Source organism: Trichomycterus rosablanca, chromosome 3, assembly GCF_030014385.1.
Source record: "Trichomycterus rosablanca isolate fTriRos1 chromosome 3, fTriRos1.hap1, whole genome shotgun sequence".
In the NCBI taxonomy this organism is placed as follows: domain Eukaryota; kingdom Metazoa; phylum Chordata; class Actinopteri; order Siluriformes; family Trichomycteridae; genus Trichomycterus; species Trichomycterus rosablanca.
This window is the reverse complement of record NC_085990.1, coordinates 29,210,367-29,354,545: the sequence shown is the minus strand read 5'-3', so window position 1 is coordinate 29,354,545 and position 144,179 is coordinate 29,210,367. Positions and strand designations below refer to the sequence as shown.

The 144,179-nt window shown below is 39.0% G+C and overlaps 1 protein-coding gene across 1 annotated transcript; it reads left to right on the top strand.

Annotated features, from left to right (window-relative positions):
* Positions 1-28,782: 28,782 nt before the first annotated feature.
* On the top strand, positions 28,783-140,458 carry adarb2 (adenosine deaminase RNA specific B2 (inactive)). The gene is made up of 10 exons (XM_062992041.1): positions 28,783-28,864; positions 37,185-38,104; positions 75,939-76,053; positions 89,452-89,620; positions 94,274-94,425; positions 101,348-101,522; positions 114,863-115,044; positions 132,003-132,184; positions 134,687-134,868; positions 140,360-140,458. Exons 1-10 carry the CDS (start codon positions 28,789-28,791, stop codon positions 140,370-140,372), a joined length of 2,166 nt encoding a protein of 721 aa, XP_062848111.1. The 5' UTR covers positions 28,783-28,788; the 3' UTR covers positions 140,373-140,458.
* Positions 140,459-144,179: the final 3,721 nt, after the last annotated feature.

The window sequence follows — 144,179 nt, the reverse complement described above, 5'->3', positions numbered from 1 at the left end:
TAATCTTTTTTTTTAAAGGTGAACACGTTGACTTTAAGGGAAATGTTGAGTTTAAGGGTACAAATTTCTCAACGAAGGGTGTTGAGTTTCAACTATACATCACTTTTCTACATCTCACCTTTCAATGCATTTTTCCCAGGATCGTACAAACTTGCCATCAGCAAAAAACATTTTTGGTTGAGCGTGTAGCCACTGATGCACTGCTGCTTTCACATCATCATCACATGAAAATCTTCTTCCCCCTAAAGCTTATATGAGCGGTCCAAAAAGGTGGAAATCAGATGGCGCTAAATCCGGACTATAAGCTCTCTCAGTCTCTCAGACACGACCAATTACTACTCCTCCCACTCTCACCATTTCCAACCAAAATATAAGTGCAGAAACTTTTTCAAGATCCCTCGTAAAAGCACTGCTTGCAATACAGTTCTCATTCTCTCCAAAAAGCATGGTTTATGAAGACATAGTTCAATGAGTCTGATTTTAAGGAACTCCAGTAACCTGCTCAGAGCCCTGACCATATCTCCTAACCTTTGGGATGAATTGGAATCTTAAATACCAGCCAGTCCAACATCAGTGCCTGTCCTTACAAATGCTTCTTTAATTGAATGGGTACAAATTTTCATAAACACTCTAAACTCTTGTGGAAAGCCTTTCTAGAGAAGTGGAGACTGGTATAGCAAACAGGAAGGGTTGTAGTGGATGGTATTTATAATGTGCATATATATATATACTGTATATATATATATATTTCCAACAAGCTCATAGCCATGTGTCCACAACACTTAAAAGATGTTCACAGTATACCAAGCGATGAAGTGTTTTAGATGTTATTTTGTCCCATTCTTTCTCCAAACATTCTCTATTCGGGTCAGTCCAGTACCCGTAGCTTCTTCTTCCACAACCATGCCTTAATAATGTGTACAGCATGTTGTTTTGCTCTAATCCCTTTGCTCTTATGTTACTCTAAAATCTCAATGTACTTTTTTGCACTAAGACTGCCATCACAGATGTGGCACAACCCCATAACATGACAGACTGTGGGTTTTAGACTTGTTGCTGATAACAGTCTAAATAGTCCTTTTCATTTTTGGTCCAAAGCACACGGTGTCCTTTTCTTCCAAAAAAGATATAATGATTTATTTAAAAAAAAAATAAGAATAAGAAATAAGAATTTTAAGAAATAATGATTTGTCTGACCACAATACATGTTTTCACTGTATGATGGTGAAGTCACTTCTGGACATTTCTGGCTTCTTTTTTGCACAGTAAAGTTTTAAGTGGCATTTGTGCATGTAACTCCGTATTGTAGTGCTTACAAAGGTTTGCCAAGGTAATCCCTTGCCCATGTGGTTATATCAGCTACTGATGAATAACAGTTATTGATGTGTAACCAAAGTGTGTAAAACATGACTTTAAAATCCCAATAAATAAATAAATGATATCCTTTGATTATCCCACAGGGGAAATTTTTAACGTTACATCAGCTTTTAAGAATATAAATATATAAAAGCATTTATACATATATTAAAAAATAGAAATGTAAGCATATATGATATATAAAAAATAATCAACGGAAAAGGTCTTTGAAAAATAGATACAATAATAAATAAAATAAATTTATTTTAATAAAATAAATCAAATAAATACAATTATGTTTTTTAAAATTAGGATCCACAAATAAAATGGAAACTATTTTAGTTTTATATATATTTTTATTATTTTATAATAATTAAAGGCTTACTGAAATTTAAACCATTGACTTTAAGAAAATGAGTTGGAATGTTTGTACTGCTGTGATGAAAGATCACTGCTGCATGTTATAGTCTAGGCAAGATTGCTCTAGCATAGGCTTGTGTGCATGGTTTTTTTTTACACCTCCTGCTATGGCCTGTTACAGAGGGCAGCAGGGTGAAGCAGAATACTAATTGAAATGATAGAGAGGTGGGCAACCACCTCCCCCATCTTTCCACTATCTCCACCAGCTCTGCTCCCCTGGGGTGCATGAAGGTGTTTTGCAATTTGGAAGAGGCTCCCGTCCACACACTGTCTGATTTTCACCCTCACTGCCAGGATGGCACAGACCTGCCCCGCAGACACTGCTATCTCACCCCGAGACCTGCCAGACACCGTCGTATAGCATGAAAACAGCGGGATGCTAATATCGTCCTTTTTTGTAATTTAATTAAGCACAGTTATTGCTTCAGAGAAACATATTTCAAAGGAGCGTGAACACACGATTGTAATGAAAAAAAAAATATTTTACTTCAGGTCAAACCATGAAATGTTTAAAGAGCTACTCTATTTCATGGGCGGCACGGTGGCTCAGTGGGTAGCACTGTCGCCTCACAGCAAGAAGGTCTTGGGTTTGATTCCCTGGTGGAGAGGTCTGGGTTCTTTCTGTGTGGAGTTTGCATGTTCTCCCCGTGTCTGCATGGGTTTTTCTCCAGGAGCTCCAGTTTCCTCCCACAGTCCAAAAACATGCAAGTGAGGTGAACTGGAGATACAAAATTGTCCATTACTGTGTTTGACATTGAATTTGTGAACTGATGAATCTTGTGTAACGAATAACTACCTCTCCTGTCATGAATGTAACCAAAAGTGTGTAAAACATGACGTTAAAATCCCAATAAATAAATAAACTCTATTTCATCCCACTGCTCATACTAATCTTAGAGCTAAAATTAAAATAAATATTATTTATTGAGCAATAAAAATGTAGTCAAGTCGAAAATCTCACTCAAACATTTGTGTTGTTTTATCATCATGTTTATTGTTGTTATTATAATAACAATTATTATGTTTAATTTTCATCAACCGTTTTATACCTGTCAGACTTGCGGCGGGTTCAGTTTCACCAGAAAACTCTAGACCAGAGCAGGAATATCCTGTACAGGGCACCAGTCTATAGTAGGGCTTCAGACAGTTAGTCATGTCTGTGTAGATGCCCTATCGGCCAATAGCACCACTGCAATTTGAACCCGGATCTCAGCAATTCTAATAATAATAATAATAAATAAATAAAATAATACGAATAATTGTTGTTGTTATAACTATTATTATTATTTTTATTATTGTTATTATTATTATTATTACTATTAGTATTTTTTTTTCATTATTAATATTATTGTTGTTGTTATTATTGTGGCGCCGGCAAGTATCAAGGGAGGGGCGTCGGGGCCGCCAGACGGTTATTTAAAGACAACCATTCATACACATAGACATTCACACAACAGACAGACAAACATAGAGCTGCCCATCCAGCCCTCACCGCAGCCAACCCATCCCCAACACTGGGCTACATGGCTACGGTAAGCCTGGATACCACGGCCGCAAGGCTTTCTGGGTAAAGCTTGTGCCCCCCCCCCAGTGGCAACGCTACACTGCCCCCTCCCTAATGGTCAACCGTCCCAGTGACCTACTCACCAGCGTTCACTGGGTGGCTCCATGTCCGGACCGCATCCCATTACACTGCTGAGCCGCCGTTCTACCCACTGCTTCACCTGGCCTACTGGAACACCGCACTGACCCGATCAGTGGGCAGGGCACAAGAAGACGAACACCGTCCTCTCAGCCGCCAGTAACACATGCCCCCGCAGCAACACCTGGGCTAGCGCAATCGGACAGATCGGGCATATTGGCCCACCAAACCATCAGAGCCACCCAAACACCACAATCCCACTTCTGACACCAATGTGGCGCCGGCAAGTATCAAGGGATGGGCGTCGGGGCCGCCAGACGGTTATTTAAAGACAACCATTCATACACATAGACATTCACACAACAGACAGACAAACATAGAGCTGCCCATCCAGCCCTCACCGCAGCCAACCCATCCCCAACACTGGGCTACACGTCTACGGTAAGCCTGGATACCACGGCCGCAAGGCTTTCTGGGTAAAGCCCGTGCCGGCCCCCCCAGTGGCGACGCTACATTATTTTATTATTATTATTTATTTATTTATTTATTTTTAATTATTATTATTATTGTTGTTGTGCTTGGGTGGTGCAGTGGTAGATTATGCTATCCCACTACTGCTGGGATCCAGGGTTTTTTTTTTCCCGTAATGTGTTGCCCACACCAAAAGAATGGTTCCATGCTTGAATGCCTGACCCTCACAGATCAGGGACCTGATGACTTTGTTATGCCGTGACTGGCATTTGGCTAATGTTGCTTATGTTTGGGTTAACTTGGCATTCAGAGGAACCTTGTGGAGGATGGTAATACCCCCATCTACAGGCACTGAATAGTTTGATGAGTATAAAAATATGTGAATCACAAATCACGACTCTCTTAGTCACAGTATATCAGCCAGATTGAACAGCTATGGGAGATTTTTGTCTGACATGTTAGACAGCGCTTTCTGTCACCATCATCAAAACATCTGTTAGGAAAATGCATTTTTGGAGGAATTGTATCATTGCTCAGTCACCATTTATATGCTAGGTTGTTAACTGGTAAAAGGCCCGAATCTATTGTCTTTTCTCATGTCATTTAGATTATTTTTTAACAGTAATAAAGTCACTTGCTCTATTTAAACATTTGACATGCAAACAAAAGCCATGCACCTCTGTGCCCTCTCTGCTGGCTAAAATGACAATGCATGGCAATGATACATTTTGTAACAGGGAAGGGCATGCCTTGCTACAGAGAGGATGAGGTAAATCCCCACACACCTGGTAGAAAAGAAAATAGAATTCATACGCAGATATTTAATCCAAGGTAAAATATTACTGTCTTTAAAGAACCACTAACTAAAGGGGGATAGTTGAAAGGATACTCAGTTGGTAAATACAAAGTAACAAGGGAACAATAATACAAAATATAAAGTCTGTAACCCAGTGGATATCCTAGCTATATGTTTGAAGCCAAGCTCTTGGAATGAAGGACAGTAAGGAAACTTTCTGTGCCTACAGATTTTGACCACACCTCTCACACTTTATCTGCGCCAGCTGTGGATTTATGAAACTACTAAATCCCAAATCGTTTTTGTTTATGCTCTCTGTTAAGAGCACTTTTATTTAAGGGAGATCATGGTGGACTCAGCACCACCAAAAACTTGCACAAGGCAGGAATTACACCTTCTCTGAAAAAAAAAATAGAGTCAAGTTTAACCTAGGCTCCCGGAGTCCAAGTTGTTGTGCGGTACCCTGTTTATCAGCTGCACATCTATTTCATCCCACATAAATTGCTAATGGTCATACAAACAGTGTATACAAATCTAATCAAAACATTTAATGTGGAATCTTGTTCTAAATTTTACTTTGTCAACAGGTCCTTTAAAGATGTTAGTGAGAGATCATTAAATATTATTTCGAAAAGTATGGAAGGTTCTTGTAAAGTGTGTATTTGTGTTTGTTACTGATGGGTATGGCTGAAACATCTAAGCTTCTCTAATGTTTGCCTATAGGGTATATTTCTTCACCTTGTTATGCAGTGACATTGGTGCATTTGTGGACATTAGTTCCTTTAACTGATGTCATAAATACACTTCTTCATAGTGAGCTAGGCTACTGTATATTTACCCAGTCTTACAGTGTCTGTGATCAGTAGAGTCTGAAAGGAATTGGCCTGGCATAGCTTGCTCTCTTGGTCCCTTAGTCCCAGGTCTTTACAGCCTGGCAGAGAAGGATATGAATGGCCTCTTCCAGCCAGCGCACTAAGTAATACAGCACATGATAAATCGCTGCTTTCAGTGACACCAAAATTGGAATCATTGGGTTCAAGAGCCAAAACTAAGATTCCCCTCCTCTCCACATTCATACGCCTTTCTCACCAGTGTGAAGTCATCTGTTAAAACGCCACATCTCAAGGCCACACAGGGTATCCCGCCCTCGGCCTTGTGTTCAGATTAATGAGGGTGAATGGGGTGGGGAAGAGGGGTCTTGTTAAGGCATGGCCCTGTTTGCTCCAGCTTTGAGAATTCCAGCATTTGACAGAGAGGGTGGAAAAACCTACAATTCTGCAATATGTCAACATTTATAAAAAAAAAGTGGGAAATGCTGATATATAAAACCAGGTGTTTCTCTCCTAGTGTAATAGTAGCAGAATGAATTACTATAATGAGTAATGTGGAAAAGTGGCATATCTGTAATGTGTTAAACAAGTCCCTGGGCACTCTGCTTGGCTTAATAAACTTAATGAGATTTTCTCATTACAAAGCATTACATAGCCTGTATTTGTCTTACTATTTGTCTTACTATTTGTCTTACTATTCAGAGGCATTGCTAGGAATTTTGCTCTTATACACACAAAATTTATCACATATGCATTATTTATTTATTTATTTGCCAAAAAGCATGTGTTACAATACTTCAGTCCCAAAACAAAAGTCAAGATTTGCCAATGTATTATATAATTATAATAATGCAGCAGGTACATAATGCTTAGGACATAAACACCATATAATTTTAACATACACTCACAAAGCACTTTATTAGGTACACCTCTCTGGCACATACCGTGTTTTATACCATGTATTATACCATTACCATGTTAGTGTCATTGTATCTGCTCCAGCAACTATCACATTTCCTAAATTTATCAACATTTCATCATTTTACTTACGCTTCAGGGTTCAGGGATACAGAGAAAGCCATCACAGGTACATGAAGTTGTATATGTTAATCAGTGTTAAATAATAAAATATAAATCATCTTCATAGGCCGCTCAGGTAGCGCAGCGGTAAAGTGCACTAGCACATTAGAGTTGGGGTTTCGAATACATCGTATTGAATCTCAGCTTTGCCTTCCGACCGGGCTGGGCGGCTGCATGAACAACGATTGGCTGTTGTTTATAGGTTTTGGGATAAAAAGTCGGATCATAGGTCCGGTGCAACTGCGACTCCTGCTGGCTGACTGATGGCGCCTGCACAGGGCTGAGGAATAATGCTGATGGGGGTGTGGCCCTCCGTACACAGTGCCCGTCGGTGTATGAACTCGACTCGTGCATGTGAAAAATGCAGTCTGTACTGACTGTACGTGCCAGAGGGGGCGTATGTCAGTTGAAAGGCTTTCTCAGTCAGCGGTGAAGGGTCGAATCAGTATAGAGGATGCATTCAGGGTAATTGGACACAACTGGATTAGGGGAGAAAATTGGGGGAAAAAGTGGGAAAAATTTTTAAAAAAAAATCATCTTCATTTGCTTTATTTGTTTATTTTACTTTTTTTTGTGTGGGGGGGGGGGGTGGAAACTTCTTTAGGGAAGCATTTTACAACTATACTAAGAACACCCTTGTTACCTTGATATCACCTGGGTTAACATAGCAGTCACATGTATTCTAGCAACCCCCCACCTACCAACCATGTTGCAACACACTAACAACCACCTAAAACTTAGCAAATACTTAGAAACACCCTAGCAACCACCCAAAATACAATAGCAAAACTTGGTAACTTCACTGCTTAGAATGCCATATAACTACTGTATATAAACCACAGAAACCACATGGAAACCATAGAAACCACATAGTAACATCTTACTTACTCTAAATTAACTCTGAATACTAAGTGCTAAAATTGGAATCAAATTTAGTTACAGGCTCTGAAAATATGATGATATTAACTTCACATAGGTTCACATACATTCATTGACTGTTGCCCATCTGTTGCTCTGTACACTTTGTCACCCCATTTATTGATCAAAAAGCACTCCCATAGGACTTTCACTGACCAGATGATGTTTAGATAGTGGATCATTCATAGCACTGCAGTGACACTAACATGGTAATGATATGGCAGTGTGTGTAGTTCTGGTATAAGTGTAGCAAATGCAGCAGTGGTGTTGGAATTTTTAAATACTGTTTAAATTTACTGGCCCCTTTATTAGAAATACATACCTTGTTAGAATCCATTGTTGGTGTACAGGTAGAGACTAGAGCTTTGAGTGCTCAGTTGATACAGCAGAGTAATGCACTAGCCCATTGCTGAGATCTCAAGTTTATTAGCTCTCATCTCAGCTGTTTAATCGACCTGGCCAGGCATCCAACAGGCACAGTTTTCCGTGACTGAGGTAGGATCGGTCTTTATTGCTGCTGCAGATGTAACCCCTCTAGTCATTTATCAGTTCACATTTTCTGATCACAGGATGCACTTTTAGTTGCAGAACAGATAATACGTCCACCACTAGGTAGGTACCAGTAGGTACATTGTTGTTGAGTTTAAATGTCGTACCTTTTCTTATCCAAACATACACTGATCAGCCATAACAATAAAACCACCTCCTTGTTTCTACACTTACTGTCCATTTTATTAGCTCCACTTACCATATAGAAGCAGGACCACTACAGAGTAGGTATTATTTAGGTGGTGGATCATTCTCAGCAATGCAGTGACACTGACATGTCGGTGGTGTGTTAGTGTGTGTTGTGTTGGTACGTGTGGATAAGACACAGCAGCGCTGATGGAGTTTTTGAACATCTCACTGTCACTGCTGTACTGAGAATAGTAAACCAACCGAAAAAAATCCATCCAACAGCGCCCTGTGGGCAGTGTTCTGTGACCACTGATATAGGTCTAGAAGATGACCAACTCAAACAGCAGCAATAGATGAGCGATCGTCTCTGACTTTACATCTACAAGGTGGACCAACTAGGTAGGAGTGTCTAATAGAGTGGACAGTGAGTGAACACAGTATTTAAAAACTCCAGCAGCACTGCTGTGTCTGATCCACTCATACCAGCACAACACACACTAACACACCACCACCACATGTCATTGTCACTGCAGTGCTGAGAATGATCCACCACCTAAATAATACCTGCTCTGTGGTGGTCATGTGGGGGTCCTGGCCATTGAAAAACAGGGTGTAAGCAGGCTAAAAGTATGTAGAGAAACAGATGGACTACAGTCAGTAATTGTAGAACTACAAAGTGCTCCTATATGGTAAATGAAGCTGATAAAATGGACAGTGAGTGTAGAAACCAGGAGGTGGTTTTAATGTTATGGCATTGTGGTAGTTTATTGTTAAGGAACTGGACTAGTAATCAGAAGGTTGCCTAAATTGCCACTGTTGGGCCCCTGAACAAGGCCCTTAACCCTCAAGTGCTCAGATTGTGATTAATAACCATGTGATTAACTGTGATTAATAACCATGTTCTAGTAGATTCTAAATAATAGCAGAGAATTTATAAGCATTATTTTAGCTGTCGCTTTAAAACAATAAATAACTCATCTTTACTGTCTGTCATTTCATTTTGTTGTGCATGTAACAGTGCCAACCATTTAAAATAGCATTTTTTTTAACTTACTTACTTATTTAACTTAACTTACATACCTTCACTGAGCTAAATTAAAGATGTATTTGAATTTTGTCCTTAAAAAATATTCAATAATAAAGTGAGTTTTCACTTTAGTAAAAAAGCTATTTACATGCAACAACGAGACATTTGATGATACAGTGTATGGGGCTCTGTCAGGCTAGTCCTTACACCACCCCTGTTTCTATCATGCATACTGCAGTGTATAAAATCCAGGTCACCACATTTGGTACTTTCGGTAAAGCAGCTTAATTGTAGCTGTAATTAAAAACATATTTTACCAGAACCAGCCCTCACATTTTACCTGTTTACACCTTCTGCAAATTGCTGATTTTCCTGGAGTTCCAGATGTCATGATGAAAATTGCCCCCACTTGTGCACTACATCATTACTGTGAAATTGAATGGCTGCCTCTGAAACACTGCACAATGATTATGAACTCAATATCGCAGGATGATGATTATTACTCATTGCCAGACATTATGGGGAAGTTGCACATTTGCATATTTTACCCAGGTGTGGGCATCAGTGGAATACCATTACTGCAACAAACAGGGACATTTGTGTAATTTCATTTGGACTAACAAACAACCCCCTTGGAAGCTTTGCTGCCAGATAACAGTTGCTGGAAATGTGCTGCACGATTTAATTGCCAGTCTTCTTTTAATTTTACTAATTATTTTTGTCTGTTGTGCAGTTCATCAAACCAAAATAATCCCTTTATTTGGAAAAAAAATAAATAATAATAATAAATAAATAGTTACCTGTCCTCACAGGTGAAACTAAATTTAATTGTGCAATGGGAGAAAATAGTATTTAACTTAAATTAAATATATAAATTAATTGAATACATGCTTAAATAAATACAATTATGTTTTATAACATGTGTTGGGTTTTACTGTGCTTTCACATTTAAAATATTTTGTTTAATAATCTGAAATCATTATGAGACACAAATGCAATTACAGAGTGAATCAGCCAATCAGAAAGAAGTTAATTAATTCATTTCCACCAGTCTATACAGATATTTTGCTGTTACTTTAAAGTTTGGATTTTTTTTTGAAGCACAAAAGAGACTGATACAACTTCATTACTTTTAGTTTTTATTATTATTATTATTTATTATTTTTTAGACACTGCAAAATGTACTTTTACTGGTAAAGAAACCTTAAGCCATTTGGTTTAGATACCACATAATGAGGAAATATAATGAGGAGTTGAGGTCATTCTATCTGCTCCAGCAATAACAACTATCACATTGCCTACATTTATCAACATTTTAGAATTTTATTTAAGCTTCAGGGTTCAGGAATACAGATAATTTACGGAAAGCCATCACAGGTACATAACAGTGTATAGGTTAATCAGTGTTAAATATTAAAATATAAATTATCTTCAAAATATAATAGCAAAAACTTGGTAACTTCACCACTTATAATACCGTATAACCATAGACCCCACAGAAACCACATGAAAACCATAGGAACCACTTAGTAACATATTACTTACTATTAACTCTGAATCCTTCTAAGTGCTAAAATTGGAATCACATTAAGTTATGGCCTTTGAAAATATGATATTATGAAATGTAAGTTCACATTTATGGTGGACTTTGCTGTGGAATTTGTAAATGTGGGGGTTGGAATAAACAGGACTAATTAAACAGTCTGTATCTCTACATGCACAGACACACAGGCACATTATTTTCAGCTGAATGGTTTTGAAATGTGTTAGCAGTATTAGCATAATTCAAACATAATGATCTGTATTCTCTTACATGTCAAGGTGAATGTTGAAATACTTCTGAAAAATGGCTCGTTTATTAAGGTTCATATGAGAACTTACTATGTCCCTTGTTTTAAATCTGTTAAGCTGTTCTTGAATGAAGTTTCACGATATTCCAAAAATTCCTCAAACAGGTTCTACTGAGGTACACATTTACAGCAGTGCTGCTGTTCAAATATACAGTCATGTGAAAAAGTTAGGACACCCCATGTAAACCTTTGTCTTTTTAAACATATTTAAACATATGGACATTTGAGCTTCATTTGAACAGTACTGAGAGATGGAGCTTTAAGATGTGGAGAAAATGTAAGACCATCTGTCCAAAAACTGAAGCTGAAGCGGACCATGCAGCATGACAACAACCCAAAACATTCCAGTAAATCCACCAAGGAATGGCTCAAAAGAAAGAAATGGAGAGTTCTGGAGTCAAAGCCCGGATGTTAATCCTATTGAGATGCTGTGGGGTGATTTGAAACGGGCTGTGCATGCAAGAAACCCCTCAAACCTCACACAGCTAAAGAAATTCTGCATGGAGGAGTGTGAAAAACTTTCTCCCAGTCGATGTCAGAGACTGGTAGATGGTTATAGGAAACATCTAATTGAGGTCATTTCAGCCAAAGGAGGAAATACCAGCTATATATATATACACATACACACACATTTTTAAATTTTTAGCGACTTACAGTATACAGTCTAAACAATTAAGGGTTAAGGTCCTTGCTCAGGAACCCAACAGTTGCATCTTGGCGATGGTGGGGCTTAAACCAGCAACCTTATGATTACTAGTCAAGTACCTTAATTGCTAGGCCTCAACTGCCCTAAATAAATCGGTGTAATTTATATTACATTTACATTTTTGGCATTTAGCAGATGCCTTTATTCAAAGCAACTTACATTACAGTATACAGTCTGAGCAACTGAGGCTTAAGGGCCCTGTTCAAGGGCCCAACAACTCTAGTTCTGTACCTTAACCACTAGGCCTCGGTTTTGCCTTTAGTCTACCAGTACACCACATTGCAAAGTTGGTCATGTGGATTCAGCTCTGATGGCATGGGGGTGGTTTAGGTCAGCTCAATCTATTGCCATGTCTTTGTCTTTTGTAACATGCAATATCAGGGTGGAAGTAAACATTATAAAATGATTGAAAAAAAATTAACGATGCCAGACCAGCCTTTATTTGTGCAGTTTGGGAAAACCTGTGTCTACTGTAGCCTTAGATTAATGTTCCTGGGTTTATATAAATGGTCTTGGGGTGTTTAATTGAGTTTGGTAGCCTTTCTCTTAGGTAGAACAATCTTTCCATTTTCTTTAACCTCTAATCTTACTGCTACTCATTTTTTAGGCACATTGTTTCCGCAGTTTCTGAGAAACTCTAACAAGCCAATCTGCACTGACAGCTAAGTCATAGCAATCATTAATTAAAGCTCTTGACCAAAATGGTTTTATGCATTACACTGCTACCATATGGCTGTATGAATACTTATGTCAGTGAGCAAGTGTACAGCTGTTTCTAATAAAGTGGACATTAAGTGCATCGTACAATTGGCCACCAAGCATCTTCCCGTTGAACCATTTTATTAAAAAAAATATTATGACAGCCATAAAAAATTACCTGGGTCATTTTATATACCCTCCATCCTCACTCTCTTGCCTGTCTTTTATTTTTGCACAGTCAAACAACTAATCTTGGCTGGTCCCAGACGGGCATCAGCTGAAACTTATGACTAGCCATGACTGCAAACATCATAGCACTACCAAAGCATGGCAGAATGACAGATCGTCCTTTCAATATGTACTGACAAACAAATTAGTGAGGCGATGCTGTGCGCTGCATAACAGATGTGGTGGGCACCGTGGTATGGAACTGGTGATGAGGAACAAAAAAATGGCCGTGCCCCATCTGGGCCGAAGCTGAACCAGCAAAATGGCAATTTCGGTCCTAACACACTTGAGCAACTCCACCGAACTGATTATGCTGTCATAATGACAGAGAAAAAAAAAGTATCCATGACAATAAAACTTCAAAAATACATTTAGAAATGTACATTAAGGTTCAACCTCAAGGTTTGAGGCTGTGTTATGACCACCATGGTTGACAGTAGGTACAGTGTTGTTGGTTTTAAATACCACACATTGTCCTCTGTAAATACTTCTGATCACTGTGACCAAATAAGTGCATTTTTGTTTCTTTTGACCACAAAAATGTGACAAAAGAAATGTAAGCAAGTTAAGTCTGGCTTCATTCCTGCATGGCAGCCTTTAATCCCATATTGAAACAAAGCTTCTTATTTATGGCAGATCTTTGTTGTTGTTTGATTGTATCTGACAATCCAAACAAATTTCCACTGAGCATGAGGTAACAAATTGGGTTTTATTCCTGACCCTGGCAAAGATTCCACTGTTTCACCGACTTTTGTATGTGCAAGTAATATTACAACCCCAAATCAGAAAATGTTTCTTACATTTACTTTGACTTTTATTTCATTGCAGACAGAATGAACCTGAGATATTTCATGTTTTGTCTGCTCAACTTCATTTCATTTATTAATGAAATAAAGACGGCATCCATTTTTTCCCAAAAAACACCTGGAATGCTGATTTATCTGACCACAGTACACATTTCCACTGTGTGATGGTCCATCCTAGATGCCTCCGAGCCCAGAGAAGTCGACACCGCTTCTGGACATGGTTAACATAAGGCTTCCTTTTTGCACAGTAAAGTTTTAAGTGGCATTTGTGCATGTAACTCTGTATTGTAGTGCTTGACAAAGGTTTGCCAAAGTAATCCCTTGCCCATGTGGTTATATCAGCTATTGTTGAGTGGCGATTCTTGATTCAGTGCCGTCTGAGGGATCGAAGATAACGGGCATTCAGCTTAAGCTTGCACCCTTGGCCTTTACGCACTGAAATTCCTCCTGATACCTTGAATCGTTTAATGATATTATGCACTGTAGAGGGAGAAATATGCAAATCCCTTCCAATCTTTCTTTGAGGTACATTGTTTTTAAACATTCAATAATTTTCTCACACATTTGTTGATAAACTGGAGATCCTCTGATCATCTTTGCTCATCGAAGACTCAGCCTTTCCTCGATGATGCTTTTGTATCAAACCATGATTACAATCACCTGTTTGGAATCACATCATTTAGTTTTTTCACCTCATTACTAGCCCTAAATTGCCCCCGTCCCAACTTTTTTTGGAATGTGTTGCAGGCCTGAAATGCAGGAATGGAGGTATATTAACAAATGAAATGAAGTTGAGCAGACAAAACATGAAATATTTCAGGTTCATCCTGTCTACAATCAAATAAAAGTCAAAGTAAATGTAAGGAACACTGCAAATTTATTTTATTTGCATTTTCCATACTGTCCCAACTTTTTCTAATTTGTGGTTGCTCAGAAATGGCTTTACGCGACTGACTTATGAATATGTATAATTTTCGAGTTAATAAATGTTTCAGTTCTTCAGTCACATAAATAAATAAATAAAAAGTTATACGCTATATGGTCAAATGTATGTAAACATGCTAATGCTGTAGTTTAGGCATTAAAACAACACATATTGCTAGCGCATAGTGCTTAAAGATATAAATTAAATATGCAACAGTTTACTGTTAAGGCATGGTTTGATAAGTTTGGTATGTAGGAACTCCGCTAGCCTAGAAAGAACCTCAGCCTCAACCTCAGTGAGAAGCTTGATGTACTGGAATGTTAATAACAAGCCAGGTCTTCTCATTCAGCATCAGTGCCTGACCTGGCAAATGTCCATTGATAAAATGGGTACAAATGTCCACTTATTTACATCAAAATCTTGTTAAGAGCTTTTCAGGAGAGTAAAAGCCTCAACTGAATGCTTGCATCCTTTTAGTGTCTATTTTAAGTCTAAGTTTTTGACCTGATCATGTGTAAACGCATTACATTTTATGTATTGATTGATTTAATATAGTAATAGGAAGAAGATGGAGAGTAAGCTGAATCATTCATGAATGAAAAGCAAGCAGAGACCAGTGACAGTGATAGAAATAGCTAAGAGAAACAAGCGATACAGCGATAGAGACTGTTTTTATATAACAGAATGTTATTATTATACAGTATATTTATTAGGATTGTAACATCATGTTTTACACTTTGGTTACATTCATGACACAACAGGTTACACAACATTCATCAGTTCAAGTTTAATGTCAAACACAGTCATGGACGATTTTGTATCTCCAATTCACCTCACTTGCACGTCTTTGGACTGTGGAAGGAAACCGGAGCTCCCGGAGGAAATCCAAACATACACGGGGAGAACATGCAGACTCCACACTGGGAATCAAACCCAGGACCTTCTTGCTGTGAGGCAACAGTGCTACCCACTGAGCCACCGTGTCACCTATATAAAAGAATGAAATAATGAGTAATTGAAAGAGCATGATGGCTGTTTTGTGTTCGGTCCAGATCAGACTGGGCATCAGATGGTATGATAAGGTTGATGCATGGTCTGAAGATGAAAGTGTGTATTTGGATCAAATTAAAACCAAACATTGCTCACATACAGTATGTGACTGTTTGTTTGTTTTTTCCCTCTGCTAGTACAGAGTGTAGGCCTACCTTCTCCCAGAATTACTCTAATAACTGAGTTATTGCACCGGGACCAGGGATTTATTTTTCATTTTTTGGTGATATTGTTTATTGTAAGGATGCTGTATATCTGGGCAGTTTTGGCTTTGTCCAGCACATATTGCTGTGAATTTAGCAGAAAGGCATTTTCAGGATTGCATCCAGACCTGCGTCAGACATGGAACTGGTTTTAGCATGTTAGCACCTTTGATGTTGGAGCGCATGCATATTCAAGTGATGTAGACTAAAAGAATGTATCCTTACTGAGTGCATTAGGTTATTTATAACAGCAAAGTAGCATTGTTCCTCAGCAAAAAATAATCTGAATTGAGTGAAGAAGGATAGAAGTAGGACACATATGTCTTCACCCAAGAGAATAAGAGATGAGGTGTGTGTTCACATATCCACCCAAAGTTCTTCTATTATTGTCTTGGATCATGTGTCATGTTTAATCTTTAAGAAAGAGCCCTGGTTCTAGCCTGAGCACTTAGCTCATAAATATATGCAGAATGGCAGACCTTTTTTTGGTTTCTAGGCGCCTGGTATGGCTGAGACAGGACCACCTGTAAAGATGCGGTCCCTATCAGGTTTTAATGCATCCAGATCTATTTATTTCAGCTATAGCTTGACACTTTAGTGTGGTGACATTAAAAGGATTTTATTGTAAATCTGAGCTCCTTTAATTCTGGTTTACTTTATATCAGCTTATTTCAGATGAGTTAAAAATTTGAATGTGAAGGCTGAAGAATTCTTGGATGTTTTTAGGATCATCCTTAAAGAGCAGGTGATAGCGGGTCTGTTCAAAAATCTAGTGAGCTGCCTTGCTGTCTAAGCAAGCAGCTGCCTAAGTAGAGAAGATTCTAATAAGTCATCGCCTTATAAGTCAGGTTATTCGAACGCGCTACTTAGTGATTACAGTGATTCCATCAGTTTTAGCTAACACAGTTGGCCTCATGCCATTAAAACCAATGGGATGAGGTGGCACAATGCGGTAGCATGTCAACTAACATCTCCCTTGGTGCACCCAAAGCGGGTAAATTGTCACTGACAAGCGTGAATTTGCAAATAAATGACACTTGTACACGTTTATACAAATTAAAAATCAGTAAGTATTTATTTGGGTTTAAAAATGCTCCGCATTCATCCGTCATATTTGTCATTTTTTGTGAGAATTGTTGTGCCGCACTGAATGCTGGAATTGTCTTCACCCCTAAGGAAGCATTGGACGCTCCCTCATTATTCAGTCAAAATACCATGCAAATTTAAGGTACCATACTAGGCAGCATTTTAAGGTATCTAAGAATTCGGGAACACACATAGGATGATGTAAGAATGCTGTCTATGTAGAGAGCTCACTAGGTTTTCGAACACACCAAGCATAAAGCATTAAAAACTGATCACACAGTAGTGAGAAAGTGAATGAAATCTAGAAGAGTAGAAGAGACTAAAACCATGGATAAATGCTTGGATACATTTAATGTATTTAGCATTAAATTATTGTCAGGGGTTTTTAATGTGGTAGCTTGTCACTAAATATTGCAATAAGCACTTAAAGATGGCTTTATGTATCATGATATAATATTTTTACTGTTTTGCTAACTCCTGCTATCAGCTGACCTTTACAGAAAGTAGTCTGAACACAGGAAAGGTTTATTTCACTGGTCTGACAGAAAGTAGATTCTAAACAATCATAACAGTTGGACAATGAAGTTCTCAACTGCCACTTAATTTGTGGTCTGGAGTGATGGATAATGAAAGAATGAGTTTGGGAATGTATCCACCACCTGATTTTCACTCTTATCTTCCCTCATCATTCCTCATCACGCTTCTTTTTTTGCTCCTACTTCTTGAAAATTGGTCTCCCACCAAGTCCAAATGTCTTTTTCATTTCCTATTTAATTAAATGTAATAGCTATGTAGCCAGAAAGAGCTGAGATTGCCTGCAAGATTGTTGTTGCAGTCACCATTGCCATTTAATAATATTATAATACTGTTAAAATGTAATTAAAACATAAAAAAGACATACTTGTAGATGTTGTGGTGCAATGGTATGTAGTAACATTGCAGAGGGCTTCTTTACTGTGATCACAACATTGTTTATTGTCTTTTTGGAACTTAGGTATGCCTTTTGTATTTCCCAGTCAGGCAGGATACAAACAGACAAACGACTTTTCCAGTAAACTTAGGACGTTTTTAATTGATAAAACTAGAAAGAAAAGATTTCCAATGTTTTCACTGATTTATTTCATTGTATTGTGTAAATATGAACACATTTAGACGTGGATGCCTGAAACATGTTCTGTAGCAGAGGTGGGTTTCCCCTTGTGTTGTATCACCTTTACTATTAATTATACTTTTCAATGGTTTGAAAACTGAGGACACTAATTGTTGCAGCTTTCCAGGTGGATTCTTGTCCATTTCTGCTTGATACGAGACTTTAGCTGCTCAACAAATGTTGTCTAATTCTCCTCTTCATGATGCACCATACATTTAAATCAGTGGCGGCTGCTGGTCTTTCATTGTCGGCTTACATCATAAAATTTGTTTATACATAAATTCTGCCCTCCGTTCCTTTTCAAGAAAATGTACAACAGTACATTTTCTTTGTCACAGCACTTCCAATCAGCCAGCTAACTTTGTCATACCAGGAGAGCTGAAAAGACCTGTTACCTTTCCCTATTTTTTGCACCAATCTTAGGTGTTGATCTGCCCTGCTGTTTAATTCTAACTTTCTCCTCGTAAGGAAGACTATCAAATGGCTTTGCCAATATCAGGTTGACAATATTAGCATTGCTAGCTGGCTAGTTCACTCCGACCTAGCCAACAGTATGAATGATTGATTGAACTAACTAACGAAACGATATTAAACTCGAACAAGGAAATGTTGAAATTATGTTTCAACAAGCCAAATATTTACCCCTTGATTGAAGTGTTGTTTTTTTTCTTCTACCTTGTTCATTGATCTAGAGGTCCACAAGAAAAAAAAAATTGTCTTTAGCTTATTGATTTGTCTAACCCAAATATTACCAATTCACAAAATGTTTTTAGAGTTTTATTTTTACCATTTTACCTTAAAATGTGTCATCATTTGAATAAATTTGTACACATTTAGTGAAATCTTTGCTTGCAGTTAATTATCCTTTTACATTTTCGGCAGCATTTGCAGGTACAAATGAGACAGGCTTTACTGCCAAGTTCACAGCAGCATCTGCTGCCTACACCATGATTTTGAGAAAGTGTCTGTAATATTCACAGATTTGTGGAAACATAAACAGCTGTTTGCCTGGGTGATACCTGATTCTTCATCATCCCAAAGAGCTGCGATGTTGAGACTGAAGAAATGAAAATTCAGCTTATAATAACTTTTTTGCCAACATAAAACTTTGTGCTTGGCTTTACTTAGTCTCACAGGGATAGACTGTATCGAACAAAAAAATAAATAAATAAATAAATAAAAGTATTAAAGGAAGGTGGTATTAAACTGGATAGTTTAAGCCAAAGTATGCATCCAAAAGGCAGCGGAGTGGATGATATATTCTGCCTTTTAAACTATACCCAGTGATTACACACAGTCTAGCACATATGATGCTGTTTGGAAGGCAGCCAGAAATTACTGACATCTGTTGTGTAAACAATGTCTGCTTGTCATAACACTGGATCACCAAATAATGTCAGTTAACTGTACAGTCATTTCATCAAAGTGTGCTCAGTTGTTTTAGATGAAACTTACATAGGGCATTTGGGTGGTCAAACAGTCTAATGTTCTTGCCACTATTGCAGGTGTTTAACAGACACATTCAATCTGTTTAAGAGATGCAAGGGCTGTATGGGTAAATACATTAGACTGCTTGGCCACCTGACTACACTTTGTGGTGGTACTAGTGTCCTGCTGTCTGGCTCTAGTGTTGCCTCAAATGGTAGAGGAGATCAGAACATGATTCACTGTAGCTGTTTAAGATCTCTATAGAAATTAGAAAGTGTTTAAAAAGGAGCAGTTGGTGGGTTTATAACTGTTGGGCATGTCCAGGTCTGTGACCCTTCTTGGCTGGGATGGTCAGGGTGCATGTGGTACAGAAACTGCAATGGATAATTGAAACTTACTAAATAACAAGTGGAAAAAAGAACACCGATCAGCCATAACATTAAAACCCCCTCCTTGTTTCTACACTCTCTGTCCATTTTATCAGCTCCACTTACCATATAGAAGCACTTTGTAGTTCTACAATTACTGACTGTAGTCCATCTAATTCTCTGCATGCTTTGTTAGCCCCCTTTCCTGCTGTTCTTCAATGGTCAGGACTCTCCCAGGACCACTACAGAGTAGGTATTATTTGGGTGGTGGATCATTCTCAGCACTGCAGTGACACTGACATGATGGTGGTGTGTTAGTGTATGTTGTGCTGGTATGAGTGGATAAGACACAGCAGCACTGATGGAGTTTTTAAACACATTAATATCACTGCTGGACTGTGACCACTAATGAAGGTCTCAAAGATGACCAACTCAAACAGCAGAAATAGATGAGCGATCGTCTCTGACTTTACATCTACATGGCGGACCAACTAGGTAGGAGTGTCTAATAGAGTGGACAGTGAGTGGACACAGTATTTAAAAACTCCAGCAGCGCTGCTGTGTCTGATCCACTCATGCCAGCAAAACACACATTATGTCAGTGTCACTGCAGTGCACTAGGTGTGTATTCTTGCCTTGCCCCAGGTTTCCGAATGCCACTGGACCATCACAACCTAGACCAAAAAGAAGTTGAAGGAAAAATAAATGATCAGTGTGTTTTTCTGGAAGACAAAGTGCATAGAGAAATATGTTTACATCTTTGGCATTTAGCAGATGCCTTTATCCATTGTGACTTACATTATTGTGACAGTACATTGTCTAAGCAATTGAGGGTTAAGGGCCTTGCTCAAGGACCCAACAGTGGCAACCTGGTAGTGGTGGAGCTTAAACCAGCGACCTTTAATTACTAATCCAGCACCTTAACATCTAGGCTACAACTATATATACTTACTGTATTACTGTATTTCTATTAATTTACAGGTCACCTGTATTACAGGAAACACACAATCACTCAGACGCTCAATTAGCGATCAATGACTTAAAGATAGAGGCAATTTACAGCAGTTAATCCACCTTTTGCATGTTTTAGTACCCAATAGGAAGCTATATACTGTACATGAAAGTAAACTAATCCAGACACATGAAGAACCAGCAAAATACCTTATTCAAAGTGATCAGATGCAAGAATCAAACTAGGGACCCATGAGTCATGTTACTGTGTGGCACCAACTCTACGTCTGCGCCCAATGTAGCCCCCTTGGGGAAACAATGATTTATTTTGAAGCCATTTCAGATGCCTTTATGGCTGATCCTTGTGGACAGGGTGAACTCTGTTACACCTTCTGATCGTCACTCGACCCATGATTGATGGTGAAAGACTTGTCTCAGCACTTTAGGTGTGATTGGTAGATGATGTTGATAGCACTGTCCATTATTTATTCACATCCTGTCCTGGCAGTCGTCGTTTAGAAAGTGACACACACAAGACACGAACAATGGAAGCGGCATATTTTTTCACCGCTACTTGCTGACATTTGGCATTTTAACTGTTCTGCGTTTGACCTAGAAATCCTATTCAATTCTGATGGAAAAGGAGAGAGAGAAAGTGAGATAGAGAGAGCATCCTGGTCACAGCATTGGAAAGAGAAATAATTGGATTCTGGGTCCTTATCTCATTCAACACCAGTTGTCAGAATCCCTGCTGCCTCGGCACAGGCACGTTTCAGTCAAGCAGGACAGATTTCTTAAAGTCTCAGATAGGTGAGACAGCTGTAGTTTATGGGTTTTTTTCATACCATTTGGGTGCATGGAACACGAGCTGGGGGTACACTTTCAGACATAACCATTTTTAGGCAAAATATCTTGTAGTCTTGGTGGATTTTGACCCTGTCCATTTGTTTCTATTCTGCACTGTAGTGTGGCTGAACATTGTGGGGATCTTGGTATTAATCCGGACTCAGCAGAGGATTGAAGTGGGTGATAGAGACACCAGGCACATTAGACTTTATATTTAAAAATTTAATTTAGCCCTGTGGAGAACAAACAGACACAGACAGAGAGTAAGACTGCATTCATGAGACCAAAACCACTTTAGCGCTGGCTGTGTCGTTGTTTCCTATGGAGTGCGGTGGTGTCGCTTACCCTGCTGCTGTGCTTCCTTGTGTGTCACACATCGCACACATTTGTTGCTTTGACAGTCATTTTTTACCCATTGTCACAGTGATTAAAGTTCGATCTGATTGAACTTTGACCCCTTTACAGCTGACTAGCACCACTAATGAGAAAAATTGTATACACGGCATGGTGAATAGTAAGCTGAGAAATGGAAAGACAGGTTTGCATTTGCATTATCCTTGTTCCAGCAGGTTTAATATTTGTAGTTTTTAGATTAGATTAGATTCAACTTTATTGTCATTACACATGTACAAGTACAAGGCAACGAAATGCAATTTAGCATCTAACCAGAAGTGCAATAAGCAGCAAGTGCAGGATAAACGGTATCTATGATGTACATTATTTACAGGATATGGGCAGTGGTATGAACAAGATATACAGGTGAATATATTATTGAATGTACTATAAACAAGATATATAGCTAAAGACATAATATACAGATTAAGGTACAGATTAAGATTAAGGTGCTATGCAGATTAAAGTGATACAGATTAAGGTGCTATGAACATAATAGAGGAATGTATATGTAAAACATAGTAAACAGATGTATATGGTATAGATGGAAATTATGAACAAATTATGTATGAGGTATGTATCAATGATATACAGTGGGGCCAAAAAGTATTTAGTCAGCCACTGATTGTGCAGGTTCTCCTACTTAGAAAGATGAGAGAGGTCTGTAATTTTTATCATAGGTACACTTCAACTATGAGAGACAAAATGAGAAAAAAAAATCCAGGAAATCACATTGTAGGATTTTTAAAGAATTTATTTGTAAATTATGGTGGAAAATAAGTATTTGGTCAATAACAAAAGTTCAACTCAATACTTTGTAACATAACCTTTGTTGGCAATGACAGAGGTCAAACGTTTCCTGTAAGTCTTCACCAGGTTTGCACACACTGTAGCTGGTATTTTGGCCCATTCCTCCATGCAGATCTCCTCTAGAGCAGTGATGTTTTGGGGCTGTAGCTAGGCAACACAGACTTTCAACTCCCTCCACAAATTTTCTATGGGGTTGAGGTCTGGTGGCTAGGCCACTCCAGGACCTTGAAATGCTTTTTACGGAGCCACTCCTTCGTTGCCCGAGCGGTGTGTTTGGGATCATTGTCATGCTGGAAGACCCAGCCATGTTCCATCTTCAATGCTCTCACTGATGGAAGGAGGTTTTGGCTTAAAATCTCACGATACATGGCCCCGTTCATTCTTCCCTTAACACGGATCAGTCGTCCTGTCCCCTTTGCAGAAAAACAGCCCCAAAGCATGATGTTTCCACCCCCATGCTTCACAGTAGGTATGGTGTTCTTGGGTTTTTCTTCTTCCTCCAAACACGACAAGTTGAGTTTTTACCAAAAAGTTCCATTTTGGTTTCATCTGACCACATGATATTCTCCCAATCCTCTTCTGGATCATCCATATGCTCTCTGGCAAACTTCAGACGGGCCTGGACATGTACTGGCTTAAGCAGGCGGACACGCCTGGCACTGCAGGATTTGAGTCCCTCTCGGCGTAGTGTGTTACTGATGGTAGCCTTTGTTACTTTGGTCCCAGCTCTCTGCAGGTCATTCATCAGGTCCCTCCGTGTAGTTCTGGGATTTTTGCTCACCGTTCTCATGATCGTTTTGACCCCACGGGATGAGATCTTGCGTGGGGCCCCAGATCGAGGGAGATTATCAATGGTCTTGTATGTCTTCCATTTTCTTACAATTGCTCCCACAGTTGATTTATTCACACCAACCTGCTTGCCTATTGTAGATTCACTCTTCCCAGCCTGGTGCATGTCTACAATTTTCTTCCTGCTGTCCTTCGACAGCTCTTTGGTCTTGGCCATGGTTGAGTTTGGAGTCTGACTGTTTGAGGCTGTGGACAGGTGTCTTTTATACAGATAACGAGGTCAAACAGGTGTCATTAATACAGGTAACAAGTGGAGAACAAAAGAGCTTCTTAAAGAAGAAGTTACAGGTCTGTGAGAGCCAGAAATCTTGCTTGTTTGTGGGTGACCAAATACTTATTTTCCACCATAATTTATGAATAAATTCTTTAAAACTCCTACAATGTGATTTCCTGGATTTTTTTTTTCTCATTTTGTCTCTCATAGTTGAAGTGTATTTATGATGAAAATTACAGACCTCTCTCATCTTTCTAAGTAGGAGAACTTGCACAATCAGTGGCTGACTAAATACTTTTTGGCCCCACTGTATTATACTAAGAAGAAGGATTGTAGTGCAACCTTTGTCAGGAGAAGAGATGTGGGGGGTTAACGGGGGACAGGGATCAGTATGGAGACAGCTCTGGGGAAAAAGCTGTTCCTCAGTTTTGTGTTTCTTGGATCACATGTAACAATCTGCAACCTGCAGCGGAGAAGGTGGACAGTAAATGGGGATAGTGCAGACTACAGATCAGCAAATACCAGAGTAGATTGAACGATATGGCATCACGGCTTTAGAGAAGTGCAGATATGAAACCAACAAGCTGACAAGGACAACAGTGAGAAGCCATAATAAATACGAAACCTTTCACATGAAGCAAATTAGTGCTTATGAGGAAAATGTCTATCAATCATAAGAGATTGGCGCTCAGGTGGCGCGGCAGTAAAAAATGCTAGCACGCCAGAGCTAACATCTCAGACTTGTCGGTTCACATCTCAGCTCTGCTACTGTCAGGCTAGGCTACACAAACAACGATTGGCTTGTTGTTTAGGCAGGGTGTCAGAGGGAATTCATTATAACTGATGCAATTATGACCTCTGCTGACTGATTGATCCTCATTATCCCCCGTCTCTGTGCAGGCACCATCAAGGTGTGGCTCTTCGTATACCAAGCTGATCCACATATGAACTCGCTTTGTGCAGGTGAAAAGATGCAGTCAGCTACTGCACACTTGTCAGAGGGGGCGTGTGTTAGTCATGGCTCTCCTCAACCAGGGTGGAGATCAACATCAGTAGAGAGGAAGCATAATGAATTGGGTTAATCGGATACAACTAGATTGGGAGGGGAAAAAAATCATGAGAGATGATGGATCAAACCCAACTGAGCTCTCTAACCCCATCATCTGGCCAAACTATGAAGCACAGAGTGATAAAAGGCACATGTAACTGTCAACTATGGGAAGCTGACAGATTAGCATGGTACTATGCCTCTGTGTCAAACTAGACCATGCAGAGGGACATGACTCAGAACATAAAGCAACTCTTGGACAGCTGCCACTATGTTACATTGCTGGTTTGGGTTTGCTTTCTAACTTAGGAAAGATGACCATGTTCCATGTACTTTCAGAGCAGTGGTGATTAAAGTACTGGACTAGTGATTAGAAACTTGCTGGTTCATGCCCCTGGTCACAGATAGCTAGAGCTGTGTTGCAAGTTAGAACTCATGAACCCATACAAGCGTTCTTCAAATAGTTTTCGCACTATTTTAAACTTATTTATTAAGAATTTCAAAAAACAAATCACTTTTCCACATAGTCACCTTCCGATGCATTTTTCCCAGCATCATACCAACTTTTTAATGTCATCAGCAAAAAATGTTTTTGGTTGAGCATGTAGCCACTGATGCACCTCTGCTTTTACATCATCATCACATGAAAATCTTCTTCTTTATCTTCTTCTTTATCACCATCTGACCATGGGGGGTTAAAGCTTCTTTGAGTGGTCCAAAAAGGTGGAAATCAGATGGCGTTAAATCTGGACTATACGCTCTCTTTATATGACTATATGTCTCACAGACACAACCAATTACTACTCCTCCCACTACATGACTAAATGAGTAAGTTACCAGCCATGTTTACGAGGTGCTTCACATCCAAAGTACTTCTAAATTGTGAGTTTAGTAACCAGTTTGTATTCTACCTCCAAAAAATATTTGACTCTTCGTATGCATTATGGAAGAGATACAAACTGCTTCGTGTGGGTGAAAAGAGGCGCAGGCTCTGTGCATGTGTCAGAGGTGAAATGCGATGGTTGTGGCTCTCCTGAGATCAGGAGTGGAGAATTGCAGCAGTAGAAGCCAGAATACAAATTAAAATTGGAAGAAAATTTGAGGAAAATGTATAAATACATTGTTTCTACACTCACTGTCCATTTTATCAGCTCCACTTACCATATAGAAGCACTTTGTAGTTCTACAATTACTGACTGTAGTCCACCTGTTTCTCTACATATCTTTTTAACCTGCTTTCACTCTGTTCTTCAATGGTCAGGACCCCCACAGGACCACCACAGAGCAGGTATTATTTAGGTGGTGGATTATTCTCAGCACTGCAGTGACACTGTCATGGTGGTGGTGTGTTAGTGTGTGTTGTACCGGTATGAGTGGATCAGACACAGCAGTGCTGCTGGAGTTTTTAAATACAGTGTCCATTCACTGTCCACTCTATTAGACACTCTTACCTAGTTGGTTCACCTTGTACTGTAGATGTAAAGTCGGAGACGATCGCTCATCTATTGCTGCTGTTTAAGTTGGTCATCTTCTAGACCTTAATCAGTGGTCACAGGACGCTGCCCATGGGGCGCTGTTGGCTGGATATTTTTGGTTGGTGGACTATTCTTAGTCCAGCAGTGACAGTGAGGTGTTTAAAAACTCCATCAGCATTGCTGTGTCTTATCCACTCATACCAGCACAACACACATTAACACACCACCACCATGTCACTGCAGTGCTGAGAATGATCCACCACCCAAATAATACCTGCTCTGTAGTGGTCCTGGGAGAGTCCTGACCATTAAATAACAGCATAAAAGGAGGCTAACAAAGCATGCAGAGAAACAGGTGGACTACAGTCAGTAATTGTAGAACTACAAGGTGCCTCTATATTTTAAGTCGAGCTGATAAAATGGACAGTGAGTGTAGAAATACTGAGGTGGTTTTAATGTTATGGCTGATCAGTGTATATATCATATTACAATTATCACAATATTATTTAGCATAATGCCTACCTGTAACATAGCATATCAGATCATATTTTATTTTGCTTGTTATCATTGATGTTCTTCATTTTTTAGAGACATTCTCAAAAGCAGACGTGTGATACAGTGGTTTTGGAAATGTTGATGAGGTCTGTGGGGAGTTTCTCAGTCTGTGCTGAGTCTCTCTCACGGTCCAGCTCCTTTACTCCTCTTTCTTCCTCTTACTTCCTCTTCATTCTCACTCGTTCATGTCAGGTGTTTAGAGCATTAGACCATGTTGTGTTGAGGAGGGTTTAATTATGGAGCCTCGCTTTTCTGTCATTCTCACACTTCACTCTGAACATGACCAAAGCTGCCCATGGCCCTAATAGGAGTCTACAGTGTAAACAACGCAGACACAGACAGACAGACAGGTAGACAGAAACACACACACACACACACACACACACACACACACACAGAAAGAAGAGGAAGAAGGCCGTCAGCATTGTTTGGATTATCTGTAGCTTTACAAATCCCTCCGAGACTTTAAAACTAAACCAAACTGAACTGAGCTGAGCTACGGTGATTTAGGTAACAAACAATGTCAGCTCAAAAAAAAAGTAAAAAAAATATATATAATTAGATACGAGGTTCTTCAAAAAGTTTCCACATTTTAAACTCTATTTATTAAGAATTTACATCAAACAAATTACATCACTTTTTTACATAGTCACCTTCTGATGCATTTTTTTCCAATGTCATACCAACTTTTTAATGCCATCAGTAAAAATGTTTTTGGTTGAGCATGTAGCCACTGATGCACCATTGCTTTCACATCATCACCACATGAAAGTCTTCTTCCCCTTAAAGCGTCTTTGAGCGTCCAAAAAGGTGGAAATCAGATGGCGCTAAATCAGGACTATAAGCTCTCTCTCAGTCTCTCAGACACGACCAATTACTACTCCTCTCGCCCTCACTGTTTCCACCCAAAATATAAAAGTGTGGAAATGTTTTATAACAACATTAAAACCACCTCCTTGTTTTTACACTAACTGTCCATTTTATCAGCTCCACTTACCATATAGAAGCACTTTGTAGTTCTACAATTACTGACTGTAGTCCACCAGTTTCTCTACATACTTTTTTACCCTGCTTTCACTCTGTTCTTCAATGGTCAGGACCACCACAGAGCAGGTATTATTCAAGTGGTGGATCATTCTCAGCACTGCAGTGACACTGACAGGGTGGTGGTGGGTTAGTGTGTGTTGTGCTGGTATGAGTGGATCAGACACAGCAGCGCTGCTGGAGTTTTTAAATACCGTGTCCACTCACTGTCCACTCTATTAGACACTCCTACCTAGTTGGTCCACCTTGTAGATGTAAAGTCAGAGACGATCACTCATCTATTGCTGCTGTTTGAGTTGGTCATCTTCTGGACCTTCATCAGTGGTCACAGGACGCTGCCCATGGGGTGCTGTTGGCTGGATATTTTTGGTTGGTGGACGATTCTCAGTCCAGCAGTGACAGTAAGGTGTTTAAAAACTCCAGCAGCGCTGCTGTGTCTTATCCACTCATACCAGCACAACGCACACTAACACACCACCACCATGTCAGTGTCACTGCAGTGCTGAGAATCATCCACCACCTAAATAATACCTGCTCTGTAGTGGTCCTGGGAGAGTCCTGACCATTAAAGAACAGCAGGAAAGGGGGCTAACAAAGCATGCAGAGAAACAGATGGACTACAGTCAGTAATTGTAGAACTACAAAGTGCTTCTATATGGTAAGTGGAGCTGATAAAATGCACAGAGAGTGTAGAAACAAGGAGGTGGTTTTAATGTTATGGCTGATCAGTATATTTTTGACCAGTTGGTATATATTTATTTATTTAGTTAATTATTTTTTATTTAAATTACCTAGATGTGAACATCAAATTTCAGCTTTTAACCAATCAGTATAACTGATCCCCCCTCATTCTATATATGTGTGTGCTTTAGAAAAAGTAAGCAGCATGCTGTCCGCATTGATCGTCCCCTTCAAGTACATGAGTCCAGGTCCAGACAGCACAGAGGACGAGGACACTTTAAGTAAGTATGTCACACAACACTCAAACACTGTTCTTACAAATTTGTAAAAACACTGCTGTTAGAAACTTCAAATAACTTTTAATATGTTTATTGAATGTTTTGCTGTTTGTTCACTTTGTTTTCATATATTGTGTGGATAAAAAAAATAGTTATATACTATATAATAACTAATCATTCTAATTCCGCATCAGTAACTGTTCTGTCAGTTATGGCAAGTTATTCTGTCCTGATGCAGCAAAGCATCCCCAGACCACAACCATGTTTAACTCTTATTCAGTTGTTACACCAAATGCAATATGATCTACTGTATGTCTTCAAGTTATTTATTTATTTATTTATTAGGATTTTAGCATCATGTTTTACACACTTTGGTTACACTTATGACAGAACCGGTAGTTACTCATTACACAAGATTCATCAGTTCACAAGTTTAATGTCAAACAGTCATGGACAATTTTGTATCTCCAATTAACCCGACTGCATGTCTGTGGGAGGAAACCGGAGCTCCAGGGGGAAACCCAAGCAAACACAGGGAGAACATACAAACTCCACACAGAAAGGATCTGTTCCGCCCCACCTGGGGATCAAACCCAGGACCTTCTTGCTTTGAGGCAACAGTGCTACCCACTGGACCACTGTTCCAGGTTTTTTTTTTATTTGAAGATAATACCTCACACTGTGGGGTAGCACTGTTGCCTCACAGCAAGAGGGTCCTGCGTTCCATTTGAAGGTTCTCCCCGTGTTCATGTGTGTTTCTTCAAGGAGCCTTGGTTTTCTCCCACAGTCCAAAGACATGCAGTCAGGTTAATTGGAGATTTTAACATTGCCCTTAGATGTGTGTGTGTTAAGATGTGAATGTTTTTGTGAGTATTTTTGCCCGGCGATAGACTGGCACTCTGTTTAGGGTGTTGTTGTGTGCCTTGAGCCCACTTAGAGCTGGGATAGGCTCCAGCACCCCCCGCAACCCTGATTAGGATTAGGCTTAGAGAGTGTGTGAGTAAGCTTACACTGCAGAAGAGTATGTCAGACTAATATATTTTTAAAATATTGTGGTTGGTTAATTAAACATGTTCATTATTCATCGATCAGCCATAACATTAAAACCACCTCCTTGTTTCTACACTCACTGTCCATTTTATCAGCTCCACTTACCATATAGAAGCACTTTGTACTTCTACAATTACTGACTGTAGTCCTGTTAATTTGTGTTGTGCTGGTATGAGTGGATCAGACACAGCAGTGCAGCTGGAGTTTTTAAATACCATGTCCACTCACTACATAGTTGGTCCACCTTGTCGATGTGAAGTCAGAGACGATCGCTCATCTATTGATGCTGTTTGAGTTGGTCATCTTCTAGACCTTCAGCAGTGGTCACAGGACGCTGCCCACGGGGCGCTGTTGGCTGGATATTTTTAGTTGGTGGACTATTATCAGTCCAGCAGTGACAGTGAGGTGTTTAAAAACTACATCAGCATTGCTGTGTCTTATCCGCTCATATCAGCACAACACACACTAACACACAACCACCATGTCAGTGTCACTGCAGTGCTGAGAATGATCCAACACGCAAATAATACCTGCTCTGTAGTGGTCCTGGGAGAGTCCTGACCGTTGAAGAACAGGGTGAAAGGGGGCTAACAAAGCATGCAGAGAAACAGGTGGACTACAGTCAGTAATTGTAGAACTACAAAGTGCTTCTATATGGTAAGTGGAGCTGATGAAATGAACAGTGAGTGTAGAAACAAGGAGGTGATTTTAATGTTATGGCTGATCAGTGTGTAGACAGATAAACACACAGTATTACCCAGTATTACAAATCACATTATCACTATCACATTAATAATCACTATCAGTGAGTCACTTTTCACGTCAATATGTTATGAAATTGCCATTATTATTCAATACATAATACACGAGATATGTTGCACACATCATTAGTTAAACAGACACAATCAGGCCAAGTATATGTTAATACCTGACCATGAGCTTGTTAAACAGCCTACTCTAAAACCATGGAAATTGTATCCATTTAGATAAAATTGCATTAGTCATGTCAGGCACTACTGCTGGACAATACAGCAAAGCTTAAAATTGGTGCTTCAGTTTATCCCAATGGTGTTTAGTGGGGTTGAGGTCAGGGTTAGTGCAGGCCACCTGAAGTTTGCCCCTACTATGCCTATCAACCAAGCATATAATTTATTTTATTCATCCTAGCAAATTGTGTGACTGAAACAGCTGAACCAAATGCTTCAGATGAGTTATATTTATCTATATTTAGCCATTAGGTATGTTTTAATCTGTTTATTGGAAGTAAATGAAAAAGGGTGACTTAAAAGTAAGATAATGAAGATTTTAAAGTGCCCTAGGCATAGTCATGACTTAAACCTCAATCTTGTGACAGGACCCTAATGGCAGACCTGTTTTAAGTGGCGGATTAATTATACCTGGTCACTGTTTATGCACTCTTTATAGACAAGAATTTTTAAAGATGAGCTTGTCAAATAAAATGACATTGTCCTCTCCACAGATGCACAGTGGGGTTTAAGTCTGGGCTTTGGCTGGGCCACTCAATGACTTTCAGAGACTTACCTCAAAGCCAGTTTAGTGTTGAGAAGCACTCCTATAGCATAATGCTGCCACCACTATCTTTAGCCACCATCTTTTGGTATTAACCAGATGATTTGTAGTGCATGTTTTTTTATTAGATATAGTGCTTGCTATTCTGCCTGATGAATTGCAAGAGTTCTTTACACACCTATCTTATCAGGAACCATTTCATGCAACCATTGAGTTTTTTTTCTTTCCTCCTTGACTAAGACCCTTCTTACTTGAATGTTCTATTTGGTTGTACAGTGAACTGTAGGAATGTTCAGTGTTTTGCCAAACTTATTTAATTCCAAAATGATTGGGATCACTGTGGTCCTGGAAACACAAAGCCTTGGATGTTGTTTTATATCCTTGCACCTGTTCTACACATTTACATTTGTCATGTAATCTATGCTTGGTCACAATGTAATAATGGAGACCCAGAAACAGTTCTTTGGACTCGGTTTGACTAGGTTGTAACATTGCAGTACATACAGACAGACAGACAGACAGACAGACAGACAGACAGACAGACAGACAGACAGACAGACAGATGGCTTTATTAATCCCATAGGGAAAGTCAGTTATTATAGCAGCTCAAGATACATTCAAGCTAAAAGTATTAAAGTACACAGATAGATAGATAGATAGATAGATAGATAGATAGATAGATAGATAGATAGATAGATAGATAGATAGATAGATAGATAGATAGATAGATAGATAGATAGATTTATTAATCCCTTAGGGAAAGTCAGTTATTACAGCAGCTACGTAATGTTGTACACAGTATGTAATTAAATACATAGAATACAAATGTAGTATGTAATATAAAAACGTTAGAAGTATCTTAGCAGTAAATATTGTTAGATGAGATATGTAATATACTAAACTGTTGTAAAGTGTTCATTGCAGTAAATATTAACAGATGTGTAGTATAGTCTTTATAAACAGAGTGCAGATTGCAGGCCCTTTAAGGGCTAGGTGTGCGACTTTTCAAACTATACTTAATTATTTTTGACTAGTAATGCCTAGTTCACATTACACGATTTTTGCCCAGATTTTCGCTCGACGACCGGTCGCCGCTAGATGTGGCAGCTCAGAGGCAAATCGGCGTTCACAAATCGGCTCTCGATCGCTATGTGTGAACTGTTCAACAACTCGATCCGAGCGGCTTGCCGAGAGCTTGCAGACTCAAGACAAATATCTAGCATGCTAAATATCTGGACCTGTCGGCAACTCAAAGTCCTGTAGTGTGAAAGGTGTTGCGAACAGGTTGTGATTATTGTGAACGCAAGATACAGAAGGAAAAACCCGGGGGAGGAGTGTAAGTGTGTAGAACGGGTGCAAAGTATAGTTTCTATCATATTACATCGGCATAAATATAAAATAAAGACAATCCCTGCAGATTGTGTAGCCAAATTCACTCCCTCCGCCAGATTCACTTCTTTTTCCTACCTGCTTTTACACCACATATCTGCGCATAAACAACGTTGATCGCTTGCTTCTTGTTGACGTGCATTTTTGGACATGATATCATTAAACCCCTCATCACTTCTCATGTGTGTTTTCGTGACAAAACGTAGTTTGGGAGACCAGATAGACTCGTCTGAGATTGCTCCTGGTGATAGATTGTGTAGTGTGTGACCTATCGCAGATCAATTATGTAGTGTGAAAACCACAATGACTTAAAAGACTCCTGATTACTAGAGATCAAGTTGTGTAGTGTGAACCGTACAGCGAGCCGAACATCTTGAAAGTCGTGTAGTGTGAACTTAGCATTAGGCGTACTCCAGTTCTAGACATATCTAAAGGATAATTAAACAAACAGGCTGCACTTGACCATGATTTGAATTACCAAAATACTAAAATACTGAAACACTGGTGTAAGAAAAGACAGATAAGTAAAAATGCCAATACAGCCTTTTTAAATCAAAACCACAAAACAGTTAAGTGTACAAAAAGTCAATAGATGTGAGTACTTTCTGAATCCACTGTATTCCTAGTAATATTTCAGCTGTGAACTGTGTAAGTATTTGCATTAGAAAAGTGAAACACAGTTCAGCTAGCTGTGAAGCTTAGAAAGCCTCAGTGTGAAATGAAAAACGAATAATAATAAAAAATAAAATAAATAAAAAGCTTTATCTTTGCTCTCATACTTGGAAACAGTGTCTGCTCTCACCCATTACCAAGGGGATTGCTGATTTGCATCGAATACTGGGGACAAATCATAGCCAATTTAAGCATGAACCCCCAGGCAATTTTGTGGCAAATTACAAAGCGATTTAGCAGATAATGCCCTGTTTGCAAGGATTTGTCTGTGGATTTTAAAACACTTGAAAAAGATAGCCACACCGAGCTTTCAGGAGCTTCCAGGAGCTTCCAATTGTATTATCATATCAGTGTGCATGAACAGGCAGGATTTACTGTTGATTTAAAATTAGAAATCACAAGTTAAAAGGAGAAATAAAAACTAAGTATAATTGACCTTGTGAGCTGGATTAAATGCGGTTTATGATATTTCTGTATTTACTGGATTGGTAGCACAATGTGGCTCATTCAGTGTATTCTTATTATAGACAGTTGTGTTGCTTCTCTATTGATTGTATTTGAAATGATTACACACACACACACACGTGAGTGTATGTGTGTAATAATTTATGCAATCTATTTTCATTTCATTTGCATCAACATCTTTATCCTTGTCAGGGTCGGGGCAGACTCCACACCCCATCTTTGCTAGGCAGCATCTGGACTCTTACACCGATCAGCCATAACATTAAAACCACCTCCTTGTTTCTACACTCACTGTCCATTTTATCAGCTCCACTTACCATATAGAAGCTCTTTGTAGTTCTACAATTACTGACTATAGTCCATCTGTTTCTCTGCATGCTTTGTTAGCCCCCTTTCATGCTGTTCTTCAATGGTCAGGACTCTCCCAGGACCACTACAGAGCAGGTATTATTTGGGTGGTGGATCATTCTCAGCACTGCAGTGACACTGACATGGTGGTGGTGTGTTAGTGTGTGTTGTGCTGGTATAATTGAATAAGACACAGCAATGCTGATGGAGTTTTTAAACACCTCACTGTCACTGCTGGACTGAGATTAGTCCACCAACCAAAAATATATCCAGCCAACAGCGCCCCATGGGCAGCGTCCTGTGACCACTGATGAAGGTCTAGAAGATGACCAACTTAAACAGCAGCAATAGATGAGCGATCGTCTCTGACTTTACATCTACAAGGTGGACCAACTAGGTAGGAGTGTCTAATAGAGTGGACAGTGAGTGGACATGGTATTTAAAAACTCCAGCAGCACTGCTGTGTCTGATCTACTCATAAAATTCCAAACCCCATTTCCAAAAATGTTGGGACCTTTTATAAATTGCAATGAAAGAAAAACCAACTTCCATGTATTTTTGTAAATATAAACACATGAAGAATTTGATGCCTGCATCACACTGCATCAAGTTGGGACAGAAGTGTGTTTACCCCTGAGTTCCATCACCTTTTCTTTTAATGAAACTTTTTAATGGTTTGGGAACAGGGGGCATTAATTGTTGCAGTTTTACAAGTAGAATTTTTATCCATTCTTGCTTGATACGAGACTTCCACTGTTTAACAGTCTGGCACAAAGTGATGAGCCATGACCCACCATAGCTTGTAAATACGGATACTTAAATCTGTGTTTGCTCGGGGCTCGAAAATCGGCTCTCGATCGCTATGTGTTTCTATCAGAAAACATCAGCATAAATATAATATAAAAAAATATACATATATATTTATTAGACTTTCAACTCTTCCTGCAGAACAGACAATCCCTGCTCACAGCATAGCCAAATCCACTCCTTCAGCTAGATAAATTTTTTTCCCTATTTGTTTTAAAGCTGCATATCAGCGCACAAACAACTTTGATCGCTCGCTTCTTGTTGACATGCATTTTCGGGCCATTGTATCATGACTCCATGTCACTTCTTGCATATGTTTTCATGACAAAACATAGTTTGGGAGACTAGACAGACTCCTCTGAGATTCCTCCTGGTGATAGATCATGTGGTATGTGACCCCCTATCGCTGATCAGTCATGTAGTGTAAAACCACAACGACTTAAAAGACTTCCGATTACAAGAGATCAAGTTGTGTAGAGTAAACTGCACAGCGATCTGAAGACCTTAAAAGTCGTGTTTACAAAACTGAATGAAGCTGATTGGTGAAAACATTTCAAACCTTTTTTCTCTGCTTTTGTCAGTAAAACTAAATTTAAAAGAATGAACAAATCACAGATTTGTATAATATATATATTATTATTAGTAGTAGTATTTTTTCAGAAATAGGGTTTGTATATAAAACAAAGTCAGTGATGTTGTTGTAGGGCAGGGGTGTCAAACTCATTTTCACCGAGGGCCACATCAGCATTATTGTGGCCCTCAAAGGGCCGATTGTAACGTATCCTGCTGTGATTGCAGTCTGTTGTTTTTCTTGGAGGCTGAATTCTGCATTTATATTGTCCTACTTTACCACAGACACGGCCTCATAACACAAGAGACGCACCGGTTTCTCTTCCTGAAGCACAAACTTGTTTTCACTTTCATTAAATTTCCTCCTTATGCTTAATTTTCTTAATTATCTTCTTGTACATTTTAGGATCATGTGTAAATATGTGTAACATCATCTACTGGCGGGCTGTGTCACTTTGGAGGTCACAAAATCAGCATGCATTTTGAAAGATGCAGTTTATTTAGGATTTTACAGTGTATTTTTAAGACAATCATTCTGCCCTCACTAATAGTTTATCCCCCTTGCTCAGACAGACAGCTCTCTTCAGAATACAGTCGGTTTTATTTGCTCGCCAGCTGTGTGATACACTGTGTGCATCAAAATGAAGTAAAAATACAAACAATACAAACAATAAAGAACTTAATACAGTACAAGCACACAGCTGTAGTCAAGTGTTACATCTGGTACAATATGAGCTTTAACCAAACGTAAAATAGCGCTAACGAGTTAGCATTTTGTGTAAAGATACTAATTGCTATAGTAACAGTAACAATTGTATTAAATTACGGTAAATTACGGTAAACTAAAGCGCTGTGATTTACTCACTAAACATTTACTAACAACTGAGAATATAAACGCCACTACTTACAGACGATGCTTTGGTATTATATTGCAAGATAATTATCTGTATTTATTTATTATTGTTTACATTACTGACTACGCTACTTCGCGTTCTTTTGCAGTAAAAGTCACATGGCTACTCAGCGAGGTTAAAGTTAGTTGCCATGACTACGATGTCGTAAGTTGAATTTAAAGGCGCAGGACTCCCATTAAATTATAAGCGCGTCTCTGTAATGACTCGAACCATCACAACAATCATACAGTCGTTTAAGCTTTCGCGGGCCACATAAAATGACGTGGCGGGCCGGATCTGGCCCGCGGGCCGTGAGTTTGACACCCCTGTTGTAGGGTCTTAAAATTATTGATTTGATTAATTATTTATTTAGTTTGGCTACATGGATTTCTTAATGTAATCAAATTTCTTTACACCTCACAAAATATGCAAAAGGTGAATTGGCTATTTTCCCCCAAATGTTAAAGATTAGGTGAATGGGAATTTACAGTCAACATGCAATGGATGGCCCATATAGAGTGCTTTAAGGTGTCATAATACCCACTTTGTGACAGTTACTGAAAATAAATAAATTAATAATTGTTTCTTTATCTCATTAGGTACCAGCAGTATAGAGGTCAAAGAGAACCGGAACACTGGAAACCTTGATGACTGCCCTATCATGGCATCGGATCGTCCATCCTTCTTCCTTTCTGATGCAACTAGAGTGGGTGTGTCTTCTCTGAAACGAAAGCGCCCACTAGAAGAGGACAACAATGGGCGTGTATGTGAACTGCGATTGTGCTACAGGAAGTCCTCATGGTCAGACACACCCAAAAACGCCGTGGTTCAGTTGAATGAGTTGCGGCCGGGCCTGCAGTACCGCATTGTGTCTCAGACGGGCCCTGTACATGCGCCTCTCTTTTCAATCGCTGTTGACGTTAATGGACTCACCTTTGAGGGAACAGGGCCAACAAAAAAGAAGGCTAAGATGCGGGCAGCCGAGCTGGCACTAAGCTCCTTTGTGCAGTTTCCTAATGCTGCCCAAGCTCACTCAGCTATAGGTAGTGCATCTAACCCCACTACAGACTTTACCTCTGACCTTTTGGACTTTCCGGAGACACTCTTTAAGGGATTTGAACCAGACGGTTATCGTTCAGCTGAGTCTGAGCTGCTCTCTAGTGCCCTCCGTCTGCGGCACAAACTAGACTTAATGGTGGTACAAGCGAGGCAGGACGACGTTCGCTTTTCTACCCCTTCACCAACCCCTGAACCTACAACCCCGAGTCCTGTTGTGTTGCTGAACGATCTCCGACCAGGAGCACGCTATGCATGTTTGTGCCAGAGTGCCCAGGGCAGGCATGCTAGACGCTGTTTTGTAATGGCCGTTCGAGTGGATGGACATACATTTGAAGGCACTGGTCGCAGCAAGAAGCTGGCAAAGAGAAAAGCAGCACTGAGTGCCCTGCAGTCACTCTTCAACATCACACAGGCACCCGAGGCAAGGCTGGGCACGATCAAGCGACCTCAATTACCCCAGGTGAGCAGTTCCAGTCAGGGCCGTTGGCAGTCACAGTGCTCCATACGGCGGGCAGTAATAGCTGCAGCAGCAGGAATGCTGGGATGCAATACAGCCAGCCAAGACTTAATTAAATGGGAGGGGATGATGGGAGGGCAGGGATGGAACAGGATGAATTTGTTATTAAGCAAAAGCACAGAAAAGGGATTATGTTATGTTAGCACTTGAGTTTTAACATTTACTTTGCACTTGACAGCGTAGCATATCTTGTGTAAACCCGAGTGGTGTAAAAGTCCGGGGGTAAACACAATCTACTCACTCATCTGTTACAATAAAAAAGTACAAATGAGGTGCATTATAATCGCAGTGCCCTTGACACAAGAGAAAACTGTGATGCCTCTTAAAATGACACATTCTCCAATCTCCTCTGAGTATTGAAATTTCCACAATCTCCTCTTGTCTTCTCATGTGCGACATAGTAGTGGTGTCTATCAAAATTAATTCAATCTGGTGCCCAAAGGAGATGGAAAAGCGAAAGAGGAAATTGACAAACAAACCTCCTATCTACTGGCCTAGTATAAAATGAGAACTGCAGTCAGGCTTAGGAAATAGCGAGTTTTTTTAAGAAATCTCTAGTTTTTGTCTTCTAATCATTGTCAGAGTCCTTAGGTAGGAAAAAAAAATAGGCATGGCTTAGTTACATTAATGCACAATAGACTGTGTATATACATATACTGTACATATACATATATACTGATCAGCCATAACATTAAAACCACCTCCTTGTTTCTACACTCACTGTCCATTTTATCAGCTCCACTTACCATATAGAAGCACTTTGTAGTCCATCTATCTAGGGCAGTGATAGCTCAGTGGTTAAGGTACTGGACTAGTAAACCGAAGGTTGCCGGTTCAAGCCCCGTCACCACCAATTTGCCATACAAGCTTGCCATACAAGCACAACACACACTAACACACCACCACCATGTCAGTGTCACTGCAGTGCTGAGAATCATCCACCACCTAAATAATACCTGCTCTGTGGTGGTCCTGTGGGGGTCCTGACTAGGGTGGCCAGATTTATAGTAACAAAAAGGAGGACATTACACCCCAAAAAGACGGACATTACACCAAAAAGACGGACGTCATATTAGGAACAGGGGGACATGATACTGCAACACACAGAATGAAACCAAAACCCATATAACAGAGTTTTTGACCAATTTAAGCAAGAATTCTATAACAAATGACTGTTTTACTCACTAAATGTTGTGTCTACTTTTTATATTTAAGTCTGTTCCTCGCTGCCTCCAAAAGTTTACTTTTTGGCATTTTCACAGCGTTTTTGAGCATGAGAGCTGAGTGACTGTCTCAGGTAGCGGTGTTTACAGAAAAGAGCGGGCGGGCGAAATTCAACCACCCAATCACAGACTAGCATTTAGAGGGCGGACCTTCTCCGATTAACCAGTGGTAGCTCTATAAGGAGTCAAATGAGGCTGTTAAACCAATGAAATACAAAGCATTTGTTTGACATGTACCTGAGCCAATGGCAAATAATATTGATAAAAAATGAAACCAGTTCACTCCAAAAGGAGGATTTTTAAGTGTCCGTCCTAGCGTTGCGTGAATGGAGGAATGGCTGAAAAGCCGGACTGTCCGGCCTAAAACCGGATGTCTGGCCACCCTAGTCCTGACCATTGAAGAACAGGGTGAAAGTAGGTTAAAAAGGTATGTAAAGAAACAGATGGACTACTGTCAGTAATTGTAGAACTACATAGTGCTTCTATATGGTAAGTGAAGCTGATAAAATGGACAGTGAGTGTAGAAACAAGGAGGTGGTTTTAATGTTATGACTGATCGGTGTATAAACACCTATTTGGTACATACATTCATTGCTTACTTCATAGGCTACACTTGCCATACAGATTAATTTTGTATATAAACGATTACTGACTAAAGCTCATGGGTTGTTTTGAACTCTTTCTCACCATTCTGTACTCTATTTATCAGTCAAACGAGACCCTCATAGGACCCTCAATGTCGATGATGTTTGGGTGGTATACCACTTTTAGCACTGTTATGACACTAACATGGTAATGACATTAAAGTGTGTCTGGTTCTAAGTGTATCTGTTTAACTGGATTTTTAAACACTGTTTTAAATACTTACTGGCATATTTATTAGGAACACATACCCTTTTGCACTCGTTCTAGCTGTACAGTTAGAAACTAGTGCTATTCTTTTTTAATTCACAGTATGTATACATTTTGATCACAGGATGCTGATGGCTTTATTTTTATTCATTTATTTGTTTTGTATTTTATTTTTATTCTTTTTTTTATTGGTGTAAAATTTTGATTGACAATGCTGCACCTGCTACACTTATGCCATAGGATCTCATCCACATTGGCTACAATATTCTCCCTGGCCAAGCAACGGGCATGGCGAAAAATGCCTGGCATGGTGGATCCATCCCTGGCATTTACCTGTGTGTATGTCATCACATGCTTTCTCCACTGCCTGAAGTAATGCCACACATTTGTGGGGTCTGCATTTTTACATCTTGTGCCACCATGCTGAAAATAATTGGGTTCAGAAATGGGGAATATGGTGAAAGGTACAGCTCAACACAATGTGGATTGTTGGCAAACCAGTTGTGGACTGGAACTACAGATATATCTATTGGATTTATGAGCTTTATATTTTTAGAATTGTTTTTGTGTGTACAACCCCTGGCAAAAATTATGGAATCACCACTCTTGGAAGATGTTCTGTCAATTGTTTAATTTTGTAGAAAAAAAATAAATCACAGACATGCCACAAAACTATCATTTTTCAAAATGTCAACCTTCTGGCTTTAAGAAACAATAAAAAAAAGAAACAAATATAATAGTTGTGGTCAGTCACAATTGCTTTTTCTAGATCAAGTAGAGGAAAAAAATATGGAATCACTCAAATCTGAGGAAAAAATTATGGAATCACTCTGTAATTTGCAGTTTAAAAACAAAACATCTGCAGCAGATTAGATTTGCTAATTATTCTTCAGTTTAAAAAGAGTGCTCACACCTCGGAGAGCTGTTGCACAAAGCAGATTGTCATGAATCATGGTTCCAACACAAGATATGTCAGTTGAAACAAATGAGAGGATTATAAAACTCCTTCAAGAAGATAAATCATTGTGGAATGTCGCAAAAGATGTTGGTTGTTCCCAGTAAGCTGTGTTTAAAATCTGGACCAAGTACAAACAAAATGGGAAGGTTGTAAAAGGGAAGCATACTGGTAGACCAAGTAAGACATCAAAGCATCAAGATAGAAAACTTAAAGCAATATGTCTTGAAAACAGAAAATGCACAACAAAACAAATGAGAAACAAGTGGCCGGAAAGTGGAGTCAATGTCTGTGACTGAACTGTAAGAAATCACCTAAAAGAAATGGGATTTACGTACAGAAAAGCTAAACAAAAGCCATCATTAACACCTAAAAAGAAAAGAACAAGGTTAAAGTAGGCTAAAGAAAAGCAATCGTGGACTGTGGGTGACTGGATAAAAGTGATCTTCAGTGATGAATCGCGAATCTGCATTGGGCAAGGTGATGATGCTGGAACTTTTGTTTGGTGTCTGTCCAATGAAATTTATGAAGATAACTGCCTAAAGAAAACATGTTAATTTCCACAGTTGTTGATGATATGGGCCTGCATGTCGGGTAAAGGCACAGGGGAGATGGTCTTCAATAAATGCCAAAGTCCACATTGAAATTTTGGACGCTTTTCTTATTCCATCAGTTGAAAGGATGTTTGGTGATGATGACTTCATTTTTCAAGATGATAATGCATCTTGCCATAGGGCAAAGGACGTGAAAACTTTCCTTCAAGAAAACATATAATGTCAATGGCATGGCCTGCAAATAGTCCGGATCTCAATCCATTTGAAAATCTCTGGTGGAAATTGAAGAAAATGGTCAATGACAAGGTTCCAACCTGCAAAGCTGATCTGGCAACAGCAAGAGACAGTTGAAGGCAGATTGATGAAGAATACTGTTTGTCATTAGTTAACTCCATGCCTCAGAGAGTTTAAACCATTATAAAAGCCAGAGGTGGTGCAACAAAGTAATAATGGTGCAGTGTTTTCTAATGATTCCATAATTTTTTCCTCAGATTTGAGTGATTCCATATTTTTTTCCTCTACTTGATCTAAAAAAAAGCAATTGTGACTGACCACAACTATTATATTTGTTTCTTTTTTTATTGTTTCTTAATGCCAGAGGGTTGACAGTTTGAGAAATGATAGTTTTGTGGCATGTCTGTGATTTATTTTTTTTCTACAAAATTAAACAATTGAAAGAACATCTTCCAAGAGTGGTGATTCCATAATCACAATATCCTTTCATGTTGTTCTTCAATGGTCAGGACTCTCTCAGGACCACCACAGAGTAGGTATTATTTGGGTGGTGGGTCATTCTCAGCACTGCAGTGACACTGACATGGTGATGGTGTGTTAGTGTGTGTTGTGCTGGTATAAGTGGATAAGACACAGCAGCGCTGCTGGAGTTTTTAAACACCTCACTGTCACTGCTGGACTAAGAATAGTCCACCAACCAAAAATATATTCAGCCAACAGCACCCTGTGGGTAGGGTCCTGTGACCACTGATGAAGGTCTAGAAGATGACCAACTCAAACAGCAGCAATAGATGAGCCATCTCTGACCAACTAGGTAGGAGTGTCTAATAGAGTGGACAGTAAATGGACACAGTATTTAAAAACTCCAGCAGCGCTGCTGTGCCTAAACCATTCATACCAGCACAGCACACACTAACACACCACCACCATGTCAGTGTCACTGCACTGCTGAAAATTATCCACCACCTAAATAATACCTGCTCTGTAGTGTTCCTGTGGTGGTCCTGACCATTGAAGAACAGGGTGAAAGCAGGCTAAAAACGTATGTAACAGATGGACTACAGTCAGTTACTACAAAGTACTTCTATATGGTCAATGGAGCTGATTAAATGGACAGTGAGTGTAGAAACAAGGAGGTGGTTTTAATGTTATGGCTGATCAGTATATATATATACTGTATATATATATAGTACATCATTTCATTTGATGGCATTTTACGAATATGGCATTTAGCAGACGCTATAATTCAGGACATTTGAACATGGTCCAAACATAATACAAGCATTTGTGGATTAAGGCCCCTGACCATGTTTTGCAAAGAAGTATACTTGAGTATATCTTGATGCTTTCACCACTATACTATGATTATCTTTGTATTATGTGCATCACTCTTTTTTCTTTAAACATAACAGGCTGAAATATTGCCAGACAGTTCTTTTCTTCAGAGTATAATTGTTGTTCCTGATGTTTTCTGATCATCCTGCAATTCTTTCTAAATGAATGCTGCCATTTTTCTTATGAACACATTGTGAAATATTTTGTGATGATTTGTAGTGTTATGATTTTAGTGTGAAATTAATATCTAGAAGTGTACTTATTTTTGTAGCCTTCACAGATATGCATTTTTAATATAGTGACTAAATACTTTCATCTATTTAAGATATTTATTGTGGAAATGCAAAGACAAATCTTTGGTTAACATAGAAAAGAGTGTAAGAGAGCAAAAAAGGTCACCTTTGCAGAGAAAATTATAGTGGGTCTCCAGTGAGGAGGCTCTGATGCAAGTGCATCTGGTGTATTTTGAGAGATGAACCCAGTATATTTGGTGCTGAGTTGCCCCAGGCAAACATGAACAATAACTATGATATTTAAGCTCTCATGCTTCTCTAAATGAAAAACTGAACCTCATTCAAACTAAATCCTACCCTACCTATATCTCTAGACCTCTAAATAATATCTAAATTATACCACACGCCAATCCTCTCCCACACACACACACACAGTTTGCTTACTAGAATGCTCCTGCAATTTAATATACAGTGCTGTAGCAATAAAAGCTCAATAATATCATATTACAAGAAACCTCATTTTATGTTTAAGCTATTTATCTGTGCATAATTCTTGCTAAAAATGCAGTATTTTAGTACTGTAGTACATTAGAATAAAAAATGTTAAGAAGGATAAATACAATAGATTGATGGATTGAGGGACAGACGGCTGGCGCAGTGGTTAAAATACAGAAGCCCACTACTGCTGGGCTAGCATTTCAGTGATGCTATCGGCTGGTCAGGCATCTGCACAGAAATGATTGATTATGTCTGATGGAAGAAAAGGCGGGATGGCCAAATATTAATATATATACACTGATCAGCCATAACATTAACATCTACACTGACTTTACATCTACAAGGTGGACCAACTAGGTAGGAGTGTCTAATAGAGTGGACAGTGTGTGGACAAGGTATTTAAAAACTCCAGCAGTTTGAGAATGATCCACCACCTAAATAATACCTGCTCTGTGGTGGCCCTGTGGGGGTCCTGACCACTGAAGAGCAGGGTGAAAGTATGTAAAGAAACAGATGGACTACAGTCAGTAATTGTAGAACTGAACTACAAAGTGCTTCTATATGGTAAGTGGAGCTGATAAAATGGACAGTGAGTGTAGAAACAAGGTGGTTTTAATGTTATGGCTGATCGGTATTTATTTAGTTAGTTAGTTAGTTAGTTTAGTTAGTTAGTTAGTTATACATATTATTAATATTATTATAACTTGGAAAAAATACCAAAAAATACAGTCCAGGTTTAGGGATTTAGGGATCAGGGAGAAGACATGATATTATGCAAACAGCCTAAAGCTCTAACAAATTATAAAACATGATTTTCATGCCATACCCTGGATCCTAAGTGCACAAATAATGCCAGGAATTTTGGTTTGGCAATGGATATGTTGTAAAACAGCAGTCGATGGCGCATCAGGGGTCGGGCCACGCTGCGTAGTAAAATGATTACCCAGCACTTTAAGTTTGATTGGCTACTTAATCTCCCCACACCGTGTCAAAGATCTGCAGAAGCGCCAAGTCGACCCGGTGAAGCGAATAAGGCGAGAGAAACGAAGCAGCAAAAGGAAGGACACCACCGCTGCTCTGGCGTCACTGACCTTGGGCCAGAGAGCATTTGAATAAGGAAATGCCTGCTGCATGACACAGAATATCAATTAGGCTGCTATTATGGGGTGGAAAGAAGGGGGGTGGATGGCACATGGGCCCGTTTTGGTTTGCATAATGCCCTGACTGGTACTTATTCAGGGGAGGGCTGATCTTATGAGAAAGGCAGGAGGCCCGAAAGGACTTCAGTTCATAATTTTCATGCATGTGAAATTTTTTTGCTGCATTTTTTAAATGGGCTTCAGATTGTGGGCTGTTTTATTCACATATGCCCACAATTTCCTACCGTAAAATATGTCCTATATTGCATGGCACCTGCTGTTGTACTGTCTGCATTGTACTGTTTGATGTATGGACTTAGACAGGGCAGATGAGCACTGGTTAATCTACCATGGTAATTTCCCTGGTGGAGTGAATTAAAAGTGTTCTTACACAAGTGAAGGTGACCCTGTCCACCCAACCTGCCATTTACACATTATTTTTCCTTGGTTTTTTTTCTTTTTGTAACCATACAGTACTGTGCAAAAGTCTTAGGCCACCACTAGCTTTGTTGCTTTAGCAAAGGTTTCATGACCATTCATATTTATTTTTTGGTCTTTTTATTAAGATAAAAACAGGAAATACAGAAGATATGTACACACAATTAATTTTTAAAAATCAGTACAAAGTGGCTTCTACTGGCAAAAGTCAGTATTTCATTTTTGTTTGTGTGGACGTTTTATTTACAGTATTTACAGTGGTACCTTGTAACTCGACGTCCCCTAAACTCAAAATCCTTGAAACTCGATGCACTTCGTGGAGAAATTTGTACCCGTAAACTTGAAGTTTACTGCTGCTTTGTTTAGCACATGTATTTAAGTTTAGGTAGATTGTCTTCGTTTTTCACTTTGAAACTTGTGTTATAGCTCAGGGTGCTGAGCAATTGTGAAAATCAGCTTTTCCGAGTCTAAAACGTTTATTGTTAAAAAAAAAACTTAATGTGACGTGTATTAAAAATGTATTAAAAGAACGACATAGAAACACTAAACCTCTCGTAATTATTATTGCTCATAAGTTCTCTCCACTAATGAAATTACTTGCTTGTTTTAGTACAATAAGTCACATTAAGCTTTGTGCGCTGCCACACTACATAGAAAATAACGGCACAGCCAGCGCTAAAGCGGTTTTGCCGCTTCTCATGTGAATTACTGAGCTTGCTAAGGAATATGGTTTTGCAACATCAATCTCCACAATTCAGTTAATTAATTTTTATTAAATTTGAGTTATTTTCAGTGTGTAAGTGTCAAAACGACCAAGTTATTTTACATTAGACTAAAATATATGCAGTTCCACGGGACCACTGGCATATACAGGTTTCCCATAAATCATGGGGAAAAAATACCTTGAAACTCAACGCCTTTTAAACTTGACACCACTCCCAGAACCAATTGACATCGAGTTTTAAGGTACCACTGTCTAAAAACATGTTTTTAGAAATTAGCAGTGTCTGAGAGTTAGACCAGTGATTATCTATTAAAACAAAGCCCTTACGCTTTCAGTTGCACCAGCTCATGTTTATCAATTCTTGACTTATAGCACTGGTTAAATAATGTTGTGTTTGCATAATCACAGCACTTTACACACATAAAGGTTCTAGTCATCATGAGCCCACTCATTATCCATGCAAAAGATGAGCCATAAGATTAGTAAGTCTGTTTCATCCTGCCAGCAGCTGTTTTAGTGCACACACACACACACACACACACACACACACACACACACACACACACACACACATACACACATTTACACACCAGACTGAAATTCTGACTCAGCACAGACTAAATATAGATGATGTTGTATTATTTGAGATCCTGCAGCCATTTGGTTTAGATTAGGATGAATGTGACAGGAGTCTTGATTCCATTTCTGGTGTGTTGATGCTACACCCACATAGATGGGCTGTATTTTCTTTGATATGACAGTCTTGTGTGGATAGAGTGTTATTAGCAGCGTAATCAGGTTCATTAGTGTTTTATAGACACCCAGGTATTGATTGCTGGGATCAATCATAACCATAGTGAGGAGGTGTTATCTCACTGTGGCAGATGGCAGAGAAGACACTCAAGGGTGTGTGTGTATGTGTGTGTGTTGTGTACCCTGCTTAGGCTGTTTCTTTTATATGACCCTACTGTTTGCATAACAGTAATTCTCCAAATTAGACATGCCCAGTGAAGCACATTTTTTCTCAAGCAGAATTACATTTATGTTGCAACTTTTATTTACATTTTTATGAATTATAGTCTCAAATTAGGGACAATATGAAAAATGCCAAAAAAACTCTGCAGTGTTTCTTACATTTACTTTAACATTAATTTCATTGCAGACAGTATAAATACAAGATTTCAAGTTCCAATTTCAGTGTTCCTCAAACAGAGATTGGGGGGGATTTGCATATTTGTCCCTTTACAATACATAATATTATTAAACAATTGCAGGAGTCTGGAGGAGTTTTAGTGTTTAAAGGTCAAGGGTACAAGTCGATGCCCTTTACCATTTTTTCAAAGACATATAGATTAGATAGATAGATAGATAGATAGATAGATAGATAGATAGATAGATAGATAGATAGATAGATAGATAGATAGATAGATAGATAGATAGATAGATAGATAGATAGATAGATAGATAGATAGATAATTAATTTAATGCCTTCAACAACAACAGTTGGGACAGAGGCATGTTTATCACTACCTTCCTATTAAGTATACTGTGGCGCCGGCAAGTATGGAGGGAGGGGCATTGGGGCCGCAAGATGGTTCTTTTAGACATCCATTCATACACATGAACATTCACACGACAGACAGACAGACAAACAAAGAGCTGCTTATCCAGCCCTTACCGTAGCCACACCATCCCCAACACTGGGCTACACGGCTACGGTAAGTCTGGATACCACGGCCACAAGGCTTTCTGGGTAAAGCCCGTTCCAGCCCCCCAGTGGCTGACACTACACAGCCCCCTCCCTAAAGATCAACCGTCCCGATGACCTACTCACCAGCGTTCACTGGGTGGCTCCATGTCCGGACCGCACCCCCTTACACTGCCGAGCCGCCGTTCCACCCACTGCTGCACCTGGCCAACTGGAACACCACACTGACTCGATCAGTGGGCAGGGCACCAGAAGACGAGCACCGTCCTCTCAGCCGCCAGAAACACATGCCCCTGCAGCAACACCTGGGCTAGCGCACTCAGACAGATCGGGCATATTGGCCCACCGAACCACCCAAACACCACAATCCCACTTCTGACACCAATGTGGCGCCGGTAAGTATGGAGGGAGGGGCGTCAGGGCTGCAAGATGGTTCTTTTAGACATCCATTCATACACATTAACATTCACACAACAGACAGACAAACAAAGAGCTGCTTATCCAGCCCTTACCGTAGCCACACCATCCCCAACACTGGGCTACACGGCTACGGTAAGTCTGGATACCACGGCCACAAGGCTTTCTGGGTAAAGCCTGTTCCGGCCCCCCAGTGGCTGATGCTACAATACTTTTTATTAGTTTGGGAACTGAGGACAGTAATTGCGACAGCTTCGAAAGTGGAATTTTGCCCATTAATGCCTACTACAAAAATTAAGCAGCTGACAATCTGTTGTCTCTGCTGTCTAGTTCTGTCTAAGTATGCTGTGCTATACATTTTCAATAGTAGACATTTCCAAGCACGTGCAATCTGCGCCTGCAAAGCCACAATGGCATGTGTAGAATGAGGAATAAAGACAATTTCTTGCTGGGGAAAAACGACTTTCAAGGACTTCTTGACAGCAGAATATGTCATATGCCAGTATACAATTCTGCATCAGTGGTATTTTTTCACATATGCCAGTCACATATGCTTTTGTACTTTTGGCAAAAAAAAAAAAAACAGTTTGGACAATTGTTTTTGTATTTGAGACATTTTCCCAAAAAACAAGCAATTTGGACTCATCTGACCACAGCACATGAGTGTATATATACCTCGATGGATTCGCACGTGAAGCCAGTCAACCACTGATTTCGGAGTACAAACCACCAAACACCCGACCCTCTTATTAGTCTGCTCTTTTCCCACCCAGCAGACTAGTGGCCAATTTTGTCTGCTGCAGGCACTGCCAGTTGTGCCTGCTAGGGGGCACCCGGATGACCGGCGCTGGTGTGCTAGCGAAATATTTCTCTGCGCCACCTGGGCCCCCCCAAGTGCAGATATTTTATGAACAATACACTGTGTCTACAAAACCACACTGAAAAGAAAGAAAACTTTAAAAATCTGCTGGTTTTTGCAATGCACAAATGGCACCCTGACCCTACCAACTGGTGCATTCCAAAAAAATAAATAAATAAATAAAATACGAGTTTACATGACTATTTATGTTGATGGATTTTCCAATCACTGCTGGGTGTAAATACATAATCATTTTGTTTATTCTACATTTTTAACTTGCTATTTCACCAGGATTTTTTATTAAAACCATGGCACTGTAGTTAGAAGGTGATGTAAATTTTTAGCAACTAAAGTGCACAAGGAAAAATGTTTATTGGCAAAGCATTTTATCATATTATTTATTGTCACCTTATTTAAAAGTCTTAATCAACCAGCAAGAAGTGTTTTCCATTCATCATTAAAATCTAACACCAAGGGTGCTCATGTGGGCGCCTACATGAACAACAATTGGCTGTTGTTCATACAGAGTGAAAGCCGGATAGGGACCTCATAACTGGTGCAATTACGACCTCTGCTGGCTGACTGATGCCTGCACAGAGTCGAAAAATAACGCGTTGTTTAGGTTTGGCGCTCCATACACAAAGCTGATCTGCATATAAAATCACCTTGTGCAGGTGAAAAGATGCAGTCGGCTACTGCACAAGTGTCGGAGGGGGCATGTGTCCGTCTCACTCTTCTCAATCAGAGCGGGGATCGGCATCAGTGGAGAGGAAGCATAATGCAATTGGGTAATTGGATAAAAAGCAGTATTTATTACTATTATTATTATTATTATTAATAAGCATTATTTGTTTGTTTATTAGTATATTAATGTCATGTTTGTACCTTTTTGCTACAATCATGACGGAACAGGTATTTAGGTTACACATAATTCATTAGCTCAAGTTCAATGTCATCACAGGCAATTTTGAAGGAATTCAGACCGCTCCACCAGGACCTTCTTGCTGGGAGGTGACAGTGCTACCCACCAAGCCACTGTGCCGCCCAGTCAGCATTATTAAAACTGGTTTGTACAACTGTAATGTTTTTTTATAATGATTTATAAATATTTTAAATAAATTATAATATGTTTTTACTGAGCCATATTTGCCTAATGATTTGCCACTATATTATTATTACCTTTTATTGTTTTCCATTTTGTAGTTAAATTAAACTACCAGAACATACACACTTACAAATGTAAAATAATAAATAAATGAATAAACAATTGGGTAAAATGTGTATGACAAATGTGAGTTGGACAAAGCTGAAAAAAAAAAAAAATAGATAATAATAATAATAATAATAATAATAATAATAATAATTATTATTATTATTATTATTATTATTATTATTATTATTATTATTATTATTATTATTATTATTATCATCATTAGTAGTAGTAGTAGTAGTGGGCGGCAAGGTGGCTTAGTGGGTAGCACTGTCGCCTCACGGCAAGAAGGTCCTGGAATCGATCCCCAGGTGGGGCGGTCCGGGTCCTTTCTGTGCGGAGTTTGCATGTTCCCCCCCTGTCCGCGTGGGTTTCCTCCGGGTGCTTCGGTTTCCTCCCACAGTCCAAAAACATGCGCCCAGGCTAATTGGAAACACTGAATTGTCCTATAGATACCTAGCCGCTAGATGCACAAACCAGTGCATTGTAGTGCCGATCCCAAGCCCGGATGAATAGGGAGGGTTGTGTCAGGAAGGGCATGTGGCATAAAAACTGTGCCAAATCCCGCCGGCGACCCCTAACGGGAAGAAGCCAGAAATGCCGACCCCATAATCGAAAAACGGGACAAAGGCTGAGGAACAAGAAGAACAGTAGTAGTAGTAGTAGTATTAATAATAACAATAATTATACCACTGCTACTTTTATTACTTCTGTTTATGTTTTTTTCACTGCTTTATTCTGCTCAGAGTTGTAGTGGGTCTTGCACCCACTGGAGACACTAGCCACAAAACAGGAACACAACCAGTTGCAGTTGTAGTCTAGCCATTAAGGTACTGGACTAGTAAACAGAAGGTTGCTGGTTCAATACACCCCAACCCCCACCACACACACCAGGTTGCCTATGTTGGGCCCTTGAGCAAGGCCCTTAACATTGAATTGCTTAGACTGTATACTGTAAGTAGTTTTGGATAAAGGCGTCTGCTAAATGGCAAAAATGTTAACCTGGACAGGTTGCCAGTCCATTGTGGGGCATCACACACTCACAAATTTACTTTTATTCTCTAATGCACACTTATGGGCAATTTAAAGTCCAAAAAACTGAAGTACCACAACAGGTTGTGAGGTCAGTTCCCAAGACTACCAAAGAATCACAGCTGAACCCCTAAGCAGGACACCTGTCACAAACTGGCAAACAATGTGTAATATTGTTTAAAGATAGAATAGCTCAGTCCCATGACATTTATATGACTAAATTGAGGAACATGTAAACATAGGTTCTCTAGAGCCTGCAACCCTTTAGTTCTGGCTGAAAGATAACACATCTAGCTGTAATATTTTAAAACTTATTAAGACCTTGTTTACCTGGATTAAGAGTGTTAAATTAAGCTTGAAGGATGTTTTTACTTTACATGCAAATCTGACAAAATTTAACATCTATTACATTTTTGACTATTTGGATTAATGTTAAGTTGTTCCTTTATTTAGCATTTTTATTTCTTTCACTGTTGTCATTTAGCAGATAATGATTTAATCCAAAGTTAATTGCAATTGTGACAGAATGCCTCTGACACCTTAGTGGTGAGACATGTCACATAAAATGTTCTTTTTTTAGTTGTTTTTAATGAAATATAATTATGACCACCTATTGGGCAGACATGATCATGTCAGCATTTTTACAGCAGATTGCTGTTTCTCTCTCTCTCTCTCTCTTTTTTTTTTTTTATATTGCCACCTGATTGCTGCCACCTGAAAACATTAAATGCAAGACAAAAGTTCACTGTGGAAATAGTGCCAATAGAAAATGGTTAACATTGAGTGCATATAGTCAGTACCTACTTATTATCAGTTAAGATGCAGTTATACACAGCAATGTGCATTGTGGGAGATCAGCAAGCACTCATTACAGTAATACACTATATATTTTAAAGTCATGAACATGTATTATCAGACGTAAACACACCTCCTGTAGTACAGAGTTCTCAGCTGGAGACTAAATGCTATGTTGTATAGGCGTGTGTGTATAAGACAGAGTGAAGAGTGTTTCTAAACTGACTTGAATGTCTGACTAGGAGGAAAAGCTGTCAGAGACAGAATAAGGGAGTGGTAAGAGACCCTAGGTAGAAAAAAATAACTCAGGATTAATTAGGCGTTAGATTGGTTGCAGGCAAGTTGGTGCCGCCTGAGCACATCATGTCCCATCAGCCAGTTCTGTTCATACTTCAGCCTGGCCAACAAACATATGTACCACACCATAACTTTCCCTGAGTAGGGCACAAACAGGACAGTCACAAAACTTGTCATGTCCTGTTATCTCTTCCTTTTGGTTTTCAATATTGTAAGTGTAATGTGTTTTAAATCATTCTAAATTAAGCCGCTCAGGTGGCGCAGCGGTAAAATACGCTAGCACACCGGAGCTGGGCTATTGAATACATCGTATAGAATCTCAGCTCTGCCATCCACTGGGCTGGGCGGCTATGTGAACAACGTTTGGCTGTTGTTCATCCAGGGAGGGAGCCGGATAGGGACCTGGTGCAATTACGATCTCTGCTGGCTAGTTGATGGCGTCTGCACAGAGTAGAGGAATAATGCGATTAGGGTGTGGCTCTCCGGGCACAAGTCTGATTCGCATATGAACTCGCCTCGTGCAGGTGAAAAGATGCAGTCGGCTACTGCGCATGTGTCGGAGGGGGCGTGTGTCAGTTCACTCTCCACAATCATAGTGGAGCTCAGCACCAGTAGAGAGGAAGCATAACGCAATTGGGTAAAAAGTGGTAAGCCACGGCCCATCATTGCTTGTGGCTTGGGAGTTCTTTAAAAAACCATTGTCACTTAAAAGGCCACTACTGCATCAACACATGTAACTGGGCCATACATTAAGTCTCTGCTGGCTGATTGGTGGCATCTGCACAGAGACGGGGGATACTGAGGATCAGACATATGAACTCGCCTCGTGCAGGTGAAAAGATGCTGTCGACTACTGCACACGTGTCGGAGGGGGCGTGTCAGTCTCAGCTCTCCTCAGTCAGAGTGGAGGTCAACATTAGTAGAGAGGAAGTGTAATGCGATTGGGTAATTGGATACGATTATATTGGAAGGTTCAAGAGAATGATCAAATCACAGGTTCTTCTTTAGTGCATTTTACAAACTTTCTATAGTAACAGTAATAGTAACAAAATACTAAAAATTCAATGTAATGTAATCTAAAGGTAATAGAATAGTTTTTGGGATTTAAATGGTATTGTTTGGCATACACAGCAATAATAATAATAATAATAATAAATAATAATAAATAACTGGCACCCTTCCAAAGGCTGTATCATCATCTGACAGTGTAAAAAAAATACAATTAATAATAAAAGAATCCTCTGGCCTGCTTGCTCTGGTTACACAGAATCTCACAGTGTCAGCAGATGCAATTGATTGTACATTAACACAGCCAGTGAATTAAACTCCCTAATGGGCCTTTGACCTCATTCAGTTGTATTTTTAGCAGTTTCCTGTTTCAGACACCATTGCATGGTCTATGTAATGAACTAGATCTCAGAGGGCACAAATGTATTATCTGAACACAAGATGTCGGGGTTCACTTTCTGACCTTTCCATTATGTAATTTTCTTGTTCGTGGGAAATGTTTGGCTTTGAATACTGATCAGTTAATATGATACCGTCTGGGCTTCTATCTAATCTTTCTGTCTGAGCATGAATATCATTGTAACACCATGTCAAAAAACAAAATTTAAGGGATTAGGAAATTTTTTAATCTTGAATGACACTAAATTAACAATCAACATCCTTATATTTTAAGGGGACATCAGAACCCTATTAGTCACACAGTTTAAAGCTAGCAAATTCCCTCTTGCTGTCTAGGCTTACGCTCTCACAGGACAGCTTCCTGGTTGGATAAGAGCTAACAAAAAATCACTGCCTTGTCCTGGTCAGATTTGCAGCAAGTCCAGTTCCACAGGGTGCAAGGCAGACAGACTCCCACACCCCTTTCTGAGACATAGCTAATCATATCTGTGTAGACACCAGTCCAGCTGATAGCAGCACTCAGATTGGCACCCAGGGTCTCAGTGGTTGTGGGCAAGCGTAATAGAATCATTTATACAAAAAAAGAAGGTGAAAGTGCTTGCAGGACTTCTTCTTATTTGAATCCCTTTGGCACTGTATGAACTTCATCAGAGATAACCTCAGAAGGTTAAAGATATATTGCCAAGACAAAAAGCTTACTGTTTATTATTATCACTGTATTAAGTGTAATAAACAACAACAGATTTGCAAAAAGTCATAATGGTTAAATTTGTTGGTCTCTCTCCCTCTCTCTCTCTAGAGAAAGATATAAATTCACACACTTCTAAATTTCTAAATTATATATTTACACACTTCTAGTATAAAAATAAAAGTGGTTATTTTTTAACAAGCACTGACTGCTCCAACAACTATTTTAAGTAATTTTTAAGAAAATGTATTTATTATTTGTTAAATTAGTAGTGGAAGACATGCTTAAAAGAATTGTTTATTGTTATTGCTCTTACACATGATAGTAAGAGATGTTGTTAAAAAATAATAATAATAATTTATAAACATTTCTGAGGTTCCAGGGTTTTATGAGGAATAAATCAGAGGTTATTTTAGAGTATTTCCACAGTGTTGTATCTGTAAGATCCTTTTGTCTTTTCTTTAGTTGCATTAATATAAGGGCGGCACGGTGGCTCAGTGAGTAGCACTGTTGCCCCTCAGCAAGAAGGTCCTGGGTCCAATCCCCAAAAGGGCCAGTCCGGGTCCTTTCTTTGTGGAGTTTGCATGTTCTCCCCGTGTCTGCGTGGGTTTCCTCCGGGAGCTCCAGTTTGACATTAAACTTGTGAACTGATGAATTTTGTGTAATGAGTAACTGCCTGTCCTGTCATGAATGTAACCAAAGTGTGTAAAACATAACATTAAAATCCTAATAATAAATAAATACACATTAATATAAATTTTGATCATGTAAATTTGCTAATGGAAAAAGTGCATATGAAAGTGACCCTCACAGAAGGATTAATGATAAGGTTCTATGAGTGGCGGTAGTGACCTGTGCCCCCATCTGTTGGAGCTCCTTTGTTTTTTAAATAATTAAGATCCTCGACAGAATAAAAATAAAGCAGTTACACTATTTGTGTTGGAGGCTAGCAGTTAGGGTACTGGACTAGTAATCAGAAATGTGTTGGTTCAAACCCCACCACTGCCAGGTTGGCACTGTTGGGCCCATAAGCAAGGCCCTTAACCCTCAATTGCTTAGACTGTTGTTTTGTTAGAAGTTGCTTTGGAAAAAAGTGCCTGCTAAATGCAGAAAATGTACATGTAAATCCTAAGTTATTAGTCTTTAGCACAGAGAAAGTGCACTAGTCAGGCTATGGCACACTGGAACCCGCAGCTTCATTAATACATAAACTCACTTGTAACTCCACGTCCCCTAAACTCGAAATCTTTGAAACTCAACTCCCTTCAGCAAGAACTTTGTATCCTTACACTCAACGTTTCTCTTAAACTCGATGTGTGTTCGACTGCCGTTTTGTTCAGCACTTGGCTTAAGCGGTGCTGTAAAAGTCAAAAGTGCGAATAGTTTCACTTTTAAACTTGTGTTATAGCTCGGGGTTCTGAGAAATTGTAAGAAACAGCTTTCTGAGAGTCTAAAATGCTTATAGTTAAAAAAAAAAAAAGCTTAACACGACCTGATGTATTAAAACAGGGGTGTCAAACTCAAGGCCCGCGGGCCAGATCCGGCCCGCCACGTCATTTCATGTGGCCCGCGAGAGCTTAAACGACTGTATGATTGTTGTGATGGTTCGAGTCGTTACAGAAACGCGCTTATAATTTAATGGGACACCTGCGCCTTTAAAATCGGCAACTGTTGTCATCGTAGTCATGGCAACTAACTTTGACCTTCGCTGAGTAGCCATGTGACTTTTACGGCAAAAGAACGCGGGGTAGCGTAATCAGTAATGTAAACAATAATAATAAATATAAATAATTATATTGCAATATAATACAGAAGCATCGTCTGTAAGTAGTGGCGTTTATATTCTCAGTTGTTTGTAAATGTTTAGTGAGTGTATCACAGCGTTTTAGTTACAAATTCACCGTAATTAAATACAATCGTTACCGTTACTATAGCAATTAGTATCTTTACACCGAATGCTAACTCGTTAGCGCTATGTTACGTTTGGTTAAATCTCATAATGTACCAGATGTAACACTCGACTACAGCTGAGTGCTTTTACTGTATTAAGTTCTATATTGTTTTTATTGTTTGTATTTTTACTTTATTTTGATGCACTGTGTATCACACAGCTGGGAAGCAAATAAAACCGACTGTATTCTGAAGGGAGCTGTCTGTCTCTGTCTGTCTGTCTGTCTGTCTGTCTGTCTAGCTGTCTAGCTGAGAAAGGGGGATAAACTATTAGTGAGGGCAGAATGATTGTCTTAAAATACACTGTAAAATCCTACATAAACTGCACCTCTCAAAATGCAGGCTGATGTTGTGACCTGCAAAGTGACACATCCCGCCAGTAGATGATGTTAATAAATATTTACACATGATCCTAAAATGTACAAGAAGATAAGTAAGAAAATTAAGCAGAAGGAGGAAATTTAATGAAAACGATGGTAAAGGAGGACAATATAAATGCAGAATTCAGCCTTTAAGAAAAACAGCAATGTGACTGCAATCACAGCAGGATACGTTACAATCGGCCCTTTGAGGGCCACCATAATGCTGATGTGGCCCTCTGTGAAAATGAGTTTGACACCCCTGTATTAAAAGAACGACACAGAAACAGTAAATTTCTCTTAATTATTACTGCTCATAATTTCTCTCCACTAATAAAATTCCTCGCTTGTTGTTTTAGTACAATAAGTCACATTATGCTTTGTGCACCGTCACACTCCGTAGAACATAATGGCACAGCAGCGCAAAAGTTTGCCGCTTCTCATGTGAATGCACCCTTACTGAACTCACTAAGGAATATGGTATTCCAAGATCAAGCATCTCCACAATTAAGAAGCATAATAAAACAATAAAGAAGTAAAAATATTGTATTATTGTATTATATGGTTTTATTGTATTATTATGTTAACTGTTTTTCAACTGTATCTCAGTGTTTTTTATATACTAATTATGTTACTTTCAGTGTATAAGTGTAAAAAAATCAACCTCATCATTTTACATAAGCCTAAAATATATGCAGTTCCACGGGAGAGTGGAACGCATTTACAGGTTTCACATACTGTACATCCTTATAGGAAAAATACCTTGAAACTCAACGCCTTTTAAACTCAACGCCACTCCCAGAACCAACTGGCATCGAGTTACCACCAAGGTACCACTATATAGAGATTCGTTCCTATGTTTACTTTGTTTAGCTTATATTAGTTAATGTTAGCTGTTATTGATACAAATTAGTGTAGAATTTAGCGTAGGGCATAGCATTTCTAGTTTATTCCTAATTAGTGATTAGTTTTGTTTAGTTAGCTTTTAGCAGTATATTAGTGCTTTGGTTTCAGGTCTTCTTTGTTCTTTTTTGCCTCGTTCCCTGCCTTATTTACTGTGTTTATTGTTTTTGTCTTGTTCTTGGCTTGTTATTCTGTTGTGTTCATAATGTTTATTGCTTTTCTCCTTCTTCTATGTTCCTTGCAATTCCTGTAGTTTTCTTTTATGCTCATATTCATAGTTATCTTGTTTTCATGTTTCTAGTTTGTTTTTGTTGTGTTACTTCCTAGCTCCCTGAGTTGCTTGTATTTTGCTTGTTTACTTCAATACAAATGTCTTACAGTGGGCATTTTATAAATGCAGGATGCTAGTGGCTTTATATTTTTGATTGGAACACTATCCTTTGCACAGCATTGACACTGAGATACTTAAAAATTAACAATTACATTGTATAAATTATAAACACATTAATTACCATGTGTGTGTCATCGCAGTTTAAGCGAGACATTGCTTACTAAAGCAACATTTCAAAGGCTGATTGGCATTGCTGTAATAGAGCTTGGGTGGAGCAGTGGTCTATTACGCTGGTCCACCCGGTTAGAATGTTAGCAGTGTTATCTGCTGTCAAGGCGTCTACACAGAAATAATTGGCTGTGTCTGAAGTGGGGGAGGAGGAAAGACTGTGATGGATTGGTGCCTTGTCCAGGGTATTTCTGCTTTGTGTCCAGTGTTTCTCAGTTTAACTGGACCTTCATGACCCTGACCAGGATAAAACAACTAATAATTTTAAAATGAAAATTTATATAAGATTATTTAATGATAATTATTTAATATTGCTAATATTAAATTTGATGTTAACATAAAATGTTAAAAAAGCAACACAATTTCTACAAAACGAACACAAAATGTGCTATGCGCTACATTACATCAAACACATCTCAATGAGTATAAACACTTTTACAACAGTTCAACCATTAACCCGTTTTTAACCCTTATTAATGTTTCTGCCGTGGGTGCACGGCATCGTGGGTGCACGGCATCGTGGGATACCGCGCTCCCATGGTCGAGAATCTACAATGGCGAGCCAGTCGCTCGCCACAATACTGTATAACTGGCAGAAGCTGGAGTGTATTTTTAGACAACCATAACCATTATTTATTAGGATTTTAATGTCATGTTTTACACACTTTGGACATGTTTTACACACTTTTCATGACAAAAACGGTAGTTACTGGTTACACGAGATTCATCAGTTCACAAGTTCAATATCAAACACAGTCACGAACAACTTTGTATCTCCAATTCACCTCACTTGCACATCTTTGGACTGTGGGAGGAAACCGGAGCTCCCGGAGCTCCCGGAGGAAACCCACACAGACACACTGGGAACATGTTAACTCCACACAGAAAGGACCCGGACCACCCCACCCCTGGGAATCAAACCCGGGACCTTCTTGCTGTGAGGCGACAGTGCTTCCCACTGAGCCACCGTGCGGCCCCCATAAGGTACTGCTTTGCTAATAACACTGTCAGATGCATCACTGTCTATGATAAATGGTGGCTTCTCAGTCGTTTTCTTGTCAGTCTTAGCTGCATGATAGCACCTGACATTAGCTGGTGTATAAATGTGCTAGCATGGAGTAAAAAGTGACCTGGGAGAAAAAATAAATAGCTGCTTTCTTTGTGTCCTTTCCAGTGTGCTATTTTGCTTAGTCAACAATGTTCCAATGATGAATTATGGGTGCACTTTGCAAGAAGGGGCAGCCCTGTTATTGTGCGTCCTTTACATAAACTGTATAATTTATCTCTGTATAATCAGCATGTCATGCATGCCAACACAAAACAACATAATGATAATCTTTCAACATTTTTCTAAGCACAGCTCTGTTACTGATCAGTTACAGTTTACAGAGAGAATAATGCATTTGCAATATCATCAACTGCTACAAATAAATAATAAGTGGAATTTGTAATGCAAATTTGATATTTAGAACTGAAAATGCACTATAAATAATACTGATATCAGATTACATCCAAGTTTATGTGTTCCCTCTTTGTACCCAATCTGGATTATTTTAATTTTACTGTGCACATTGGAGAACTCTGTGTGCTACAGTATGCCCTCACTGACTTAGAAGGTTTCCAGGCTAGCACACACTGCCTTCAACATGTCAACAAGCCCCTACTGCATTTTTACACTGGCTGTAATAAAAGAGCTCTGAGACATGGGATAAGAACACAAGTAGGGTGACCATATTTTGGTTTTCAAAAGAGAGGACACTTGGCAGGAAGGCAGCATGGGCGACACAGACGCGTGCACTGGGTGGAAAGTTTGGTAATTTCATGTAATTGGTTGCACCATGACAATGTGTATGCTATGAAAAGCTATGAAAACACTAGGAAATGCAGAGTAACAAAGAACAGAGCGAAGGTACATGATAGGTACTATACTGTGCACTGGGGAAATAGAATGGAGGATTATATGTAGCACTTTGATAATGTCATAAGATGAGCTCCAGTTGTTAGTGCCTGGGTGATTCTGAGCACTGTAGTCATACAGCAATTGGAAAAACAGGGGACAGAGGCTGTGGGGGCTCGGTGGGTAGCACTGTCGCCTCACAGCAAGAAGTTCCTGGGTTCGATCCCCAGGCGGGGCGGTCCGGGTCCTTTCTGTGTGGAGTTTACATGTTCTTCCTGTGTCTGCATGGGTTTCCTCCATGAGCTCCAGTTTCCTCCCACAGTCTAAAAACATGCAGTCAGGTTAATTGGAGACACTGAATTGCCCTATAGGTGAATGGGTGTGTGTATGTGTGTCTGCCCTGCGATGGACTGGCGCCCCGTCCAGGGTGTTACTGTGTGCCTTGCGCCCATTGAAAAGCTGGGATAGGCTCCAGCACCTCCCCTCGACGCTAATTATATAAGCGGTTAAGAAAGTGAGTGAGTGAGTGGTTGCTTAGTGGTTATGATACTGGTGTACTAAATAAAAAGTTAAGGCTGGCAAACTCCTATTTAAAAACTTTCTTTTAGCAGTTGAATGCTAGATGTATGTACTTATTTAATTATAAGTCTCTTTAGGGTAAGCTAAATTCAAATATTTAGTAGGCATTTGAAATGTTCATCCCACTTTCACGGACAAAAACATGTTCTATACCAATTAGGTTAATAAAAACACTTAACACAAGTACAGTCTGTGTGCCAGTTTGGGGGGGGGGCATGTTTTGTGAGTAAATCACTCGCAACATATGTATTTACTACATAAGTAAATTACTGGTGTTTTCATATGAACCTTTGTCTTTTCCTCTTATTTTTCTAGAGTGGCTCTCTTCTGAGTTTCAGAAACTAGCCCACCCTGCACCTGCGACACAAATCTCCTTTGACATTTTCACTCGATCCCTTGTTGACTGCTTAAAATTAAAAAGGAACACCTTAAGCTATGAATCAAATGCCAGGTGGGGCAGCGCACTGGAACCATATCAATATTTCATGCTATATTGCCACCTGCAGGGCTTTTTGTGAGTCAGGGATCAGCTTTTGTGGCACTGACAGTATATGGCCTGTTTAGCCAAGCATGTGGAGAAGGGCAGGCCATGAAAAGGTCCACTAGCCCTACTAACATATCTTGTTTATCCTTCACAAACAACCAGTGAGTGCTTCGAGCTAAGAGCACAATGCTATACTGGTCCTAAGCCCTGTCTGTCGATATATAGTCCAATAAACTATTCATATGTTTTAATGTGCTGTGTGAGTGTTTAGATCATTGTTTTGCTCAAGGGTGTTCTGCTGTAAATGAGAACACTTGATTGAAATCATGGGTTGGAATCTCTGATATCACCAAGAAAAGCAAAAATGTAAGCTGCTCTACTGTACTGATTACCAAAATATACTCTATTATGGATTTATGAAGTTAAATCGTTTTACAGTGATTCACAGATATTTGTAGTAGTTAATATTGCTTAACAGAGCATTTGACGGCGTTTATGCAATTTTGCCAGGCACATAGAGCTTCATATAAAGCTTTGCTTTTTGTTGATAAAGCTTAATGGATTTTCAGATCTTTCCTAGAGCTTTAGAAAGGCTTAGTGAGCTTTACAGGCTTCAACAACTTTACCCAGAGTGCTTAGAGGTTGTTATGAATATGCAAATATTTACATACATTCAGAGAAGTAAAAGAGACAATGAATGGCCTTTTTTTTAGCCTGCTTTCACCCTGTTCTTCAATGGTCAGGACCTCCAAAGGACCACCACAAAGCAGGTATTATTTAGGTGGTGGATCATTCTCAGCACTGCAGTGACAATGACATGGTGGTGGTGTGTTAGTGTGTGTTGTGCTGGTATGAGTGGATCAGACATAGCAGCGCTGCTGGAGTTTTAAAATACCATGTCCACTCACTGTCCTTTCTATAAGACACTCCTACCTAGTTGGTCCACCTTGTAGATGTAAAGTCAGAGATGATCGCTCATCTATTGCTGCTGTTTGAGTTGGTCATCTCCAAGAACCTCATCAGTGGTCACAGGACGCTGCCCACGGGGCGCTGTTGGATGGATATATTTTTGGTTGGTGGACTATTCTCAGTCCAGCAGTGACAGTGAGGTGTTTAAAAACTCTGTTGTGCTGCGCTGCTGTGTCTAATCCACTCATACCAGCACAACACACACTAACACACCACCACCATGTTAGTATCTGCAGTGCTGAGAATGATCCACCACCCAAATAATACCTGCTCTGTAGAGGTTCTGGGAGAGTCCTGACCATTGAAGAACAGGGTGAAAGGGGGCTAACAAAACATGCAGAGAAAGAGATGGACTACAGTCAGTAATTGTAGAACTACAAAGGGCTTCTAAATGGTAAGTGGAGCTGATGAAATGGACAGTGAGTGTAGAAACAAGGAGGTGGTCATAATGTTATGGCTGATCGGTGTATAGACTCGTATAAGAATTACCCCTTTAGACTTACAAGTGCCCACTTTAGACACTCAAGTCACATCACAAGCTACTTATCAGCCTTTTTTACTGTTTGTCAGGACAACCCTCACAGTCAAGCTTTATTTTTCCTTATGCAGAGCCAGGTCATGTTCCCCTTCTGAAGAACCCTTTTGTACCCAGCCTCTTTATTTAATGCATTATGTATAAAAGTACTTGTGTGTTTAACAACCTCTTCTGCCTTTAAATTAAACCTTTTCACTATTATCCTGTTAATATTATTATCTCGACAGTGGGGTTAATAGGTGGGATTGACACAGGGCCATTCAGATGTGCTCTCAGTTCCTGATGCACATGTGCACTCCAGCTCTTGTTCTCTGACCTCAAACCATTTGAACCATGTGTTTGTAATATTCTGTGTGGCATTTTACACTGTGCCCGCTGAGGCCTGTATCAGGATCGAGACTGTGTAAGGACAGTGAACTCTAACATAAGCCATTGAGGGAGCAGTAATGTGTCCTATATTCAGTCCAGCATGAGTATGGTGGGTTAACAGAGCGTTTGCCACAGATTAGCTGAGCCGAAAAATTTATATTGTGTCTGTGTTAAATCAGATACTCACAATAGACTGGGTTTAGAGCTAGGATCAAACATGGTTAGATAGAAACCCCATTTCAGAAAAGTCCCAGAAAAGTTGGGACGTTTTTTGTAAAATGCAATAAAATGACGAATCTATAATTTGTTTATCTTCTTAAATCTTCTTAACTAATTTATTTAACTGATTTATTTTGTAATTTATAAATGAAAGCACATTAAGAATTAGATTTTTGGAGGTGTGCTTACCCATGTATTCCATCACTAATCCTATTAATGAAACTATTTAATAGTTTGGGAATAGAGGGCACTTTGCAGTTTTAAAAGTGAGATTTTTTTCATTCTTGCTTGATATTAGACTTCAGCTTCTCAAAGGTCTGTAGTTGCTGTTGTCAGATTCTCCTTTTCATGTTGCACCATACATTTTTCAATAGGGCAGTGGTAGCTCAGCGGTTAAAGTACTGGACTAGTAATCAGAAGGTTGCTGGTTTACCACTGCCAGGTTGCCACTATTTTGTCCCTAAGCAAGGTTCTTAACCCTTAATTGCTTGAATTGTATTCAGTCATAATTGGAAGTGGCTTTGGGTAACAGCGTCTACTTAATACCTTAAATGTAAATGTAAACAGAGGAAAGATGTGGACTACAGGCAGGCCAGTCAAGCACATGCATTTTGTCTCTATGAAGCCATGCTATTGTGGCGTGTACATAAAAAAAGGAAAAGATGTCACCTTGATGGCTGCATATGTCTCTAAAATCTCAATATATGCCTCTGTATCTACATGTACCTTCACACATATGATACACACTGATAGTCTGGATGGCTCTTTTATTTTTGGCACAGATAACTCAATGCCCCTAAAACAAGCTGAGCCATGCAAACATTTCCATTGTCTTTCCATTGTCATCAGAGATGAACTTCCCAGTGAACTCTAAGGCATTTCTGCATAGAAATTAGGGCTTTCTTTTTGTGTAATAGAGTTTCAGTTGCATTTTTTGACGCAGTGGCAGACTGTGTTAAGGAATAATCATTTTCTGAAGTGCTATGGCTATATCTATCACAGCTAGGGCTCTACAAAATTAACGGGAAAATGTGCTTAATTTCACAGACCTCGTTTTTCAAAAATCACAGATTAAAGTCAAAGAAAAGTGCCCCATTTCTCGGCAATCATTGAATTACACTCATTAATTGAATGATAGAATGAATGGAAGCTACAGTACACAGTCAGGCTACCTTAATAGCTCCCTCTCAAAGACCAAAATACTCGTCCGTGTTTTGACACACCCCTCTTTGTGTTCACAGAATCGGTTGGGAGTTTTCCAAACTCAGTTACCCGAGTATTGTTTTTAGCTGCTTTAGACTTCAATTTCTTGGACATTTTGTCTAACCGATTGCCAAAACCGAGATTATAAAAAAAGAAATAATCTGTACATAGACAAATTATCGGAAACATAATATTTTACTACAGAGAGATGATCATGTGTGTAGAGAAGCACACTTTATGAAATCCCCAAAGAGACAAAAACACATACATCAAACACTGTCAGCACACTACAGCACAGAAAAGTCTATTACACTAACTTGATTATGATGCTGTATGATTGCTAGGGCCACCTCATATTGCATATTGCACCTCATATTTCAAATGCTATGCGAATGAAAAATGTTAAATTGCTAAACACAAAGCTTACATTTTGAATTTTACAGCAAAGTGCACACTACATGGAAAACAGCTCATTTCACAGTCCGTGACGCGATTTTCATGGCCTTAAACATAGCTTAAAGTTCATGCACATTCAACAGTGGTTTTTAGCTTTGACATACACAGACTCAGATCTCTCCAGATGCTCCTTATCTTTTCACAAAATATGACCAGTACATGGTGAATTGAGCAGTAAAAAAAAACTGTAAATCTCTTGAAAATGTTTGGAGAATCAGACAACAGCAACCATGGAATGTTGAGCAGCTAAAGTCTTAAACAAGCAAGATTCAATTAGCAAAACTGCAACACCTATTATCCTCTAAAATTTACATTTTTGGCATTTAGCAGACGCTGTTATCCAAAGTGACTTACAGTACTGTGACAGTATACAGTCTAAGCAATTGAGGGTTAAGGGCCTTGCTTAAGGGCCAACCATTGGCAACCTGTCAGTGGTGGGGCTTGAACCAGTGTTGATTACTAGTCCAGTACCTTAACCACTGGGTTACAACTTCCTAAAATTGGGTTTGTAATCACTACTGCAGAGTATAGGTGTAAATACATCTCTACACCTTGGAGAGACGTATTCCTACCAAGTGATTTTTTGGGTAGGCTGTACGTCCTCAGTAGACCTCACCAGGATAACTTGGTTATTAATGAATGATTTGTATCTGGCCTCTTTATGGTGTAAAAAAAAGAACCACTATTTACAATATTACTAAAGAACACTGCTAGGATGACTAATCTTTTAGCATCCAGCTTGTGTTACTTCATGCAGATGGCTAATATTTAACCTGGAGCACAAAGTAATTGTGCCAACCTTATTACACAGCCACACCTGTCTTGCTGTGAATGCATCATTGTGTCTTGAAGCATCACTATGTTTAGGCCCATACTTTTCTGTTTTTCAGAAAACTAGCACAGTTAACCTGCAGGGGATTTTACCCCAAATAGTTCTTATTCTTTATGATTTTCTCCTTGACCCCTAGCACATGGAAAACTGGAGGTTATCTGTTCTAGTTTTAGACTGGCACCTAAAGCATCCTTAAAAAACTGAGGCTGGGGCTGGGGTTATTCTTACTTTGCATTGGGCAAGAAAGAAGTTGAACAGAGGCTGAAATTGGGACGGTGGAGTTGGAAAGAGGCCCAAATTAAAGCTCAAAGATATTGAAGACTAAAAAAACAAAGGTGAAAAGGTGGTAAACAGGGTCTTAAAGGAGTTGGGAGAGGATAGGGACTAAGAGAAGGTAGAGAGTTGAACAGGGGTTTGTACGAGTAGTAGGAAGGCTAAATGTATATTTAGGCTAAATAATTTGTAGATGGAAACTAAATCTATAAATTCTACAATGTAGAAAGACTATATAAAATGCCTGATTGGGGACTGAGAACAGTTGAATGTTGGCTGAATGGGAGTCTGAGAGGAATGCTGGACTGATAATGCTTGATGGGTACTGGAGGAGTAGAAGTGAGTTGAGTGAGAGACTGAGAACGATACTGAATGAAATAAAAGGCTGGATGAGAGGCTGAGAGAGATCCTGATAATAAGGCTGATAGGGATGCTGAATGGAAACATGCATAAATCGAGGGCTGAGAAGTGTTGGCGGTAGACTGAAAGGGATGCTGAATGGAAAAAGGCCTGAATGTGTGAAGTTTAGTGAAACTACACAGGGACTTAGAGGAACTTCAATCAGAGAGGCTGATAACGGGCAAATAATTGGGGAATGGTCACACGCAGACCAGAGGAAGTTTCAGGGAGGCTGCATGAATGGAGACTGATTAGGAACTAATTGTAGCACAACTTGTGACCAATACAATTCATGCAACTACTGGCTGCTCATGGCTCAGCAGTGGCAATCTGGCAGTGCTGGGGCTTAAACCAGTGACCAGCTACTTAACCACTAAGCTACCCTGTCCACACCCTAGAACATACCTAAATATGAACAAACATTTGTTTTAAGATGGCTAAGTATAGGTAGAAAGGATGTATATGATGGTTGGGGGAGCAGCGGTATACACTGATCAGCCATAAGATTAAAACCACCTCCTTGTTTCTATACTCACTGTCCATTTTATCAGCTCCACTTACCATATAGAAGCACTTTGTAGTTCTACAATTACTGACTGTAGTCCATCTGTTTCTCTACATACTTTTTCAACCTGCTTTCACTCTGTTCTTCAATGGTCAGGACCCCCACAGGACCACCACAGAGCAGGTATAGGGTGGTAGATCATTCTCAGCACTGTGACAATGACATGGTGGTGGTGTGTTAGTGTGTCTTGTGCTGGTATGGATCAGACACAGCAGCGCTGCTGGAGTTTTTAAATACTGTGTCCACTCACTGTCCACTGTATTAGACACTCCTACCTAGTTGGTCCACCTTGTAGATGTAAAGTCAGAAACAATCGCTCACCTACAAACGCTGTTTGAGTTGGTTGTCTTCGAGACATTCATCGGTGGTCACTGGACGCTGCCCACGGGGTGCTGTTGGCTGGATATTTTTGGTTGGTGGACTATTCTCAGTCCAGCAGTGTCAGTGAGGTGTTTTAAAACTCTGTCTGCACTGATGTGTCTTATCTACTAATACCAGCACAACACACACTAACAAACCACCACCATGTCAGTGTCACTGCAGTGCTGAGAATGATCCACCACCCAAATAATACCTACTATGTAGTGGTCCTGGGAGAGTCCTGACCAATGAAGAACAGAATGAAAGGGGGCTAACAAAGCATGCAGAGAAACAGATGGACTACAGTCAGTAATTGTAGGACTACAAAGTGTTTCTATTTGGTAAGTGGAACTGATAAAATAGACAGTAAGTGTAGAAACAAGGAGGTGGTTTTAATCTTATGGCTGATCAGTGTATGCTTTAGTAATGCTGGCTCAGTAGGCTGATCTGACTGACAGCTCCCTGCTGACGGTATGCCTGACATGAAATTGGTCTCACAAGCTAAAGGGCTATCTGGACCTTGCACAAATAAAAAGGTTGGACACTATTTGAGGCGACATTGCAAAGCTACACACTTTCTCAGCAGGAGTTGTATTTTTATTACTTAAAAAAAAGAAAACTGACTGTAAAAGCAGGGTGGGAGAACGAGTAGACCATACTTGAATAAAAAGACAATGAAAAGCAGAAAATGAATAAAAAGTGCAGATTGTTAAGAACGAACAGCAGTGCAGTGACTCTACGCTAAGGGATTTTTCAAAACGCGCTGCAAGGTTTTACACATTGAATGGATATCAGCTTTAAAAAGACTCGTACTCTGCAGCAGGCAGGAATAAAACAGCTTCAGTGAGACAAAATGAATTCTTTAAGAACGAATTGTTAAACACCTCTTTAAAGAAATATGACAGTGTTTCATTTTTTGCTATATTGCTGCATTACTGTGCTGCCAGGCTCTGATAAGCTACAGGGGGAGTGAATAGTGAGCCTAATTTTAACAGCCATGTGATTGGATTCTTAAAACAGCATTCTACTCTCACTGCTATGCAACTAATAATAGATGTTATTAAAAAATTGTTTACACATCATCACACTACCAATATCAATGTTCTTGCAGCAGAATTTTAACTGCATTTGTTGAAAAATTGTTTATTAAATTGGTTTGTCCAAAATTATTCTAATTTTATGTCAAGGTCTCAGAATTTAGGAGCTACCCAACTTATTATTCTCACCCAAATCCAATCTTGGTTCTTTGCAATGCAAACAAAATATTGGAAACTGTTAGTGTTTGGGAGCAATGTTTATTATGTGCATTAAATCCTATTTGTATTATATGAAGTTTTAATTAGATCATCCCAGGAGTGATATATGGGTTTTAAGGTTAAGAGCTCCATGTAGTCCAGCTATGTTCTTGCTTAGTAAACAATTTCTTTATAGACCTTGATTTGCTCACTGGGGCACTGTCAAACTAAAAAAAGGAAGCACTTACCACTCATTAAACAAAATTAGAAGCATGCAGTTCACTTAAATGTGATTGTATGCTGTACCATTGGAGATTTACTTGACTAAAACTAAGGTAAAGTGTCTAGCCTAGCCCAAAGCATCAAAATAGACCAAGGCCATTACTTCATCGACCTAAAATACATGGCTTTAGTGTCATCTACCAAACCAAATGTATTAATTAGACTGACAGATACTAAAATATGATTCATTCTTTTAAAATATATATTTCTACAAAACTAGTTCAGTGCTGGTGTGCTTTATGCTGTCCGTCTAACACCTGGAACTGAGTGATCTTTACATTGTGTGGACTTTTTGTGCAATAGTTCTTGCAACAAATGCTCCATCTTAAATGTATCATTGTATCTTTACTTTTGGGTCAAATGGCCCTTTATTGATTTATTTGACCTAATGAAACTCACCTTGGTCACTTGATGTCAGCTTTCTTGTCATTGGAACCATTCAGACTCCACTTATTTCAATGTCTCTTATACCTAAGTTCGCCTGCCACCCACCCTGGCTGGTGAATTGACTGTGTGTGTAGTTCTCTTTAGATTACAATTCAAAGCATTCCCTGCACCTCATGTTACTTGATACAACTGGGGGAATGCTTCATAAGTATAGCTGGGACTCAGTTCTGATCAGTTCTACAGTTTTAATATTATTTATAGTTTTTTTCTGTTTGTGTGGATTGTCAGCTTCTATATTATTCTGCCTTGGTTAAGTTTCCAACACTGGTTATATCTTTAATATATCAGGTAAGTGTTAATACTTTATAGACTGTTGTTTATTAAATGCAAGGACTCGTCTGGTAAAAGTAAAGAAAGGAAATGGTAATGGTTAAATTTTTGGTGACAATCACTGTAGCTACTATACTTTAACTCACTTGTAGAAAGAGTAAATGAGCATATTTCTGGTAACAGTGTACATCCACATTAACTGTGCTTGTTTTGGCAGATTGAACCCTCTTAATGAGAATTTGGATTTATCCACCACACTTTGCTTATAAGGACTGGTGTAGGAGCCTCTGAGCTAAGCTTTCCCCTCTGAAGCATTACCTTATGGGTCAGGGAGTAGTGTAGAAAAAATTCCAGCTGGCATTTGTGTTCCAGGCACCATATTGAATCCTGATAGGAGGATGAAAGCACCACTGCAGCTGACATTTTACATAAGCTAGAAAGTAAATTTGGACACCACTGACAGAAAGAGCTGTATGTGGAGTTGGAATGAAAGCTGGTGGGCTGGATTCTCTATGTTTATTGCGTTCAGCAATTTAAAGCTGTGTCAACTGGTGTTACAGTAGTGTTAAAAGTGCTTGACTCCTTTGCAATTTACTTTTTATTGCATATTTCACACTAAATGTTCGTTTGGATTTTAAAACAGATTAAGATATTACACTAAAGTTCAATCTAAATAGTTTAAACAATAAAATTTAAGAAACATGTAGATCATCGTAAAAGTGTTATTACTCCCTTGGTTAATCAATAGGCTAACTAAATGTAATTGAAGTCATTGGCTCAGAATCATAATTACAAATCAGAGTCACCTATTGTCTACAAATGACCACAAATAACAGTACATATAGCTTCTCTGTGAAGGATTAAAAAGAAGAAAAAAAAATAGGATCACACCAATGTTTTTACTTCAAGTCTTTCATCCCATCTCATTGATTTTTCCCAACTCTTTCAGGTGCCACACAGTCACTAGTCTATTGTAGTTCTAACACTAACACACAGCTTTCTGTTTTCTTCAATGCTGTTTTAATACCTTTTGAATTGTTCTAAACACACAACACAACATGTTGCAAGCTCTTGTCCAATACAAAAAACTTATTTTTTTAAATTATTGTACTAGAATACAGTCACATGTATTATGAAATGTGAATAGATATATACAAAACACACAAAATGCAATGATCCCACCACCATATGAAAGTAAAAACACCATAATCACTATAGTGAAGTAAATCTAATAATGATGATTAAATAATAATAATGATGATTAATAATGAAACACAGAAATACTGCAAGTAATATACACTAAACATTTTACTAAGGAATGGTAACTGCTGTGCTAAAGCTAAACTAATCCCTAAGCTAAGTATAAAACAAAGAAGCAACCTAGAGATCAGCATAAATACCAAATTAAGGAAACACTAGGAAATCACTGGAGAATAGGAATACAGAAAATAAACAAAAAATGTACTAAGGAAATAAGAATACTAAAGCTAACATACAGTTATGCTAACAGACACTCACCGAAAGAGAAAAAATACAGAAGTACATCAGAATTACAGAAGCAAGGAAACATTCTGAAATTACAGGAGCAATAATGCAATAACACAGAGGTGTAATGCTTTGCAAGGAGTTCTGTCCAGATGAAGGCTATAGAGAGTGGAGTTAGCTGAGATTCCTGCTAGATGTGATGGGAACCTGGCGTGTTTGCACCAAAAATGTCAAGAACCCACTACGGACTTTATCACAGACTGGACTGAATAATGAAGAATTATTATTTTTTGCTACTTATAATTTTTAGTTCAAATTAATTTTGTGTTTGTATGATTTGTGTAAATCCTGTTTATTCAAATTATCCTCCAGGCCACCCAAGGAGGATGGGTCCCTGCTGAGTCTGGTTCCTCTTAAGGTTTCCTGTAATTTTAAGGGAGTTTTTCTTTGCCACTGTCACCCTCGGCTTGCTCAACAGGGGTTCTTGGTCTGTCGGTCCTGGATTCTGTAAAGTTGCTTTGAGACAATGTCCATTGTAAAAGCGCTATACAAATAAATTTGACTTGACTTTAAGGTGTGGATGGTCAGGTGATGTGCTGTGGAAGTGACTAATGGGGCTTGTAGTTGTTACAGGAATTTAAGATTAAAAGCAGCTTATATTCAGTGTGTAGACACTGAAAAAGGACAAATAATAAAGTTCAGGCAGTTAAGTATTTTGGCTAAAGGGACTTTTTTTCAAGACCCATCCAAATGTCTAGTAACAACTTGGATGTTTACCTGTTCTGAAGTTTGAAAAGATCTGCAATTATTTGTAAGTAAATTAGGGTGCTCAGGTGGCTCGATTAGCTGTTGTTCAAGGAGGGTGCTGGACGGGACCTCATAGTTGGCTACTGCCCACGTGACGGAGGGGGCTTGTGTCAGTCTCGGCTCACCTCAACCAGGGTGGAGATAAACATCAGTTGAGAGGAAGCGTAATGCAATCGGGTAAAATGCAGTATATATACTGTATATTGCTATAAATCTAAGTTAATTAGATTTAGAGTTTTAAATAGGCAAAAAAACATTGTGCTTTTAAATATAAAAATAAGCTGAGAATTGAGATTTTTTTTTCTTTTTGTCTGTTGTCTGATGGATTATTCTGGTCTAGTCTGTGTTAAACAAGAAGAAAAAAAATCACTTCGTGTATTCCATGTTACAAAGAACTGAGGATGTGTAGAGCACTGTTTCTCTCTCTTTTTCACTTATGGCATGCTTTCTCAAGTCAGTCCAGTCTAAATGTATTCAAAGAGTGCATTCAGCATCCATTCAACAGTCAACACACACACACACACAAGTGATCATTAAAGGAAGGGGTTGGGGTAAATGTCACTTACTATTAATGGTAAGCCTAAGACAATGCATACAACCACTGGGTGATAAAGTTGACGGCTGAGTGATCTGATTCTGGAGCCATTCTTTTTAAACACTGTTCAATAGTAGTTTGTTTCATACAATGCTCTCGTAATGAATTGTGTGGTTTTTGGAAACAAAGTCAGAATATTTTTCCACAAAACCTCTGATGATTCCAGACAGCACTTTGTTTGAGAGCCTGGTGTAGAGAGCAAAGGGGGCCTTACCCAGTATAAGTATGGTGTTCCTAATAAAGAGATCATTGAGTGTATATTTACTGTATACTCTGTTGCCTTTTTATGGTTCAGACACTATTACAATATTAAAGTAATAAGCATATCTTCTCAGTGCAATTTTCATGTGCCATATTTACTGATGGTCTGTAACGCGTTACTTAGTAACGCGTTACTCTAATCTGACCACATTTTTCAGTAACGAGTAATCTAACGCGTTACTATTTCCAATCCAGTAATCAGATTAAAGTTACTTATCCAAATTACTGTGCGTTACTATTTTTGTCATTTTCCTTAGTGAAAAGATATTTTTGCTTTCTTCTTGGCAGGGGCGGAGCCAGGGGGTGGCCAGTGGTTGCCATGGCCACCATAAAGTAATCTTCGGCCACCCCTCTGGCCCCCCCACCACCGCTTTGCCGGCAATTTTTTTGCGGAAGCATTTCTGCACGCAGGAGCAGCGCACCTCAGATAAGTAGTTCTTCACCAAAACAGTGCAGTAATACACTCAACATAAATGTCAACCACCAACACAATTACAGAAGTAATTTAGTAGTATTCGTGGCGCGCTACGAGTAAAAGCGCCAGCTTCTCTGCGCATTCCAGTGTTGCCAGATTGGGCGGATTTTGTTGGAAAACAATTTAATAACAGGTAAATAACACTTCTATTTAAAAGAAAATCTTCCGTTTTAAGAAGCTCCAGCATTGTAGAAGGCTATTCAAAGTAAAGTCAATTTTCAATGCTGATTTAGCGTAATAGTGTTGGTCAGTCTGTATCATATTGTTGAAAGAAAATTAAAATTTGTTTTCCATGCATTCGCACTAGCATGTTCTGGGATTCAATTGAGTCTCATCAGTACACACAAGTTGGCAGCCAAATGATAAAGTATTGCAAAGGAATATCTTTGAAATATTCCGCATTATATAACTAATAAAGTAACTTGTAATCTAACTTAGTTACTTTTAAAATCAAGTAATCCATAAAGTAACTAAATTACTTTTTAAAGGAGTAATCAGTAATCAGTAATCAGATTACTTTTTCAAGGTAACTATGCCATCACTGGCCATATTTCATTTTGAGTGTCCTTATCATCATCCCCAATTTTACTTATTTACCACTAGCTGTGAAAGATGTCCACAAACACAAATGCAAGAAAAGCAGAAAAGGCATGAGAGAATTACACTAAGCAATAACAAAGCTCTTTTTTTATTTACATGATGTGCCATTTTTGGCTTTATGTCTTTATTTATGGCATTTAGCATTATCTTAATCCAAAACAACTTTCAGTTGTGACCTGAATACACTACAAGCAGTTGACGGTTAAAAGCCTTGCTTAGGGCCTAACAGTGGCAACTTAGATAGATTAGGCTTGAAATAGCAACCTATGATCTGGCTGGGTGGGAATAGGTTAAATCTGTTGCTGTATACAATTTCTCCATCTACTGTTATAGTTTGGTACAATTCTCTGCAAAAATCTACCACTGGCAGGTAAAAAGATTCAGCCGGTGATTGTGTGGCCTGCACTGAGGTGGTGCTAGCAGTTTTTTTATCTATTCATTTATTTAAAGATTATTTAAATTGTGAGTAAAACTAATTCCACTAATTTAAAAAAATAAAAATTAGGAATATTTCTTAATTCGAAAGTAAAAAAATATTCTATTACCATAACTGATGAGCTCATCTCCCACTGCTTAATCTATAATCCTCTTTAACTTTAATGTGTCTGGCTAGTTTGAATGGCCCTATCTAGTCTAAGCTACAGTATATTTTAAAACACATGCATTCACACAGGTTGGTCAAACATCTGTCCCTCAGTCTTGGCAGCATTAGCCGCACCCATAGTATTAATTACGGGACACAGTCCAGACTATTTTTTAAATGGTTAGGTTTTCCAGTAGCTGTCCTTGGAACACACACACACACAGTGGGCAGATGGTTTATTTAAAAGTCCTCTAATATCACTGAACAAATAGCCTGCTTTTATTAATGAATGTTTCTAGAACAAAACATGTACAAACTTTGTAAAGAAAGTGTATTGCAATTGAAGAAAAAACAACTAGATAAAAAGACGTTTTAAATATTGAACCACTACCACTACTAGAGTAACACAATTAATGAAATCCAAAACAACATACAATAATTGAACCACCACAATTACTATAGTAACACAATTAATAGAAATGAAATAATGTTTTAACCATAAAGGCATTTCCTATGCTTTTTCTTAACAGTGTTTATTTTTCAAGTAAGTTATTTTTTACTAAAGTATAAATAATCATCACTCACTTTCTTAACCGCTTATCCAATTAGGGTCGCGGGAGGGTGCTGGAGCCTATCTCAGCTTTTCAATGGGCGCAAGGCACACAGTAACACCCTGGACGGGGTGCCAGTCCATCGCATGGCAGACACATACACACCCATTCACCTATAGGGCAATTCAGTGTCTCCAAGTAACCTGACTGCATGTTTTTGGACTGTGGGAGGAAACCGGAGATCCCGGAGGAAACCCACGAAGACACGGGGAGAACATGCAAACTCACAGAAAGGACCCAGACCGCCCCACCTGGGGATCAAACCCAGGACCTTCTTGCTGTGAGGCGACAGTGCTACCCACCGAGCCACTGTGCCACCCAGTATAAATAATATGTTTAGAAATTTTTGATTAACATGTCACACATGTAAGGGTCTGTCAATTAGAACCTAAAGTGGTTTTAAAGTTCATGAATGAGGCCTGTCCACAGTTTAATTGTGAATGCAAAAAATCATGAGAATTCAATTAGCATGCATTGTTGAAAAATTGCTAAATATTGCAAGCCACCTTCATATGGCAACGACATACCAATTGACATCTAACTACGACCTTAGACATGACTTAAAGTATTGTTTGCTGTTTTTAAAGAATTGATGCATTATGGGTTTTGTGTTACAGGATTTTGCTGATGCTGTATTTCATTTGGTAAGGGAAAAGTACAGTGAGCTGACCGGCTGCTCATCTCTTATGCACTCGCGTCACAAAGGCCTTGCAGGCATCGTCATGACCAGAGGTAATATGCATTATATTAATTATTAGTTTTATTTACAGATTTTTTGTCTAACAACGAATAAGCATGACACAACAAAAGGTACCATATACTGCCAAAACTATGTTCCCCTCTTCTAGTTATTTGGTCCAAGTGTTTTATTCCCACCTATTGCTAAATGGTAAATATAAAATCAATTATATACAGCATCAATATATACAGCATCAATGGGCTCCACCCTCCAAAAGGAAAAAGGGTAAAGAAAACACTGCAAAACACTACAGTCTGGGAAATGTAAACTATATTGTCATAATTGTAATAAAAAAGTTGCTTTGGACAAAAGTGTCTACTAAATTTTGCAAATAAAAATTAAATGACATAAATGCTGGACAAAAAGCATCCTAGGGAACACCTAGGGTGTTCAGTAGCGTTGAGGTCAGGTGTGCATGTAAGCCACCAAAGTTCCTTCACACCAAATTCAAGTTTTTATTAATCTTGCTTAGTTCATAGGGTCACAGTCAAACTGGACCTGAAAGGGCCTTCCTTACAATGGTTGCCACAAAGTTGAAAGCCCACTTATGTTCTTTCCATCTCAAACTATTAGTAAATATTGTGGTTAAAACCTCTAAACTCAATAATTACCATGAATGCCCCAATATGTCTGGCCAAATAGTGTATGTTGGTTGCGTAGCCAATTAGTCTTCCACTGCTAGGGACCCCGATGGCGTACAAGGAGGGAATATTTGCCTGACACACTCCTCTCAATGCATGCACAATCCATCGACTCCTTCTTATTCGCCCACACTTTGGTGTATTCGCGCATAAGGTTTCGCATACGGACAGTCACGCACTGATCTCCATGTTCATCCACTTCTGTATAGGTGCCCTGCTCTACTAGCCAGGGTCCTTACACAGCATTGAAGACCCCACCTACTTCTGTAGTCTGGTCTTTTCCCACCCAGCAGACTAGTGACCAATTTTGTCTTCTGCAGGTACTGCTGACGGGTAGCAGAGCTTAGATTTGAACTCAGAAGGTTCAGAATTCCAGCACTGGTGCTCTAGCGAAATATCTGTATTTTTGAATTTGAAATTGCAAACTGTTTAAAGATGATAATAAACTTTGTGGACGATAAATGATTTTCGTTTATATTGTTGCGTTTTTGACTTTCTTAAACACATTTTTTATTCCTAGCAACAGGCTGTCAGAGAAGTGATACAAGTATGGTGATAAAAGCATATGTTATTAGATAAAAAGAACGTATGATAGTTTTATCAGGTTGTGTGATTGATAGTTCTTGCTGTATAAAACTGAAATTGGTGATATTTTTACAGTATCATGCTCAGATATTTTATCTTCTCAGCTTGGACCAGCTCCCATGGCTTGATGCCTGTGTGTGTTTGTGTATTAATAACGCTGTTATCTTCAAAGATCCAGATGTGGGCAGCATGAGTGTTTGTGGTGGGCTTACAGACACACAATATTTGACAATATTCCGCTCACTGACTGTCTACTGGACATGAACCAGTGGAATATTAAAGCACCTTCATCTTTCAACCACTAATTTCTCAATCTCATTTCCTCTGAAGAAGCATTAACTGAGGTTACGCAGCAGCTTACTAGTTCATTTAATAAGTTGTTTCATCCACTATGTCAAAGCTTCCTGGCACCATTTAAATTTAATTCTGAATAATCTTTTTTAAACACGTCTACAGTTGCCAGCTTTTTATATTTGCTTTTAAACATCAGATGAGTTTTACTAGGGACATGTGTGAGAATGTTAGGAGTGATTTAAAGCTTCAGCTGAACCAACTGTTACACCTTTTATAACATTTTATTTTTGCACTAGATCCAGGGATATTGAATACAGCATCTGGTGTTCAGGAACTGTAATCGATTAGTTGTTTTATATACGGCTTTATTTCTCAAAATGTAATACTTGAAGTGAGGCAATGGAGTTTTATAAATATCATTTGGACTTTCCAAACTTTAGCACCTCAAATTTTGAGGTCAGTGCTCACATGTAATTCAGAGCTTGTGCATCAACATTGATAGAAACATCTGGCAAATGCTGTGATTATATTATTATATGTAATTTATGACTAAGGCTGGTTTAGGCTTTCAAGATTTGCCACTTGAAATACATAGTTTTTTCCCCCCCCAATTTTCCTCCCAATCTAGTTGTATCCAATTACCCCATTGCATTACATTTCCTCTCTACTGATGTTGATTTCCACTCTGACTGAAGAGAGCTGTGACTAACACACGCCTCCTCCGACACGTGCAGTAGCTGACTGCAAGTTTTTACCTGAAGAGGCGAGTTCATATGCGGATCAGCATTGTGTACACCCTGATCACATCATTACTCGTCTCTGTGCAAGCTCCATCAATTAGCCAGCAGAAGTGGTAATTGCATCCTCCCTGTACAACAAGCCAATCGTTGTTCGTGTAGGCGCCCAGCCTGACGGTAGCAAAGCTGAGATTCAAAACATAGTTGTGATCAGAGTGTGTCTCTTCGTACACAATGCTGATCCACATATGAACTCACCTTGTGCAGGTGAAAAGATGCAGACTGCACATGTGTCACAGCTTTGCTTAGTCAGGGTGGAGGAGAGCAATCAGGTAATTGGATAGGCTAAATGGGGAGAAATAAATAAAATACCAAAAAAAAGAAAAGCCATGCATATCCAGCAGCTCCTTGTTCGAGGTGCATACCCACAGAACTGTTTTGTAAGATGTAGAAGTCATGTGCACCTCCTGGGAATTGAGAGACAACATTCAGAAGGTTTTAGGTGAGTTTTAGATGAGTTGTACATTTATGGAGTGGTATTGCTTGTGATTAAGATATGGGAATAGATCTGGAGAGGCTGCCTAAATGTTCATATAGTGGAGTCTATTGCTTTGGCAAATGCTTTGGGTAAACTAGCAATAGAATGGAACGTTCTCTTGACTGGGACCTGTGCTCCTGATGTATACAGGAGTTCTATGTGTTGTGTGGCCATTTGATTTATTCCATCCACGACTTGTGGGAGAGCACGGCTGATGGATGCCTGTGATATCCCTACCCTATCTTCTAGCCTCCTCTGAAATGTCCCAGAGATCACTGGGATCATTGGATCATTTAGTACGGCTCTGCAGTGCTGGCTTCAAACTATTGCAAAGCTCCATAAGGAAAGCCCTTGGAAGTCTAAAGCATCCCAAAAAGTACTTGTCACTCTTTGCAAATAGATCTAAGTGTTCCTGGAAGATGCGTTCCTTCTTAAAGTAATAGTAAATATGCCAATGTGCAAGTAGGCCTAGGATGCAGAAATAGTCCTACTCTGGGCCTTTATGTAGTGTGATTATTTACAGATTATTGGATGGTATGTTTCCCAATTAATATAATTGATGTAAATTGAAGTATTAACGTGTTGTTCATTTATTTTTAAAGATCATAATGCATTGTAAAATAATGAAAATAATTATTTCAGACATTATAATTTATTAGATTCTTATTGTAATTTGAATTCTGTAATAATATACAACCATATAATAAATAACCAACTATTTTACACACATAGCAGATAGATAGATAAACAGACAGACAGACAGACAGACAGACAGACAGACAGACAGACAGACCGATAGATATATACTTTATTTATCCCAAATTATTGGCCTCCAGTAGCTAAACAAGAACAAAAGAAAAAAAGGACCAATACAAATGTACAATGTATGTATTGTGTATGTGTACTATCCACACACATTATGATAACCAAGACTGCATATACACATACACCGATCAGCCATAATATTAAAACCACCTACTTGTTTCTACACTCACTGTTCACTTTATCAGCTCCACTTACCATATGGAAGCACTTTGTAGTTATACAATTACTGACTGTAGTCCATCTGTTTCTCTGCATGCTTTGTTAGCCCCCTTTCATGCTGTTCTTCAATGGTAAGGACCCCCACATAGTAAGTATAACTTGGGTGTTGGATCATTCTCAGCACAGCAGTGACACTGACATGGTGGTGGTGTGTTAGTGTGTGTTGTGCTGGTATGATTGGATAAGACACAGCAGCGCTGCTGGAGTTTTTAAACACCTCACTGTCACTGCTGGACTGAGAGTAGTCCACCAACCAAAAAATTTCCAGCCAACGGCTGGACAGTGAGTGGACACGGTATTTAAAAACTCCAGCATAGCTGCTGTGTCAAATCCACACTCATACCAGCACAACACACACTAACACACCACCACCACCATGTCAGTGTCACTGCAGTGCTGAGAATGATCTACCACATAAATAATACCTGCTCTGTGGTGGTCCTGTGGGGGTCCTGACCATTAAAGAACAGAGTAAAAGCAGGCTAAAAAGGTATGTAGAGAAACAGATGCACTACATTATATATGGTAAGTGGAGCTGATAAAATGGACAGTGAGTGTAGAAACAAGGGGGTGGTTTTAATGTTATGGCTGATCAGTGTAGTGTGCAGTTGCTAGAAGGACCTATCTTCAGTCAAGATTTATCTCAAAAAATACAACAGAAACCTGTTGATGTAGTGCATCAATAATGGGGGGAAATTTAGTTCTCAAATGATTAGAAAATGTTGAGAGAAAAGGTGATTTGCCTTTGTTCCCCAAATGCCCATTACTCAATTATACATGCTATTTTGGGTGATGCAGTAAATGAGCTGAATATCCTATTGTTCCTGGTGATCATCACTTAGATTAGGAGATTGTTTCATTTTAAAACATTTAGTAATGCACCAGCAACTTATGAATTTAACTTCTAAACAAAATAGGTACTGTGCAAATGTATTAACTTTTTTATATACCTTGTACGCCTAAACTCTGTACTGTTTATAAAGAATTGCTCTCATTTAAATATCTTGAGACAGATATCTTGAGGCAGGCAAAACGTCTCAGTATGAATGAATCTCATAAAGAGCCATGCAAAGCAGAGCTTATGTAGAACCAGTGTGTAATAGGGCTAATTAAGCTAAACCAGGATGTGAAATTTCCCCTGGCAGAACTAACACAGCCAGAATAGATGCAAAAATGGCATTTCTCAGCCTCCAGTGGATTATTGTTCCACACAGCATGCTGGGTAAGATCCAAGATTTTTGTCAACTGTGTGATACTTACATAATAAAGCATAAAGTGTCTTTAAAAATAACAAAGGCTCAAACATTAAATAGATTATATAAATAAATTATAAATAATATTAACTGTTTAGGTACCACAGTTGAAGATGGAACAGTTCAGCGATGTAGTCACAGCTAATAAGTGCACAAAAGTGATAAATACAGCAGGTATTTGTGACACTAGCAACTAACACTTTATTATCAGATTAGTGATGCTCTTTAAAAGTCAATGCTTTCAGTAAATACTGTACATGGTGTCAAGCTTTCAAGCAGTTGCTAAAGCCACCAACCAGGCATAACCTGACCACCTTCCTAATATTGTTGCTGCCAAAACAGCCCTGACCCATCGAGGCATGGACGCTACTAGATCCCTGAAGGTGTGCTGTGGTATCTGGCACCAAGATGTTAGCAGCAGATCCTTTAACTCCTGTAAGTTGTGAGGTGGCGCCTCTATGGATCGGACTTGTTTGTTCAGCACATCCCACAGATGCTCGATTGGATTGAGATCTGGGGAATTTTGAGGCCAAGTCAACACCTCAAACTCGTTGTTGTGCTCCTCAAACCATTCCTGAACCATTTCTGCTTTGTGGCAGGGCGCATTATCCTGCTAAAAGAGGCCACGGCCATCAGGGAATATCGTTTCCATGAAAGGGTGTACATGGTCTGCAACAACGCTTAGGTAGGTGGTACGTGTCAAAGTAACATCCACATGGATGGCAGGACCCAAGGTTTCCCAGCAGAACATTGCCCAAAGCATCACACTGCCTCTGCCGGCTTGCCTTCTTCCCATAGTGCATCCTGGTGCCATGTGTTCCCCAGGTAAGAGACGCACACGCACCCGGCCATCCACGTGATGTAAAAGAAAATGTGATTTATCAGACCAGACCACCTTGTTCCATTGCTCCGTGGTCCAGTTCCGATGCTCACGTGCCCATTGTTGGTGCTTTCAACGGTGGACAGGGGTCAGCATGGGCACCCTGACTGGTCTGTGGCTATGCAGCCCCATACACAACAAACTGCGATGCACTGTGTATTCTGACACCTTTCTATCAGAACAATTTGAGCTACAGTAGCTCGTCTGTTGAATCAGACCACACAGGCCAGCCTTTGCTCCCCCTGTGCATCAATGAGCCTTGGCAGCCCATGATCTTGTTGTCGGTTTACCACTGTTCCTTCCTTGGACCACTTTTGATAGATACTGACCACTGCAGACCGAGAACACCCCACAAGAGCTGTAGTTTTGGAGATGCTCCGACCCAGTCTTCTAGCCATCACAATTTGGCCCTTGTCAAACTCACTCAAATTCTTACGCTTGCTCATTTTTCATTTTTGCTTTTCTAACACATCAACTCTGAGGATAAAGTGTTCACTTGCTGTCTAATATATCCCACCCACTAACAGGTGCCGTGCATTATCTGAAAAAACCAACCTCTACGCAGATGCACTTCTAAAATATTTTCCCAATCTATCTACTGGATCTATCTACAATCTATCTTTTTTCTTAAATAGCCATATCAAAAAAATAAAATCAGACATGCTTGCAATAACCCTGAATTCCTCACAACACTGAGAAACCTTTACAATAAATTCACGCTGGCTTAAATGAGAAATTAGCTCACAGTCCATTTCTCTCAGCAAGAGAACCATCTAAACTATGGCATGCAGTGTAACACAGACAGTTTAACTCTATTTATTTTAGGAACAGCAATGTTGCTTCTGGGAAAAACACACCAGGATTCTTTTTTTGACTCACAGATTAATGATTGTTTATTATTTACAATGTAGCATCTAACTATAAATACTAGTAAATAAAACATTAAATGTTTTAATATGTAAATACTAAACTTGAAATAAACATTTTTTTTTTTTTGGGGGGGGGGGGGGGGGGGGAGGAGTTACAATAGAGGCTTTAAAAAGAGACTTGCTGTGCCATGCAGCCTGTCACATGGGCCACGCACTATTAAAGATTTTAAAGCCATTTCAACTCAAAAGCTTTGAAAATTGTAATTACTAGTTATCTTAACTAATTACTTAATGTCTAGTTACGCAACATATTTCCTACAACAATTTAATTTTAAATCCCATTTTCTCCCAATTTAGTGTAGTCAATTTGTCTTCCGCTGTTGGGGATCCCTGATTTCTTGCAGTTGAGGAGGGTATGTTGCTGCTCCTGCCTCCTCCGACCCGCGCGCAGCCCTTAACGGAACCCTTTTCCACCCATGCACTCTGCACAGGCGCCTTTATCCACCAATCAGGATCCTTACACAGCGTTTGGAGACCCCGCCCACATATTCCGGTCATCCCTCTCTGCAGGCACTGCCAATTATGCCCGCTAGATGGCGCCCAGCCGACTGGTGGCAACGGCGAGTTTTGAACCGAGGAGGTCAAAATCTCGGTGCTGGTGTGCAAGCGGAATATCCTGCTGCACCACTTGGGTGCCTTGACTTAATTTAAATTAAAATGTCTTCACTTTTATAGTTAAAATTTTTATATTTAAATTTAGTTAAATTAGAAATACAAGCTATAACAACAACACACTACTGAGACATCATTTTGCTTTCATTTTACTGCATGAAAACTTATATAAACAATGTTTATGGCATTTTTAACATTGTTTTCAGGTGTCTTTTAATTGTGTAGTATACTGTTCTTACTAACACCCTGATTTCTAGAATGATTCCTTGATTTATAGAAAAGATACTGCCAGACTGTCTTGTCAGTTGCCTTTTCTCTACCTGACAGTAGAAATATATTTATTCTGTAGTGCATTTATTTTTAAACTACTGACCTAGAGAGTGTAGTAACACAGTTTGTTTTAGCACTGCTAACAGGCAAGAAGACTTGTAGTTAATCAACACAATTTCAGACATCTGTAGGAACTGTTTGCAACAATGTTTACAGAACAGAATTACACAGAACATTTGTACTATAATTAAATTGGTTTAAATGGGGTTTTGAGCTTTTAAGCTGCATTTTAGTCCTGGAACTTGTCAGGTTTTGCCAATTAGGATACATGACCACTCTCCAAAACGTTGTCAGTGGAAAGTTGCAGTATGTCGAGCAGTTATTAGTTTGGGCAGAAGCATTTTGGCCTGGTATATTGAGGGATAGGAAGGCAGGTCCACTTCCCTGGGACTAGTTGATGACTAGAAAACACAGCAGCTCAGTAATGGATGGTATAAAGTGTGTGTGTGTGTGTGTGTGTGTGTGTGTGTGTGTGTGTGTGTGTGTGAAAAGAGAGAGAGAGAGAGAAATAAATAGCATAACTCATCTCAATGGCTTTGTGCCTATTTGGATTTCTTTCACCTCTAGATACTTACTCAGCCTTCAGATTTGTTCAGAATTGTTTTAGCATTTGTTTTTCTTTATTGATTGATTTATTTATTTTACATTATTTATTTAACACAGAATAAAGGCCACTATATTATTTTCTTATTTAGTGTAGTCCATGAAAGAGTGAACCATGCCAATGTCCTTTGGGCTTGAAAACTAAAACAATATGGTTAAAATGTGAATAAGATGTGATTTATATTTTAATGACATGTCAAATATGAAGAACTATTAAAAAAGCCATAGTATTTCTTGAGAAATCATTGCCAAAAGGCAAAACTATAGTTAGCTACTGTAGGTGCTTTATCCTGGGTCAGGGTCGGGGTGGGTCTTGTTTCCCTGAAAAGACAGGAATAAACCCTTGACCGTGAGGCTCCGGCCATCCCCAAGACACAGCCAGTCATGTCTGTGTAGGTGCTCAGCCAGCTGATAGCACCTGCTGAGATTTTAACTGGGATAGACCGCTGCACCACCCTTGGTTGAAAAACACAAATGCACATACTTCAACTCTGAAGGTTATAGTTTTGCCACTGAATGCCTTATAAAAAACGAAACTTGCTCCTATTGTTTATATCATCTCAACAAACAATATTTCAGATACTCCAGGTTTAATGCCTTCAAAAATATAGCAAATAAAATTTAATAATGTTAATTTTTGTCTTAATACATTGATAATGTAACTCAATCTGAGGTCAGCCATGGCGTGGTTTATTTGGGTAGGTGAGGACCTAAAACAGTATAATATAGTCTACTTATGAGATAATATGGATCCACTACCAAACAAACCCTAATGCAGGATGATTACCGTGAAATTGTGCTTCATCCCTGAATTCTTCAAGATGTGGGAAGTAAAACACAAAACATACATTGCATTTATAGCATTTACCAGATGCTTTTATTAAAAATGACTTACGATTATTACTAAATACAATGCAAGCAGTTGAGTGCTAAGGATCTTGTTCAGGAACCCAACAGTGGCAACTTGGTAATGGTGTTCACTAGTCCAGCGACTATCATTGCCCTAGCTTATTTATTCTATAGAAGGATACAATATATTGTAGTTTATAATATGAAAAAGGAGAATCTGTTACTTGTTAATTATATCTACAATCTTTATTTAACTAATAAAAGTAAAAAGAAAAGATTTTAGTGTTTTACCTGATAAAACTCATTATATTTTGTAAATAGATATAGAATTTCATTTCTGCAACACATTTCAAAAACTAAGAATGGGGCCGCTCAGGTGGCGCAGCGGTAAAAAGAAACGCGCTGCAACCAGGGCTGGATTCTGAGAAGCGTCGTATCGAATCCAGCCTTGCTTTACCGGTTCGAAGCTGAGTGGCTATATGAGCAACGATTGGCCGGTTGCTCATGTGGGGGGTGGGACAAAGAACCGGATGTGGGTCTCTCTCTGTCAGAATGCGATTACGTTCTCTGCCGGCTGATTGGAGGCGCTTACACAGAGATGGGAGAGGGTGCCCTTAGGGTGTGTCTCTCCGCATGCAACGCTAGGTGGCGCCAAAACTCGTCAATGTGTGGGTGGCAAAGATGCATCTGGCTGCTGCTCGTGTTTCGGAGGGGATACGGGTTAGCTTCAATCACCTCCGTCAGGGCAGGGTTCGGCATAGACAGAGAGGAAGCACGATGCTAATTGAACAATTGGATGCGCTAAAAGGGAAGAAAAAGGGGTAAAAAAAAAAAAAAACTAAGAATGGGAACATAGTACCTCAGAAAATCACGGAGACTTAAAACAGTCTGCCACTGCATCAAGAAATGCTACCTAAAACTTTATTAAACAAAAAGAAGACCATACACCAATTCTCTGCAGAAACGCTTCTAAGTTCCTTGGGGCTGAGCTCATCTCACATGGTCTAAAAGTTCAAACGTACGCACAGTTGAAACGTTCTGTGGTTAGATGAGTCCATAGTTCAGCTTGTTTTTGAGAAACACGAACATAAAATTTCTTTGTACAGTATGTTATCAGTGATAGCCCTTTTTGACTGATGTGAAACAGGCTACATTCCAATTTGGGAACTTGATTTTGAACCGGTTTTGGGTTTTTGTGTTTGGTGGTTTGCTTAGAGAATCATGTATTGTATTGTAGTTCATGTATCGTTTTAAATCACGTGTATTGCCTAAGAATCTTGCTTAGAGAATCATGTATTGTATTCCAGCCTATGTATCTTGCTTAGCTTAGGGTAGTGGATGGTTTAGGATCAGGTTTCAGGTGGGTTTAGATTAGCATTAGCAATTAGCATTTAGCATAGTAGTTAGCGTAGTGCTAAACAGGTCATGTGTGTCTTGTCTTATTTTTTGAAACATAGTCTTGTTCATCATAATAATGAATACATGATATGTAATATCTCTGCGGGTGTGTCCACCCTTGCCTCTTGTCTTGAGTCCAGCATTACAGTATGTGATTGGGGACTCTGCATAATTCCATTTTTAACTGGTGCTAGTCTGGAGAAACCCTATCCATATGGTTTCCAGGAGTCAGAATCGCATTTACAACAATTAAAAATAATAATATAATTATTAGTATTATTTTAAAGGCAGTCCCATTTTAATAACCATGTCAGAATGTACATTTTTTTTTTCTATTTTATTTTATTATTTTCTCCCATTTTTTCCCAGTTTAGCGTAGTCAATTGTCTTCCGCTGGGTATAGCGCCTCCTCCGACTTAAGCGCAGCCCTTAGCGGGACCCTTTTTCACCCATGCATTCTGCACAGGCGCCTCTCTATCTGCCAATCAGGGTCCTTACACAGCGTTTGAAGACCCCACCCACATAGTCCGGTCATCCCACCCTGCCCTGTAGGCACTGCCAATTATGCCCGCTAGATGGCGCAGAGCCGACCGGTGGCAACACCGAGTTTCGAAACGAGAAGTTCAAAATCTCGGCGCTGATGTGCCACCTGGGTGCCCAGAATGAACATTAAATGGTCTGATTGTATTAGTCGAGTCTAAACATTTAATCTTGCCACTTTACGTTAAATTGAGAAATTAATTCAATCTTACTACTGTTAAATAAATTAAAACAAACATTTATGAAGTGAGAACTGTCAAAGTATAATTTATGCCAAGCAATGTGCTCTCAAAGTTCCCTCCTACATCAGTTCACATTTCACCAAGCCATCAAATCCCACACTCACTCCTACTCGCATTTCTTCATTATGTAGATGCTGATGTTTTCTTTCTTATTAGTGGTTTTCTATTACTAAACTGTTTATATCCACTTAAATAAAGTATTTAAATACACCCAAAGCTCAGATTCTAAGTAAAAGCTTTATTGCAGTAGTTATTTAAATTTAAAGCAGATTCATCAAGTCAGGAGTCTGTTCACCATAAGAATGCTGTACACACCTTGTTTTTGTCTTCCAGTTTTTACAAACTGCAGCAACATCAAACCTACAACACCGGCACAAACTCAGCACTGCTTGCAAATGCACCCAGACCCACACTATTCCTACCCACACCGACTTAATATTTATTTTGGAAGGGGGAAAATGTAGCATAAGATTGGCAGGCTCAGCATGTACAGAGCTTGAAAAATAAAGCAAAAAATATCTCTCCATCACTCAAAAATTCAGGGTTCACTGACTACTCGAGAACTGCAGGCTAGAGGCAACATATGAGCTTTTATCAGGCAGAGCCCAGGCACGATTGGAAGTCGTGGCCTCTCAGCCTCTAGCACGCCAAGCCAGCAATAACAATAATAAAAGCTAATATTGAGGCAGGGTTGAAGGCGTTAAAGGTTAAGGCTGGGGCAGATGGGGGGAAGAGAGAGAATAGAAGATTGAAGACTGAGAGAGTCTCAATGATCCAGATGAGCTCCATATCGATTCTGATCAGTGCTGTCAAACATGAAACTGAACAGAAGAGAGATTGTTAACAGAATTGTATGAAGTGCTGAATGAAGAATACTGCCAAGAATTTAGCAGCCACTGGTTTCATGAGGCCAACTACCATCTCTTATTGAGATTTGACATCTGGGAAAAGTCAGAAAGGGACAGTCCATATACATATACCTGACTCTACTATACCCCATTTATCAATGGAAAGGACCCATAAATTGAAAGGGTCAGATAAATCAGTATTTATCAGTCACTGACCAGATGTTATCTGGATGGTGGACAATTCACAATTCAGTTACATCCTGTTTTCAGAAAGTGTCAATTTAATAAAGACTAGAGGAATAATTGCACACACTTTACAATTGTACAATGTCATTTAATTTTGTGGTCTGGCTACATTCTTGAATTCTTGCTAATGATCAGAAATGACTTCAGCTAGTGACTTCTCTGTGTCCATATGAATGACTAGTCTGACTGCACCTATATTTTCTTGCTAACATGAGCTATCATCATATGCTGAGAGGAAATGTTAAGCCAGGAATTAAAAGCTGCTGGAGCAGAGATGTCATTGTACACAGTCAAACAATGGGCTTTACACTGCCATGAGCTTACCATGCAAGGCTGCCATACCAGAAAATGACAGTTTGGTTTGCTTTCCAACCTGAAGCTCTAAAAGAAGTTTCATAAATTCTTTATAAATTCATGGCAGCAGCCAAACTAAGCCTTAAAAAGAGTTAAAAACCCTTTCTGAACAATGAAGTATGTGTTCTAATAATTTACCAACAGAAATAAAACAGTTGCAAAAATTATTGGAATGAGTTCAATTGTTTAAGGTCATTATTAAATTTTCACTTTAGCATTTAGCAGATGCTTTTATTCAAAGCGACTTACAGTACTGTGACAGTATATTGTCTAAGCAATTGAGGGTTGAGGGCCTTGCTCAAGGGCCCAACATTGGCAACCTGGCAGCATTGGAGTTTGAACCAACAACCGTTTGATTGCTAGTCCAGTATCCTATCCACTAGGCTACAACTGCCCTCATATTAACTTAACTCCTCATACAAATTAACTCCATATTTGACTCTTTTTGTGTCTGTGTGATTTATTCAGGGCTGGATGTGAGACAGGCTGAAGTGGTGGCACTATCTACGGGTACCAAGTGTATAAATGGAGAGTATCTGAGTGATCAGGGTTTAGCTGTTAATGACTGTCACGCAGAAATCACAGCCAGACGAGCACTGCTGAGATTCCTTTATTCACAACTGGAATTGCACCTCAGGTATGTCCGACACATTTATTACCCACTGTGTAATGTCCACTTTTATTGTCACACTTAATTATTTGAAATTCTTATCATATATTAAATAAAACATGACATTCCATGACAGAAATACCCAAGAGAGTCTGTAAAATATCAATTCATTTATTTACCCACAAATTCAACATCAATAGCACCCTTTTAAAAGTTGTTTGTGGTTCATGGCTTATTCCTTCTTTTATCTAATTCTTATTGCAACATCCTTGCTGTGACTGAGAGCAGCCACATTATCATGCACCACACACACGTGGAGTCAACAACCACCTCTTTTACCTGCGATTGGTGGATTCTTATAGAGATCTGTATTACGTACGTAAAGCTACACAATGCTCTTCGTGAATCACCCACCTCTTATGTAGGCTTCTCGACCAGCCAGCAGAGGTTGCATTTACAGTGGCAATGAGGGAGATGGCCAGCTAGATTAAAGGAAGGATTTGAGGCCCAAGGGGGGTGCAGTGGTAAAATATGCTAGAACGCCTAAGCTGACATCTCAAACTCTTGAGTTTGAATCTCAGATCGGCTTCAGGCAGGCCGGGCACCTATACAAACAATGATTGTTTTGTACGAAAGACAGTAATGTCATAAAGGAATCCTCATAACTGCTGCAGTTATAGCCTCTGCTGGCTTATTAATGGTGCATGCAGAAATATGGGGGATAATGGAGACCCTCATTGCGCAATACAGATCTCCATATGAGCTCACCTAATGCAGGTGAGAAAGAAACAGTCGGCTACAACACACGTGTCGGATGGGGCATGTGTTGGTGAGACCCATGGCTGGATTACTGACCGGGCCAGTGGGGCCAGCGCCCAGGGGCCCTTAAGGTCAGGGGGCCCCGGGGGGGCCCTGGCCCAAAACATTTTGCCTATCAACATTTATGATACAATATATTTTTATTTCCGAGGGCCCTCCATTTTAAGGATCCTCTGACTATTAGGGACTTTGACCCCAGGGCCTCTTGGGGGCCCTAGCCATGCTTTTGGGGGCCCTAGCCATGCTTTTGGGCCCTAGCCATGCTTTTGTGCCCTAGCCATGCTTTTGGGCCCCTTATGAAAATGGATGAGGCGTTGTGGCACTGCTCTGCCTTCGACTTCTGGCTATTAGGGGTCCTAGGAAAGAGGGGGGCATATTTTTAGAGGGCCCTGGTTATGAGAGCCCCTACCAGGGGGCCCTAGAGAAGAGCAGGGCATACCATTAGAGGGCCCTTGATCACGAGGGCCCCTGCTATGGGGCCCTTGACTTCCATAGAAGTCGTTTACCATGGCTCCTTGACTTTCTAGGGACCTACAAATTGCCAGGCAAGCTACCATATTTCATAACAGACGTTTTGTTGCAAATATGCGATTCAGGCCCTTACTTAATGTTTCTGAATTTGTATTGTTTCAAAATTATTATGTTCAATTTCTCTTAAGCGCAGAGACACAAATTAATTTAGCAATTTAGCAATTATTTAAATTTAAGACAAGCAATTTCAAGCAGTTTAAATGCATACACACACTTAACTGAGCTATTTGATGTTCTTTTCATGCCTGACAATATGTCCAACAGTGAGCTCACTTTAAAGGCTAACTCACTCGCTGCAGCATATCCTTCAGATCTGAACATGAGCCTGGCAGATGAATTGATACAATACAAATCATTCATAACAGAAAAACAACTCTTTGCCCAGGGGCCCAGACTATCCTTAATCCGTCCTTGGTGAGACCCTTTGCTGTCGGTAGTGGAAGTCTGAAGATGTAGAAATAACTAGCTATCTAAGATTAGCCAGTTTTGATTTCAGCTAGCCATGTAGATTATAAAGTAAATACACTTACAGTGGATTCACCAAGTATTCAGATGCCTTCATTTTTCGCACACTTGGTGCTGTGGATTTGATCTTAAATAGATATAATTGCTAACTTTGCCATAAATCTCACCTAACCACCAATAATAACAAAATGAATGCATGCTTTAGACTATAACAAAATTATTTTAAAAAATCAAAACCTAAAATCTCTTATTCAGAAAGTATTTAGACCCATTTTAATAATATATAGCAAGCTTCTTATGCAGTAGTTACAGCTGCAAGACTTGTATATGGATATATTGTATCGCCACGAGCTCTATCAGATTATATAGTGAGCATGTGTGCCATCTTCAGGTTTCTCCACAGATGTTCAGTGGGGTTTAATTCAGGGCTTTGAGTGGGCGTTAACCCAAGAAGATTGTTTGAAATATTGTTTTATATTCTTGTCCCTATTTATGCTATAATATAATTGCAAAGATCGATACACAGTTCCTCGGACATCATGACTTAGTTCTTGTCCTGACGTTGCAGTGTAAATTGTGGACTAGTTGGGCAGTTGTGGACTAGTTGGGCAGTTGTGGACTAGTTGGGCAGTTGTAGCCTAGTGGTTAAAGTACTGGACTAGTAAGCAGAAGGTCGCCGGTTCAAACCCCACCACTGCCAGGGTTGCAACTGTTGGGCCCTTGAGCAAGGCCCTTAACCCTCAATTGCTTAGACTGTATACTGTAAGTCGCTTTGGATAAAAGCATCTGATAAATGCCAAAAATGTAAATGTAAATGACTATTATTTACTTATTATTTACTTTCAAACTAAATCCAATGAATTCAAATTGCAACAGGTGAACATCTATTGAGTTCAAGACACGTCCTAAGCAGACATGATGCAGCTGACCATAATTTGCAGTGCTACAGCAAAGGGTTTGAACACTTTTGCATTATTTTTCTAGATAAGAGATTTAATTTACTTTCAGTTTAAGTTCCTAAGCAATGTTTAAAAGCTCTTAAAGCATGTTTTGACTTGTTATGGGTGATTAAGATTAGATTGATGTGGAAAATGCTAATTATATCCATTCAAGATTAAAGTGAAAGGGGTCTAAATACTTCCTGAATCCACTTTATCTTAAAACCTATGATCAAAGTCAGCTAGTTTATACAATAAAAGAGTTTGCCATGAACTTCCATTCCAGAAGAAATTTTAAAGGTAACAAAGCCATTTCAAAGGCTCTACCGGACTTCACTTTGGGGAATCTTGCAGAAGGAGCCAGACTGCCTAATTTTTCCAGGACTGTAGTTATAACCTATTCAGAAAGTCCCAAGATGCCAAAAAATCAAATATTAAAAAAACTGCAATTAAACCAAGCTCTACAGCAACCAGGGTTAATGTTTATATCTCCACAATACTAAACGGATAGACTATGTGGTAATATTTAGGGAAGCATATCTCCTGTTCCATCATGATGGTGCCCCTGTGCACTAAGTGTGGCCCCTAAAGACATGGTTTGACAAGATCGTTGTAAAGAACCTCAATGGTCTGCACAGAAACCTGATGCCAATCCCAGTGAACTTCAACATCAGTTTCTAACCTCTTAAATGTTTTTTTGACTGGATATGCACATACTGTATTACCACAGATATACTAAAAAAAAGCCTTCTCAGAGGTGCAGAGTGCAGTGTGTAAAGAGGGACTCCAAGTCCATCTCAATTCCCACGCATATATGAGGGATCTTCAAAAAAGTTTTCGCACTTTTATATTTTGGTTGGAAATGGTGAGGGCGGGAGGAATAGTAATTGGTCATGTCTGAGAGACTGAGAGAGAGCTTATAGTAAGTACTTAGCACCATCTGATTTCCACCTTTTTGGACTGCTCAAAGAAGCTTTAAGTGAAAGAAGATTTTCATGTGATGATGATGTGATGATAGAGTTAAAAAAAGTGCGGAAACTTTTTGAAGAACCCTCATAAATGGAACATCTAACAAGCTTGTATTCAGGTGTCCACATACATTTGGTCTTATGGTGTATCACTGGGATAGAGCAAAATATTTATTGGGCTTCAGTGTTATATGATTGCTGATTAAAGTCTGAAAAAAAAAACTTTCAAATGTCTTCCTAGATTCAGACTCATCTAGTGAGAAACCGTCTGCTTTAATGTCGGATTTGCATACTTACTATATCTTCATGTGCAGATGGCAGAGAGTCGAAAGTCTAATTAGATCAAACATTACAGTCATAGCCAAACAAAATGCTTCAGTTGCTTTAGTGAGAAGAACCATAGATTATTTCCCACTGCACAGCAAGAACACTGGAAAAATGCACTGGAAAATAGGAGCTGTGCTTTTCCGACCATGAATTTAGTGGTAAAGACTGTTAAAAACTGGTGGCATCACACATAATCTGGAGTTTAGAATCTGTGTGTGTGGCTTTTCTTCTGTTCTTTGTTTGATGTAGTCCTGTAGGTGTGTCAGTAAATTTGCTGATGTGTGTTAAAGTGGGGCATCGCTGGAGGAGTGTGTACCATGTACCCGCATCCTCCACATCATTTGGGTTAAAGACTTACAACATCCGATTTGCTCCTCTATTTATCCTCTCCTTTTTTTCTGACAGAGTAATGACTGCAGTGCTTGTGTGTGTGTGTTGTGAGAGTTGACAGTGATGGGCTATGCCTCCGTCTGGTAAAAAGGCCAGCATTCTTCACTGTTTCTTTACTCCATTATTACTACAGAATGTGTGCTCTAAACATTTTAGCGACAGTGCTGTTTCTCACCCAGCTTTTTTATGTCTGTTTGTCTGCCTGATATCCCATCATCTTTCTTTCTGTGATATTGCTACAGTAAGCGAGAGGAGGACAGGGAGCAGTCCATCTTCATCCGACATAAAGATTCGTATTTCCGTCTCCGAGACAACATCCTCTTCCACATGTACATCAGCACCTCGCCATGTGGAGACGCCCGCATCAACTCACCCTACGAACTCACCACAGACTGTAAGATATTTATACACAGTATTTTTGTTTACTCTCACACACTCACAATCACTGTGTTCTAATTGTAAGACAATTTGTGTCATGCTGCAGTTACAATTTAGGTTCCTTAGATTGAATACATTTGACTCCACATGGCTTACTTTCTACTCCATGTGTTGGGTATATAGAGATTAAGACTCTGGCATTGTGTTGCTATGTGTGAGGACAAACAATATGTTACTTTAGATACGAGGGATATTCTAAATGTATCCACACTTTCATATACAGTACTGTACTCTACAGTTAGTGAGTGTATACTATACTATACATTAATTTACTGTTCTGTATAGTTATTTAGTGTATGTAGGTAGTGTAGTGTATAGTATATAGTATAGTATATATATTACACTGATCAGCCATAACATCAAAACCACCTCCCTGTTTCTACACTCACTGTCCATTTTATCAGCTCCACTTACCATATAGGAGCACTTTGTAGTTCTACAATTACTGACTTTAGTCCATCTGTTTCTCTACATACATTTTTAGCCTGCTTTCACCCTGTTTTTCAATGGTCAGGACCCCCACAGGACCACCACAGAGCAGGTATTATTTAGTTTGTGGATGATTCTCAGCACTGCAGTGACACTGACATGGTGGTGGTGTGTTAGTGTACTGTACTGTGGTGTACATTTAGTGTAGTGTATACAGTTGCACACCTGAAAAATAAAGCCCATTTTTATATATCTAATGAAGATATTACTGTGACTAAAAAGGAAAACAAATTGCAAAATATCAAATAAAAGACACGAAACATTCACAAACTGCAACAAAGACAGTGGATAGAAAAGGGATAGTGCAGAAATGAGAACAGAATTTCATAATATGACAGGCTACTCCAGCCGTCTGTGACAAACCATAAGCACACTCCTAAACCTTGTGGAAAGCCTTCCCAGAACAGTTGAAGCTGTTATAGCTGCAAAGTGTGAGCCAACATCATATTAAACCTTATGGATTGAGAATGGAATGTCACTCAAGTTCATATACGTGTGAAGGCAGACAAGCGAATACTTTTGGCAATATAGTGTATATAATCATATTATGTTTCTTATTGTTGATTAAGTGAAGTAAACATTTACTCACATAGCAACTGTGTAGTCCCAGCACTGTGTAAGAATTATGAAATGCACCCAGTCTGAATTTCCAAAAGCTCAAGTCTGATCTCTAACTGATCTCATCCTGTACCATCAAAAGAAGAGGATACCAAGGCAAAACCTTTAGTGTAATCTTTACTAAAAACCAGTGCACATCAAGGCTTTACCTGCAATCTCCAGAAAGGCAGTCTCTAGAGAAATCCATTTAAAAAAATGCAGCATTGGTATAGCTGTGTATCGAAGTTGATCAAGAAAGAATCAATTGTATACCAGTTTATTCTAAAGCTGTTCAGTGGGGCTCTGTGAAGGCCACTGGAGTTTATTTAAAACTAGCTTTTCTTTATGTGCTTGCTTTGTGCACAGGGGCACATTAGGGGTGTTTTTGTATGTTTCTCCATATAGTAAATTGAGAAAAATCATTACATCTGAATATTTTTCTACACTTTATCAGTGTATTTTTACTATTTATGTTCATTCAGCTAGCCATTAAATTCTTCCATTACTTGTCTTCTTTAATTAGTGTTCTCTCCTATACATTCTGTATATTTAACTCCGCTTATCATTTCCTATTACCATTAAACTCTTGTATATCATGAAATCATTGTATCGTGAAATCATTTAGCCATATGTATTTCTCTATTGTCACAAAGGGTTCACAAACTAAAAAAACTGGCGCCCCTAATTATATTATTGTTATTTATGATAATAAAAAATCTATTATTTAATTAATAGTTACAATTTACCCTGCATTCACAAATGGTTCCTTTATGTAAGAATACTACATCTATATTGGTACCTGAGTTAAGACTACAACTGCCAATGTTAAAATTGGCTAACTGGCTGTGAAGCACTTTAGCTTCTTAGTGAGTTGTTGATTTTATTACTAAGCCAGCATAATAAATGCATTATATAATGCTATCATTAAATAATGTATGCAAGACTAAGTTTAATTAGCTTTTACAGCTCAAACCCTGGTACATCCAAAATGCAAAGTGATTAGAAACTGTAAAACTGTACATTCAAAATAGCCTCATATGTAATTGTGTTTATTAATTGCCATACAAGTTATACATACAGCATTCAAGACTCTACAACAGAACATAATTGTTAAAATAAATAAATACATTTTAAAATGTTGTCAGAACAGAAATGATTGACCAGACATTTGAGGAATAAGTTAAGCAGGTTTTAAAATACTGAATGTAGAGCAAACAAATACAAATGATACAATTCTGAAAATCAGAATTCAAAAATACAAAACTGGGTCATACACAGAAAAGTTAAATAACAGGATGCAGGGTAATTAATAATAATAATGTATTTATTACTGAATTACTATTCATTAAATAATATATTTTTTATTATCATTAATAACAATAATATCTTTAGTAAATGGGGCACCAGTCTGGACAAAATATATTAAAATGAAACAAATGTGACTACAGAAACGTCAAGTAGATGGTAGTTATAATTAACTGCAGGGAATTTAATTGCTTACATTTTGTGATTTTTTTAGGTTGTAGAAAACTTTGTGACAATAGAGAAATACATACAGCTTAAACATACAGTGATTTTTTTATGTGTTGCAAAAACACAAAATTTACAAAATGCATCATCTAAAGGCAGTTGCATCTAAGTCAAAACAGCTACTTTTTCTCATGTTTCATTTTTTTATTCATTGCTGTTTATGTTTCATGCTTCCGATCACAGTCTGTATTTCTTTATCATTTTCACATGTCTATTTTTAAATTAAAGGGATCTTTTTAAAAAAAAGATATATATTTTTTTTTATAAACTTTTGTCAGTTGCTGTTAGACAGCAACTACTTTTTATGTCCCAATCTAGTGCCCTCAAAATCACTTTCACATTTTAGAGCATGTCAGATTAAGACAGATTTATTAAGACATCAAGTTTGTTTTCTGTACAATCACTAGGATGTTTTTTTTTATCTATAATATATTTCCATCATAAATTGTACATGCACATTCATCACCCTTCATGTTTATCTTAGATTAGTGCACTATTATATACAGTGGTACCTTGTAACTCGACGTCCTCTAAACTCAAAATCTTTGAAACTCGAAGCCCTTTGTCGAGAAATTTGTACACTTAAACTTTTTTTAATTAATTTATTTAATTTCAAAATAACAATGAACAGCTGCTTTGTTCAGCGCTTGGCTTGAGTGATGCAGTAAGATATCATCAAAGTGCGAATATGAGCTGAATCTGCATTTGTGTGGAGTAACTGTCAAATTAATTCTAAAAGTGCCCTGTGTTTATCTGTATTTTCCTCCTGTTTCACTTTTAAACTTGTGTTATAGCTCAGAGTGCTGAGAGTACATATAAAATCATGTAACATATAAAATCATTCTTTTACATAAGCCTAAAATATATGCAGTTCCACGGGACCATGGAACACATTAACAGGTTTCCCATACATCCTTATAGGAAAAAAATACCTTGAAGCTCAACGCCTTTTAAACACAACACCACTCCCAGAGCCAACTGACTTTGAGTTTCAAGGTAGCACTGTATATGGGAGGCAAAGGGTTATCTATGGCAGAGTAATCAGTAGAAAGGAGGAGGGACACCTTCTTGCAGGAAAGTTTTGAACTTCTTGTGTTTGATTATTAAAGTGTTTAAACCCTCATCAGTCCTCTTTTACAGCGAACCGGCTTATACTTATTAACGTTTGCCTCACAGACTTCTGTGAAAGTTCAGAGAGAGAAACTCAGCTTAACTTAACAGCTAACTTAACACTGTTGTTAAGTAGCTTTGAGATAATTTTGAGGTGATTTTTTTCTTCTAATTTTGTTAGATCTCAGTGTGTTAATCAACATAAATACATCTATTAATGTTCTAACACCAAGGTCATTTATAGGAAGAGACAGAAAAAAGTTCCCTTTTAAAAACATTTTCAACCAATCGAATCAGCTGCTTAAAACTAAAAGTTACAAGTTTAAATACCAGTACTACCAAAAAAGACCAAGAAGCTTTTAACCAACCTTAAAGCAATAGTTTGGTCAAGAAGAGCTAGAGTTTAAATTCAAATGTTTTGTCTTGAGAATGTTTTTGCAGAAATCATGTACTGTGACTGACTGAATGACCACCACTTAAAGTAGTTTTAATGTCTTAAAATCAAAATGTTGAGTTCTTGCATAAGCTTACTGGGGATTGTCTTAAAATATGACTGCAGGCAGTTCAAATTTCAAGCATATTGACTCTGTGTGATGTTGTAGCACCAGCAGAATGAGATCTGGGATTTTCTTGCTGAAAAGAAAACATCAAATACCTGGGGAAAGACGTGGCTTTGATATCAGCAAATGTCACATTAAAATCCCTATGCCTTCACATCAGTAGTACCTTCACACATATGCAAGTCACCCATGTCATCATCACTGATACACTGCCATGCCATGTCAGATTTTGACTATTATGTCTTTTTTGAGAAAATTCTGGATAGTCCTTTTTATTTTGGCACAGAAAACTTGTTTTTTTGTGAGGTCTGTTTTTGTTTTTCTCAAGAACAATTCTGGACCACAGGACATTTTCACTTTTGTGTGGTCTTTCTAAGATGAGCTTGGGCTCAAAGGACTTGATGGCATTTCTGTAAAGAACTGATGTACAGCTTCCTCTTTGTGTAATAGAGTTTTAGGTTGTATTTCTTAATGCAGCAGTGAACTGGGTTAAGTGACAATGGTTTTATAATACACTCCCAAGCCCATTTGGCTATAAATTATCACAGTGGCTTGTTGGTTTTCTTTACTAAGCACTTAAGCTGACAACTAACATGCACTTACATACGCTTCTATAGCGTCCTAAAAAATAAATAATAAAAAAAAACATTACTTTGTTCTAACAGGGTTTCAGAGGATTTGTACCCTTGGACTGTTGTCTACTTAAACTAGACTAGAGAAATATTAACTGTGAAAGCACATATGTAAATCGCTCTGGATAAATGCTTCTGCAAATTGCCGTAACTGTTAAAGACCTAAAATATTGTAATTCTTCATTGAGAAATGCCTGTAATTTTTTTAATATGTACATTCTATGTCTTTTCATTTATTTTAAGCTCCACATGTATACAGCATTAATAGAATGTAATATAATTCATTTTATACACCTAATAGAAATAGGTGTGGCTACAACTCAGTTATTAGAATGGGTACCTTTACTTATATAGTATACCGAATAGGCATTATGACCGTTGACAGGTGAAGTGAAGAACACTGATTATCTCCTAATCATGGCACCTGTTAGTGGGTGGGATATATTAGGCAGCAAGTGAACATTTTATCCTCAAAATTGATGTGTTAGAAGCAGGAAAAATGAGAAAATTTGACAAGAGCCAAATTGTGATGGCTAGACGAGTCAAAGCATCTCCAATACTGCAGCTCTTGTGGGGTGTTCCCAGTCTGCAGTGGATGCACGTGGGGAGCGAAGGCTGGCCCATGTGGTCCGATCCAATAGACGAACTACTGTAGCTCAAATTGCTGAAGAAGTTAATGCTGGTTCTGATAGAAAGGTGTCAGAATACACAGTGCATCACAGTTTGTTGCTTGTGGGGCAGAAAAAGAGGGACCAACACAATGTTAGGAAGGTGGTCATAATGTTATGCCTAATCGGTGTATCTGCAAAGCATATCTTTAATAGGATCTAAATGTTCTCAGTCATAAAAGAAAAGTAGGAATTACATGAAGCCATTGTAAGTATACCTACCAGTTAACTGTACCAGCAAGGCCTCCTTTTAAATTGTATCAACAGCACACCTATTCAGACCTAAATAAAAGACCTAAATTATATTCAATCTTGCATTAAGACATGTATCACATTAATTCACAATTCTATTACATAGTTTGGCACAGAATAGTGAGCCACCACCCAACTTTGCTTACATAGACGTAGACATATTTGTGGATCCTCTTTTTGTACCCAATCATGATACCCTGAACTGTTACCTGTTCACCTGTTTAGTGTGGAATGGTGTTACTGTATCTATATTTACATAGTACAATTTGGTCAGACAAAACATTAGCTTCAGTGAAATAGATTACACCTCAATTAAAATAATCTGATTCATGTCAATTCCAAATACAAAGAACATAAGCATTTTATAAGGTTGATAATCTTGTCTTTGCATGAGGTTAATAATCTTTTATGTAGTCATTTTAATATCAAAATAAAAACCAGTTAAACCTGGGAATTTATTTTATTCTCATTTACCTGTGCAGATGTTCTCCATAAAATGCCCAGACCTACATTTAGGAGAAAACACTGGGCCTTATGAGACCAGTGACCACAACCTGAAATTCTAATCTTAAATAGTGTAGTATAATAAGAACAATAAAACAACATACTCCACCATGTTTCACTTGATTGATTGATTGATTGATTGGTTGGTTGGTTGATGATCAATCAATACACAATAGCCATAACTGATACATAATTTAGCCAAAATTTGGGCAACTACAGTTTAATTATTCCAAATGTAACAAGTTTACAGATGATTTGGTGTTCCAGTAAAACTACTAAAGAGGGTGCTGATTTATAACTAATAGATAATTAGATCTTAAATTTGGTGAACCATCATTGCAAAACCAAAAGTATAACAACTTTTTCACAAGGGTGATATTGCTGTTGGCCAACTTTGTTCCTTAAATTAAACATTAAACAAAAATGCAAAGACAGGAAAGTTCTGAAACATATCACATTTACACTGTACTATATAAAAACATTTTCTCTCAATGTTGCTCACATGTTGTGTGTTTGTTTGTGTGTGTGTGATTCAGTCTCAGTGCACAACAGTAGATCGCTGGTAAAGAAGTTCCACAGTCATTTGCGAAGTAAGATCGAGTCAGGCGAGGGTACGCTACCTGTACGGTGCAGATCAGCTGTACAGACATGGGATGGAGTGATGCAGGGTGAGAGACTTGTCACCATGTCCTGCACTGACAAGATAGCCAGGTATGTACTCCATCCAAACTGACAACACCTGCAAACCTCAAGCACTATCTTGTTTCAGCTTGCTACTTAGTCTTATCTTCACGCCTGTGGGAAAGGTAAAGTGATTGGGGGCATCATCATTGCAGGATTGTGTTCATGCAAAAATGGTTTATCTAGTAGTTTACCCTGGCTTGTATTTACCCTGTGCTTTTTATTTAGCTTGACACCAATCATTCATTTGAATCCTAAAACAAAAACTGCATAATCATATACAAACATTATTTAGTTAGTGTTTTTATATGTACTTTTTATGTTTAATTTATTTCCATCTTTATATGTATACAATATATATCATGTTCATGTTGGGAGCATTAATAGGATAGAATAGAACAGAATACATTTTGCACACCTATTAGAAATGGGTGGGGCCTCAACTAAGCTTTTAAGATGCCCATATAGTACACCTGCAAAATACATCATTAAAGGAGTCTGAAAGGTTCTCAGTTATGTAAAGTAGGAATTACATGAAGCCACTGTAAGCTTAGTAAAATTGCTGCCATATTGTGTAAAGTTGGTTTGTTCCAATTTAACACAACAAAGTATTGGATATCAGAATGCCAAAGTATTGGATATCAGAAGAAAGGTAAATACTTACAGCCTTAGGGCACATTCACATGAAAAGCGTTTTGCTCAGCGCTTGGCTTGAGTGGTGTGGTAAAACGTCATCAAAGTGCACCACGACACAAATACGCATTTGTGTGAAAGTCATCAAATTCACTTTGAAAGCATCCATATGTATCTGTGGTTACCTGTATTTTTCCCACTGTTTCACTTTTAAACTTGTGTTACAGCTAGGGTGGCCACATTCATAGTCACAAAAAGGAGGACATTACACCCCAGAAAGGAGGACATTACACCCAAAAGGAGGACGTCATATTAGGAACAGGGGGACATGATACTGCAACATACATAATGAAACCAGAACCCATATAACAGAGTTTTTGATCAATTTAAGCAAGAATTCTATAACAAATTACTGTTTTACTCACCAAATGTTGTGTCTACTTTTCATATTTAAGTCTGTTCCTCGCTGCCTCCAAAAGTTTACTTTTTGGCATTTTCACAGCGTTCCTGAGCATGAGAGCTGACTAATTGACTCAAGTAGAGGTGTTTACAGAACAGAGCGGGCGGGCGAAATTCAACCACCCAATCACAGACTACCATTTAGAGGGCGGACCTTCTGCGATTGGCCAGTTTAATCAGGAACTCAGCTCAGAAGCTCAGCGGGAAGCTAAGCAGCACAGCCACACTCCATAGAAAAACAATGGCACAGTCGGCGCAAAAGCGGTTTTGCCGCTTCTTAATGTGGGTGCCACTTTAGTTATTAAGCTAAAGAGACATGATGTACAAGGCAAATTGTGTTTATCCTATACTACACATTATACATGGAGTAATGTGATAAATATACAAAGGTTCTTCAAAAAGTTTCCACACTTTTTAAACTTTATTTATTAAGAATTTCAAAAACACATTACATCACTTTTCTACAGTCACCTTCTGATGCATTTTTCCCAGCGTCGTACCAACTACTTAATGCCATCAAGGATGGTTAAGCGGGAAGTCACTGATGCACAGCTGCTTTCACATCATCACATGAAAATCTTCTTCCTCTTAAAGCTTCTTTGAGCGGTTCAAAAAGGTGGAAATCAGATGGCGCTAAATCCATACTATAAGCTCTCTCTCAGTCTCTCAGACACGACCGATTACTATTCCTCCCACCTTCACCGTTTCCAATGACAATATAAAAGTGTTGAAACTTTTTGAATATCCGTCGTAGGTTCAAACTGGCATACAAGAGCAGGTCATGTTACAGTGGTGAACCAGTTAAACATACCAGAAATGCCTTCTTTTTAATTGCATCAACAGCACACCTGTTAATAGTTAGGAGTCCGAGGGCAAATAACTGGTTTGGTGGACATACCTTTCTCCTGTTCATCACAGCAGTAATGCCCAATTGGTTACTGTTACCTCATGAATACATAATATGGTAGTTGGCACTTTCCTATGAGCTAACATGGGTACACATTTTTTCACAGCAAGCACATGCTAGAACCCAGTTTTTATTAGTAGCAGTGATGCAATTTTGAAAGATCTAGATCATTGACAATGGTTAAAACTCAGCACTTGTGAATTCAGGCTAAGAACTTGTACCTGGGGTAAAAGCTTAGGTGGGTGTTAACAGCGTCAGTACTAGAGCAGTCCGAGCGTCTCCAGAGATGTGAACACATATTGATTTAAGGTTTATCTTTATTAGAGGATTACTTTTTATGAAGGCATGTAAGTTCTGTTTAAATAGGCCCCCTTTTTCCAGTGCCTTTTAATGAGGGCCGAAAGGTTGGCCTGATATTTGCCTTTAAAGGAGGCATGGCTGCGGTTCAGCACTGCTGTTGTCTAATGACCACTCTGGTTGTGAAGTGCAGCTTTGATAATCCCTCTGTAATTAGTTCCTGGAGTGGATATGTCATAGCATAAATCCATGTTCTCCTGGGCTTCCTGTTGTACCTGGATCCTTTTTAGGAGAGAGAGAGAGAGAGAGAGAGAGAGAGAGAGAGAGAGAGAAGAACCAATTCTTGTTGCTTAAGTCTTCTACCATGTCTTCATGTGTTAGTATGTGGCCATCCTCAGCCAGCATGGATTTTGTGCATACATGTAGTGTACAATCCATTTTTTATATTGTAGCCACAACTTTATCATGGTCAGGGTTACGGTGGGTCTAGTTTTCCCAGAATGACTGGATGCATTGCAGAAATGCACCCCAGACAGGACACCAATCCATTATGGGGCCTCCCTCCTAAGATATAGCCCAAATGGCCCATAGCACCAAAGGAGATTCAAACCCTGGATTCCAACAGTTGTAGCCTAGTGTAATTTACCAGTGTGCCACCCAAGTGCCAAGAATATTTGTATCGTTTTTGTTAAGAAATAGGGTTACACACATTCATGTGCAAAATTAAATAGAATTGCTCCTTTCATTCTGCAATATTGTGGCTTTGTACTGAAGCATAGGCGATTCGTAGTTTGTAGTTTAAATAATTTATGTTGGGCGCAAGTTTGACTCTCAGCTCTGCTATTGGCTGGTGTGTTAGTACAGCCCTCCACGGTCAGGAGTGAAGATCTACAGTAGTAGAGGTGAAATACAATCAGGTAATTGGATACACCTAGACCAACAAACAAATACATACATAAATAATTTAGGTGAACAACAGAATCTTCTTGGGAATTAAATGTGAAATTATCCTCAAATGTCTCATTTAAATTATTATCAACGCAAACGGGGTACATTTAACAGCAGGAGTGCAGAATTTGGTATACAGATATATATACAGATCAGCCATAACATTAAAACCACCTCCTTGTTTCTACATTCACTGTCTATTTTATCAGCTCCATTTACCATATAGAAGCACTTTGTAGTTCTACAATTACTGACTGTAGTCCATCTGTTTCTCTACATACTTTCACTCTGTTCTTCAATGGTCAGGACCCCCGCAGGGCCACCACAGAGCAGGTATTATTTAGGTGGTGGATCATTCTCAGCACTGCAGTGACACTGACATGGTGGCGGTGTGTTAGTGTGTGTTGTGCTGGTATGAGGGGATCAGACACAGCAGCGCTGATGGAGTTTTTAAACACCTCACTGTCTCTGCTGGACTGAAAATAGTCCACCAACCAAAAATATATCCAGCCAACAGCGCCCCGTGGGCAGCGTAATGTGACCACTGATGAAGGTCTAGAAGATGACCAACTCAAACAGCAGCAATAGATGAGCGATCGTCTCTGACTTTACATCTACAAGGTGGACCAACTATGTAGGAGTGTCTAATAGAGGGTACAGTGAGTGGACACGGTATTTAAAAACTCCAGCAGCGCTGCTGTGTCTGATCCACCCATACCAGCACAACACACACTTACACACCACCACCTTGTCAGTGTCACTGCAGTGCTGAGAATGATCCACCACCTAAATAATACCTGCTCTGTAGTGGTGCTGTGGGGGTCCTGACCATTGAAGAACAGGGTGAATGCTTCTATATGGTAAGTGGAGCTGATAAAATGAGTGTAGAACAGTAAGTGTAGAAAACAGGAGGTGGTTTTAATGTTATGGCTGATCAGTGTATATATATAAATGTTAAAGGTTTTGGCACCAAGGACACTGTTTAAGGTTTAAAGTCACATCTTCCAAACATAGAGAGATGCAGATCGGTAACAGGCAGTAGTAGCTCAGTGGTTATGGTACTAGAAGGTGTTGGGCCCCTAAGGCAGTTAACCCTTAATTGCTCGCACTAAGTATATTGCAATTTGAAAGGAAACAACACAGGGTGTTTTGGTAGGGTGTTGGGCTACATGAAATATGAGCCAACTGAGCAGCTTTTGTGACTTAGCTGCCGTTAAATGTCATTAAATTAGCTGATGGCCCAGAACCACCACAGAACCTCTCCAGATTAGGTACTTGCACTGACATTGTGTATGTGCTAAATAAGTATAAATGAAATCAAAGAGTTTTTTGAGTTTAAGTGTGTGTGTGTGTGTGTGTGTGTGTGTGTGTGTTGTACAACAGTGGGAACATATTAAATAGATGACATGGTGTTAACAGTGTGAATGAAGACCTCTCTCTTTCTCAGTAGCCTTCTCATTTATCTCACATGTTCACACTTTATCTTCACACTTACTGAATGTGAGAATTTCCCAGTACAAACACACACACACACACACACACACCCTTACATTAAACATAGCCTTAATGGCATTACAAATATGGATTTTCGTATTGCCAAAGCTTATTTATATATATATAGGAAAAATAATAAAAAGAAAATAATAACAATAAAAATATAATGTATAAGAATAGTTACATATATATATATATATATATAAAATGTAAGAAAAACAGTGCAAGTAGTAACAACAATAAAAATAGAATAACAGTGACAGTAATAATACTACATTTAAGCAGTAATAAGAATAGATGTTCAAGTTGAATGAGGGAACTGGTGTCTTTGCTCAGCTGTTGGTGTTTCAGGGCTTTATTCAGGGTTTATCATGTATTATCCAAGGAATGAAGGAGATTAAGTCATCCATTCCATTGAAGAATGTAAAGAAGAAACAAATCAAAGCTATAAGCTCTTTTTCCAAACTGTCCAACCCAACAGTACTTCTTACACAAAATTATTTTAATATTTAAATTAAAATATTTAATTTTTTGAAGAAACAGTTCTGTAATGTGTTATGATTAATGTGTAATGTGTTACTACAGCAGATGACCTCTTGATTCCCATATAAATAAGACTACTTAGAGTGCACATATTACAAAGTAAAGTTTGGCAAAAAAAAAAAAGCTTTATTAACAAACTTAAAGCTTTATTTTATATTATTTTATTTTTACATGACACAAAAATCCGATTCAGGTTTAAGGCAGGTTCTACATCACCCTAAAACACTGGGTGCAAGGCAGACACAGGACAGAGTGTCAATCTGTTGCATCACACTCATACATTTACTTCTATATTCACACCCAAGAGCAATTTAGACCCATCAATCCTTTAATCTTTTTTTCAGAAATGGTAGGTAAACCAGAAGAGGATTAAAATACAGACGCTTTGACACAAGACAATTAGGTGAAACTTTGTGTCAGACAGTTACTGGAGGCAAGGATTGAACCCAGGTCCTTAGGACCCGTGTTGTTATATGGCACTTATTTTACCGGCTGTTTCACTATACCACTAGATCCTTAGTCAATTAACTGAAATCATTAAAGTAGAATTTTAGACTGTATATGTGCCTTTTTCCCAGACCTGGCTCTTTACCTACTTTGTGCTGTTAGAGAGTGAGACAGAGAGAGGTGAACTTATACCCCCATAAAATCTCTATTCATTGTCAGATTTGATTCAGTCAGTCAGAACCGAAACAAGCGCTATTAAATCTGGTTGGGTCATAGTCTGAGGTGAAAGCAATTACTTTACAAAAAGAATAATACAGAAAGGGTCATTGGGTTTTCTCCTACAGAAAGTTCCCCTCCACTTGTATACCTGTATAAATTATCCTTTTGTCCTGCTGGAGGAATTGTGGGTACTAAATGAGTGCTTATTAAAACTACCATAAAAAGTAGAGCAGGAGGAAGCCTGATTCTGTTTCACCACAAATCATCACCAAGAACTGAGATATGTAAAATTTTATCCCATACGTAACAGGGAAGGTCTCACTTATCAAAGCTGAGTGTCCTGACACCGTTTTAAACACCGAACCCCTGCGCACCAAACAGGTGTCTTAACTGGGTGAGCTACCAGACTAGTTAGGAGGAGGACCCAATGCTTAGTAGTCTGATCGTGGAACAGATAATTGAACTAAAAAATAAAAGACTCTCTGAGTGGGACTTGAACCCAGGCCGCTGCATTATTATGCAAGCACTCAACCACTCAGCTAATCAGGCTCTACAGAAAGTGTTTTAACTCAGGTGGGTTAAAACCCAATAAGTTCAAAGAGATACAAAGAGAAATACAAAAAACACCCGTTTTGGGGAAATGTTTGAGCAAGAAAAAGAGAGAACAAAGGACTGCCAGGGGAAACACTGGCCATCCAAGATTCACGAGGAAAAGAGGAAATTATAACAAAAGGCTTTCCCAACGGAAGAGTAGAACTACAATAGATTAAGTGAGAAAATTAAGAACTAATATTTTAATAGTTACTAACTAATATATATACTGTATATATATACTGTATATTAGTTAGTAACTATTAAAATATTAATAGTCTTCACTAGAGACAGTCAACACTATGTATATATATATATATATATATATATACTGTATATTATATAAGCAGAACTTCATAACAGACCTGATTTTGGTCTCCTTGGTATGAGACATCTGTCTCATGTACTTTTCAATGTGTGCAGGCACTCTAGAGAAGACACAGCTGTAGTTGTGATCTTAACCGAGGAATTAGGCGAGTATGATTACTTATTAAATGACATTAAAATAATTCAGAGACATGCAGTCAGGTTAATTGGAGTTACTGAAAATTGCCCTAGGTGTGAGTGTGTGTGTGTGTGTGTGTCTGCTCTGTAGCGAACTGACGGATGAAGCAGTGGTAAAGCAGGCCACCGCAACCCTGCAACCCTGACCAGAACAAAGTGGTTAATGCAAATAAGATGAAATAAAAAAAAAGTTGTGCAGCCTGCAGCTACAAAGTAGGTTTATGGACAGATATATACTGTATATATATATATATATATATATATATATATATATATATATATATATATATATACCCGTATATCAGCTCCACTTACCATATAGAAGCACTTTGTAGTTCTACAATTACTGACCTAGCCCCCTTTCATGCTGTTCTTCAATGGGCAGGACTCTCCCAGGACCACTACAGAGCAGGTATTATTTAGGTGGTGGATCATTCTCAGCACTGCAGTGACACTGACATGGTGGTGGTGTGTTAGTGTGTGTTGTGCTGGTATGAGTGGATCAGACACAGCAGCTCTAATGGAGTTTTTAAACACCTCACTGTCACTGCTGGACTGAGAATAGTCCACCAACCAAAAATATCCAGCCAACAGCGTCCTGTGGGCAGCGTCCTGTGACCACTGATGAAGGTCTAGAAGATGACCAACTCAAACAGCAGCAATAGATGAGCGATCGTCTCTGACTACATCTACAAGGTGGACCAACTAAGTAGGAATGTCTAATAGAGTGGACAGTGAGTGGACATACCAGCACAACACACACTAATGCACCACCACCATATCATTGTCACTGCAGTGCTGAGAATGATCCACCATGTAATAAAAAACCTGCTCTGGGGTGGTCCTGTGGGGGTCCTGACCATTGAAGAACAGATTGTACAAAAAAGTATTTATAGAAACAGATGGTCTACAGTCAATAATTGTAGAACTACAAAGTGCTTCTATATGGTAAGTGGAGCTGATCAAAGGGACAGTGACTGTAGAAACAAGGAGGTCGTTTTAATGTTATGGCTGATCAGTATATATATATAGCCTTTCAGCTATTGACATTATTAACACTGCTCATGCCTGGTTTATTTCCTACATCTTTAATAGAATCTACTTTGTTGCTCTTGGTAAGCATTATTCTGCTGTTAGTGCTGCTACACAAGGTGTTCCCCAGGGATCAGTCCTTGGCTCTCTGCTCTTCATTATCTATCTGATATTCAGATCTACGTCAGCAACAAATCTACTGCTAACCTCCCACTCCCAGCACTCCTATCTTGTATTTAAGACCTCTGACAGTGAATGAAGAGTAACTTTCTGAAAATAAACATGGAGAAAACTGAAATTTTACTCATTGGTCTGTAAATATAAATTTTCCTTAACCTGCTTAACCTGGATGGTGACACTGTCAAAACCTCAACTGTATTTAAGGCTTTGGTCAAAGCAGTTAAAATTGCTCATCTTTGTCTTCTTCTCTCCATAAAATATACTGAAACCCTGGTTCTATCATCTCACTTGGGCTTCTACAACACACTTCTTATTGGTGTCCTAAACAAAACCATTCACCTATTTACAACACTTAGCTGCTAGAATAATTAAACAGCTTAAAATTAAATTCAGCTCATTTCATCTGATTCTGTGTCAGTTACACTGGCTACCTGTCCTTTTTTATATATGGTTTAGACTCCTCCTGTTTACATACAAATCTCTGCATGGTTTAGGACCAGCCTATTAAGCCAAACTCCTGCACCCTTATTGCCCTGTTCTCTGATATAAGGCATTTATATGTCCCAGAATTTAGATTGGTGACTGTTGGGGGTTGGGGGGAGCTCTTTCAGTGTCATAGCCCCTTAAACTATGGAACACATTACCCCAATCTCTTCATGACTCACTCACTGTCCACCTTCAAAGCTTAACATGAAACATACCTTTTTTTCCCCCTCCTCCTTGATTCTGTGAAGCGACCTTGAGTTTGAGAAAGGTGCTATATAAATTGAACTATATAAATTATTGTATTTTTTTATTTATTTATTTTTTTACCCCTTTTTCTCCCCTTTTGGCGCATCCAATTGTTCAATTAGCATCGTGCTTCCTCTGTGTCTATGCCGAACCCTGCCCTGACGGAGGTGATTGAAGCTAACCCATATCCCCTCCGAAACACGAGCAGCAGCCAGATGCATCTTTGCCACCCACACATTGACGAGTTTGGCGCCACCCAGCGTTGCATGCGGAGAGACACACCCTAAGGGCACCCTCTCCCATCTCTGTGTAAGCGCCTCCAATCAGCCGGCAGAGAACGCAATCGCATTCTGACAGAGAGAGACCCACATCCGGTTCTTTGTCTCACCCCCCATATGAGCAACCGGCCAATCGTTGCTCATATAGCCACTCAGCTTCGAACCGGTAAAGCAAGGCTGGATTCGATACCACGTTCTCAGAATCCAGCCCTGGTTGCAGCGCGTTTCTTTTTACCGCTGCGCCACCTGAGCGGCAACTATATAAATTATAAAAATATAAAAAGCTATATAAATTATTATTGTTGTTGTTGTTTTGCTGTTGTAATTGTTACATGCAGTACAGTTGTCTAGTTAGATTTTTAATAACAATTGAAGATGCATTTTTTCCCTTTTTTCTCCCGATTTTTAGCATATCCAATTACCCAATTGCATTATGCCTCCTTCCTACTGATGCCGATCCCCGCCCTGATTAAGGAGAGCAAGAGTGACACACGCCCCCTCTGACACCCTGAATCATTGTTCGTGTAGGTGCCCAATCAGCCAGAAAGCATAGCTGATTTTCAAAATGTCCGCTCTGGTGTGCTAGCGTGTTTTACCGCTGTGCCACCTGAGCGCCCAACAATTGAATATTGTTGTCTGTCTTCATAAGTTATGAAAGTTTTTTCTAGCATTTTCACTGGATTTTTCCTAAATGGGTTTTCTCTTTACTTAAACCCCCCCCAAGTCTGTAGCTACACTAGTAGTTTGATTGGGTACTCTAAACTGCTCCTACCTATACGTAAGTAAAAACTAGGAATGGTATATTTTGCCACATATTGGATATACAGTGATACCTTAAAACTCAACGTTAATTGGTTCTGGGAGTGGCGTTGAGTTTAAAAGGCATTGAGTTTCAAGGTTTTTTTTTTCTATAAAGATGTATGGGAAATCTGGTAATGCGTTCCATGGTCCTGTGGAACTGCATATATTTTAGGCTAATGTAAAATAATGGGGTTGTTTTGACACTTATACACTGAAAATAACACAAGTATAATATAAAAACACTGAAATACAATTGAAAACAGTTAAAAATCAATAAAATTACAATAAAACCTGCTCTTTACCTTTACTTCTTTATTGTTTCCTTATGCTTTTTAATCGTGGAGATGCTTGACCTTGGAATACTGTATTCTGTAGGGCAAGCTGTAGCCTAGTGGTTAAGGTACTGGACTAGTAATCAGAAGGTTGCTGGTTCAAGCCCCGCCACTGCCAGGTTGCTGCTGTTGGGCCCTTGAGCAAGGCCCTCAACCCTCAATTGCTCAGACTGTATACTGTAACTGTAACGTAAGTCGCTTTGGATAAAAGCGTCTGCTAAATGCCAAAATGCCCCACCACTCCCAGGTTGCTGCTGTTGGGCCCTTGAGCAAGGCCCTCAACCCTCAATTGCTCAGACTGTATACTGTAACTGTAATGTAAGTCACTTTGGATAAAAGCATCTGCTAAATGCCAAAAATGTAAATGTATTCCGTTCAGTAAAGGCGCATTCACATGAGAAGCGGCAAAATAGCTTTTGTGCTGGCTGTGCCATTGTTTTGCATGGAGTGTGCTGGTGCACAAAGCTTAACGTGACTTATTGTACTAAAACAACAGGTGAGGAATTTCATTAGTGGAGAGAAATTATCAGCAGTAATAATTAAGAGAGGTTTAGTGTTTCTATGTCGTTCTTTTAATACATTAAGTCACGTTAAGCTTTTTTTTTTTTACAATAGGCATTTTAGACATTCTCGCAAAAAAGCTGATTCTTACAATTTCTCAGAACCCAGAGCTATAACACAAGTTTAAAAGTGAAACAGCTAAACACAGAAAATCCAGCTAGACACAGATACATGTGAACGCTTTCAGAGTCGATTTGACTATTACGCACAAATGCAGATTCATCTCATATTCACACTTTGATGACGTCTTACTGCACCGCTCAAGCCAAGCGCTGAATAAAGCAGCTGTTCATTGTTCATTTGAAATTGAATAAATAAATTTTTTTTAAAAGCTGAACAGAAAACGTCGAGTTTAAGGGTAATAATTTCTTCACGACACGTCGAGTTTTCAAGATTTTGAGTTTAGGGGACGTCAAGTTACAAGGTACCACTGTATTGGATTGGCATCATGTTGCTAAGAGTGTATTCTTGTCTTGTGTCTAGTGTTTCAAGTGTCAGATCTATTGTAATCTAACAAATGCTATTTGGGTTTTTGTAGTTGCTGTTGTTTTAGTTTTCTGTTAGCAAAATACCTTGGTTTTTTTGCAGAGACTATGTTAGAGGAAGCTGATTGAGTGACGTGGATGTTTAATTAACTCAATTATGGTTTTAACTGTAGACTCATAATGGACTTTTTATGAATATGATCTTTAATATTTCATCTAGGTTTTATGTAGATGAAGACAATGTGTTAATGCTTTTGCATGCTTTACAGAGTGAGTTAAAGAGTAACAGAAAAGAGAGAGAGAGAGAGAGAGTTTAAGTTCATCCACATGCCAGATGGCTGTCTTTTGGTGCATGAGATTAAAAGATGTTTCCAATTCTCAGTGTTGCATCATGGGTAAAGGGATATCACATGACTAAATTATTTTCTCCTCTGAGAGTCTAAGCAGGAGGAAGAAAGAAACCTGAACAAGGTCTCTATTTCCAGTGTGGTTAGGTGTAAGAGACGTTTTGCTAAATTGAAGATGAGGTTCACGTCGCTCACTTCCTGGAAAGCACTCGGTGTTAAATGACAGTTTGGGGAGCCAAACAGCATAATTACTCATTATTAGGCATGAACAGAGATGCCAGAGAGGTGATTGCAATAATTACTGGCATGATAAAAAGGCATTAATTAAGCAAAAGCAAGATGGTGAAAAAATACAAGTAGAATGTGTTGACTGTCTTTTTATAAGTGCGTTATCTTATGCTTATGAGAATGCAAGCAGAAGACTGAAACAGAGCTGTTTCTTTGTTTCCAACTAAATTATTCAGAATTTTATAACCTATTAGTTCCTAATGTGTTCTGTTTTACATTAAAGCCATATGCTACAATTCATCACTTTATGTTAAAATATGCTCAGAAATTTCTAAAGTAATAGCAAGTTGTTCCCTCATGTCCCTGGTTTCGAACACAGGTGACTTTTTAAATCAGTATATGCTAATTTAAAATGCACTCTGTGTGTGTGTGTGTGTGTGTGTGTGTGTGTGTGTGTGTGTGCAATGCTTTCACAGTAATAAATCTAATACTTGTATGACAGTCCAGCATGGGGTCCAAATGTAACTTTTCTGTTAGAATATTCACACAAACTTTGGTATGTGTACTACCAGTAGTACCAGTGTTGTGTCAAGTACTTAATTAATAAATTAATGATCAATTTTTAGCTCCTCCCTTTAAGGGTTGCCACAGAGAATCATTGGACCACATTTAATTTGACACAGTTTTGACACCGGATGTCCTCCCAGATGAATAGAATAGAATTGAAAGCCTTTATTTGTCATTTATACATATACAGATGTACAGTACAACAAATTATTTCTTCGCATATCCCAGCTTGTTTGGAAGCTGGGGTCAGAGTGCAGGGTCAGTCATTGTACAGTGCCCCTGGAGCAGAGAGGGTTAAGTGCCTTGCTCAAGGGTCCAACAGTGGCTGCATGGCAGAGCTGGGATTCAAACTCTCAATCTTACATTTGATAGCTCAAAGCCCTACTCATTAGGCTACCACTGTCCCTGCTTTTGCAGGCTTGGGCCCTAAAGGCCCCCTAATAGCTGGGTTCATGTAGGGCCATGCGCCTTCTATATTTGTGAGTACCCAAGGATTTAAACCCCAGTGAACCTAGTATGGCTGTCAACATTATGCCACACAAACTCCTGTGTCAAGTACTTAATGTTCATGTCATGCCATTTATGTTATATTATAAAAATGTGTATATGTTATAGCATTAGTGTGTGTTTGACATCAGTATTAGGCTATACAGACATCACAGTTCACTACAACTATATGCCAAATGCAGATTTTTACTCTGAATTGTACTAAGAAACAATGCCGGCCCATATACACATACTGAAATGCTGTATATATTCTTAGAGCTGCTTCTTTGTGTTTGCAGGTGGAACGTGCTGGGTCTGCAGGGGGCACTGCTCAGTCACTTTATTGAACCTGTGTACCTGTACAGTTTAACGGTGGGTAGTGTGACACACACTGGCCACCTCTCCAGAACCCTCAACCAGAGGATGGAGCGCCTTGGTTCACTTCCTGCCTGCTATCGTCGAAACCAGCTCTTGCTCAGCAGTACGTAAGATTCATGGCAACTCTTACACGTCAATACTTACTTTTAGTCAGCTGTGTAATTACTGGCATGCTAAGAAAATATACGTGCAACAAAAAGGTCTAAATGTCTTCAGCGTTTAAATCTCAGCTCTGCTACCGGTCGGCTGGGCACCATCTAGCGGCACAATTGGCAGTTCCTTCAGCAGACAAAATTGTTCATTAAGTCTGCTGTTTGGGATAAGACTGGACTATTAAAGTGGGTGGGGTGTTGAAACGCTGTGCAAGGACTGCGGTTAGCAGACCGAGGCACCTGTGCAGAAGTGGAGGAGCCTCATGTGCGAATCCACCAAGGCATGGGCAAAAAAGAAGGGGTCGAGTGATTGTGCACGCATTGGAGGGGGCATGGAACGGGCGAATATACCCTCCTCAAACGCAATCTGGATCCCCAGCTGCGGAAGACTACTTGGCTATGCTAAATCGGGAGAAAAAGGGAGAAAATGCATAAAATACAAATAAAATACAATACATACCAATCAGCCATAACATTAAAACCACCTCCTGATTTTTATCAGCTCCACTTACCATATAGTTCTACCTTATAGTTCTACAATTACTGACTGTAGTCCATCTATTTCTCTACATACCTTTTTAGCCTGCTTTCACCCTGTTCTTCAATGGTCAGGACCCACACAGGACCACTACAGAGCAGGTATTATTTGGGTGGTGGATGATTCTCAGCACTGCAGTGACACTGACATGGTGGTGGTGTGTTAGTGTGTTTTGCTGGTATGAGTGGATCAGACACAGCAGCGCTGCTGGAGTTCTTAAATACTGTAAAATACTGATAAATACTCTAATTTCCTTCGGGACCAATAAAGTATCTATCTATCTATCTATCTATCTATCTATCTATCTATCTATCTATCTATCTATCTATCTATCTATCTATCTATCTATCTATCTATCTACTGTGTCCACTCACTGTCCACTCACTGTCCACTCTATTAGACACTCCTACCTAGTTGGTTCTTCCTGTAGATGTAAAATCAGAGACGATCGCTCATATATTGCTGCTGTTTGAGTTGGTCATATTCTAGACCTTTATCAGTGGTCACAGGATGCTGCCCATGGGGTGCTGTTGGCTGGATGTTTTTGGTTGGTGGACTATTCTCAGTCCAGCAGTGACAGTGAGGTCACTCCAGCAGCGCTGCTGTGTCCACTCATACCAGCACAACACACACCATCACACCACCACCATGTCAGTGTCACTGCAGTGCTGAGAATGATCCACCACCCAAATAATACCTGCTCTGTAGTGGTCCTGTATGTATTGTCTTGTTTTAATACAATTAGAAATGTTACCCCTATATCATTTAAATGTATTTCAGTATTAATATAAAGCAATCACTAACAACATAATAGTACATACTGTTATCCTAGAAAATAAGACTGGAGAATTCAAAGCAAAGAATCTAAGAGTGCTTTAGAATCTAAGAATCTAACAGTTTATAGAATCTAATAGCAAAGAATCTAAGAGTTCCCTTCAGGTCACCCCAAAGCATTTTAATAAGGTTTAGGTCACGGGGCCAGGGTGGGCATGGTAAGAGCTTGTTTCTGAGGCCATCAGAAGCTTTTTATTTGATCATTTCCTGCTGGGAGATTCAACCAAGACCCAAGTTTAGTTTTTGGCTTTTTTGGCAGAATGAATTGAGTGAAATCCTCTTGGTACCTCAAGGAGTTTGTAGTGCGATGTATCCTTACAAGGTTTCTAGAGCCTATAAAGATAAAACATCACCAAACTATCAAAAAATTTGATTACTTGCTTAAAAGTGGGGTTTCAAAAATGAACCAGATTTTATTTCATGCTAAACCTTTAGGATTTGTTTCCATTTATCTCAAGTCTTATATCTAGCATACAGCAGGTTACAGATACTTGTAGTTGGACAGTAAAAAAGATTGTGTTCAGCTTTATCTCTCAAGTAGTTTAATTGCATGTTGATGCTGTCTTATATACGTATTTGGAGACCTGGTATGCCAAACAATGCACAGATCTTTTGCAAATCTCCAACTATAATTCTTAGAGAGTTTTTGCCACACTAACAATCTCCTCACTTACAAGCTTCAGGTAAAAAACATTAACCAAGTCATATATAATAATATACACCGATGAGGCATAACATTATGACCACCTTCCTAATATTGTATTGGTCCCCCTTTTGCTGCCAAAACAGCCCTGACCTGTCGAGGCATGGACACTAGAACCCTGAAGGTGTGCTGTGGTATCTGGCACCAAGATGTTAGCAGCAGATCCTTTAACTCCTGTAAGTTGTGAGGTGGGGCATCCATGGATCAGACTTGTTTATCCAGCACATCCCACAGATGCTCGATTGAATTGAGATTTTGGGAATTTGGAGGCCAAGTCAACATCTCAAATTTGTTGTTGTGCTCCTCAAACCATTCCTGAACCATTTCTGCTTTGTGGCAGGGCGCATTATCCTGCTGAAAGAGGCCACAGCCATCAGGGAATATCGTTTTAATGAAAGGGTGTACATGGTCTGCAACAATGCTTAGGTAGGTGGTACGTGATTCATCAGACCAGGCCACCTTCTTCCATTGCTCCTTGGTCCAGTTCCAATGCTCACGTCTGGAGTCACCATTGGCACCCTGACTGGTGCAGTGTGTATTTTGACTCCTTTCTATCAGAACCAGCATTAACTTCTTCAGCAATTTGAGCTACAGTAGCTCATCTGTTGGATCTGACCCTCGGGCCAGCCTTCTCTCCCCACGTGCATCTATGAGCCTTGGCTGCCCATGACCCTGTCGCCGGTTTACCACTGTTCCTTCCTTGGACCACTTTTGATAGATACTGACCACTGCAGACCGGGAACACCCCACAAGAGCTGCAGTTTTGGAGATGCTTGCTTAAATCCTTACACTTGGCCATATTTCCTGCTTCAAACACATCAACTTTGAGGATAAAATGTTCACTTGCTGCCTAATATATCCCATCCACTAACAGGTGCTGTGATGAAGAGATAATCAATGTTATTCACTTCACCTGTCAGTGGTCATAATGTTATGCATAGTCAGTATATAATGAATGTACTTCAATTATTTTTAGGGTAAAAATCTAAATACAACAAGGGAGGCAATAATTCTGCTAACTGTATATTACACTCTGTTACACATATCACACTTCACCACACACTATGATACACACTGTAATACACACACTCTCGTATCACTGCAAACCCACAGGGTGAATGACAATTCTTGCTCCAACACACATGAATTAACATATTAGCGAATTAGCATCTCCACGACTTCAATCAGGTGTGGTAGAACAAAAAGCATTGTTAGAAAGTGCTGTGATTCACAGTTTAACACAAATTTGTCACAAGCAGGACAGCCTGAAAAAATAAGAGCTGTTCCTTTCCTAATACAACACAAGTGTCTGCACAGTGTGTGCTATATTTGTCTTTTACTTGCTAATTTTAAAGATGTTAACACATAATTGTTTCTAACAATCTGCTTCTCTTTATACTCTCATAATTAGTAAGGGTTATCTTAATATATTGCGGACTTCTGAAACTGGCTGAGCCAAAATATGCATACAACACCTTAGATAGGATTAAACACATTTGTTGATATAAAAAGTTATGTCATTAAACTTTGTAAAATGGCCTTCGAATTTCTTCTTACTGGTTGTGATTGACTACAATAAGAAAATTATTGGAAAGTAAAGTCACCTAGAGTCTAGAAATTTAGAACCTAAACCTAGAAAATTCCTGCATGGAACATGAAACATGATTTCTCGGTCTCCACAGTTAGTTAACTGTCAATAAATGTTAAGAGGAAAGGTGTTTGGATGTTTAGATGTAATCAAGAAGCACTATAGAGAGGTATGGCATGAATTCAAAGCTGCTGACACATGGGTGACATGTTCCACAGTCAATCAAGCTTAACATCCCAATGGGCTTAAAAATTATTATTTTAAAACTGGTAAAATGTATTTATTAGGATTTTAAGGTCATGTTTTACACACTTTGGTTACATTCATGACAGGACAGGTAAATACTGGTTACACAAGGTTCATTAGTTCAAGTCTTTAATGTCAAATGCGGTCATGGACAATTTTGTATCTCCAGTTCATCTGACTGCATGTCTTTGGACTGTGGAAAGAAACCGGAGCTCCTGGGGGAAACCCACACAAACATGGGGAGAACAGACAAACTCTACACAGAAAGGACCCAGACCGCTCTACCTGGGGATCCAACCCAGGACCTTCTTGCTGTGAGGCTACCCTACGAGCCACCATGCCTGCCACCTGACGAAAAACAAAAATGGGAAAAAACTAAACTCACTAAACTTGAGTTGGGCGGCACGGTGACTTGGTGGGTAGCACTGTTGCCTCACAGCAAGAAGGTCCTGGGTTCGATCCCCAGGCGGGGAGGTCAGGGTCCTTTCTGTGCGGAGTGTGCATGTTCTCCCCGTGTCTGCGTGGGTTTCCTCCAGGAGGTCCAGTTTTCTCCCACAGTCCAAAAACATGCAGCCAGGTTAATTGGAGACACTGAATTGCCCTACAGGTGAATGGGTGTGTGTATGTGTGTCTGCCCTGCGATGGACTAGCGCCTCCCATCCAGGGTGTTACTGTGTGCCTTGCACCCGTTGAAAAGCTGAGATAGGCTCCAGCACCAAACACGACCCTAATAGGGTAAGCGGTTAAGAAAGTGAGTGAGTGAAAGTGAGTTTTGTGGTCAGTTAAAATAAAGTTAATTTTAATAATGTAAGAGAATATGCAGACTGTACTAATAATCTGCCCCAGGCAACCTTCTTTGGTCAAATTCTACCAACTCTGGGAGGAAGAGTTGTGAAGTTTCCCAACCATGTTATACCAAAATTCTTATGGTTACCAAATCAGGTGATCAGGGTAAAAAAAAGTCATATGTTGCATTTATATTTCCATCATAAAAACAAAGTAAATGTTTAAACTTGGCTACACAAAAACAACACGTATATAGCCATTTTTATAAAAACGGTATGGGGAAGGCCTTTTCCTGTGACTGGACACAAAGTGAGGTCATGTTTTCACACAAATTCTCAGAGATCCTTTCTAAAATAGTGTAAACAACTTTCCAGAAGAGTGGAAACAGTTATAACTGCAAAGAGGAGGCAACTCCATAATATTACCAACAAGCTTATGGTCAGGTGTCCACATACTTTTGGCCATATAGTAAATGTGTTCTTCACAAATGTTTATAAACATAATGATACTAAAGGCCTAGAGTATAGGGTAGAGTCTGTCAACAGAACAAAATGCAAATGATACCAAAGATGCATCAAAAAAGTCAGAACTAATTATAGAGAAACATAGATGATAATACACTGATCAGACATAACATTAAAACCACCTCCTTGTTTCTACACTCACTGTTCATTTTATCAGCTCCACTTACCATATAGAGACACTTTGTAGTTCTACAATTACTGACTGTAGTCCATCTGTTTCCCTACATACTTTGCTAGCCCCCTTTCATGCTGTTCTTCAATGGTCAGGACCCCCACAGGACCACCACAGAGCAGGTATTATTTAGGTGGTGGATCATTCTCAGCACTGCAGTGACACTGACATGGTGGTGGTGTGTTAGTGTGTGTTGTGCTGGTATGAGTGGATCAGACACAGCAGCGCTTCTGGAGTTTTTAAATACTGCGTCCACTCACTGTCCACTCTATTAGACACTCCTACCTCGATGGTCCACCTTGTAGATGTAAAGTCAGAGACGATCGCTCATCTATTGCTGCTGTTTGAGTTGGTCATCTTCTAGACTTTTATCAATGGTCACAGGACGCTGCCCATGGGGCTTTGTTGGTTGGATATTTTTGGTTGGTGGACTATTCTCTGTCCAGCAGTGACAGTGAGGTGTTTAAAAACTCCATCAGTGCTGCTGTGTCTGATCCACTCATACCAGCTCAACACACACTAACACACCACCACCATGTCAGTGTCACTGCAGTGCTGAGAATCATCCACCACCCAAATAATACCTGCTCTGTAGTGGTCCTGGGAGAGTCCTGATCATTGAAGAACAGCATGAAAGGGGGCTAACAAAGTATGCAGAGAAACAGATGGACTACAGTCAGTAATTGTAGAACTACAAAGTGCTTCTATATGGTAAGTGGAGCTGATAAAATGGACAGTGAGTGTAGAAACAAGGAGGTGGTTTTAATGTTATGGCTGATTGGTGTATATCATTGGCACTGGAAATACCTCAAAACTCAGGACATCATAATTAAAAAAAAACAAAAAAAAAAACGATGAAAATACAGCCATATTGCCTAGGTCAGGCACCGTCCTGGACAATTTAATACGGGACTGTTAGTAAGTGACCTAACAAGAACCGGGTTAAAGAAGTCAGTGGCCATTCAGACCATGTAGCAACGACTTTGTTTTCAGCATTAGATTTTTTTATACTGTGAGTTTTTTTCAATTAATATGTTTACCCATTATTATCTTTGCTAGAGGGTAGGACTAAAACCTTTAAATGCCAAATAAAAAAAGAACACAATCACACATGTACCCTCGACACCCAACACTTCCTGGTCTCCAGCGTGGTAGAAAAATGATCCGTTCTTTCTCTTCATCCACCACACTATCAGCTCTGTCCTTCTTCCTCATAATCAATCTAATCACATGCCTTATCAGTCAGAGAGATGGGGTGAGCACTGTGCACCTCTGCGTCAGCCTTTCATTGGATTTGATGAGCTCTACCTCTATTGTGTTCCTCCGCTGTTTGGGAGAAAATGTTCTGGTTATTTTAAGCCCAGCTGTCATAAGGAACAGAGGTCTTTAGGAGCAAAGCTAATCTGTTATCGCCACCAAGCAAATCACATCTTTTTTTAATCAATAAGACCGTCCTGTAGACATAGACAAATGTGCCTCAACATGTCTCATTTTAACACTTACAAAATTGCTAACAGTTTCATCCTATGTTCATTAAATTAGATGATAAATGTTTCTTACATTTACTTTTTTATATTGCAGGCGAAACAAACAAAACATGAAGATTTCATGTTTAGTCTGGTTAACTTAATTATATTTGTTAATATACAACCCCAAATCAGAAAAAGTTGGGACAGTATGAAAAATACAAATAAAATAAAAATGCAGTGTTCCTTACATTTACTTTGACTTTTATTTGATTGCAGACAGTTTGAACCCAAGATATTTCATGTTTTGTCTGCTCAACTTTGTTTCATTTATTAATAAACATCCATTCCTGCATTTCCAGCCCATGCATTTTTCAACAAGACAATGCAAAACCACATGATGCACACATTACAAAGGCATGGAAGAACAGGGTACGGGTACTGGACTGGCCTGCCTGCAGTCCTGACCTGTCCGCAATAGAGAATGTGTGGAGAATTTTGAAACGAAAAATGCGACAACAACGACAACGTACTGTTGTACATCTTAAGACGTGTTTGCAGGAAGAATGGGACAGAATAAAAGCTGAAACACGAAATCGCTCTGTATCCTCGGTGCCAAAACGTCTTTTAAGTGTGGTGAAAAGGAATGGCAACATTACAAAGTGGTAAATGCTTTACTGTCCCAACTTTTTTTGGAATGTGTTGCAGGCCTGAAGCGCAGGAATGGATGTTTATTAATAAATGAAATAAAGTTGAGCACACAAAACATGAAATATATCAGGTTCATCCTGTCTGCAATCAAATAAAAGTCAAAGTAAATGTAAGAAACTCTGTGTTTTTTTTCCATGCTGTCCCAACTTTTTCTGATTTGGGGTTGCACATCAAATCTTGCATTTCAGGCTGGCAACACATTCTGAAAAATTAGGACAGACCACCTTGTAAAGTTGTAATGTTGCCATTCCTTCTCATAACACTTAAAAGATGTTCTGGCACAGAGGATACCAAGTGATTAAGTGTTTTTTTTTTCCATATACTGTCCTAACTTTTTTTAGGGCTGTTCTTTTTCATTTGTCTATTTTTTTATTATTGTAGTATTAATAATCAGGTCCCAGAAATGTGCAGTAGTGAGAGTGAACCACATTTTATAGAGGTAAAAATCAAAGAATTATAACCTAAAAAAAAAAAAATCTGAAATTAAATAGTATATTAGAAAAGTATATATTCAGAGTCAACGAGGGATGTGCAACAAGGCAGAAACAAATGAGAAAAAAATTAACCAGAGAAACTGACTCTAAAGAAACATGTGGATGAAACAGAAAGAGATTAAATCTATCACTGAATAGATTAATAATGTGAGACAGGATCATTGTGCTGGTGGCTGAAGATTCAGTGAAGCAGTTCATCTGTTGGTAATTTAGTCACAAAGACATTCAGTTAAAATTTATTTAAGAAGTGCTTAAGTAAAGTACTGTAACTAAAAAATTTACAAATACTGTTTTAATGGCTGAAGACCAGGATGGATTGGCATTCTGTCTGGGGTTTGTTGCTGTATTGTGCCCAATGATTACGAGAAAACCAGGCCCACTGTGAGTCTAAACCATTAAATTCTGTTGAAATAAATATCAACTGAAACCTTTCATTGTAACTATAAAAAACAAATCATGTTACATTTTACAGAGGTAAACTATTGCCTGTTCATGTTATTTATAGCTTTCTCTGCTTGTTAGCAAGGTGACATGGTTGATGTTAGCAGTTATTTTTATTACAGACACAACTTACTATCTTTTTGTCTTGTGTGACATTACACCTAGAATTGCTGCTATTCTAAGGACTGTAATGCCTTCAATTTGCTATGTAGTTGATTGTAATAATGGTAAAGACAGCGAAGGGTTAGTATTTTTTAAAATCCTTAAATTTAGTGTTCTTCTGTTGTTCTGTACCAGATGTGCCACCCAACACCCTGTTGGAAATTTGTGGTTAGTCAATCCTTAGATCAATGTCTCTTGGTACATGCCATGGCACCCCACCCCACAAGCCTTGTTGTTTTAGAAATTAATGCCATTAAATAGTATAACAAAACTAAAAAGAGTAAAACAAAAACGGTTCAAGTATTTAAATAGCTATTAGTGACTTTTGTTTTTGTGCATTTAAGAAAAATAAATGCTGTGCTATACAGTGATGATTTAATGAAACTGCTTGGATTTATATAAACTCACATCTTTAATAAAGAAAAGCACAAGACACAAAAATAACGATATAAAAACTTGTCAGGAAACAAAGGATACAAAATTGAAAACCAGGACACAATTAATGGCACCCTGTGTTTAGTTTAAAACAAAGGACAAAAACAGACTAACCTAATTAGAAATTAGACTCACCTCTCCCCACCTTGTCAGTGGTCACGACTTTAATTAGTTTATAAATGTCTTTGATGTTAAAAAAGCTGTTGTTATTTGTTTACAATGGTAGACCTTGGTGTACCGGCTTCAACAGTCTGAAATGTTAGGTTTGCTACTCATGAAACAGTCAAGATTTTTTAAGGGCATGGTGGAAAGAGAAACATTGATGAGAGATCCATATAAAAAGTGGTTTGAAATGTGGCAAAGAAATCACATACGACTTCCAAAGAACATCAGGTTGAACAGGGCTTATGAGCGAAGGCCAAATAGGAACTCGCTGCTTTTAAAAGGCACAAAACTTACACTGACAAACCACAGTCCTTCTGGGAAAATGTTTAAATGAAAGCAAACTAAATCTCTTTGGCAATGCATACCAGCATTACGTTTATACAACCCCTGGCAAAAATTATGGAATCACCACTCTTGGAAGATGTTCTTTCAATTGTTTAATTTTGTAGAAAAAAAATAAATCACAGACATGCCACAAAACTATCATTTCTCAAACTGTCAACCCTCTGGCATTAAGAAACAATAAAAAAAGAAACAAATATAATAGTTGTGGTCAGTCACAATTGCTTTTTTTTAGATCAAGTAGAGGAAAAAAATATGGAATCACTCAAATCTGAGGAAAAAATTATGGAATCATTAGAAAACACTGCACCATTATTACTTTGTTGCACCACCTCTGGCTTTTATAATGGTTTAAACTCTCTGAGGCATGGAGTTAACTAATGACAAACAGTATTCTTCATCAATCTGCCTTCAACTGTCTCTTGCTGTTGCCAGGTCAGCTTTGCAGGTTGGAACCTTGTCATTGACCATTTTCTTCAATTTCCACCAGACATTTTCAAATGGATTGAGATCCGGACTATTTGCAGGCCATGCCATTGACATTATATGTTTTCTTGAAGGAAAGTTTTCACGTCCTTTGCCCTATGGCAAGATGCATTATCATCTTGAAAAATGAAGTCATCATCACCAAACATCCTTTCAACTGATGGAATAAGAAAAGCGTCCAAAATTTCAATGTGGACTTTGGCATTTATTGAAGACCATCTCCCCTGTGCCTTTACCCGACATGCAGGCCCATATCATCAACAACTGTGGAAATTAACATGTTTTCTTTAGGCAGTTATCTTCATAAATTTCATTGGACAGACACCAAACAAAAGTTCCAGCATCATCACCTTGCCCAATGCAGATTCGCGATTCATCACTGAAGATCACTTTTATCCAGTCACCCACAGTCCACGATTGCTTTTCTTTAGCCTACTTTAACCTTGTTCTTTTCTTTTTAGGTGTTAATGATGGCTTTTGTTTGGCTTTTCTGTATGTAAATCCCATTTCTTTTAGGTGATTTCTTACAGTTCAGTCACAGACATTGACTCCACTTTCCGGCCACTTGTTTCTCATTTGTTTTGTTGTGCATTTTCTGTTTTCAAGACATATTGCTTTGTTTTCTATCTTGATGCTTTGATGTCTTACTTGGTCTACCAGTATGCTTCCCTTTTACAACCTTCCCATTTTGTTTGTACTTGGTCCAGATTTTAAACACAGCTTACTGGGAACAACCAACATCTTTTGCGACATTCCACAATGATTTATCTTCTTGAAGGAGTTTTATAATCCTCTCATTTGTTTCAACTGACATATCTTGTGTTGGAACCATGATTCATGACAATCTGCTTTGTGCAACAGCTCTCCGAGGTGTAAGCACTCTTTTTAAACTGAAGAATAATTAGCAAATCTAATCTGCTGCAGATGTTTTGTTTTTAAACTGCAAATTACAGAGTGATTCCATAATTTTTTCCTCAGATTTGAGTGATTCCATATTTTTTTCCTGTACTTGATCTAAAAAAAGCAATTGTGACTGACCACAACTATTACATTTGTTTCTTTTTTTTATTGTTTCTTAATGCCAGAAGGTTGACATTTTGAAAAATGATAGTTTTGTGGCATGTCTGTGATTTATTTTTTTTCTACAAAATTAAACAATTGACAGAACATCTTCCAAGAGTGGTGATTCCTTAATTTTTGCCAGGGGTTGTAGTCGACAACATAATAAGTGTGGGCCGCTTTGCTGCCTCTGGGACTGGATGCTCCCAAATGTAGGAAGACTTAGAGAAAGGTCTGAGAATCTAACAAAATGGGATTTACTGCTGAATAATGACCCAAAGCAAACATCTAAAAGTACACTAGAATGGTTAGGTAGGAGGAAAAACTGACTGTTTTAAACTGGCCTGCAATAACTGCTGACTTCAGTCTAACTGAAAATCTTTGTAGAGTGCTGAAATCTGCTACTGGATTCTAAATCGGGCTTTTGAAAAGGAACTCTGCAAACATTCAAGAGCTTGAGAGAATTGCAGACAGGTGCAAGAAGCTCGCAGATAGCTACCAAAATGTTTTGAGGCTATCATTGTTGCCAAAGCTTGTGCAACCAAGTATTCTGCCTATGCCATATGCAGTGGTACCTTAAAACTCTATGTTAATTGGTTCTTGAAGTAGCATTGAGTTTAAAAGGCGTTGAGTTTCAAGGTATTTTTTCTCATAAGGATGTATGGGAAACCTGTTAATGCGTTCCATGGTCCTGTGGAACTGCCTATATTTTAGGCTAATGTAAAATAATGGGGTTGTTTTTGAAACTTCTACACTGAGAATTGAAAAACAGTTAAAAATCAATATAAAAATACAATAAAACCTGCATTTTACCTTTACTTCTTTATTGTTTTCTTATGGTTCTTAATTGTGGAGATGCTTGATCTTTGAATACCGTATTCTGTTCAGTACAGGCGCATTAACATGAGAAGTGACAAAACCGCTTTTGCGCTGGCGGTGCACAAAACTTAACGTGACTTATTGTACTAAAACAACGAGTAAGGAATTTCATTAGTGGAAAGAACTTACGAGCAGTAATAATTAAGAGAGGTTTAGTGTTTCTATGTAGTTCTTTTTATACATTACGTTACATCAAGCTTTTTTTTACAATAAGCATTTTAGACTCCAGAAAAGCTGATTCTTACAATTTCTCAGCACCCCGAGCTATAACAAAAGTTTAAAAGTGAAACAGGAGGAAAATCCAGCTAAACACAGATACATGTCGATGCTTTCAGAGTAGATTTGATGGTTATTCGACACAAATGCAGATTCGTCTCATATTCGCACTTTGATGACGTTTTACCACACCGCTCAAGCCAAGCGCTGAACAAAGCGACTGTTCATTGTTAATTTTAAAGTTAATAATTGTTTTTTTTTAAAGCTGAACACGTAGAATTTAAGGGAAATGTCAAGTTTAAGGCTACAAATGTCTCCACGAAGTGCATCGAGTTTCAAAGATTTCGAGTTTAGGGGATGTCGAGTTACAAAGTACCACGTTTGTGTTTTTTTTAAAATGACCATGTATGTTAACAGGTCGTTTTTTTGTTAAATGTATTTGGACATGCTATTAAATTCTTAAAGGTACAAAGTTGGTACACTATCTTTCTGAAGATTTTATTTATACTAAGCAATCAAGCGTGCAGATAATGTTCACCACAGCCGTGAACGTGAATGCTTGTTGGCATTAATCATGGCATCACTTAAATTAAACCATGCCTGTTAATGCACATTAGGCTGCCTAAATGTTAGACAAGAAGAGGTCCAGAGTAGGGCTGGGCGATATGGATCAAAAATAATATCTCGATATTTTTTTCTGAATGGCGATATACGATATATATCTCGATATTTTTTTATCCCATAAGGTAATAACAAAAAGACACTTCTGAGACAAAGCTACATGTTCCAATTTTTTTACAGGCACTTTTATTAACATTCATGCTGGGGAAGCTTCACACAAGAACTATTTTTCCTTAAAAAAAAAAAAAAGAGCTATTCTAAGAAAAAAAAAGTTGTTTTCTAAGGCATCTCCTGTTGTGTAATGTGAATTACAAATATATTGTCTGGCCCTTTAAGAATGTTAAGTGTACTATAGGGTGCAGGGAGCGAGTGTGTAGGGAAGATTAACCCCCCCACCCCACCCCCACATGTTTGGACTTTATACATTATTTTATGTATATGTCGCCATAACATTTACATTAATTTTTTTTAACGTATAGAACTCAGTTCTGTAATACAGGCAGAATTAATCGTTCATGTTACTGTGTAACTATTACAACATTGAATGCATTTTAATCAGCGTTCTGCTTCATGCTTCATGTTTATTGGCCCGACAACAAGAAATACTATAATAGAAGATAAATAAATGACGTGTCGGACATCGGGCGATCGTCCAGTATAAACTAACACAACCACGTACAACATCCAGTACAGAAATCCCCATAATGTTTGTATTTACAGATAGAGCAAATACATGCACATCACATATACAAACACAAGAGTCAGAACAACAGGAGACGCACCGCTACGTTATTATTACTTTCTCAACACTTAATGTGAAGTAAATACGTGCATGTCAGCGTGTGCATGCGCTTGTGTTGGTTTTTGAAACGAATAACGACTCGTTTTCTTGTTTTTTAACTTTGGGATCTGAAGTGAAAAACGAATGACCAAAGGTACACGGAGCTGGAACCTTTTGTCTGGACTTGTTTTCGACATTCTCTACAGAATACATTATTCTGCTGCTCATCTGACACTTTGAATTCGAACCATCTCCAAATAATTCCAAAAAGAGTCATTATTTTTCATTTTAGTAAGCAGCTCCTCTTCGATAGCTTCTGTCACGTCTTTATCCGTCTCCATGCTATCGCTGCCTGCAGGAATTACTGGTGAAGCGGTGGGGAGGGGCGAGTTGTGTTCAGTGAGGGAGAGAGGCGGGGCAGGTGAACATGTGCAGAGACAAACTGGGAGAAGAGAAAGTCGAACTGTCTGATCTAACTGGAACGCAACATCTATATCGATATATGCGATATTGTCTTATCTTATATCGCGTATGAAAATATATCGATATTTTATAAATATCGATATATCGCCCAGCCCTAGTCCAGAGTTAAAGCTACCTTTTTTCTTTAGACTCTTACAAGTGTAGCAACTGGTGGTCAGCTAAGTGATATGTATGGTAAGTATGGTAAATAATAATAATAAGAGAGAGAGAGAGAGAAAACAGTTAATTTTTTTTTTTTATCAGATTGTATCAGAGCTACCTGTTGAAAGTCATTTAAGTGGCCTTAATATGTTTTCACATAAATGTATGGTTTTAAGACTCGGTAATAAAACAAATAAACTAAAGTGTTGGTTTCTAAATGGTGGTACCTTGTAATACACAAGACAAGACTGGAAAACAAATTAGGTGAAATTTTCTGCTGTAAATCCCATCACTTGTATTTAATTGTTTAATAATAGGAGGTACCAAGGCCACAAAGCTAAAAGGCTCTTTAGCTAAACAAGAAATGCTTACTGCACATAATGAGACTTATAGTCGGTACTTGGAGGTTTTTCTTTGATCTGTGGTGTTAGTTGGCCCAAATTTGAGAACTAAATACAAATATCTACGTAATATAACCACATAATACGAGTAACATTATTATGACCACTTCCTATTTCCGACGGCTTTGTGAGCTGGCTTGGTGAGTATATAAGGTGTGTGATAGGCTGTCTGCACACATATCCCTCATTGCTGTTATGGTTAAAAGTATCATGGGTAAAATTGTCCTCCCTGGGGTGGATGGGATCCTCCAGCAAGACAATGCGACATGTCATACGGCTAGAAATGTCTGATATTGGTTGGAAGAGCATGACCAAGACTTCCAAATACTACCCTGCCCCCCTAACTCCCAAAACAAAATCAATTGAGCATCTGTAGGACCATTTCGATCGTCGTGTTCGCCCTATGGATCCTTACCCACGCACCCTCCAACAGCTGTGAGATGCACTATAGTCAGCATGGCTCCAGATACCTGTGACAACCTTACTGAGTCACTCCCAGCCTGTCTAGCAGCTGTCCGTGCTGCACACAGCACTTACTCTGGATATTAGGTGGTGCTTATAATAATGTGACTCGATTGTGTATAAGTAAAGATGCAATTTAAATAATTAGCAGGTACAAGTCAAGTGTTAAATGACTTGTTTACTTTTTATTTTATTTTATTTTTTTACTTTTTTTACATTTGTAATATTGGAAGCAACTCTATTTTAGTTTGAAGTGAAATGCTCTGTCCATAAAAACTACTCTTACATTAAACAATGTAGTTTAAAGGTAGTTTGTTATTATCAACATCAAGCTGAATCTCACATCTTATGTCTAAATTTACAACCTGAAAGAGTGATGTCTGTATGCATTTCCTGTGTTAAACCCTTTAAAAACCTGTAGTTCCTGTGTTAACTATGTGTTACACACAGCAGTGCATGCAAAAAGTATCAGGCAGTAAGATGTGGTAAGCAGGCACTAATGTGTGGTAAATCTGTAGAGTGTGCTTAGCTCAGAATGAGGAATGAGTGCTATGCTAATTGCCGTAGCAAAGAGCTTTTGATTGGGATTTGAAGAGGTCCTTTGTGTCTGTGACCTGTGTTTACCACAAAGACACCACATTAGACTAACGTAATGCACCGCTCAAGCACTTACATCCAATTAAACAGGTTAAGTGACCTCTCTCGTCTCTGTCTAGTACAGCTCGCTAATGCTAATGCTCTCTGAGAACACCTCTCTTGTTTATGTACACATACTCTTACAGTGTTTTTTCCCCACTATTATTATGTATTTCCTTTGCTCTATGTACAGCTAAAGTTAAAAGTTGCATACACTTTTAGAGGAAATGTACATAAATTAAGCACTTTAATAGGTACATCAATGCAGTACATACATATTTTGATTATTCTGTAAGCTAGATCTACCATAAAGATACATTTTGTGTATGTACAACTGCTGTACAATCTGTTCAGCCTGATTCAGCCTATATAAGAACATAACGCTTGGTTGTTTTAAGAAACGAAGACAGTCTTAAACTTAAACTAAAGTTAACTTTGGACAACAATGGTGCTCAGGTGGCGCAGCGGTAAAACACGCTAGCACACCAGAGCTGGTATCAAACTCGTCGGTTCAAATCTCAGCTCTGCTACCAGCAGGAAGGGTGCCGGAGGGGATTCCTCTTAACTGATGCAATTACAACCTCTGCTGGCTGACTGATGGCACCTGCACAGAGACGAGGGATAATGTGATCAGGGTGTGTCTCTCCGAACACAAAGCTGATCCACATATGAATTCACCTTGCGCAGGTGAAAAGATGCTGACGGCTACTGCACATGTGTAGGAGGCGGCGTGTGTTAGTCATGGCTCTCCTCAGTTAGAGTGGAGGTCAACATCAGTAGAGGGGAAGCGTAAATCGGTAATCGGGTAATTGGATACGACTAGATTGGGAGGAAAATTGGGGGAAAGATACAAAAAAAACTACTTTTAAGTAGTACTTTTAACACATGATTAGCCTAATGAGTTGGTTTTTTTTTTTTTTATCGTAAACAAAACAAAGCCTGTTTTTAAACATAACCATGTGTCACAATTATTGGCACCCCTGATATTTTTTATAAACAAAAATGTAACTTAAGCACAGTGAATTGCATACTACTGTGCCAAGTAGGTTATATGTAAATACTCCACCACCGGTGTTAAAATACTAATTAATACATATACCAGCTTTATTCTTACATCTTGTGCTGTGTGTGTTGCAGATCTTAGCAGTAGTGAATGTTGGCAAAAACCAAAGTCAACGTGCTACAGTGTAAACTGGACTGCAGGAGATGATCAGCTGGAGGTGATCAATGCCAACATGGGCAAGCGGAGAGACTGTGGAGCGCCATCACGTCTCTGCAAATATTCCCTGTTTGTACGCTGGAACAGAATCTATTGCAAGGTAATAGTCACATCACACACACACACACACACACACACACACAACACACACACACGATAGTCTTGCAAAGAATTACAAATGGAGAAATTTTACAACCCCAAATCAGAAAATGTTGGGACAGGATGGAAATTAAAAAGCAGCAATGTTTCTTACTTTGACCTTTGGACCCAAGATGTTCTGTCTGGTCAACTTCATTTCATTTGTTAATATACAGTACATCCATTCCTGCACATAATGTTGTGCATTGGAACCAGTGATGTCAACAGGTGATTGTAATCATGGTTTAGAACAATAGCAGTATCTATGAAAGGCTGAGCCTTTGAGGAGTAAAGAAGGGGCAGAGAATCTCCAGTTAGTCAACAAATGCATTTAGAAATTTATTAAAAACAATGTTCCTCAATTTTTTTTTGCATATTTTTCCCTCTAAGGTGCATAATACCATTAAACATTTCAAAGAATCTGGAGGAATTTCATTGAGTAAAGGGCAAGGCACAAGCTTAAGCTGAACACCCATGATCTGCTGCATCAAGAACTATCATTGTTATACCAACAGCTGATATAATCACATGGGCAAGAGATAACTTTGGCAAACCTTTGTCAAGCACTACAATACAAAGTCACAATCACACTTAAAATTTACTGTGCAAACAAGAAACCTTATGTTAATCATGTCCAGAAGCGACATCAAGTTCTCTGGGCTCGGAGGCATCACACAGTGGAAACGTGTATTATGGTTAGATGAATCAGTATTTCAGATCTTTTTTAAAAGAAATAAATGCTGTGTGCAACGGACCAAGTATGGAAAGAACCATCCAGACTGTTATCAGCAACAAGTCCACAAGCCAGGGTCTGTGTCAATGCCCTTGGCAAAGGTCATTTACACTTCTGTGATGGCAGCATTAATGCAGAAAAGTACTTTGAGATTTTAGAGCAACATATAACATGTATACATTTAAGACGACATCTTTACCAGGGATGTCCATGCATTTTTCAACAAGACAATGCAAAACCACATGCTGCACACATTACAAAGGCATGGCTGCGGAAGAAGAGGGTATGGGTACTGGACTGGCCTGCCTGCAGTCCTGACCTGTCTACAATAGAGAATTTTGAAAGGAAAAATGCGACAACGACGACCCCGTACTGTTACACATCTTAAGACGTGTTTGCAGGAAGAATGGGACAAAATAAAAGCTGAAACACTAAATCACTTGGTATCCTCGGTGCCAAAACGTCTTTTAAGTGTGGTGAAAAGGAATGGCAACATTACAAAGTGGTAAATGCTTTACTGTCCCAACTTTTTTTGGAATGTGTTGCAGACATGAAATGCAAGAATGGATGTTTATTAATAAATGAAATGAAGCTGAGCAGACAAAACATGACATATATCAGGTTCATCCTGTCTGCAATCAAATAAAAGTCAAAGTAAATGTAAGAAGTGTTTTTTTTTATTATTTGCTTTTTCCATGCTGTCCCAACTTTTTCTGATTTGGGGTTGTAAATTATAAGCATCCAGCTTTCTGTTCCTGCATGACTGTGCCCCTGTGCACAAGTGCAAAGCCCATAAAGACATGGTTTGATTAATTAAATTTGAATGGACTACAATTGCCTGCAGAAAGCCGTACAACTGTTCTTTTGATGGAATGGGAACAAATTTCTTTGAACACTTTTGAAAATCTTGCAAAAAGCCCTCCCTGACATAGCTGTCCTCACTGCTTGTAATGCGTTTACCTTGTAATGTGTCTACCTGGCTCAACCCATAATATTATGGTTTTATTCTGCTTCCCAAAACATATCAGTGGGTGGATTGTCTGCTCTAAATTGTCCCTAGTTGTAAGTGAATGAGTGGATGGGTGAGTAAGTGATGCCCTGTAAAAGACTGGCACCCCACCAGTGTGTATTCCTGCCATGTACCCAGTATTTTTTATACAAAATACAAATTAAAAACCCAGTCTAAATGGGTTGCCAGTCGATCATCAAGTCAACATAATTGGAAAGAGTACACATTGCTGAGTTTTAATTGAAATTAGCAGCAAGTTTGCACGTGATGAGTTTCACTTTTGAAAAAAGAAAGCAAGTGAAACAGAAGTCCTCATCATGGAAATGTAGAGCGAAGCTCCGGCTGCTTTACCAAATGGTAACAGTTAAAGTCTAATGACAGCAGAGCTAGTAATCATCATGAAAAGCACTTGAGCAGCTTCTCAGGGCAAACGCTCAGCGAACACAGTCAGAGACGCAAGAGCAGACATGCTAATCTCCCGAGAAACTTTACTTTTCTCCATGCCATTTTTCATCTACCGCACCTCGTCTGTGTGTTTGTGTGGGCCACCAAAGAAAATGCACAAAAAAAGCTCACAGATTGTTTAATTGCTTGTGAAATTTAAATGGGGAGATTACACAGCTGTTGAAGTTCTCGCTTTGTGCTGCCTCATTCGTTTTTGTTTTGCTCTTTCACCCTTTTTTCCCCTCTCTCTTTTACTCCCTCCCTCGCTTTTTCTGCAGCTGGTAGCTTCGGGTTCGAACACCAACCCACTGACGTACAGTGAGACCAAGCAGGCGGCAGCATCCTACCAGACTGTGAAGGAGCAGTGGGTGAGAACACTGCAGGAGGCCGGATTAGGAACGTGGGTCAGGAAACCTGCAGAGCAAGAGCAATTCCTTCTTCCAGCAGGAGACAATGTCCGGTAAAATTTGACTGTGAGAGACTGAATGAGAGGACAAGCTGGAACAAGGCAACTTCAGACTCAGACTAAGATCAACACTAGCATTTGTTATCTAATCTCTGTCCTCCATGTTTGTAGCTTTTTTTCTGATTAACACTCATTTCTACATGTTTTCCTGGGTCCTGGGTTTCCTGGGTTTTCCTGGTCCTGAATCTAAAGCCATTGTTTGATTCAACTAATAAGAAATCCCAGCAGTGCTATTGGCTGCTTTGGGCATCTACATACATACATACAATTAGCTTTTCCTGAAGGGGATTGGCGAGGCTTCATGATGGATTGGCTTCTAGGTGTGTGATACTGCATTGTGCCAAGTAATTCTGGGGAAACTGAACCCACCGTGACCACGACCAGGCTAAAGCAATGGTAAAACATGAAAATAAATGGAAAACCTAATAAAGGGTGGGTAATACAGAAGGGACATGTACAACATATGGCCAAAAGTGGATGGTTGCATGTTAAAGATCCTATTTCTTCGTGACTATAACAGCCCCACTCCTTTAACTGATTTTCCATAATTTGTGTGTAGTATTGTTATTCTATTTTAAATCCCCCGCCCCTACTGGTCCGTGAAATTATATCTTACATAAAACCAGTCAGTGGTGTAAAAAAGGTTGGGAACCGCTGTCAATGGAAGTTTAGTCAAAAGGCATTTGTAACAGGCAATAATGTCAGATGAGAAGGCCAGGTTCAAATTCAGCGTTTTAATTTCACTATGGAGTTGAGTTCAGGGTCAAACGGAACAACCCGTGTGTATATTGACATTGCTTTGTAGACAGAGGCACAGTTATGCTAGAACTATAAGCTGCCACAAAGTTAAAAGCACACAATTTGCGTTATGTAATTGATTTTGTACACCTGTTAAAAGCTTAATGATAAAAAAGATGTCGACATACTTTCAGCCATGTTGGGTGTGTTCGAAAACCTAGTGAGCTCTCTACATAGACGGCATTTTACATCATCCAACACGCACTCCAGAGAAGGAGGTTGCTTGAATTCTTAGATGCCTTAAAATCTAGTCTAGTAAGGTACCTTAAATTTGAACTGTATTTTGACTGAATAATGAGGGAGCCTCAGATGCTTCCTTAGTGGTGAATACAATCCCAGCATTCAGTGCGACACAACTTTTCTCACAAAAAATTACAAATATGGTGGACGAATGCAGAGCAACAAACTCTTGAGTTCTTTTCAAATGTAAAAAAAATCATTGATGTGTAAAGGGTTATTTATTTGCAAATTAGGACTCATCAAAGACAGTTTAACCGTTTTTGGTACACAGAGGGAGATGTTAGCTGACATGTTAGCATGTTGTGCTAACTGCGTAGTAAGCGAAAACTGATGTAATCGCTGTCTAAATAGCGTGTCCGAATAAAGTGAATCCTCTCTAATGAGGCAGCTGCCTATGTAGGCAGTAGACAGCAAGGTAGCTCACTAGGTTTTCGAACAGACCCATAGTGTAGAGCAGTGGTTAAGGTACTGGAATAGTAAGCAGAAGGTTGCCCTTAATCCTTAATTGCTTGGACTATACACTGGTCAGCTATGACATTAAAACCACCTCCTTGTATCCACACTCACTGTCCATTTTATCAGCTCCACTTACCATATAGGAGCACTTTGTATTTCTACAATTACTGACTGTGGTCCATCTATTTTTCTACATACTACAGTATTTTAGCCTGCTTTCACCCGGTTCTTCAATGGTCAGAACCACCACAGGACCCCCACAGAGTAGGTATCATTTAGGTGGTGGATCATTCTCAGCACTGCAGTGACTCAGTGGATCAGAGTGGATCAGACACAGCAGCGCTGCTGGACGTTTTAAACACTGTGTCCACTCACTGTCCACTCTATTAGACACTCCTACCTACTTGGTCCACCTTGGAGATGTAAAGTCAGAGACGATCGCTCATCTATTGCTGCTGTTTGAGTTGGTCATCTTCTAGATCTTCATCAGTGGTCACAGGACGCTGCCCATGGAGCGCTGTTCGCTGGATATTTTTGGTTGGTGGACTATTCTCAGTCCAGCAGTGACAGTGAGGTGTTTAAAAACTCTAGCAGCGCTGCTGTTCATACCAGCACAACACACACTAACACACCACCACCATGTCAGTGTCACTGCAGTGCTGAGAATCATCCACCACCCAAATAATACCTGCTCTGTAGTGGTCCTGGGAGAGTCCTGACCATTGAAGAACAGCATGAAAGGGGGCTAAAAAAGCATGCAGAGAAACAGATGGACTACAGTAAGTAATTGTAGAACTACAAAGTGCTTCTATATGGTAAGTGGAGCTGATTAAATGGACAGTGAGTGTAGTAACAAGGAGGTGGTTTTAATGTTATGGCTGATCAGTGTACGTTCACACTGAATGTTGTCCACATTGACGTTTAGGTGCTAAGACTGACAGAATTCAACAGTTGCTGCTAAACATCTATTATCAAGTTGACGTTCGAAGAAACAAGTTTTTATATTCTTTCTTATTGCTGGAAAACATGTTGAAATGATTGTTTATAGTAATCTTCTATACAGTGTGTGTTGAAGATTAGGCTTGTTCAACCTTTACTCTTCAGCCTATTTTATTCTTTGCTTGCCCTTGACTCCTCCACACTGACCAAAGTGACAATAGTGCAACATTCACTTACCCTAATGCATACTCAGAATTCAGGAAGGTGGAAAATGTGGCGTTTCTCGATTGGGGATTCCTCTGAGGATCCACACTCACCTTACTACATCTCCTTTCTCCACTCACCTGCAGTTGTCACACATTTGGCTAAAAGGGTGTGAACGTGTTAACCTTCAGCATATAAAAAGCAACCACCATCTTGTCACTGCTGGCCTGTTTCCGGATGGTTGGGCCCTGTAGGGTCCTTTTGCACAGCGTCTAATTAAAAGTGTTGTCAGGATGATGCGCCCCGCTCCCTCTCCCTGTTTGAGCCTTCTTTTTCTCACCATTCTCACCCTTACACACAAAACATCCGAAGCTTACTAGCTCGCTCTCTTTCTTAGTGTAACAACTGGAAAAAGAGCAGGATGCGGGTTTGACACAGCAACGACAGGTTAATTCAAGCTCTTTTGTGTGAAGCACAGGGAATATAAAGAGAAGAGTGGAGGTAATAGTGACAAGGTAACATAAATGGTACCATTAAGGCACAGCGGGGCTGTACAGAGCACTTGCCGTGCCGCTTTCATACCTCTCTATAAACGACGTGTGCTTTTTTCCCCGTTACTTTCCTTTGTGTTCAACGACTATATATTTACCAAGGGCGTGTGGCAGGAGTGATGACCTGTGTTAAAAAGAAAAATGGTCCAGTTTGAACTGAACAGAAAGGAGCCATGTGGAGAAAGTGGAGTAAGTACTGGCACTGTGCCAGGCTTTGAGATTTTAAATAAGGGGCAGTGATTGCTGATTAGCTGGTTTGTGGTAACAGTCCCCCCGCAATCATTTATTACGGCCCTATCTGACTTCACTAATACAGCTGAATTCAAAGGTTAATGTACACTTGTGAGAGACATGTATGTCAGGCCTGTCTTAAGACTTCAAACTCTGACTATTTTTGTTTTCTTGCATGGCAGCCCATTGAGGGGGTAAGCTTCCTTGGCTGTTGACAGTCCCACTCATGTACCAGCAGCTTCTAAATTAAAACCCCAATTTTTTTAAAGCATTTTCTCCCTATTTTTCTCCCAATTTAGCACACTCAGTTTTGTCTTTTGCTGCTGAGAGATGCCAGATTGCATCCGAGGAGAGCACGTCGCTGAACACGCATCTTTCGACACGTGCACAGCGCTCCTCTTCTCACCCATGCATTCTGCACAGGCGTCTCTTCCGCCAATCAGGGTCCTTACACAGCGTATGAAGACCCATCCACCCACACATAGTCCGGCCCCCACCCTGCAGATACGGTGGCCAATTATTATTATATTATTATATAATCTGTAATTTGTTATTTCTCTTAAATCTTTATCTGAATCGTATTTTGTAAATACAAAGACATTTAGAATTCAATGCAACACACTCCGTGAAAAGTATCTACAATATTCAAGTTATACTGCTTTACGATAAGCAGGTGAGGGAATCATGATTGAATACAAGGAGGATCCAGTCTTTACAAACAGTGATGGGTCATGGCTCACCACTTTGTGCCAAACTTCAGGAGAGAATGCCATTTAGTTTAAAAAGAACATTTCAATGCAAGATTGCAATTTTGATCTTTCACAATCTACAGTTCATAATATTGTGAAAAGATTCAGTAGAATCTGGAGAGATCTCAGTCAGTGTACATTTACATTTTCAGCATTAAGCAGACACTTTTATCCAAAGTGACTTACAGTATATAGTCTAAGCAATTGAAGGTTAAGGGCCATGCTCAACCTGGCAGTGGTGGGGTTTGAACCAGCAACCTTATGCTTACTAGTCCAGTACCTTGACCACTAGACTATCACTTTCAAGTTGGAAACCACTGTTAAATGTGCATGACTTTTAAGCTCTCAGACAACACCTCATGAGAAACCGTCATGCTCCTGTGATAAATATAGCCACATGGGCTTGTGAGTACTTCAGAAAATGATTATCACTTAACACAGTCTACCTCTGCATCAAGAAATGCAACCTGGAACTCTATTTCACACAGAAAGCTGAACTGTTCTTTACAGAAATGCCTCAGAGTTCTCTGGACCTGAGCTCATCTCAGATGGTCTGAAAGACAGTAGAAATGTGTGCTCATGGTTCAGCTTGTTTTTGTGCCTAAGATGATTAAGCACCTTCCAGACTGGTATCAGTAAAAAAATGAAAAAGCCAGTCTGTCATGGTATAGGGGTGTTTTAGTGCCCATGGCATGGGTGACTTGCATATGTGTGAAGATACCATTATCATGAAGGCGTATATTGAGATTTTAGACACATGGTGTCATCAAAGCGACATCTTTTTCCGGAAAGCCCATGATTATTTCAGAAAGACGATGATAGGCCTCATTCTGTACGTGACACAACAGTGACACAAAATGCTTGGGCTTGAATGGCCTGTCTGCAGTCCAGATCTGTCTTCTATTGAAAATGTATGGTGCAGCATCAAGCGACAGGGACCATGGACTGTTAAGCAGCATAGGTCTTTCCCAAACCATTAAAAGGAATATTAATAGGAAAGGTGACTTTTTTTAAATGTCTTGCAGGTGTCAAATTCTAAATGTATTTATATTTACAAAATACATTAAAGTCGATCTGATCAGTGAAAGCAGTGAAACTTTGTTCTTTATACTTTTCTCAGTTAAATAAAGATTCAAATAAACAAATCACAACTTCTTTTATTGCATTTTACAAAATGTCCCAGATCTACAGTGACATTTTGGTTTTCAACTGAACCTTGGCAAAGGAAGCACTGTTTTATTTTACTTTTTGAATGGATGCTTGGTAACAACAGTCTGTTTTGTATATAACTGACCCTGCTTTTTTGATTGATTCTAGCCTAGTGATCTGAGGTTTGAATCTCAGCAGTGCTATTGGCTGGTCGGGCATCTGCACAGATTGGCTGTGTCTATTGTCAGGAATGATTCACTGCGATCCACCCTAAATATGTGAAGAACCAACATAATAATAATAATAATAATAATAATAATAATGCTGTTCAGGTGGCACAGCAGTAAAATACGCTAGCACACCAGAGCTGGGATTTCGAATACATATGGGCTATATGAACAACGTTTGGCTGTTGTTCATCCAGGAAGGGGACCTCATAACTGATGCAATTACGACCTCTGCTGGCTGATTGATGGCGTCTGCACAGAGTAGAGGAATAATGCTGATCAGGGTGTGGCTCTCCGTGCACAAGGCTGATCTGCATATGAACTCGCCTCATGCAGGTGAAAAGATGCAGTCGGCTACTGCTCATGTGTCCGAGGGTGCCTGTGTCTCTCCACAATAGAGAGGAAGCATAACGCAATTGGGTAAAAATTGGGAGAAAAAGGGAGAAAATGCATTAAAAAATGTAATAAAAAATAATAATAATAGTAATTACCTAGAAAATTTACATTTACAGCATACCTTTAAGCGACTTACATGTCACTGAATACTGGTGGGACTAGAACCAGCAACATTCTGATTACTGCTCCAGTACCTTAACTGCAAAGCTACCACTGCACTAAAAGGCACAACGTTGAATCTTCCTAGATATGGCTGTCTGGCCAAATTAGGCATGTGAGAATTCAACTGTATGGTATTTAGCAGACACTCTTATTCAAAGCAATTTACAATAATGACTAAATGCAATTTGAGCAATTGAGGGTTAAGGGCCTTGTTTAGGAGCCTAACAGTGGCAACTTGGGGGTGATGCGGCTTGAACTGGCACCTTCTGATACATTAACCGCTGGACTAAGTTCAATCAATTTATCATTTTAATTGTAAACTGGGAAACTGTTTTTAACTCATGAACAAAAATCTATTAAGCATTAGTACAAAACCTCCCGAAAACAAGACGGATTATGAAGCCTCTGGTAAACAGATTAGCCATCTTTGTTATTATCAATGTTGGCATATGTGCAAATGTGTTTAGGGTTATTTGTCGACACAGGGTATGAGGATATTTTGCATCATGCCTTAATATAAAGACCAGACTCTGGTGATTGTTATCTATGTCATAATGTTGTTTGGAGCTTTAAGATACTGGCTGCATCTCTGACATTTCATTATTTCTTGTACCACCGAGTTCTATCCTGTAATAGACTGCTAGCTTACACTGTTCTTTGTCTGAAATATACATTGTAACAGCTGAATCAGGTCTATTCATAGTACGAGGGATCTTCAAAAAGTTTCTGCACTTTTATATTTTGGTTGGAGACGGTGAGGGTGGGAGGAGTAGTAATTGGTCGTGTCTGAGAGACTGAGAGAGCTTATAGTCCGGATTTAGCGCCATCTGATTTCCACCTTTTTGGACCACTAAAGGAAGCTTTAAGGGGAAAAAGATTTTCATGTGATGATGATGTGAAAGCAGTGGTGCATCAGTGGCTACATGCTCAAACAAAAGCATTAAAAAGTTGGTATGATGCTGGAAACAATGCATAGGAAGGTGACTATGTAGAAAAGTGATGTCATTTGTTTTTGAATTTCTTAAGAAAAAGAGTTTTAAAAGTGTGGAAACTTTTTGAAGAACCCTCATATTTATGTCCATGTACCTTTAATATTACAGACACATCCACTACATTCAGCTTTTTATTCAATGGCATCTAAAGACTTGTTAATGTGAAACACATTGATGTGTTTATATAGGTCAGTATAAGCTTGTCAGTTAAAGGGTAACCATGTACATACCATGGTTGGTTTTAGGTTAAAGTAATGTCTGCAAAATTTGCATCCCTATGTCAGCTGTTTTCCAAGCCAAAGCATGTCACAAAACTGTCATGTGTAATCCCTTGGTCCAAATTATCTCTTAAAAGGCCTGGTAAATGGTATTCATGGCTAATGGTGAATCACGGTAAATGCTTTTTGCATTACCGGAAAATTAAATTAGCAGGTAATTAGCTATACCGTCTCTGGAGTGTCCCCAATTAGCTTCTAGGATGTTTATCTATTATATTCTGATTGTGTTAGTTGTTAAACCGTACTGGGATACAACCTAGGAAGCAGTATTTCAAACGTATACTCACTGTATGAGTGGTACAAATGTTAAAGTCGACCCGTCCTGTGTCCGCTCGCCACCAGTTGCGTATTGTTCTCTCCACATTTTTTAAACGAATCCTGGCAAATTGCATGAATCGATTCCTTTTGCCCCCTCAGTGTTTTCTAACTGAATTATATTACCTGTAGGGTAAAGTTTAATAGACTGATGCAGTAGATTAGGATGGAAAATGATGTCCATCACAGTCTTCCCGGTCCTTTACATGAATAAACCCTGTGCAGATCTGCCTAGCAGCCATCTTCATGCAGAATGGTGAAACAATATACAGATGTTTTTATTTTATGGATTTTAATTGTCATTCTGAAGCCCAACACGTACACAGTATATTATTTTCTTACAGATCTTTCTGACTGCTTTTATAAACATTCACATCTGGACTTATTTTTCAAACAACGTTATCGATTCAACATTTTATTTTTTTGCTGGTTACACTTATAAGTTTCATGAATTTAATCACGAAAGTCCGTTGTAGGCATGACTGAATGGCAATATTGTAAAACTGACTGTACATTTTGTAAACTTTGTACAGACAATAAAGAGAAATACAAAATGAAGGTGTCTAATAATGATGTAAATTTGAATCTGCAATTATATGCTGCTAAGATCTGTAAATTGCACCTCAGTTGTACCTTAAAAGTGAATGTTTATGTGAATAAAATGATCAAAACAATCCCACATTCTACTTTTTGTCTCTATAGATTGTTCAGTTAGCTCCTACGGTGCTTATTTAGAAGTTGGCACACCAGTATTGATAATTATTATGGTAATACCCATTGAAAGTATGTACAGGTGGATAAGGGGGGATGTAAAAGGGGGGTGCAACACAGCACCAGGGTCCTGGGCTGACTTGAGCTTGATCCTTACCTTTGGTCAGGAGTTTAGCTCGTATTTTTCTTTCATCCCACCTCCCTAAGGACATGTACACTGCTCAGCCATAACATTAAAACCACCTCCTTCTTCCTACACTCACTGTCCATTTTATCAGCTCCACTTACCATATAGAGACACTTTGTAGTTCTACAATTTCTGACTGTAGTCCGTCTGTTTCTCAGCATGCTTTGTTAGCCCCCTTTCATGCTGTTCTTTAATGGTCAGGACTCTCCCAGGACCACTACAGAGCAGGTATTATTTGGGTGGTGGGTCATTCTCAAACCTTAAAGTGTCCTTGGTGCCAAAACCTTTAACATTTATATACAGTGTATCACAAAAGTGAGTACACCCCTCACATTTCTGCAGATATTTAAGTATATCTTTTCATGGGACAACACTGACAAAATGATACTTTGACACAGTGAAAAGTAGTCTGTGTGCAGCTTATATAACAGTGTAAATTTATTCTTTCCTCAAAATAACTCAATATACAGCCATTAATGTCTAAACCACCGGCAACAAAAGTGAGTACACCCCTTAGTGAAAGTTCCTGAAGTGTCAATATTTTGTGTGGCCACCATTATTTACCAGAACTGCCTTAACTCTCCTGGGCATGGAGTTTACCAGAGCTTCACAGGTTGCCACTGGAATGCTTTTCCACTCCTCCATGACGACATCACGGAGCTGGCGGATATTCGAGACTTTGCGCTCCTCCACCTTCCGCTTGAGGATGCCCCAAAGATG

What these genes read in the sequence shown, in the direction of transcription:
- adarb2 (XM_062992041.1), top strand. Translation starts at nt 28,789, where the DNA reads ATGCTGTCCGCATTGATCGTCCCCTTCAAGTACATGAGTCCAGGTCCA. An exon ending in CTACGAACTCACCACAGACT is followed by an intron (nt 94,426 to 101,347) that starts GTAAGATATTTA and finishes TGTGTGATTCAG; the next exon opens with TCTCAGTGCACAACAGTAGA. An exon ending in AAACCAGCTCTTGCTCAGCA is followed by an intron (nt 115,045 to 132,002) that starts GTACGTAAGATT and finishes TGTGTGTTGCAG; the next exon opens with ATCTTAGCAGTAGTGAATGT.